Source organism: Oncorhynchus masou, chromosome 6 (genome assembly GCF_036934945.1).
Source record: "Oncorhynchus masou masou isolate Uvic2021 chromosome 6, UVic_Omas_1.1, whole genome shotgun sequence".
NCBI classification, from domain to species: domain Eukaryota; kingdom Metazoa; phylum Chordata; class Actinopteri; order Salmoniformes; family Salmonidae; genus Oncorhynchus; species Oncorhynchus masou.
The window spans coordinates 28,557,554-28,691,759 of record NC_088217.1 but is presented as its reverse complement, the minus strand read 5'-3'; the positions used below and the strand labels follow the sequence as shown (position 1 = coordinate 28,691,759).

General features: G+C 42.3%; 4 protein-coding genes across 8 annotated transcripts in view; 2 read left to right on the top strand and 2 right to left on the bottom strand.

Moving 5' to 3' along the window:
- Positions 1-41,280, top strand: part of LOC135541834 (SAP domain-containing ribonucleoprotein-like) — a 60,644-nt gene extending 19,364 nt beyond the window's left edge. For both annotated transcript variants that reach the window (XM_064968253.1, XM_064968252.1), the window contains exons 10-11: positions 40,033-40,119; positions 41,085-41,280. In XM_064968253.1, coding sequence (XP_064824325.1) covers positions 40,033-40,119; positions 41,085-41,126 — 129 coding nt within the window. In that variant the 3' untranslated portion in view covers positions 41,127-41,280. The remainder of the gene's footprint in view (positions 1-40,032; positions 40,120-41,084) is intronic.
- A 14,643-nt stretch (positions 41,281-55,923) lies between these two features.
- On the bottom strand, positions 55,924-96,062 carry LOC135541833 (growth/differentiation factor 11-like). The gene is made up of 3 exons (XM_064968251.1): positions 95,340-96,062; positions 76,257-76,630; positions 55,924-57,422 (listed from the first exon to the last, which is right to left on the bottom strand). Exons 1-3 carry the CDS (start codon positions 95,752-95,754, stop codon positions 57,045-57,047), a joined length of 1,167 nt encoding a protein of 388 aa, XP_064824323.1. The 5' UTR covers positions 95,755-96,062; the 3' UTR covers positions 55,924-57,044.
- Positions 96,063-102,098: 6,036 nt separating this feature from the next.
- On the top strand, positions 102,099-125,328 carry LOC135541831 (unconventional myosin-XVIIIa-like). 4 transcript variants are annotated; one of them, XM_064968249.1, is made up of 6 exons: positions 102,099-102,346; positions 109,866-109,940; positions 110,165-110,203; positions 110,648-110,809; positions 111,095-111,178; positions 122,673-125,328. In XM_064968249.1, exons 1-6 carry the CDS (start codon positions 102,248-102,250, stop codon positions 123,348-123,350), a joined length of 1,137 nt encoding a protein of 378 aa, XP_064824321.1. In that variant the 5' UTR covers positions 102,099-102,247; the 3' UTR covers positions 123,351-125,328. The 4 variants fall into 4 exon arrangements, with proteins under 4 accessions (XP_064824321.1, XP_064824319.1, XP_064824318.1 ...); XM_064968247.1 differs by having other exon boundaries at positions 110,162-110,203; XM_064968246.1 differs by lacking the exon at positions 102,099-102,346 and adding an exon at positions 102,376-102,495.
- Positions 125,329-129,315: 3,987 nt separating this feature from the next.
- On the bottom strand, positions 129,316-133,727 carry LOC135541832 (ras-related protein Rab-5B-like). Its single transcript, XM_064968250.1, has 6 exons — positions 133,565-133,727; positions 132,452-132,791; positions 132,014-132,165; positions 131,543-131,665; positions 131,340-131,433; positions 129,316-130,969 (listed from the first exon to the last, which is right to left on the bottom strand). Exons 2-6 carry the CDS (start codon positions 132,609-132,611, stop codon positions 130,845-130,847), a joined length of 654 nt encoding a protein of 217 aa, XP_064824322.1. The 5' UTR covers positions 132,612-132,791; positions 133,565-133,727; the 3' UTR covers positions 129,316-130,844.
- Between the last annotated feature and the right edge of the window lie 479 nt (positions 133,728-134,206).

Below are 134,206 nucleotides of genomic sequence, written 5' to 3'. Positions count from 1 at the left end.
GACATTACAAATGTCATTTATATATATATATGTATGTATGTATGTGTTTTAACAATGTACAAATGGTAAAGGACACAAGATAAAATAAATAAGCATAAATATGGGTTGTATTTACAATGGTGTGTGTTCTTCACTGGTTGCCCTTTTCTCATTGCAACCGGTCACAAATCTTGCTGCTGTAATGGCACACTGTGGAATTTCAGATATGGGAGTTTTTCAAAATTGGATTTGTTTTTGAATTCTTTGTGGATCTGTGTAATCTGAGGGAAATATGTCTCTCTAATATGGTCATACATTGGGCAGGAGGTTAGGAAGTGCAGCTCAGTTTCCACCTCATTTTGTGGGCAGTGAGCACATAGCCTGTCTTCTCTTGAGAGCCATGTCTGCCTACGGCGGCCTTTCTCAATAGCAAGGCTATGCTCACTGAGTCTGTACATAGTCAAAGCTTTCCTTAATTTTGGATCAGTCACAGTGGTCAGGTATTCTGCTGCTGTGTACTCTCTGTGTAGGGCCAAATAGCATTCTAGTTTGCTCTATTTTTTTGTTAATTCTTTCCAATGTGTCAAGTAATTATCTTTTTGTTTTCTCATGATTTGGTTGGGTCTAATTGTACTGCTGTCCTGGGGCTCTGTAGGGTGTGTTTGTGTTTTGTGAACAGAGCCCCAGGACCAGCTTGCTTAAGGGACTCTTCTCCAGGTTCATCTCTCTGTAGGTGATGGCTGTGTTGTGGAAGGTTTGGGAATCGCTTCCTTTTAGGTGGTTATAGAATTTAACGTCTCTTTTCTGGATTTTGATAATTAGTGGGTATCGGACTAATTCTGCTCTGCATGCATTATTTGGTGTTTTACATTGTACACAGGATATTTTTGCAGAATTATGCGTGCAGAGTCTCAATTTGGTGTTTGTCCCATTTTGTGAAGTCTTGGTTGGTGAGCGGACCCCAGACCTCACAACCATAAAGGGCAATGGGCTCTATGACTGATTCAAGAATTTTTAGCCAAATCCTAATTGGTATGTTGAAATATATGTTCCTTTTGATGGCATAGAATGCCCTTCTTGCCTTGTCTCTCAGATCGTTCACAGCTTTGTGGAAATTACCTGTGGCGCTGATGTTTAGGCCAAGGTATGTATAGTTTTTTGTGTGCTCTAGGGCAACAGTGTCTAGATGGAATTTGTATTTGTGGTCCTGGTGACTGGACCTTTTTTGGAACACCATTATTTTGGTCTTACTGAGATTTACTGTCAGGGCCCAGGTCTGACAGAATCTGTGCATAAGATCTAGGTGCTGCTGTAGGCCCTCCTTGGTTGGTGACAGAAGCACCAGATCATCAGCAAACAGCAGACATTTGACTTCGGATTCTAGTAGGGTGAGGCTGGGTGCTGCAGATTCTAGTGCCCGCGCCAATTCGTTGATATATATGTTGAAGAGGGTGGGGCTTAAGCTGCATCCCTGTCTCACCCCACGACCCTGTGTGAGGAAATGTGTGTTTTTTTCCATTTTAACCTCACAATTGCTGTTTGTGTACATGGATTTTATAATGTCGTATGTTTTACCCCCAACACCACTTTCCATCAGTTTGTATAGCAGACCCTCATGCCAAATTGAGTTGAAGGCTTTTTTGAAATCAACAAAGCATGAGAAGACTTTGCCTTTGTTTTGGTTTGTTTGGTTGTCAATTAGGGTGTGCAGGGTGAATACATGGTCTGTTGTACGGTAATTTGGTAAAAAGCCAATTTGACATTTGCTCAGTACATTGTTTTCATTGAGGAAATGTACGAGTCTGCTGTTAATGATAATGCAGAGGATTTTCCCAAGGTTACTGTTGACGCATATTCCACGGTAGTTATTGGGGTCAAATTTGTCTCCACTTTTGTGGATTGGGGTGATCAGTCCTTGGTTCCAAATATTGGGGAAGATGCCAGAGCTAAGGATGATGTAAAAGAGTTTTAGTATAGCCAATTGGAATTTGTTGTCTGTATATTTGATTATTTCATTGAGGAGACCATCAACACCACAGGCCTTTTTGGGTTGGAGGGTTTTATTTTGTCCCGTAACTCATTCAATGTAATTGGAGAATCCAGTGGGTTCTGGTAGTCTTTAATAGTTGATTCTAAGATCTGTAGTTGATCATGTATATGTTTTTGCTCTTTATTCTTTGTTATAGAGCCAAAAAGATTGGAGAAGTGGTTTACCCATACATCTCCATTTTTGGATAGATAATTCTTTGTGTTATTTGTTTATTGTTTTCCAATTTTCCCAGAAGTGGTTAGATTCTATGGATTCTTCAATTACATTGAGCTGATTTCTGACATGCTGTTCCTTCTTTTTCCGTAGTGTATTTCTGTTGTTTTAGTGATTCACCATAGTGAAGGCGTAGACTCACGTTTTCCGGGTCTCTGTTTTTGGTTGGACAGGTTTCTCAATTTCTTTCTTAGATTTTTGCATTCTTCATCAAACCATTTGTCATTGTTGTTTATATTTCTTCGGTTTTCTATTTGAGATTTTTAGATTTGATAGGGAAGCTGAGAGGTCAAATATACTGTTAAGATTTTCTACTGCCAAGTTTACACCTTCACTATTACAGTGGAACGTTTTACCCAGGAAATTGTCTAAAAGGGATTGAATTTGTTGTTGCCTAATTTTTTGGGGTAGGTTTCCAAACTGCATTCCTTCCATCTATAGCATTTCTTAATGTTATTCAGTTCCTTTGGCTTTGATGCCTTGTGATTGGGCATTGCTCTGTTTAAGTAGACTGATTTTGCTGTGGTCTGATAGGGGTGTCAGTGGGCTGACTGTGAACGCTCTGAGAGACTCTGGGTTGAGGTCAGTGATAAAGTAGTCTACAGTACTACTGCCAAGAGATGAGCTAAAGGTGTACCTACCATAGGATTCCCCTCGAAGCCTACCATTGACTATGTACATATCCAGCGTGCGACAGAGCTGCAGGAGTTGTGACCCATTTTTGTTGGTTATGTTGTCATAGTTGTGCCTAGGGTGGCATATGTGGGAGGGAATGCTGTCACCTCCACAGGGGGACAAACACCTGCCTGTGCTGAGGGTGTTAGGTTCTTGTCCGGTTCTGGCATTTAGTTCGCCACAGACTAGTACATGTCCCCGGGCCTGGAAATGATTGGTTTCCCACTCCAGGATGGAGAAGCTGTCTTCATTAAAGTATGGGGATTCTAGTGGGGGGATATAGGTAGCACACAGGAGGACATTTTTCTCTGTTAGGATAATGTTCCTGTTTTGATTAATTTAATGCAGTGAGTTAGGTCTGCTCTATAACAAATTAGCATACCCCCTGAGTCCCTTCCTTGTTTCACACCTGGTAGTTTGGTGGATGGGACTACCAGCTCTCTGTAACCTAGAGGGCAACCAGTGGGTCCGTCTTCTTTGGTAAAGTCCGGGTTCCTGCTCTTTAGGCCAAAGGCAGATGACCTCAGGCCTTGGATATTCCAGGATGATATAGTGAAGGCTTTTTGTTCCATAGAGTGTACAATGTTGTTGGATGTGGTTTGGCCTCAGGCCAGTAAGTGTGAGCAGAGCCTGCTGAGCATCTGGTACATGCCATTGGCTTGGGCGAGTGTGAGAGTGGGGGTTGGGACTGTTTGCCCGCTCACTACCTGGGCGTATGTGTGGCTTCCATGTTGAGGCCCTCTTTGCGGGGGTGGGGTGCATGGGTGGTCAGGAGAGGCATAGGTCTGATCTGAGGGGGCCTAAATGGGGTGTGGGCATGGTTGACATGGGGGGTTGTTGATTGGTTGGGGTGGGGGTGTGGCTGTGTCTGGGGGTGCTGTGGTCTGGATTTAATTCCTCTTGGCGTGGGTCCTCTATGTGTAGGTCCAGGGGGTGGGGGTCCTGCAGGTCTGGGAGGGTGTCTCGCTGGTCTGGGTGGGGTGTCTATTGATCTGTTGCTCCTGTGTGAAGTGTTGAGGATACGTTTGAGAGCGATGTCCTTTAGAGTTCGGGCAAAGGTGGGCACTGCTGCCTTGTAGAGGTGGACCTGGTCGTAGAGGCTGTTCAAGTCCAGGGTGGAGTGGTGGGCAAGGAAAACATTTGGTTTTGAGGCACAGTCACGGGAAATACTTGCGTTTATCCGCTGTATTGTGGCAGGGTGGAAGTCTTTTCGTGGTAGCATGGTGGAGATAACCACTTGTGCGTTGGGGAAAGTAGAAGAAGCCTTTTCAATCACTCCCTTCAGTGCTGTGGCCACCCTTTCCTGCTGTGCTCTCAGGTCGTTTGTGCCTGTGTGTATTATTATGTGGCTAGGTGAGCCTAGTTGGTCCTCAGACAGAAGGTCGAGGGTGCGCTGGGTGTTTGGACACCAGAGTTTAGACACACTGTGTTTGGGAAAAAGGTTTTTTTCGTCTATATATTTCCCATTTGAGTCCATAAGTAGTACAATCTGTGTCTTGTGTTTGTCCTGAGTGGGTTTGGGGGGGTTGTCAGAAGGGCTATCAGGGTGGCTGACAGGGGCGGTGCTCAGAGGGGGTGAGAGCCGCTGTGCTTGGGGTTCTTCATTTGTCTGTTCTGCTGTGATGTCGACTCTATGATCAGGGTCTGGTGTGGACTGTTCTGCTGTGGTGTCGAGACATTTGTCGGGTGCTGAGGTGGGCTGTTCTGCTGGCTTCTCTGTGGGGGTGGCCACCTCTCTAATGGGTTGTTCTCTGTCACACGCCGTCCCCCTCAACCTCTCCTCCGTCCCCCTCACCCTCTCCTCCATCCCCCTTAACCTCTCCTCCACCAGCAGTCTGATCCTCTCCTCTAGTGCTTTGTTTTACTCCTGCTCTTGGTCTTTCTCCTGTTGAAGTTGTCTCACCACTAACCAGAGTGCAGATATGTCTCTCTCCACCTCCAGCATTCCGGGTCTGGTTAAGGGGGTGTTGTTGTGCTGAACTGTTGTCTGGGTCTGTGCTGACTGAAGTGTAATCACCTGCTGTTCCAGCTCCACCTGACTTACCTCCAGCTGGGTGAATTTATCCTTCATTTCAATGAGGGAGTAGTAATCTGTGCTGGGAGGTTGACTCTCCGCCTGGGGTTGCTCGTCTGTGGGGTTACATAATGAAGAGGTCTGGTCTGACCCGCTTGGGGTGGGGGTATCTTTATCAAGGGAGAGCTTCTCCTGCTGGGCTGATTCTTTAATTTGGTGAAAGTCCAGCTGAAACTGTTTGTGGTTACCCTGTACCATTACTGTTCTGGACTTATAGAGGTTTATATTAGCTGACTCAGAGTCCTCGTTGTCAAGTATTCTGAGTTTCCACCCCTCTCTTAACAAAGGGGTAGTGTGCTAATATAGCACTGTGCCATGCCAGGGGATGGTTTGTGTGGAAGATAAGGTTGCTGATGTTCCCATTTTTGTAATAGTCAGCAAAAAGTGTCTCTTGATTTTCCATAAGGAGCTTCATTTTGTAATCTTTTCTTGCCTTATCATTCTTTACATGCACCGGGTACTGTATTTTAATTACTTCTGAACAGCGGGAGGGAGCTTCTAAGGCTTCTCCATTTGGTTGGGGTAGACTGTGTGACTCTCCTGCCATTGTTGGGCTAATGGACTTTGACACCTCTCACTTGACACGTCAGTGCTAGTTGAAGCTGTATCAAGCTTGGCAGAATTATGTTAGAATTCAGTCCTTATAAAGTAATGTTGTGTATTTTTCTTCTTGGCTTTTGGAAATAAAATATAGTTTCAGACTAAACATTACTCACTCAGTTCCAGGTTGGATGGTGTTTTCAGGTTTCTGTTGTTTTCCAGAGAATTTTCTGTATAGAGTAATAGTCCTTGGTAGTTGTGAACCTTCCAGGTGATTCTGTAATTCTGTCCAAAATCAGGTTGTAGGTTTTAAGTTTTGATTTGAAGTGGGGGTTATGTTGTAGAGGGGAGAATCCAGTATGCGTTCCTGACAAAAAATCCAAGTTTATCTATCTTTTTTAAAAGAAAATGCTGAAAAATGCAGGAGCTCATCTGATCGTGACCTCTGCTCTGCTCTTACTCTCTCTCTGTCTCTGTCCCTCTCTCTCTCTCTCTGTCTCTCTCTCTTTCAAATTCAAGCTGCTTTATTGGCATGAAAAACATTGTGTCAATATTGCCAAAGCAACAATGTATACAATATACATTGTAATAAAATGATAAACAATAACAAATAATAATATAAAATGGTAGTATATAACACAAAATTAAATACAAAAATAATAACAATTAAATACAAAAATAATAACAATGAAATGGTAAGTCAATAGTATAATAAATATAACAATCTAAATATGGAAAATGAAACTATAACTAACCTATAACTAAAAACGGTCATCTTCACCATTACATCAGTACTACTACTTCCACCATCAGTAAACTGCTATCATTCCCACTCATACCACTACTGTTTGGAATGATAAACAACAATAATAACATTATTAGTAAGTTAATGCTTACTATGCAGATGTTATTATTCAGTGTGCCTCAGGCATTTCAAAAACATGTTTGGCTGCGAGAGGAGCCATTGCTGCTTCGCACATGAGTATTTTTAGTTTTTCCTGTGGGTTTAATAAGTTAAAATTTGCAATAAATCTAGTAATTTCTGTGAATAATGAATATTTATCACAGTAAAGGAGAAAGTGCATCTCTGTCTCTACCTCCCCTGTCATGCAGTGACCACATGCACGCTCCTCTTTGGGTAGCCATGTCTTTTTATGTCTGCCGGATTCTATTGCCAATTGATGGTCACTGAGATCCTTACCAAGTACAGGCCGTCTCTGCTTCGTATCTCTGACAGAGTAGAGATAATCAGCCAATTCATATTCTCTGTTTAGGGTCAGATAGCAATTTAGTCGGCTTCTTGCTCAGATTTTGGGTTTGAAGTGCTTTAAATTGCAGACTTGAATTTAGATGCAGCCAAAATGTTAATGATGTTTTCTGTATTTTCATTACTACTGGAAAGCGGCCCAATTCTGCCCTACATGCATTCGTTGGTGTATTTCTCTGGATTTGAAGAATTTTCAGACAGAATTCTGCATTTAGGGCTTCAATTAGATGTTTGTCCCACATTTTGAAGTCCAGTTTGAGTGGCCCCCAAACCTCACTTCCGTAAAGAGCTATTGGTAGGATTACACGGTCAAATATTTTTGTCCAAATTATTAATTGGGATGTTGATTTTGAATAATTTCATTTTATTGCATACAATGCTCTGCGGGCTTTTTCGTTTCTTCTCTTGCATTCACTGCCACATTAAAGTTTCCCGATGCAGATATGGTGAGACCAAGGTAGGTGTCATTTTTAGTGTGTTCAATTATGGTGTTGTTCAGGGTGAATTTATATTTGTGTTTCTGACATTGTTTTTTTGGGGGGGGGGGGGGCTAATCATGATGTTTGTTTTTTGGAAATGTATTGCCAGGGCCCAATTATGGCAATATTGCCCTAGGATATTAATGTTCTGTTCAATACCTTCTTTGTTTGGTGATAGAAGTACCAAGTCATCAGCATATAGCAGGTATTTCACCTCTGTGTCAAATAGTGTGAGTCCTGGGACTGGAATTCATTGATATAAATGTTGAAAAGATTTGGACTCAAACTGCAGCCTTGTCTCACACCTCGACGTTGTGAAAGGAATTCTGTTCTTTGGTTTGTGATTTTTATTGCACACTTGTTTTCTGTGTACATACATTTTATTGAGTCATACACCTTACCACCAAGCCCATTTTGGAGAATGTTGTAGAATAGCCCTTCATGCCAAATAGAATCAAATGCTTTTTTAAAGTCAATAAAGCAAGCAAAGATTTTTCCATCTTTTTTTAATTTGGTGGACATGTTTATTAATTGGTGTGTGCTAAGTGTATATATGGTCAGTAGTGCGATGGTTAGGGAGAAAGCCAATTTGACATTTACTTGATACATTTTTTTTTCTTGACGAAAGGTTTGAATTCAAAATGCTACAGAAAACCTTTCCCAAGTTACTTTTTACGCAAATTCCCCTGTAATTATTGGGGTCTGTCTGATTTGTCTCCACTTTTGTGGATAGGGGAGATGAGCCCCTGGTTCCAGACATCAGGGAAGCAGCCAGAAGTTAAAACCATGTTGAACAATTTAAGCACAGCATTTTGCAACTCAGGTGTGGTGCTGTTCAGTATTTAATTTCTGACGTTATCTAGACCACAAGCCTTTGATTTTATAGATTTTAACTTTTCATTTAGTTCTTGTTGGGTTATTAGGTAATCTAATTGATTTTGGTTGTTTTTAATGACAGATTCAAGGTTGTTAAATTTTTCTTTAATTTCTAATTGGTTCTGTTGTAAGTCTTTTTGTGGAATGTTTTTGTATAGATTATCAAAAGAAGTTTTCCAAATTCCTTCATCTTGTATGGCTAATTCTTGTGTCTGGTCGTGCTTAAATTGTTCCACATGTCCCAGAACTGATTTTCAATTTCATCGTGTCTTGTTGATATAATTCAATTTCTTGCGTTTTAGTGTATTTTTATACTGTGTCAGAGTTTCAAAGTATTCATATCGTAGCTCTGGGTTGTTTTGCTTCTTATGTTTTTCATTTGACATTTGTCTTAGGTGTTTTCTAATTGTTTTACATTCATTATCAAACCATTTTTCAGAAACATTTAGTTTTTTGTTTCTGATGTTGCATTTATTTGGTTTCTCAAATTTGCTTTCGATGCTGCTTTTTGGAATATGCGGTGGATGTTTTGAGTAGCTGAATTGACACCTTTTATGGTTTTGGTATTGTGAGTTACTGAAAAACTGTATAGAGTTCATTTAATTTGAGTTCAATGTTTCAATGAATCTCTCTGCACTGTTTGGAGCCCATCTGTACGATTGGTTTTTGTTGTAGAGTTTATTGGGTTGTTTTAAAAAAAATGATTATTGCCGGTTAATTTCTTCAGAAACACGTTGATCTGACTGTGATCTGACAATGGTGTCTGTGGTCTGACAGTGAATGCACTAATGGAGGAGGGGTCAATGTCAGTGATGGCATAATCGACTACACTTGTCCCAAGAGCAGAGCAGTAAGTAAACCGACCTAAAGAGTCCCCTCTGATTCTACCATTAAGCATGTACAGGCCTAAGGCTCGACAGAGATGCACTAACTCCTTCCCATTTTTGTTCAGTATTTTGTCAGGACTGTTTCTATTATTTATAATAGGGCTACTGTACAAGGAGGGGTGTCCAAATATGTGATGGTTACCACCCTCATCAGTGTAGTCAGGCTCAGAACTTGTTCTTGCATTGAAATCTCCACAAAGAAGCACTTTACCCTCTGACCAAAATGTAATGATTTCTGTCTGGAGATTGTCAAAAAACTGATCATCATAATATGATGAATCTGAAGGAGGAACATAAGCTGCACATATGTATACATCATTGTCACAATAGATTGTACCTTTGTTAGGTTTTAGCCGAATGTGATTAGTACCTTTTTTCAAATTTAATTCAGTGCTAAGTCCTGCTTATACCAAATGAGGATATACCATTTTTATGTTTGATTGATGGTAATGACATTTCTCTATAGCATGAGGGACACTGAGTATCTATGTCTCCACGACACCATGTTTCTATTAGGATTATCTCTTGATGTTTTTAATCAATTCTGGATTTGTTGTTTTATTACCAAAATGTGAAGAGTATAGGCCCTGGATATTCCAAGAGCTGATCGTTAATAATCTATTTTATAATAAGTTATATTCACTGGTTTAAGTAAAGTAGACACTATTACACACACACACTATTACATATATTTATTAGTATAATACCGGTGCCAATTAAAATAAATAGTTGTAAACTAATTAAGAATGGAATATGATTGCAAAAAAATAAGTGCAATGCAATTTGCAACCCTGTGTGTGTGAATTAAAGGGTCTGTCTAGCCCAGTAGTCTGCATATTAGATGCAGTAGTTGGCACACCTCTCTCCTATCTCTGATTGTTCTAGGTGTCTTTTGCCAGAGGTTACCTCAGCATATGTAGGCTGATGAATGATACATGGTGTGGACTGCATCATGTGGTATACTTATCTGAAGGACAGTGTTCTGCCCGTCCCTAAAGTAGTGGTCAGTGCTGTGTTGTGATGGGCCGGGTCCAGTAGATCTGTGTTGTGATGGGCCGGGTCCAGTAGAGCTGTGGTGTGATGGGCCGGGTCCAGTAGAGCTGTGGTGTGATGGGTCAGGTCCAGGAGATCTGTGGTGTGATGGGCCGGGTCCAGTAGAGCTGTGGTGTGATGGGCCGGGTCCAGTAGAGCTGTGGTGTGATGGGCCGGGTCCAGTAGAGCTGTGGTGTGATGGGCCGGGTCCAGTAGAGCTGTGGTGTGATGGGCCGGGTCCAGTAGAGCTGTGGTGTGATGGGTCGGGTCCAGTAGATCTGTGTTGTGATGGGTCGGGTCCAGAAGAGGTGTGGTGTGATGGGTCGGGTCCAGTAGATCTGTGTTGTGATGGGCCGGGTCCAGTAGAGCTGTGTTGTGATGGGCCGGGTCCAGTAGAGCTGTGGTGTGATGGGCCGGGTCCAGCAGAGCTGCGGTGTGATGGGCCGGGTCCAGTAGAGCTGTGGTGTGATGGGTCGGGTCCAGGAGATCTGTGGTGTGATGGGCTGGGTCCAGTAGAGGTGTGGTGTGATGGGTCGGGTCCAGTAGATCTGTGTTGTGATGGGCCGGGTCCAGTAGAGCTGTGTTGTTATGGGCCGGGTCCAGTAGAGCTGTGGTGTGATGGGCCGGGTCCAGTAGAGCTGTGGTGTGATGAGCTGGGTGTGTGTGTCTCTCTCTTTCTCTCTGTGAGAGAGACAGATACACTGTGTGTGTAAAGATGTGCAAATGGTTAAAGTACAAAAGGGAAAATAAATAAGCATGAATATGGGTTGTAGTTACAATGGTGTTTGTTCTTCACTGGTTGACCTTTTCTTGTGGCAACAGGTCACACATCTTGCTGCTGTGATGGCACACTGTGATATTTCACCCAGTAGATATGGGAGTTTATCAAAATGGGTTTTGTTTTCGAATTCTTTGTGGATCTGTGTAAACTAAGGGAAATATGTATATCCTCTATGGTCATACATTTGGCAGGAAGTTAGGAAGTGCAGCTCAGTTTCCACCTCATTTTGTGGGCAGTGTGTACATAGCCTGTCTTCTCTTGAGAGCCAGGTCTGCCTACGGCGGCTTTTCTCAATAGCCAGACTATGCTCACTGAGTCTGTACATAGTCAAAGCTTTCCTTAAGTTTGAGTCAGTCACCAGTTTTTTTGTGCTCTATGACAATGGTGTCTAGATAGTAATTTGTGATCCTGGCGACTGGACCTTTTTTGGAACACCGTTATTTTGGTCTTACTGAGAGTTACTGTCAGGGCCCAGGTCTGACAGAATCTGTGCAGAAGATCTAGGCCCTCCTTGGTTGGTGACAGAAGCACCAGATCATCAGCAACCAGTAGACATTTGACTTCAGATTCTAGTAGGGTGAGGCTGGGTGCTGCCCTTGCCAATTTGTTGATATATATGTTGAGGAGGGCGGGGCTTAAGCGGCATCCCTGTCTCACCCCACGGCCCTTTGGGAAGAAATGTGTGTTTTTTGCCAATTTTTACTTGTTTGTGTACATGGATTTTATTATGTCGTGTATTTTTCCCCCAACACCACTTTCCATCAATTTGTATAGCAGACCCTCATGCCAAATTGAGTCGAAGGCTTTTTTGAAATCAACAAAGCATGAGAAGACTTTGCCTTTGTTTTGGTTTGTCAATTAGGGTGTGCAAGGTGAATACGTGGTCTGTCGTACAATAATTTGGTAAAAAGCCAATTTGACATTTGTTCAGTATATTGTTTTCACTGAGGAAATGTACGAGTCTGCTGTTAATGATAATGCAGAGGATTTTCCCGAGGTTGCTGATGACGCATATCCCATGGTAGTTATTGGGGTCAAATTTGTCTCCACTTTTGTGGAATGGGGTGATCAGTCCTTGGTTCCAAATATTGGGGAAGATGCCAGAACTAATGAGGATGTTAGAGTTTAGGTAAAGCCTATTGGAATTTGTTGTCTGTATATTTGATCATTTCATTGAGGATACCATCAACATCACAGGCCTTTTTGGGCTGGAGGGTTTTTATTTTGTCCTGTAGTTCATTAAAGGTAATTGGATAATCCAGTGGGTTTTGGTAGTCTTTAATAGTTGATTCTAAGATTTGTATTTGATCATGTATATGTTTTTGCTGTTTGTTCTTTGTTATAGACCCAAAAATATTGCAGAAGTGGTTTACCCATACATCTCCATTTTGGATAGATAATGTTCGTGTTGTTTGTTTAGTGTTTCCCAAAAGTGGTTAGTCATTTACATTGGATTCTTCATTTACATTGAGCTGATTTCTGACGTGCTGTTTCTTCTTTTTCCGTAGTGTAATTTCTCTTGTTTTCTCTCTGTTTTTGGTTGGACAGATTTCTCAATTTATTTCTTAGATTTTTGGATTCTTCATCAAACCATTTGTCATTGTTGTTCATTTTCTTCGGGTTTTCTATTTGAGTTTTTTAAGATTTTTTTATTTTACCTTTATTTAACTAGGCAAGTCAGTTAAGAACAAATTCTTATTTTCAATGACGGCCTAGGAAAAACAGTGTGCATAACCATGGTATTGAAAGGAACCGTTTGGAGAGGATGGGGAAATTATTAGACCAAAGGGTATGAGTGCACAACAGTTCACAGTACTTCTGCCACATTTTGTTGATAATGAAATTGGAAAATGTGGGGTAGGTGCAACATAAGACACAAAAATGACAAGGGTTTGATTGAGGACTAACTGGTGTCTCAAAGTGGCTACACCTCTCCAAAGTGTGCAGGATTCCCTAAACAATTTCAGTGCTCTTTTATGACTCAAAGAAGAGTCTTCAACTACAAGGTACTTTTTTGAACTCACCTAGCTGTGCCGTTGAGGATTACACATTTTTAAAATTTAACGAGGCAAGTCAGTTAAGAACAATTTCTTATTTGCAATGAAGGACAACGCTGGGCCAACTGTGCACCGCCCTATGGGACTCCCAATCATGGCCGGATGTGATACAGACTGGATTTGAATCAGGGACTGCAGGGACACCTCTTGCACTGAGATGCAGTGTCTTAGACCGCTGTGCCACTCGGGAGCCCACTCGGGAACTAGAGCAAACACACCTGTAGTTGTTTTGTTTGGAACACTACCCTGCATCCCCGCCATCACAGTTACTGTTAAAGCAATTCTGAAATGGTCCATTATAAATCATGATCTTGGTCAGGTGGGCATGGTTTGAAAGCTTGTTCTATTGCCAAGATGACTTGCTAAGTTATAAAATACAATCTTAGTGTTATGCCTTCACAAGGCAATTCAGAGAAACAGATGGTAATTTTGGTGCGAATGGTGGAGTCATGAGTGCATTCAGGTGCATGTGCCATGTTGGAACTGAAGCTAAGGCTGTTCGTAGTATGCAGTCATGTGTAGCGTGCTATTGAAAACATTGTCACCGTTTGGCAGTCAATTTGTTTATCATCTGTTTTGACCTTGGCGAAAGGTAATCAATGAACCTGACTTAACCCTTACCTCACCCCTTTGACACATTTGAATCCTCCCTTTTGTGTTTTGTGTCGTCGTCCCTCCAGTTAAGAGGCCTATGCTGTGAGGGGAGGGGTTCATCAGATTTTTGTCAATACCCCCTCGCCCCCTGCTCGAACCCACCGTCCTGGTGGATTGTCCTTGAGAGGCTTTCTCTGGTCAGGGATAATGGCTAGTGACAGGACAGAGAAAGGCCCTGGCAGCCATGGTAATTGTTACAGAGAAGGGGACTGTCATTGTGGTCGGCCGGGCCACCCCTTCAAGGAGAAAAGGGACCCCGGAGAGAAGAGCTTGCTCGTCCACCTCAAAGCTATTGTGCCAGAGCGGCAAGGCCAGGCTGGGGAGAGAAGGCCACAACAGTAGCACATGGGGAGCAGGCTCTAGGGGCAGCAGAACACCTCATTGTTCTGTCAGGGCTGAGGTTCAGTAGTTAGTAGAGCAGGGAGAATGAACTGCCTTGCCTTCAGGGCTCCCTCCGTGCTCTATTCTGTGGACTCTTTGTGCTTTATTGAAACAGCTTTGCTGCTACGCTCATCGTCACAGTGGAGAAACTTGTCCATTCTCATCTGCTCAGAATCGATTTTGATGCAATCACCCTATTGGTGTTGTTTTCCCTCACGTTCAGTTCAACTTATTATTTTTGATTATTATTGCTGCCTTGTTCTGTCAACGGAACGCTACATTCCTTTCCTCTGAATATGTGCTGTCTCACTCCAATTGAGCTGGTTAAACGTAAAATCCAGTGAATGGAGAAACCTCAATAGGCGAAAATAAACAATTGCATTGGTCCAGGAGTACAGCAGGGGAGAGCGGCGGGAGAAAAGCTCCCCCTAACGTGGTAAGATTCCCATGGCGACTTACACACCTAGGTCTCTCTCTGTTTAATGGATGATCTCGTAAAGTACTTCAGAAGTAGATTTCTCTTTTCTTTTAACACCGTTTTTATTTGAGGGGTGGGGTTGGAAGTGGGTTCACATACTCACTGACACACACACAATTTGTTCCTCACTTGTCCAGCGCTAGCCCTCAGAAAAGCAGTCCATTGTTTGCAAGTGAAAGGCTCTTGTTTCAGCTGTGTAACTAAATCAAGAGCTCTTTCCACACAGAGGCTTGCACAGCCTCACTCCTCCAGATTGTGTCCGTTTGAGTGGCCGGGGTATTAACTGTGTTCCCCCATTGTTGGGAGAGCACCCCCACAACCCTAAACCACTTGCCCCCACGCCCAATTTCTCCTGTGGTCCCAAGTTTATGCCCCCGCATCTCTAGGTTTCCAATTCAACCCTTTTCGAAAGAAGGCAGTGAAGAAGCTTAGTCAGTGATCCCATTAGAAAATGCGGCAATTTATGGTTTGAATTTAAAATAAATAAATTAAAATGAGCAATTCCAATCTCCTTTAATTAGATTTGTCAATCTACTATTTATATAATCATAGAGCCATAGGCTATATCTTTTCTATGTATCAGTAAGCTTATATGAAGGCCTCCCACTGACATTTTTTGTAACGTATTGAATTTTTGTTATTTTTTTATTGGTTAAGACAAACAAGTCCTGGTGCCTTGTTGTAGAAAAGCCTGAGCCCTGTGAGAAGTGCACATGGGATTTACAAGGTTGGGAGGGAGTACCCATGGGTTCCTAACCCTAGGACCTGACCCTCAGGCTGGGTCAGTGGCTTTCACTCTGGCCTGCTGTGAGCAAAACCTTCTGGTGCTTACACAACACACACACACTCTGCTCTCTATCAAACCCTCCCTCTCGTTCATTTCTATGCTCTCTATCAAACCCTCCCTATCGTTCATTTCTATGCTCTCTATCAAACCCTCCCTATCGTTAATTTCTATGTCTTTCCATGTATCCCTCTTCCCAGTACACCCTCTTTGTATGTCATTGTGGCGGTTCTCTGTCAGCTAACCCACTTTGCAGTTACGCAGGGACATGAGGAGCCTTTTTTAACAGGGTTTGTTTTTATTCTTGTTTCAATTGGGTAACCCTTTTAAGTTTGGTAAGGCCTTCATACACCATTACTCAATTGCATCTGCTGTTGGTATTGAATGATCTATTAAATGGTCTCTCAACACCCTTATTGTTTATACTGTTTACTATGAAAAGGCCCCATCTCTTTGTCTTGTTACATTACGTTCACTGCTTTACATTTGTATAACAATTTGTACCAATTTTAAAATTGGGACTGTCTTTTTAAGCAAAGTAGAAGTCTAATGATAGCTTTCTGGTAATGATGTTCCTGTGATTTAGTATTAACGGATGGTGATTGTAGTGTTAGATCTGTTTGAGGAAACTCATTACTTCAGTAAATAATGAGCAAATCAAATAATTAGAAATGCTAATCCCTGCTCCTGAATGATGAACCAACCCATCACTGCCCTTCTTTCCCTCTCCCCCCGCACGTCACTTTACAGTAGGATGTTCTCCAGCATTATGTAATTGCTCAAAGAAGCCTAGTCACTGAGCTATGCATGGTTAGGGCCAGGGGAGCTTTAGTTACCAGTGATCCCTCACCCCCACTACCTTTTCATATCCAAATCTAATTTCCTTGCGGACTTGTTTACGACAAAAGCCTAGGCCTGGTGTGGAGCAACCTGGAGAGAAGGGGAGCGGCTCTAATGAGGGTGCCCCCGGGGGCAGGGACCCGAGGGCTCGTGACCCTCCCGTGGACCTGGCAGTGTCTGGGGAGGCCTGCATGGACTAACGCAATTGTTTAAATGTCTAATTAGGAAAGCAGCTGGTGTTAGGGAGAGAAGTGAGAAGGTAGAGGTGGATTAGCTGGAGAGAGAAAATGAACAATTGAAAAGGTAAAGGAAGGAACAATGGTTTACTCTTCAATTAGAGGTTTTTATGTCATGGCTTGGCAACTGGAATACCAGTACTGGCAGAATGTTTTATCTGAGGGTGTTTTCATTCATTTGCGCTCTGAGGTTACAACAAATTGTATCAATTTAATTGTTTATTAATTCTTAATGCTCCACTCTTGTTGCATTCAGACCAGCAGGGTTCGACACTGCTCGAAAACAGATGCATTTGGACCTGGCAGTGCAACACACATTTTTAATTGGTTGCCAGGGTGACAGTGATTTCTTATAAAATCATTTTTTAAATTATTTTAACCTGGTCACGTTAGTTTTGGTTCACAATTTGCATTTTTTAATCAAGATTTATTCCAACTAATGTGCAATTGACCTAAAATAAAGAAACTTTCTGAAGAGGCAACAATGTCATGGGAATGAAGGGGAGGTTTTGGAAACCCTCTGGGGCTGTCGATCATCCCCGTCAGTGGCCCAATTGGGCCATTGAGAAAATTTGTATTTAAAAAAAAATCTAGGCTTTATAATTGATTAAAAAAAACGGATGGATTCCCAAAGCTGTTTTTATGTTGATTAGTTAGCGCACACATATAGCATATGGATAATCTCTCAGGCAGAGGGGAGCGCGCAGCTCTCAAACAGCTGGTTGTTGCGTGGAAGAAAGCAGTAGGAAAGATGTAAGTTATATCTACCAGTAAATGCTAAGGCAAGAATAGGTATTCAAACCAGGTATTTAAAGCGTTCAACGTCTTGGTTGAATATTAGCAATACGGAATACCGTCATCATGGAATAGCCTACCTTGAAAATCAGACATTTCCTCAAGGCTATTTGGTCCTTGAAATGTCATTGGTTATGGTAGCCAATTTAGAACTTCTAGTACTTCAATTTAATTATTCTGTTATTAAATTTCGGATAAGTTTCTATGATGGATGTAGTTGCTTTCCCGCCGTTTCAATTGAAGGGTGTTGCTATTGAAGGGTGTTGCGCTATTCTGTTGCGGTAAAACCATGTGCGAGACAACATCGAATGTTGGCTTGAACTTGGTTTCCCATACAAAGGGACACTTTGGTTGCTTTCTCGATTTTAAAACATAATACAGTAACCCCTCAATAACTCTTCATCTCAAATGGCAAGACTGACGAGCTACCACATGGACAATTCATTAGTGTTTGTTTTGGGAGCATGCTGTCTATTTAGTCAGACATTGCACACATTCTGACAGAGTACTTTAGAATGTAAAAATATTGTCACTGTCAATGCATAATACGTACCATTGGGTAGGCCTATTGCAAAATGCATTATTCTTAGTGGTGATGCATACATTTTGGGGGAAGTTTTCTTTTGATAGGTAATTACAACAATTAAATATAAAATGTAGGTCCATAAATTACAGTTTGAGTGCTTGAATAAGTCCCCGAATTTGACTTGCCAATGTCTGTATGAACCCTGTGTAGTCAACTTGCTCAGCCCACAAATTAATGACATTTTATACACATCATTCGCGTTCCTGTTAGATCTTAATGCGGGCCAGTATTATTTTCCTTCGGGACAGTAGCTTTTAGTTGGTACTGGCCCAGCGTTGACACTGGCTAGCCCACATGACACCATACATTTAGTCTGCGGTTGTGAGGCCGTTCGGACGTACTGACAAATTCTCTAAAACAATGTTGGAGGTGGCTTATGGTAGACATGAACATTCAATTTTCTTCCATCAGCATGCCAATTGCATGCTCCCTCAACTTGAGACATCTGTGGCATTGTGTTGTGTGACTACTGCACATTTTAGTGGCCAATAATTGTCCCTAGCACAAGGTGTACCGATCATGCTTTTTAATCAGCTTCTTGATATGCCACCTGTCAAGGGGATGGATTATCTGGGCAAATAAGAAATCCTCACAAACAGTGACAAACAAATTTGTGCATAGAAGGAGAGAGATGTTTTTTGTGCATATTTATTTCTGGGATCTTTTATTTAATCTCATGAAACATGGGACCAACACTTGACATGTTGCGTTTATTTTCATTCAGTGTACAAAGTAGCCTATGCCTACTTGGCAGAATCATGACTATTTGCATCAATCCAGTGGCCATTGTTTTGAAAACTCCATCAGAAGTGCGCTACAGAAACACCACTAGCCAAACAACTGTCTGGCTGGTTGGTGCACAAAAAAAATTGGGGATGCAAACTGTTGTGAAAGCGTTACATGGTCGCTGCCCATATCATTGTATAGTGCAGAAAATACACGATAGTTCAGGGGCCTTGCTTTAAACCTCTTAGAGATCGGGCTACTTTTTTCAACATTCTGTTAAAAATCGCAACATTTCAACGTCCTGCTACTCATGCCAGGAATATAGTGTATGCATATGATTAGTATGTGTGCATAGAAAACACTCGGAAGTTTCTAGAACTGGTTCAATGGTGTCTGTGACTATAACAGAACGAGTTCCGTGGTCAAAATCGCCAGAAAACCTGGTCACTAAATCGACGAAGAAAAAAATCAATCCGCCAGCCCATGTATTGTCTATTGGAAGGAAAAATCATTAAGAGTGAGATTACAGTTCCTACAGCTTCCACACGATGTCACCAGTGTTGTGATTTTGATTCAACTAAGTCCTTGGTCATCTGAGTAATAGCCACATCCGGTTGTCAAGTCCACAGATGTAAACAATGGAACCGGAAAAGTTAGTTACGTTACCCAAACTCGTGCTTATTGAATACAGATCGCTCCGTGATCAATTTGATCATTTATTAACGTTTAGTAATACCTAAAGTTGGATTACAGAAGTAGTTTGAAGTGTTTTGTCAAAGTTTATAGGCAACTTTTTTAATTTAAAAAAATAACGTTGCGTTTAAAAAATTTGTTTTTACTGGATCTGACGGTGTTCATAAATTGACATTTTGGGTACACAAGGACCGATTTAATTGAAAAAAAGACCCAATTGTGATGTTTATGGGACATATAGGAGTGCCAACAAAGAATCTCGTCAAAGGTAATGAATGTTTTATATTTTATTATTATTTATGTTTTGTGTAGCGCTGGCTACGCTAATTCCCTTGTTTACGTCCCCTTCTGGTATTTCAGCGTGTTGCCTGCTATCAGATAATAGCTACTCATGCTTTCGCCGAAAAGCATTTTTACAAATCTGACTCGTTGGCTAGATTCACAACGAGTGTAGCTTGAATTGAGTACCCTGTATGTGAATTTTAATGAACGTTTGAGTTTTAACGAGTGCTATTAGCATTTGGCGTAGTGCATTTGCATTTATTGTTGGAAGGGGGTGCGGTTGTGTCCCGGGTGGGCCAGAGAGGTTAACAAAGTTAACCATTTTCACTGTGGTGTCCAAAACGTCTTTCAAGCTGTCAGGCATTCCCTTGACAGCAAGAGCCTCTCGGTAGATGCTGCAATGTACCCAAGTGGCGTTGGGAGCAGCTGCTTGCCCACGCGTTACCACTCCACTATGTCTCCCTATCATGGCTTTTGTGCCCTCAGTTCAGATACCAATACATCTTGACCACCAAAGTCCATTTGATGTCACAAAGCTGTTCAGTACTTTAAAAATATCCTCTCCTGCTGTCCTGGTTTGCAGAAGAGGATATCTTCCTTATTAATTGACCCCCCTCCCCCCCAGGCCCGCCACCTCTGTTGACTCATCCAGCTGTAATGCATAGAATTCTTTGGCTTGTATGCAAAGCAGTAATTGTTTCAAAACATCTTCTGCCATGTCACTGATGTGTCATGAAACAGTGTTGTTTGATGAAGTCATTGTCTGTATAGTTTTTTTTTGGCCTTTTCCCCAGCATCGTCCCAGCAATATCTGTGGCAGCAGGAAGAATTAAGTCCTCCACAATTGTATGGGGCTTGCCTGTCCTAGCCACTCGGTAGCTCACCATATAAGATGCTTCTAGCCGTTTCTTATTAATGGTATCTGTTGCTTTTATACATGTCTTACTACTTGAAAGTCGTCTTAATTCTCGCAATAAAAACTCCTGTGGCATATTTTTCAAATTGGCATGTTTTGTTTCTAAATGTCAATAGTGAAGGTTTCATTGAGTTGTGAGATAGTACTTGTGCACATATAACATAATGTGGCCAAGGAAAGGCACTACCAATATAAGTGAACCCCAAATCAATGTAGTTCTCATCATATTTGCGCCTCTTCGATGGTCCAACGTCCCTGTCTGTTCAGTGCTTTCCCGGGTAAGGGGGCAGTAGCTCTTCGTCTGCATCAGATTCACAACTGTCAGTGTCCATGCTAGCTGGGCAAACAACAAATGTAGAATTACTGATGCTAGCATTGGATGTGTAAATGTAAATGTAATGTGCTCGTAGAAGCAGAACAACTTGTGTCGTTGACAGGTGCAGGTGTAGTAGAGCTGGTATGTGTCTCTATGGACGCGGGACATTTTTTTAACCATTTACCAATTTTCGAGCAAATGGAATGAGCAGCGGCTACCTATGGCTACATACAGACCGTTTGTGGAATTCCCGTGAGTGAGTAACGGTTAACTTCTTATGTGGAACCCCTCGACAACATTCCGCTGAAAAGGCAAGCGCGCGAAATTCAAAAATATTTTTTAGAAATATGTAACTTTCACACATTAACAAGTCCAATACAGCAAATGAAAGAAACTTCTTGTTAATCAACCCATCGTGTCCGATTTCAAAAAGGACAACAGCGAAAGGACAACACATGATTTACAGCGAAAGGACAACACATGATTGTTAGGTAATAGCCAAGTCAAAAAAATACGCAGCCAAAGATAGGAGTCACAAAAAGATAAAATAGATAGATAAACAAATAGATAAAATTAATCACTAACCTTTGATGATCTTCATCAGATGACACTCATAGGACATCATGTTACACAATACATCATTTACATTTAAGTAAATGATGTACATTTACATTTAAGTCATTTAGCAGACGCTCTTATCCAGAGCGACTTACAAATTGGTGAATTCACCTTCTGTCATCAGTGGAACAGCCACTTTACAATAGTGCATCTAAATCATTTAAGGGGGGGGTGAGAAGGATTACTTTATCCTATCCTAGGTATTCCTTGAAGAGGTGGGGTTTCAGGTGTCTCCGGAAGGTGGTGATTGACTCCGCTGTCCTGGCGTCGTGAGGGAGTTTGTTCCACCATTGGGGGGCCAGAGCAGCGAACAGTTTTGACTGGGCTGAGCGGGAACTGTACTTCCTCAGTGGTAGGGAGGCGAGCAGGCCAGAGGTGGATGAACGCAGTGCCCTTGTTTGGGTGTAGGGCCTGATCACAGCCTGGAGGTACTGCGGTGCCGTTCCCCTCACAGCTCCGTAGGCAAGCACCATGGTCTTGTAGCGGATGCGAGCTTCAACTGGAAGCCAGTGGAGAGAGCGGAGGAGCGGGGTGACGTGAGAGAACTTGGGAAGGTTGAACACCAGACGGGCTGCGGTGTTCTGGATGAGTTGTAGGGGTTTAATGGCACAGGCAGGGAGCCCAGCCAACAGCGAGTTGCAGTAATCCAGACGGGAGATGACAAGTGCCTGGATTAGGACCTGCGCCGCTTCCTGTGTGATACATGTATGTTTTGTTCGATAATGTGCATATTTAAATCCAAAAATCCAAAAATCTCAGTTTACATTGGCGCATTACGTGCAGTAATGTTTCGATTCCAAAACATCCAGTGATTTTGCAGAAATACTTATAATAAACATTGATAAAAGATAAGTGTTATTCACAGAATTAAAGATAGACTTATCCTTAATGCAACCGCTGTGTCAGATTTTTTTTTGTTGACTTTACGTAAAAAGCATAATCTGAAAACAGTGCTCAGTTCAATCCAGCCAAAGAAATATCCACCATGTTGGAGTAAACAGAAGTTAGAAATAACACCATAAATATTCACTTACCTTTGATGATCTTCATCAGAAGGCACTCCCAGGAATCCTAGTTCAACAATAAATGACTGATTTGTTCCATAAAGTCCATCATTTATGTCCAAATAGCCACTTGTTGTTAGCGTGTTCAGCCCAGTAATCCATCTTCATGAGGCGCGAGCACTACGTCCAGACAAAAACTCAATTTCCATTACAGGTTGTAGAAACAAGTCAAACAATGTATGGAATCAAACTTTAGGATGTTTTTAACATAAATCATCAATAGGTTCCAACTGGAGAATTCCATTGTCTGAAGAAAAGCAATGGAACGAGAGCTAACTCTGTCGGGACCGCACATCACGAGCCTGAGACACTCTGCCAGACCCATGACTCATTTAGCTCCCATTCACCCCTCCTTTATAGCGGAAGCCTGAAACGAGTTTCTAAAGACGGTCGACATCAAGTGGAAGCCGAAGGAAGTGCATCTTGACCCCATAGACACTGTGTATTCGGTAGGCCAAGCTTTGAAAAACTACAAACCTCAGATTTCCCACAACCTGAGAAAAATCCAACCAGGAATTCGCCTGCCATATGAGTTCTGTTATACTCGCAGACATAATTCAAACAGTTTTAGAAACTTCAGTGTTTTCTATCCAATACTAATAATAATATGCATATATTAGCATCTGGGACAGAGTAGGAGGCAGTTCTCTCTGGGCACCCTATTCATACAAAAGTGAAAATGCTGCCCCCTATCCAAAAAAGGTTAATGTGATTGGATGTTAATTATTTGACTAGGCTACCTGTATTCAACATTTTGTTATTTCGCTGAACACTAGATGGTTTAATTTTATTTTTGGCAGTGAAACGAGGCTACTCAGGCGTTTAAAAAAACTCACCCAAATGTATAGCCCTGTTGGATGGGTTTGAAAATTGGAAGATTTTTTTTGTTTTTTTCAGAAACAATATTTATTTTATTTTAAACGAGAATCACGTTTTTATTTGGCGTATCCCTTGGGGTAAAAAAAAACTATCTGCAATAAATACATTTTGCACTTTATTTTGAGTCTCTTTGCTGTTACGTTTTTAAAATCCACATCAATGTACAAACACAAGGACATGCTGATGTAAAAGATGGTTAGTCGTTATTAGCATGGTTCTGTGTGGAATGCAGGCACATTATGGGACACTGGTCATGTCATTAGTAAAAAATAGAAATCTGTGCCACCAACTGAAAAAGTTAGTGTATAACCCTGGGCCACTCTGTTGTCGTGAATAGTAATTTACAGACTGATGCTAATGCTAGTACAGGTCTCCAAGCTAATGATGGCTAGCTCCCTAGTGGTCACTGCAGAGTACACTCACTAAGCTCATAGTTGAGCAGCAAGATGGTTGAATGCCAAATTGATTAGTTGGTTATTATGTAGTTGAAAATGTGCAAAGAATGAATATTAGTAAGATTATCTACCAGGTCAAACACAACACGATTAATTTGTTTTACATTTTCCAAAATATTTCAGTACTCTATAAAAATATGAATATAATGAGATTGCGTATGGGTGACTAATAAGTACACCTTTCATGGCCTTAGTTTTATAGAACATGGCAGCACATATTGCCTCAGCCTTTAGCCACCAGACTGTCCCACACTACTTGAAATTAGCACCATTCCTGGGGCTGATAAGTGTTGTTTGACGTTGCTCTGTGGACCCACCCACATCGGGAGTGTTATAGGTCAGTGGGTCAGAGGCTAGGCCCCCTAACACCCGAGGGACACAGAGCACAGGTTAGGGGGAGTGCCATCAGAAAACTGGTGCCAAATGTTTTCCCCCGGATTTAGAGATCCACTCTCCTGATAAGAGATGGGGCCTTTTTTCGGGAGTGGTCAAGCTGGTCTGTGGCAGGTTTAAGTGTGCGCCTATGTTTTTGGCCGGAGGTGTAGCCTAGCTGGGCACGGCATTTGTCTTTGTTGTTTTCCAAGATGGATGTGTGACTGGAGTGGTGTTGGAGGGAGGCGTGTTTGGGTGGGGGGGGGGACTGAGGTATGCTGGCGTTTTGATTGAGGTAATTGTGGCCTAACATGACCCAGGCTTTCCCACGAATCATAATGTGCCGCCCATCATGGGACTGACACCCACGTGAGGGGCCGAGGCTGCTTGGGGTCAAGTGTTCTCTCATTATAACAATGTTGATTTAGTGAGGCCACAACGCAACAGACTTCTTCCGATGGAGTATTGGGAGCGTTGGGGTGGCGATGGGAGGGACATGAGGCACTGGACAGAGAATGGGGCCTACTGCTATTCATCGGTAGGGTAATCAGCTGACAGCTTGCAAATCACGCACCTCCCACATCACCCTGCCCCATTGTTACATTTGCACCCTGTCCCTACCCTTTTGGTGTATTTTAAATATGTACAGTGGGGCAAAAAGTATTTAGTCAGCCACCAATTGTGCAAGTTCTCCCACTTAAAAAGATGAGAGGCCTGTAATTTTCATCATAGGTACACTTCAACTATGACAGACAAAATGAGAAAAAAAATCCAGAAAATCACGTTGTAGGATTTTTTAAATGAATTTATTTGCAAATTATGGTGGAAAATAATTATTTGGTCAATAACAGAAGTTTCTCAATACTTTGTTAAATGCCCTTTGTTGGCAATGACGGAGGTTAAACATTTTCTGTAAGTCTTCACAAGGTTTTCACACACTGTTGCTGGTATTTTGGCCCATTCCTCCATGCAGATCTCCTCTAGAGCAGTGATGTTTTGGGGCTGTTGCTGGGCACCGCAGACTTTCTGTTCTTTGGATGCAACTCAGCATTCTTTGTCCTCCAAACATGACTAGTTTTTACCAAAAAGTTCTATTTTGGTTTCATCTGACCATATGACATATGACAATCTTCTTCTGGATCATCCAAATGCTCTCTAGCAAACTTCAGACGGGCCTGGACATGTACTGGCTTAGGCAGGGGGACACGTCTGGCACTGCAGGATTTTGAGTCCCTGGCGGCGTAGTGTGTTACTGATGGTAGGCTTTGTTACTTTGGTCCCAGCTCTCTGCAGGTCATTCACTAGGTCCCCCCGTGTGGTTCTGCGATTTTTGCTCACCGTTCTTGTGATCATTTTGACCCCACGGGGTGAGATCTTGCGTGGAGCCCCAGATCGAGGGAGATTATCAGTGGTCTTGTATGTCTTCCATTTCCTAATAATTGCTCCCACAGTTGATTTCTTCAAACCAAGCTGCTTACCTATTGCAGATTCAGTCTTCCCAGCCTGGTGCAGGTCTACAATTTTGTTTCTGGTGTCCTTTGACAGCTCTTTGGTCTTGGCCATAGTGGAGTTTGGAGTGTGACTATTTGAGTTTGTGAACAGGTGTATTTTATACTGATAACAAGTTCAAACAGGTGCCATTAATACAGGTAACGAGTGGAGGACAGGAGCCTCTTAAAGATGTTGTTACAGGTCTGTGAATGCCAGAAATCTTGCTTGTTTGTAGGTGACCAAATACTTATTTTTCCACCATAATTTGCAAATAAATTCATTAAAAATCCTACAAAGATTTTTTTTCTCTCTCTCATTTTGTTTGTCACAGTTGAAGTGTACCCATGATGAAAATTACAGGCCTCTCATCTTTTTAAGTGGGAGAACTTGCACAATTTGTGGCTGACTAAATACTTTTTTGCCCTACTGTATACGTTTAATATATAAGGTAGCTAGTTTCACAACTGTTTTCTATAATGTGTTATGTTTTGTAGTATTGTTTTTTTTATGTGTGCTGGTCTGTTTTTCAGTGACACTCCCTCCCTAACAGAATATCATTGAGCTTTCACCTTTGGTCTTTGGGGTAGGATTTGTTCTCTGTACTGTCAAGATTAGCTTTGACAATCTGCAGTTGTGCTTTCAGGTCAAGTGAGAACTGTTCTTTGCGACGGAGCTTGTAGAGAGGCCCTGCAAGTTTTAGGAATGGGGGTGGAAAGGGCTGAGCACGTTTTCATGTTTGTATGTCTTTGTTTTTTATAACTCCTCCCCCTGAATGATTTGTGGGTAATGGTGTATCATTCCTATTTTCTCTGCCAAGTCCATCTTACATAGGGCATGCTTTTTTGGTAAACCTTCAGCTGTTAGTGCTTCTCGCGATTGTAGGTTAATTAGACTGAACTAAATTGAATTATTTTAGTTTTTCTTTAGATATCCATGAAATTTATATTAGATTTACAGATACTGTATATTATACAGCCTTATCTACAGTGAGCTCCAAAAGTATTGGGACAGTGACAATTGTTTGCTACTTTTTTTTGACCCTTTTAAATTATAAATGACGGAGGTTAAAGTGCAGACTGTCAAATTTTATTTGATGGTAATTAGAGGACGTTTTGTAAATCGTCCCCCCATTTTAGGGGACCAAATTATTGGGACAAATTCAGTTGTGTATTGAAGTAGTAAAACGTAAATAAGAATAGAATGTTTCTAAACACCTACATTAATGTGGATGGTACCATGATTATGGGTAATCCTGAATGAATTGTGAATAATGATGCGTGAGAAAGGTACACTCACAAATCATACCCCAAAATGCTAACCTCCACTGTTATTGTAATGGTGAGAAGTTAGGATGTCTTGGGGTTATGATGTGTATTTCTGTAACTTTCTCACTCAATCATTATTCAGAATGGTCTGTAATCATGGTAAAATCCATTTCCATCCAAAGTGCTGGAGTACAGTGCAAAAACAAAATGATTGTCACTGTCCCAACACCGAGCTTACGTTGATTAAAGGATAACAATATTGTTTTTATACAGAAGCTTAGAACATTTCCTTCTAAAGATAGCTATGTTCTATGCATCTTTTCCATTTCTGGTTAACTTGTTCAAAGCATACCTAATTACCTAGGACTATTTAGTTCTCACAGTTATCCTCATACTCCTGAATGTGGCTAGTTAAGTCATGCAAACCATATCTACCCTTATTTAGAAGCAACTATATTTGGCTAATTCTGACATCATATACATGTTTCAATCTCTCTTCTTTGAACTTAAAATCATTAGTGAGCATAAAATCACAAGTCTGAACTTGAGACTAATTTAAAAACATTTTTTTTATATAAACCTGCTTTGGGCTAGAAGTGACCATATGCATAATCTATGAGCAGAATTACTGTCATGCCTCAATTAGCCACGAAATCCCTGGTCTGAAAGCAAATGTTTTCTAGAAGCTGTCCCAATACAGTTTTCCCCGACGTGTGCCAGCCCCCTAGCAATTCGAGTTCTAGCCAATGAGCTTCAGCCCCTTGCCATTTGAGTGACAGCTAGCAAGATGCACGCACACAGCAGAGCAAGGGCAATGATGTGGTGCATGTATCTGCACTTACATTGCCTTCAGAAGGTATTCATACCCCTTGGCTTATTCTACATTTTGTTGTTACAGCTACTGCCTGAATTCAAAATGGATTACATATATTTATTTTCTCTCCCATCCAAACACAATACCCAGGGTTCACACAAGGTGCTTAAAGTACTTGCATTTGACACTGAAATTCAAGTTCTGGAATACCTTAAATCAGACATTTGCTCAAGTTGGTACTTGAAAAGTACTTGAATTAAAATAAGGGCAACAGAAAATGAGGAAATTATTTATTAGAACAATTTATTGGTCTTCAAATTAATTTCCAGGCAGACTACTGAGTTTTATTTCCTCTGGTTGCCAGGCGATCTCGCTCATTCTACCCACATGGGCTCTCAGCCAGGCAGCTACAGAACTGACTGATTAGGCGCCACCAAACGTTACATTTATGGCTAAAATGCAGGGGAAATGTAGATTTAATCCTGCCTGGCAGACCCAAACAGGGATGTAGTGGAGGGTAAACGCCGCTTACTCACCTTTTTTAAATTTAGTTAATTATTGTTTACCCACTTATTGCGTTCCCAGTGTTGGTCAACGCTCAGAAGGCTTCTTGAGTTTTAATTGCGTCTACCTCAGTGAATGAGTGGAATCATGAGTGATTTAATGTATGCTCAATGTTCGCCCGCTCCCCAGGATTTGCCTTGTTAGCAGCACATTCATTCACCACTCTGTCCAACGGGAAAATCCGCCCACGACATAGGCCGAGAGGTGAAACAAACTACCTCAGCCCAGACCTACAGTGGCAAGTGGCAGAGACACCGCTGACAGTGAGAATATTGTAAACATCCCTTGACCCCTGCCGTGTCAACAGACCCCCCCCCCCCCCAAAAAAATAAAAACCTCCTGACTTTCAGAGAATCCGTGTACAACTGGTAAATAGTCGCTGATATTTCAGGTGTCTAGCTAGTTGGTAGCTCAAGGGCTCTGGCTATCAGCCAGGTAGCTAGCTTCATCCTTAGCCAGCTAGTTATAACTAACATTGAACTGAGCCTGACCTAAGCAGGAGCAGTTGACTGAAATTAAGCTAGCTATAATCAAAAGATGGCATAATAAAATACCTTTTCTTTACAGAGAGTAGTGAGACAGTGGTGAGTCAGGCTGCAATGAAGGAAGCAAATGAGATAGACAGAGAGAGGAAGCATTGAAGCAAGCAGGGAGAGAGGTTAGTAGTACAGTGGTTCCCAAACTTGGGTCCGGGACCCATGTTGGGTCGCCTAAAATGTAAATAGAGTCCCCTGAGAGAATCTTTAATCGTATCAAACACATTAATAACTTGTTTATCTTCAAATGGGTATAAAAGGTGCTTTTGCACTGTCAGAATTCACTTTCATGTTATTATGTGGGGCCTAACATTTTGTGAAATATAAAGTCAATTTAAATATCAAGTACACCGAACAAAAACAAACATTTTACTGAGTTACAGTTCATATAAGGAAATAAGTCAACATCATCAGTACTGACTTACCACTCATGTATGTAGTAAATAAGTAGTGAAACACATATTATTGAGTAGAACTTGTAAGGTAGTGATAAATAGTAAGTTAGGATTTTTCATGCGGATGTGGCGGTATACTGCCTTCTGGTGGCGACTAGAAAGAATTGCGTAATAGGAACTATTACAAATTGATGGTCCTTAGAAGTAAATATTAGTGCTTTAAAAGGTACTTAAGTCCTTGAATTCTACTTGCCACGATCTGTACGAACCCTGAATATCCCATAATAACGATGTGAAAACAGGTTGCACATTTTTTTTAATGAAATACATACGTCTAATTTATATAAGTATTCACACCCCTTTGCACTCCAAATTGAGCTAAAGTGCATCCAATTTCCTTTGATCATCATTGAGATGTCACTACAACTTGATTGGAGTCCACTGGTGGCCAATTCAATTGTTTGGACATGATTTAGAAAATTAACACTATTTAAGGCCCCACAGTTGAGTGCATGTCAGAGCAAAAACCAAGGTATGAGGTTGAAGGAATTGTCCAATGAGCTTTGGGACGGGATTATGTCGAGGCACAGATCTGGGGAAGGGTAGCAAAACATTTCTGCAGCATTGAAGGTCCTTGAGAACACAGTGGCCTTCATCATTCTTAAATGGAAGAAGTTTGGAATCACCAAGATTGTTGCTAGAGCTGGCCTCCCAGCAAAACTGAGCAATCGGAGGAGAAGGGCCTTGGTCAGTGAGGTGACCAAGAACCTGATGGTCACGCTGCAGAGTTCCTCTGTGGAGATGGGTGCCAGATGAAAGCCACTCTTCAGTAAGGGCACCACAGCCCGCTTGGAGTTTGCCAAAAGGCCCTTAAAGGACTCTGACCATGAGAATCAATATTCACTGGTCTAATGAAACCAAGATTGAACTCTTTGGCCTGAATGCCAAGCGTCACGTCTGGAGGAAACCTGGCAGGGACATTGAAGACTAGTCAGGATCAAGAAAAAGATGAACGGAACAAAGTACAGAGAGATTCTTGATGAAAACCTGCTCCAGAGTGCTCAAGACCTCAGGTTCACCTTCCAACAGGACAGCGACCATAAGCGCACAGCCTAGACAACGCAGGAGTGTTTTTGGGACAAGTCTCAATGATCTTGAGTGGCCCGGCCAGAGCTCGGACTTGAACCCGATCTAACATCTCTGGAGAGAACCGAAAATCAAATTCAAATCAAATCCAAAATAGCTGTGCAGCGACTCTCCCCATCCAACTTGACCGAGCTTGAGAGGATCTGCAGAGAAGACTGGAAGAAACTCCCCATATACAGGTGTGCCGAAGTTGTAGAGTCATACCCAAAAAGACTCAAGGCTGTAATCACTGCAAAAGGTGCTTCAACAAAGTACTGAGTAAAGGGTTTGAAAATGTATGTATGTAAATTCAGTTTCTTTTTATGCGTTTGCAAAAAATTCTAAACCTGTTTTTGCTTTGTCAGTATGGGTATTGGGTGTAGATTGGGGGGGGGCTGTAATGTAACGCAATGTGGAAAAATTCAAGGGGTCTGAATACTTCCCGAATGCACTGTAGCTAGCAGTATTTTTGGAACATCAAATGGCGTTATCAAATCAATACATATGCGGTGAACAAATATCAACACAACAATTTCAAAGATTTTACTGAGTTCATATAAGGAAATCAGTCAATTGAAATAAATTTATTCGGCCCTAATCTATGTATTTCACATGACTGGGAATACAGATATGCATGTGTTGGTCATAGATACATATGTTAAGGTAAGGGTGTGGATCAGAAAACCAGTCTGTATCTGGTGACCACCATTTGCATTATGCAGCGGGATCCTTCACAGAGTTGATTAGGCTGTTGATTGTGGCCTTTGGAATGTTGTACTACTCCTCTTGCTGGATATAGGCGGGAACTGGAACATGCTGTCGTACACATCAACCCAGAGCATCCCAAACATGCTCAATAGGTGACATGTCTCGTGGGTATGCAGGCCATGCAAGTACTAGTACCTTTTCATTGTGTACAGATCCTTGCGACATGGGGTCGTGCATTACCATGCTGAAACATGAGGTGATGGCGGCGGATGAATGGCACGACAATGGGCCTCAATCTCATCACGTTATCTCTGTGCATTCAAATTGCCATTGATATGTGTTCGCTGTCCGTAGCTTATGCCTGCCCATACCATAACCCCATGTGGCACTCTGCTCACAACGTTTACATCAGCAAACCGCTCGCCCACACAACGCCATACCACTGTCTGCCATCTGCCCAGTACAGTTGAAACGGGATCATCCTTGAAGAGCACACTACTCCAGCATGCCTGTGGCCATCGAAGGTGAGCATTTGGTTGTGCAAACCCAGTTTCATCAACTGTCCGGGTGGCTGGTGTCCCACCCGGATGTTAAGGTCCTGGGCTGGCGTGGTTACACGTGGCCTACGGTTTTGAGGCCGGTTGGATATACTGCCACATTTTTTAAAACAATGCTTATGGTAGAGAAATTTACATTCAATTCTCAAAGCAATAGCTTTGGTGGACATTCCTGCAGTCAGCATGCCAGTTGCACGTTTCATCAACTTGAGACATCTGTGGCTTTGTTGTGTGACAAAACTGCACATTTTAGAGTAGCCGGTTATTGTCCCTAGCACAATGTGCACCTGTATGATCATGCTGTTTCATCAGCTTCTTGATATGCCACACCTGTTGATGAATTATCTTGGCAAAGGAGAAATGCTCACTAACGGGGATGTTAACAAATCATGTCATTTGCAGTATAAATGTTTGATTGCTTTGTTTCAGCCACAGTTACAAGGATGACATGCTATACCCTGGGTTGACCTGAACAGAATTAAGAAAAATATTGTGAAGAAAACGAGCCGCGTAACACGCACTTGAATGCACCCATGACTCATTCTATGTCCACCAAAATTACAATGTTTGTCTGAAGGGCCTTTTGAAAGCCTAAGATCATATTTTATAACTTAGCTAGCCATGTTATCAATAGTATAAGCTGTAAAATTATGCCCACCTGACCCAGATTGTGATGTATGTCATGTTTCTGGATTGCATAAACAACAACAGTAATTGTGTGATGGTGGGGATGCAGGACTGTGTTCCAAACAAACTGTAAGTGTGCTTGCCTCAATTCCTCAATGGAAAATCTAGGAGAGCTAAAAAAAAACACCTCATAGTTGAAGGCTCTTTCCTTGAGTCATAAAAGTGCATTGAAATTACTTCGGAACTGTGCACAGTTTGGAGAGGTGTGGCCACTTGAGAGACACCAGTTAGACCTCTCACACAAACCTTTGTAATATTTTTTTCTTATCTTGCACCTACTCCAATGTAAATTAATATTCTTATGTTACTGAATGTATTCAGATTTCGTTATTGACAAGTGCTGTGTAAGTACAGTCAATGTAAAATAGACAATCAGCAGTGCAATGTTTGGATTCAGTCTGGTGTCAGTTGAACTGTTGTCCTCACCTTTTGGTATGATAATTTCCCAGTAATCTCAAGTCTTTCATTTGCTACCATGGTCATGGATATGCTTTCTATAGTTCTGTTAGAAACATTTACATTTGGCCTTTTCCATATAGGCTAATTTCCATGAGTGTAAGGGGTTATGGAACTGTTTTCTGCATTACCATATCGTGCATAATTTAATATGAATTTAAGGTAAGTAAATTAATTTAGCGTTCCTGAGAATACATTTGTGAAGAACTGAATTCCCGGCTTTGGCAAGCTCTAGGGAGCGTCTGGGTTGTTCCATTTCCCAATGATGGAAACCACTGTGCTCCTGGAAACTTTGAACACTAGAAATTGTTTTATACCTTTCCTCAGATATATGCCTCATTACATTTCTATCCTGGAGGTCTATGGACAATTCCTTGGTATAATTTCTGCTCTGACGTGCATTGTCAACTGTGGAACATTTTATATAGACAAGTGTTTCTTTTTTAAATGATTTGAACAATTGAATTGGAGTGACATCTCAAGGATGATCAAAGGAAATTGGATGCACCTGAGCTCAATTTGGAGTGTCATAGCAAAGGGGTGTGAATACGTGTGATTTCTGCATTTCTAAACATGTTTTGACTTTGTCGTTATGGGGTATTGTGTGTAGGTGGGTGAGAAAAAAAAAATCTATTTAATCCATTTTGAATTCAGTCTGTAACACAAAATGTGGAATAAATCAAGGGGTATGAATTATTTCTGAAGGCACTGTAGACAAGGCATTTGTCTACTCATCTGAAGGACCATCATTTACATGGGATTTTTAAGGAGAAGTGGGCTTGGCCAGACTCAGCTCTATCTGCATTTGAATCTGGAATGATAATACCCATTTCCCCCACATAGTGTATGGAACCACACACACTCAAATGTACGCACACACTTTTGTAAAGAAGTATAGAGGGCCATCTGTCCTCTCTGGCCATACAGATCTGGGAAAACAATAAAGTCTCCTTGACATGTCACAATTTCATCTCCCTCAGAATTTCAGATGTCATCCCTGACTTTCACAAAGGGAACTACAGAGATGATCGTCAACTTTTGTATTTTAGTGTTTCTGTGGGCATGGTTGTTATTGGTGGATAAAGTGACTTTATACTAAAAGAGTATTATACCCGTCTTCTTGCCTCTGACCGATTCCTTCCCCCCCCCACTTCTTTGCATTTAGCTAAACTGTTGTAGCCTCTGAGTTTTTACTCATTAGTCTGAATAATAACTGTCACTAATTCATGCTGTTCTAGAATGGCTTTGTGAATAGAGAGAGAGAGGGAGGATAGAGAGGCTTGGGGGGGGGCACAAAAAAATAACACTGCAGCCAGAGAAATGAACTTGATGATCTCAAGGGGGTGAAGGGGGGGATCGCCGTTCCCTGCTCCTGACAATCAAAATTAGATTGGCCAGCACTATGTCAACACTGGCCTCTGCTTAAGGCATGACAGGGGCAGGCCCCCCCACCCCCCCTGCCCCTCACACAGTTTTTGAGAGTTTGCCATGTGAACTATGGAGACCCCACAGAGCCTTTCACTGACTGCAGGCCTTAAAGAAATGCACAACCATTTTCAGAAGCCAACCCCTTCCCTCTACACAATATTTTGACAAACTTATCCTCTCAGTCCATGATTGTGTTCTTTCGTAGTATTTTGTGAAAATGTTATGTCAAGTAACTGGAAAGGAAAGGTCAATGTGCAAGCAAAGATTCGTTTTTTATTCTCCAATCTATGGTAAAGATGAAATAAACTAATTTCTATGAATAATTGTGTGTGGCTGTACATCCACAATCCTGATTTTGAGAATTGCATGTGTAAGCCCACTATTTTGGACATAACTTGAATGGTAAATCAAGTGGCAACTTAAATTGTCAGTACATTAGGCTCTGTAGAGAAATTTGGCATCTGGGTGCCATACTCTTTAGTCTAGGTTTCGGCACCAAAATGTAGCTTTTATATATTTCTGCTTCTAATCTTTGCCTTGTAATCGTCACTTGAAACCACAGTGCACAGAATTGTAATTGCAATGACATGCAGTTAAATTAAGCAAAGCAGTATATGCAGCCTATGTCCATTGGCCACAAATGTAAACTTCAGAAAATTATGGAACTTTGACCAACTTTTAATTTTCTTATTTCAACAATTCTGGTGGTAGAGCAACCTCCTTCGTATCCGTCTTCAAAAGCAATTATTCACCACCTTTGTTGGTCTTTTAAGCTACGCAGCAAATTCTCCAGTGTTAAATCAACACAGACAGTGTTACATTTAAGGCTGTGGCTGAGGATCCAACTTTTTCCAGACTTTTTTTTTCTATATATGCGGATCACATTCTGCGCGTGTTTCTTTACCTCTACTTTACGCACACATTTTTGTGGTCTCCTTTCACAGTTCTCACTGTCGATTTGTGAATGATAATTCAAGTTTTACTGGTGAAACGTCCATGCAGCATCTGCATATCAACCATTTGATCTCAATCAGTTTCATGGGGATATGCATTTAGATCTTGAGTTAAACTGTGTTTTGAACTAGTCTACAGTGTTGTTTTGAATTATGTACAGTGAGTGAATTTCAGAGCAGATGATGTTAACATCTATGTATGTAGCATAGCCCTTCTCAAACCCTGGTCCGTGGACCGGCACCAGTCCGTGGAGGAATGCTTGTCAGTGCCCGGAATATTTGTCTTGACTAAATTCTTTCCCTAGGCCTACTGAACTATGCATGCTGCAGTAAACAAATTGTGTTGCCATGACGAAGTATAGCACACCAAACACACACACAAGCTAGCCCTGCTGTGCAGCCTGCACGCTCTTGCTCTCCCTTTTAGTTAATCATGGCCTGCTCTAAACAAAAGCAACTAGATAAGTATTTGAATGTGAAAGAAGGCAAAAACAAATGTAGGTCCTCTGAAGCAAAAAAGTATCATCCATTCACTTGATAGTACTCTCCATGCTACATCAAGTTTGGATTTGTTTCAAATAACAGATGCCTGCCAAAACCAGTCTGTGTGATGTCAAACTTGCCTCCGCAACATGCTATGAAGCCATCAAATGTGCAGACATTTAGAAACAAAGCATCCACATCTCAAGGTTAAACTAACAAGGTGTGCTGACCAACCAATCAAATATGCTGTACAATATTTTCACAGACAACGAGAGTTTACTGAAGGCTTCATACGTACTCTCTCATAACATTTCCAAGTGCCAGGCTTCTTTCACTATAGTTGAAAAGTTGGTCATGCCCTCAGTTGTGGTTGCTTGCCGAGAGATTTTGGGCCCAATTGCTGCTACAAAGATCAGTGAAATACCACTTTTCAATGACGATGTCACGTGTAGAATCCAGGATATGGCAGATGATATTGAATCACAGGTTTTAGACCGAGCACACGCATCAAATTGCTTTGCAATCCGATTAGAATTAGATGAGAGACATTTCAAATGCAGCCCAACTTCTTGTATATAAACTCAGCAAAAAAATAAACGTCCTTTCATGGTAAACTGCATTTATTTTCAGCAAACTTAATGTGTAAATATTTGTATGAACATAAGATTCAACATCTGAGACATAAAGTTCCACAGACATGTGACTAACAGAAATGGAATAATCTGTCCCTGAACAAAGGGGGGGTCAAAATCAAAAGTAACAGTCAGTATCTGGTGTGGCCACCAGCTGTATTGAGTACTGCAGTCCATCTCCTCCTCATGGATTGCTACTCATGCCACCTTGCAGCATGCCTAAGGCATGTTCACGCAGATGAGCAAGGACCCTGGGTATCTTTCTTTTGGTGTTTTTCAGAGTCAGTATAATGGACTCTTTAGTGTCCTAAGTTTTCATAACTGTGATCTTAGTTGCCTACCGTCTGTAAGATGTTAGTGTCTTATGACCATTCCACAGGTGCATGTTCATTTAATTGTTTATGGTTCATTGAACAAGCATGGGACAAGCAACAGTGTTTAAACCCTTTACAATGAAGATCTGTGAAGTTATTTTGGATTTTTATGAATTATCTTTGAAAGACAGGGTCCTGAAAAAGGGACTTTTCTTTTTTTGCTGAGTTTAGTTGCCACTTTCCAGAAAAAGATGGGCGTCAAGAGAGACCAAGTGTGGATAGAGGCATTTTCGATATGTTCCCCCCTATTCTCAACTCTGGCTGACAAGGGGGATGTGGACATTGATGGGGTCACATCTGAGCCAAACTCTGATAACATTTGTGGATTTCTTCACCTCACAATCTTATCCCCACTCGGGAAAGCGATGGATGAGTAATCCGTTCACCAACACTGAAGAGACTCAGCTTGTCACCGGGTTTTTTAGGATAAACTATTGGAGCTCTCCTGTGACCAAGGCATACACGCTCGTTTTAATGAGATACGCCTTTCCACATTCTGGCTGTTCCGCAACTCAGCGAGACGCGAGTGAAGACATTAATCCCTTTTCATTCCACATACTTATGTGAGACCAGCTTTTCCTCTCTTGCTGCAACAAAATTAAAATATCGCAGCAGACTGGCTGTTAAACACTTTGAGAGTATCCCTCCGAGGTTTGACAAGTGTCCAAGAGACAGGCACACCTATCTCAAATTGATTAGGTGAGTCAAACATGTTTAACTATTATATTTTTTAAATAGTGTATATATTGAAAGAATGCAAGAATATTTGTTTATAAAAATGTAATTGTGGTTACATTGTGTATAATTACTAAAGATTCTTTTGTATTGTTTTGTCATTGAGACTGTCAGCCTCTGAAGACAGCCCATACAGAAGGACGGATACAGACAGCCCCTGAAGAAAGCACAGAGAGACTTCCCATGAGTACAAGACAGACCGACAAACCATGAAGGCAGCCAAGTATATACAATGTTCGTTAATTTAGTGTAAAGTAAAAATAAATGCAATAAAATTGGTGTTTATAAACATGCAATTGTCAATTTATTTTTTACCAAAGTGTTAAAAAAAGGCCATGCCTTGCTGGTCCTTTGCACAAAAAAAGTTTGAGAAAGGCTGGCATAGCCTACCTGTGTACTTTGCTGAGTGGTGCATGTTGTTGAGTTTTGGCCATGTGCGAGACAAATGCAGTGGTGTTTTTGTCTTACAGTAACCTAATACTATGCCATTATATTAGATTCTGTTATGTAGAATACTATCATTATGTGATCTTACAGACATTGATTCAGTTTTGATCCAACTTTATTAAATGAGCAGCATTCGCTAGAGCAGAGTGTACGTAAAGTAAAGAATTAACACATATGCAGAAAGAAAAAAGGTTTGAGAAAAGTCGGATCTGCCGCCATTGCGTACATTTTTAACGCTGGTCAAGTGTCTATACTTTTCACTTTTAACACATTACTTAGTGTGAAGCCTTATTTGCATATTTCCTATATATGTTAATACATTTTTGTATTATTTACCGCGATACAACAAGTATTTAGGAAGGAAGGCCTTAAACTCATGGTTTTCAGGCCTGCAAGTCACATTATGATGGCTTGCAAGTGATATGTAATTCCTATTGGAATCCAGCCAGGGTGGGGATATCCAACATTTTGAATTTATATTCACCTGCAACCTGCATTCAGAATAACTGCCAGGTTGGAAAGACTAAGATATGAGACTACCTAAACCATCTAACCTGGAACAACCATTTCAGTAACAGGTGCGATAAGTACAAGTAAGAGATTGAACTACAGTGCATTTGAAAAGTATTCAGACCCCTTGACTTTTTCCTCATTTTACGTTACAGGCTTATTCTAAAATGGATTCAATATTATTTTTTTTCATCAATCTATACACAATACCCCATAATAGCGAAGCAAAAACCGGTGTTTAGAAATGTTTGCAAATGATTTTTTTTAAACATCACATTTACATAAGTATTCAGACCCTTTACTCAGTACTTTGTTGAAGCACCTTTGGCTGCAATTACAGCCTTGAGTCTTCTTGGGTATGCCTTTTGGCAAACTCCAAGTGGGCTGTCATGTGCATTTTACTGAGGAGTGGCTTTCGTCTGGCCACTCTACCATAAAGGCTTGATTGGTGGAGTGCAGCAGAGATGGAAGAACCTTCCAGAAAGATAACCATCTCCACAGAGGCACTCGAGAGCTCTGTCAGAGTGACAATTGGGTTCTTGGTCACCTCCTTGAGCAAGGCCCTTCTCCCCTGACAGCTCAGTTTGGCCTGGGGCCAGCACTAGGAAGAGTCTTGGTGGTTCCAAACTTCTTCCATTTAAGAATGATGTAGTCCACTGTGTTCTTGGGGTCCTTCAATGCTGCAGAAATGTTTTGGTACCCTTCCCCAGATCTGTGCCTCGACATAATCCTGTCTCAGAGCTCTACGGACAATTCCTTCGACCTCATGGCTTGGTTTTTGCTCTGACATGCACTGTCAACTGTGGGACCAGGTGTATGTCTTTCCAAATCATGTCCAATCAATTGAGTTTACTACAGGTGGACTCCAATCAAGTTGTAGAAACATCTCAAGGATGATCAATGGAAACAAAATGCACCTGAGCTCAATTTCGAGTCTCAAAGCAAAGGGTCTGAATACATTTTTTTATATATATACATTTGCAAACATTTCTAAAACCCTGTTTTCGCTTTATCATTATGGAGTATTGTGTGTAGATTGATGGGAACAAATATTGAATCAATTTTAGAACAAGGCTGTAATGTAACAAAATGTGGAAACAGTCAAGGGGTCTGAATACTTTCCAAATGCACTGTAGTTTAGAAAATGTATGTTTATATTTGAGTAACATACAATTAATTAATTAAACGGTGTACATGCAAAAACAGATATTGAAACAAACAATTCAAAATCTACCTGCAATAGAGCATGAGGAAATATGATTGGTGTGGTTTTGGTTTAGTACTGGTTATTTTACACTGAGTGTTAATTTAACAACTGAATCAACACTAGAAATGTTACACTGAATATCATACAAGGTAACACTGGCCAATTTGCTGTGTAGTATTGTTGCAGAACAAAGATCATGAACTTCCTTAATTCCGTATATGCAAATTCTTAAATCCATGATAGTGAGTGTGCAAGTGCACACTTTTGGAGAAGGGTGGAGAATATCTGGATGCAGCCTAAAGCTGGACAATCACTGTTGCAGCTGTATGGGGCATCCCACTCAGCCCCTCCTGATCCTCACTTTGGTTTCCGGGATGGAGATTGGGATGGAGCCTACCTCGGGGGTTGTGTTTTTGGAGGTTTGACCAGTGACCTGGAATCTGTCAGTTTGTTCGAGTTGGCAATCTCTTGCCAGAACACAGTGTGTGAGGAAAGCTTGCTGTGTCCTCGCATAACCTTTTAAAAATGATTCACCAGATTTTCAGCCTTTTAATCTTAGAAATTCACACTGAGAATTTGGGGGTATTTTTCTCCACCGTTATTCAATGTAATGTCATTTGTTTGTTGCTTTTTCGAAACACCATTTGGAAGTCTCCTCATCCTTGACTGTTGTGTTGCAGGTTGAAGTTGACGAGAAACTGAAAAAGAGGAAGGAGAGGTTTGGGATTCTCACTGCTGCTGCTGCAGTTGGGGCTGAAGATAGTGAGGTACAAAAGGTTTTGTTTTCATGTTCCTGGGCTATGACCTGTTGTTGCCAAAAGAGAGCTGGTCGGACCGACTTTCAAGTGATCAAACACTGCTGTGAGAAGCATTCAATATAAGTGAACGGAATGTTCACATTGTTGTGTGTTGGGGAGGGGGGTATTAGAATGTTCTAGAACAGAAAGAACGAAGAATTACCTAGTTCTGAAGGAACTGTAATTGGGCAATACCTCAATATTTAGCCAGTGCTTCAAAGAGAATCAAAGTCAAACATTACTTAATATTGTGAAGCTATTTTGAATCAATAGATGTGAAAATCTTTTAGGTAAATGTATTGTGAGTCATCATTTACAAGCTAGAAACAAATACTTTCTTCTGAAACTCGTCAGTCTATTCTTGTTCTGAGAAATTTAGGCTATTCCATATGATAAATTGCCAAGAAACTGAAGATCTTGTACAGCGCTGTGTACTACGCCCTACATAGAACAACGCAAACGGTCTCTAACCAGAATAGAGAGAGTGGGAGGCCCCAGTGCACAACTGAGCAAGAGGACAAGTACATTAGTGTCTAGTTTGAGAAACAGACGCCTCACAAGTCCTGTTATTTAAAAAAATATGCTTTTCTTATAAAAACAAGGACATTTGTTTTGACCCCAGACTTTTGAACGGTAGTGTATGTAAGGATGATGCTTGCGGTTCTAATGTTGCAGGTATCAGGCCTGGTAGTCTTCATACTGACTGATACTCTGATGTAATGTTTGTTTCCTCACCACCACTCATCATTCAAATAATAATTCACCAATTTTAAGAAAGATCTATATATTATTGTTACACATGCATATACTACAAATAGAAGTCCTGATTCTGTGGAGTCACAATTTCTGTATATGCTCTTCTGTATACATTTGGCACACATGACAACATTTATGTAGAATGTTCCTTACATGTTCGGTTTTTCCCCCCATTTCAGGCAAAGAAGAGGAAACGCGCAGAGCGATTTGGAAATAATTGATTCGACAATTTTTTTACTTTTTTTAACACGTCATTGTATTTTTTAAACTTGTATCTCTTGTTTTACAGTGGTAAAATACCAACCTATCCTGTTTAGTAAAAACAAATATTTACAGTATGTAAAAGTTTGGACAATAAAGATATTTTCCAATTTCCCACAAGTGTCCAAATAAACCCTAGAGTAAACTTGTCCTATAGCTGTTGGGTAATAAGGTAATGTAGAATCTGGATAGACTTTCCTATCAGGGCTTAATCCTTAAGAGTCGTTTGACGCATAATAAACAAACCCCTATCAAAATCAATCTGTTTTAAACTGGAGATAACTGAATTTTTGTTTGGGCTGCGTCCCAATCCACCACATCTGCCTGTGTCATCCTTCAGCGCCTGCGGTAGAAAGTGGAAGATCTACAGCACTGTTTGTCAGACCAAGGAGACATCCCAAAAATCGGTCTTCTCGCAAAAACGTCTTAGTAACTCCACCAGGGGAGGGATGGTGTATGCTCTCTGCTCTAGGGGAGAAGTGGCTGACGTGCCCAGGTAGGGATTTGGGTGTGACCCAGCCCCGTTGGATAATGGCTAAGAAACCTTAGCAAAACCTGGCAATAGTCCCCTGCGAACCAGGTGGTAGGGTACCACTGCTCCTGGTTTGTGACATTTCTCACTCAATGGACATAATGTAACAAGTGTGGAGGCACTAAGGTACTGTTCAGTTGGGAATTTTTATATAAAATATCTTCAATAGTTTGCCAGTTTAGATTCCTGGTTGCACACTTAGTAAGCTAACTTCATAACAAGAAATGCACAAATCATCTTGAATTAACTTAATTGTGCTACACACATTTCAGACACTTTGGGATGATTTAGACATAGCATTTCTAACATGCTGTATTGACTTGGCATTGGTTTTTGGACAGAAATGCTAGTTGGCATTTGGTGGTGGGAGCCAGGTAAACAAAACCAAAGCATGGATTGGTCACTGCTTGTCCAAAGACTACTTACAGTATAAACAGTTCATAATTAGACTGTTTATAAATATGTAATATGTTTTTGGGACTTATTGGACTTACAACAAAACTACATTTTACTGTATAATTTAAAATTGAACTCCTACTTAATTGTTTTATTTTTTATTTCATCTTTATTTAACCAGGTAGGCCAGTTAAGAACAAGTTCTCATTTACAACTGCAACCTGGCGAAGATAAAGTAATGTGCGACAAAAACAACAGAGTTACACATAAACAAACATAGTCAATAACACAATAGAAAAGAAACATATCTATGTCCAGTGTGTGCAAATGCAGACGAGTAGGGAGGTAAGCAATAAATAGGCCCTAGAGGCGAAATAATTACAATTTAGCATTAATACAGGAGTGATAGATGTGCAGATGATGTTCAAGTAGGGATATTGGGGTGCAAAAAAAAAAACTGGAAGGAAAGGCGGCCAAATGTAGTGTTGGCCTTGGGGATGACCAGTGCATTATACATGCTGGAACGCTTGTTACGGGTGGATGTTGCTATGGTGACCAGTGAGCTGAGATAAGGCAGGGCTTTACCTAGCAAAGACTTCTAGATTACCTGGAGCCAGTGGGTTTGGCGACGGATATGTAGTGAGGGCCAGCCAACAAGAGCATACACGTCGCAATGGTGGGTAGGATATGGAGCTTTGGTGACAAAACGGATGGCACTGTGATAGACAACATCCAGTTTTCTGAGTAAAGTGTTGGGGGCTATTTTACTAGCATTTAAAAGCAGTTGGAGGCCACGGAAGCAGGACTGTTGTATGGCATTGAAGCTCATTTGGATGTTTGTTAGCACAGTGTCCAAAGAAGGGCCAGACGTATACAGAATGGTGTTGTCTGAGTAGAGATGGATCAGAGAATCACCAGCAGCAAGAGCGACATCATTCATATATACAGAGAAAAGAGTCGGCCTTGAGAATTTAACCCTGTGGCACCCCCATAAGACTGCCAGAGGTCTGGACAACAGGCCCTCCGATTTGACACACTGAACTCTGTCTGAGAAGTAGTTAGTGAAGCAGGCGAGGCAGTCATTTGAGAAGCCAAGGCTATTGAGTCTGCCGATTTAAGAATGCGGTGATTGACAGAGTTCGAAAGCCTTGGCCAGCTCGATGAAGACTGCTGCACAGTACTGTCTTTTATCGATGGCGGTTATGATATTGTTTAGGACCTTGAGCGTGGCTGAGGTGCACCCATGACCAGCTTGGAAACCAGATTGCATAGTGGAGAAGGTACGGTGGGTTCGAATTGGTCGGTGATCTGTTTATTAACTTGGCTTTCAAAGATTTTAGAATGGCAGGGCAGGATGGATATAGGTCTATAACAGTTTGGGTCTAGAGTGTCTCCCCCTTTTGAAGCGGAGGATAACTGCGGCAGCTTTCCAATCTTTGGGGATCTCAGACGATACAAAAGAAAGGTTGAATAGGCTTGTAATAGGGGTTGCAACAATTTTGGCGGATAGTTGTAGAAAGAGAGGGTCCAGATTGTTGAGCCCAGCTGATTTATAGGGATCCAGATTTTGCAGCTCTTTCAGAACATCAACTGTCTGGATTTGGGTGAAGGAGAAGTGGGGAGGTTGGGCAAGTTGCTGCAGGGGGTGCTGAGATGTTTGCCAGGGTAGGGGTAGCCAGGTGGAAAACATGGCCAGCCGTCAAAAAATGCTTATTGAAATTATCGATTATCGTAGATTTATCGGTGGTGACAATGTTTTCTATCCTCAGTGCAGGAGGAGGTGCTCTTATTCTCCATGGACTTTACAGTGTTCCAAAGCTTTTTAGAATTAGTGCTACAGGAAGCAAATTTCTGTTTGAAAAAGCTAGCCATAGCTATCCTAACTGACTATACAGTGGGGCAAAAAAGTATTTAGTCAGCCACCAATTGTGCAAGTTCTCCCACTTAAAAAGATGAGAGGCCTGTAATTTTCATCATAGGTACACTTCAACTATGACAGACAAAATGAGAAAGAAATCCAGAAAATCACATTGTAGGATTTTTAATGAATTTATTTGCAAATTATGGTGGAAAATAAGTATTTGGTCAATAACAAGTTTATCTCAATACTTTGTTATATACCCTTTGTTGGCAATGACATAGGTCAAACGTTTTCTGTAAGTTTTAACAAGGTTTTCACACACTGTTGCTGGTATTTTGGCCCATTCCTCCATGCAGATCTATTCTAGAGCAGTGATGTTTTGGGGTTGTTGTTGGGCAACACGGACTTTCAACTCCCTCCAAAGATTTTCGATGGGGTTGAGATCTGGAGACTGGCTAGGCCACTCCAGGACCTTGAAATGCTTCTTACGAAGCCACTCCTTCGTTGCCCGGGCGGTGTGTTTGGGATCATTGTCGTGCTGAAAGACCCAGCCACATTTCATCTTCAATGCCCTTGCTGATGGAAGGAGGTTTTCACTCAAAATCTCACGATATATGGCCCCATTCATTCTTTCCTTTACACGGATCAGTCGTCCTGGTCCCTTTGCAGAAAAACAGCTCCAAAGCAAGATGTTTCCACCCCCATGCTTCACAGTAGGTATGGTGTTCTTTGGATGCAACTCAGCATTCTTTGTCCTCCAAACACGACGAGTTGAGTTTTTACCAAAAAGTTAGATTTTGGTTTCATCTGACCATATGACATATGACAATCTTCTTCTGGATCATCCAAATGCTCTCTAGCAAACTTCAGACGGGCCTGGACATGTACTGGCTTAAGCGGGGGGACACATCTGGCACTGCAGGATTTGAGTCCCTGGCGGCTTAGTGTGTTACTGATGGTAGGCTTTGTTACTTTGGTCCCAGCTCTCTGCAGGTCATTCACTAGGTCCGCCCGTGTGGATCTGGGATTTTTGCTCACCGTTCTTGTGATCATTTTGACCCCACGGGGTGAGATCTTGCGTGGAGCCCCAGATTGAGGGAGATTATCAGTGGTCTTGTATGTCTTCCATTTCCTAATAATTGCTCCCACAGTTGATTTCTTCAAACCAAGCTGCTTACCTATTGCAGATTCAGTCTTCCCAGCCTGGTGCAGGTCTACAATTTTGTTTCTGGTGTCCTTTGACAGCTCTTTGGTCTTGGCCATATTGAAGTTTGGAGTGTGACTGTTTGAGGTTGTGGACAGGTGTATTTTATACTGATAACAAGTTCAAACAGGTGCCATTAATACAGGTAACGAGTGGAGGACAGAGGAGCCTCTTAAAGAAGAAGTTACAGGTCTGTGAGAGCCAGAAATATTGCTTGTTTGTAGGTGACCAAATACTTATTTTCCACCATAATTTGCAAATAAATTCATTAAAAATCCTATTTTTCCCTTATTTTGTCTGTCATAGTTGAAGTGTACCTATGAGGAAAATTACAGGCCTCTCATCTTTTTAAGTGGTAGAACTTGCACAATTGGTGGCTGACTAAATACTGTTTTGCCCCACTGTATATGTTGGTTCCGGACTTCCCTGAAAAGTTGCATATCGCGGGGGCTATTTGATGCTAATGCAGAATGCCACAGGATGTTTTTGTGCTGGTCAAGGGCAGTCAAGTCTGGGATGAACCAGGGGCTATATCTGTTCTTAGTTCTACATTTTTTGAATGGGGCATGCTTATTTAAGGTGGACAGGAAAGCACTTTTGAAGAGCAACCAGGCATCCTCTACTGATAGGATGAGTTCAATATCCTTCCATGATACCCGGGCCAGGTCGATTAGAAAGGCCTGCTTGCTGAAGTGTTTTAGGGAGTGTTTGATAGTGATGATGGGTGGTCGTTTGACCACGGACCCATTACGCACGCAGGCAATGAGGCAGTGATCGCTGAGATCCTGGTTGAAGACAGCAGAGGTGTATTTAGAGGGCAAGTTGGTCAGGATGATATCTAAGAGGGTGCCCATGGTTACGGATTTAGGGTTGTACCTGGTAGGTTCCTTGATAATTTGTGTGAGATTGAGGGCATCTAGTTTAGATTGTAGGACGGCCGGGGTGTTAAGCATGTCCCAGTTTAGGTCACCTAAAAGTACGAAGATAGATGGGGGTTGATCAATTCACATATGGTGTCCATAGCACAGCTGGGAGTTGAAGGGGATCTATAACAAGCGGCAATGATGAGAGACTTGTTTCTGGAAAGGTGGATTTTTAAAAGTAGAAGCTGAAATTGTTTTTGCACAGACCTGGATAGTATGACAGAACTCTGCAGGCTATATTTGCAGTAGATTGCAACTCCGCCCCCTTTGGCAGTTCTATTTTGTCGAAAAATGTTATAGTTTGGGAAGGAAATTTCAGGATTTTTGGTGGCCTTCCTAAGCCAGGATTTAGACACGGCTAGGACATCCGGGTTGGCGGATTGTGCTGAAGTAGTGAATAAAACAAACTTACGGAGGAGGCTTCTAATGTTAACATGCATGAAGCCAATGCTTTTACGGTACAGAAGTCAACAAATGAGAGCGCCTGGGGAATGGGAATGATGCTGGGGGCTGCAGGGGTTAACCTCTATATCACCAGAGGAACAGAGGAGGAGTAGGATAAGACTACGCTAAAAGCTAAAAGAACTGATTCGCCAGTGCATTCGGAACAGAGAGTAAAAGGAGCAGATTTCTGGGTGCGGAAGAATAGATTCAAGGCATAATGTACAGACAACGGTATGGTAGGATGTGAGTATAGTGGAGAAGCCTAGGCATTGAGTGATGATGAGAGGTTTTTTCTCTAGAGGCACCATTTAAGCCAGGTGAGGTCACTGCATGTGTGGGGGTTGGAACAAAAGGACTAGCTATGGCATATTGAGCAGGGCTGGAGGCTCTACAGTGGGATAAGACAAAAATCACTAACCAAAACAGCAATAGACAAGGCATATTGACATTAGGGAGAGGCATGTGTAGTCGAGTGATCATAGGGTCTAGTGAGTAGCTAGGCGAGCTGGAGGCACGGCGATTCAGACAGCTAGCAGGCCGGGGCTAGCAGGCTAGCTGGTGGGCCTCGGGGGGACATCGCAACGGGAGAGCCTGTTGAAACCCCCTCGGATGGTTACGTTGGCAAACCAGTTGTGAAGGATCGTCGGGACTCAGCAAAGGATCCAGCCCAGTTGGCAAAAGAGGTATTGAAGCCCAGGACTTGTCTGATGGATATTTTCGGCTAGCCGGGAGATGGGCCTAGCTCGAGGCTAGCTGGTGCTTGCTTCGGGATAGAAACCCCCTCGGACGGTTACGTCGGCAGAATAGTCGTGATGGATCGGCGGGGCTCCATGTCAGCAGCAAAGGTTCCAGGCCAATTGGCAAAAGAGGTAATTGAAGCCCAGGAATTGTCTGATGGATCTCTTGGGCTAGCCGGGAGATGGGCCTAGCTCGAAGCTAGCTCCAGGCTTACTGGTGCTTGCTTCGGGACAGAGACGTTAGCCAGGAGTATCCACTCGGGTAGCAGCCAGCTAGCTGCGATGATCCGGAGTAAAGGTTCAGAGCTTGCAGTAGGAATCTGGAGATGTGGTAGACAAAAAGCAGTCCAATATGCTCTGGGTTGATATTGCGCTGTGCAGACTGGCAGGAATTGACCGGGCTGAGGCTGTCAGATGTCTGAGTTAACGGTGATGACTGCTAGCAGTGGTTAACTGGCTAGTTAGCTGGCTAGCCTCTGAAGGGGGTTCCGGTTCTAAAGTATAAAATATAGCAGATCCATACCACATTGGGTGATGTGGGTTGCAGGAGAGTATGTTCAGGACGGGACAAGACAAACATAACAGACATCCGACTGCTACGCCATCTTGAATTGCTTAACTTCAGCTGAAAGTCTTCGAAACCATATGGTATAACAACAGATTTACCTACTATTACCACTACTACTTATTTTTCATGTTTAAACAATTTAACCAAAACACTTGATTATTGCCTGAGACAGTCATTTGGGAGGGAGGCAATTATCACTTGAAGTTGAAGCTTTCCTGAAATGGGTGAACAAGTGTGATTTTTCCTAAACCAATGTCCCTCTCTGAACATTGGTCCATTATTGAGCCGTACACTAAAGTGTTACTAATTACTGTGTCCAACAATCAGTCCTATTGAATGCTTCCCCCAATTTACCTTCCCTGGACCTTTGTTCACTTTATGGCTATTGCGGCAATCATACACTTCCCAAACCCTTTCTTGGGAGTTTTGTAACATTCATAAAAAATGTATTTTCCCCTTGTACATTTCAACAGGTATTTTATAGTTCAAATCAAATTTTATGTCACATGCCTAGTTAAATAAAGTTAAAATAAAAAATGCACTGAATACAACAGGTGTAGACCTTACAGTGAAATGCTTACTTACAAGCCCTTAACCAACAATGCATTTAAGAAAAATAAGTGTTAAATTATTTACTGAAATGAACTGAAGTAAAACATTTAAAGGAAATTGAAAAATAACAAATAATTAAAGAGCAACAATAAAATAACACTAACGAGGCTATATACAGGGGATGTGTGTGGGCACAGGTTAGTTGAGGTAATATGTACATAACCAGTCAAAAGCTATTCTACATTGTAGAATAACAGGGAAGACATCAAAACTATGAAATAACACATATGGAATCATGTAGTAACCAAATGAAAGTGTTAAACAAATCAAAATATATTATAGATTTTAGATTCTTCAAAGTAGCCACCTGTGGCCTTGATGACAGCTTTGCACACTCTTGGCATTCTCTTAACCAGCTTCACCTGGAATTATTTTCCAACAGTCTTGAAGGAGTTTCCACATATGCTGAGCACTTGGTGGCTGATTTTCCTTCACTCTGCGGTCCAACTCATCGCAAACCATCTCAATTGGGTTGAGGGCGGGTGATTGTGGAGGCCAGGTCATCTGATGCAGCACTGCATCACTCTGCTTCTTGGTCAACTAGCCCTTACGCAGTCTGGAGGTGCGTTGGGTCATTTTCCTGTTGAAAGACAAATGATAGTCCCACTAAGCGCAAACCAGATGGGATGGTGTATCGCTGCAAAATTCTGTGGTAACCATGTTGGTTAAGTATGCCTTGAATAATTAATACATCCTGACAGTGTCACCAGCAAAGCACCATCACACCTCATCCTCCATGCTTCACGGTGGAAACCACACATGCAGAGATCATCCATTCACCTATTCTGCGGTTGGAACCACAAATCTCAAATTTGGACTCATGCTCATGTTTTTTGGCCCAAGCAAGTCTCTTCTTCTTATTGGTGTCCTTTAGTAGTGGTTTCTTTGCAGCAATTCGACCATGAAGGCCTGATTCACGCAGTTTCCTCTGAACAGTTAATGTGGAGATGTATCTGTTACTTTGAACTCTGAAGCATTTGTTTGGGCTGCAACTTCTGAGGCTGGTGACTAATGAAATTATCCCTTGCAGCGGAGGTAACTCTGGGTCTTCCTTTCATGTGGTGGTCCTCATGAGAGCCAGTTTCATCATAGCGCTTGATGGTTTTTGCAACTGCACTTGAATAAACTTTCAAAGTTCTTTAAATGTTCCGCATTGACTGACCTTCATGTCTTAAAGTAATGGACTGTCGTTTCTCTTTGAGTTGTTCTTGCCATAATATGGACTTGGTATTTTACCAAATAGGGCTGTCTTCTGTATACCACCCCTACCATGTCACAACAAAACTGATTGGCTCCAACACATCAAGGAAAGAAATTCCACAAATTAACTTTTAACAAGGCACACCTGTTAATTGAAATGCATTCCAGGTGACTACCTCCATGAAGCTGGTTGACTCCATACATGATTCCATATATGTTATTTCATTGTTTGTCTTCACTATTATTCTACAATGTAGAAAATAGTAAAAAATAAATAAAAGAACCCTTGAATGTGTAGGTGTGTCCAAACTTTTGACTGGTACTGTACATATAGGTAGAGGTAAAGTGACTATGCATGGTAGAGGTTGTTAAGAAGCCTTAATGCTATGACTAGGGTGGCTGGAGTCTTTGGCCATTTTTAGGGCCTTCCTCTGACACTGTCTTGGATGGCAGGTAGCTTGGCCCCAGTGATGCACTGGGCCATACACACTACCCTCTGTAGTGCCTTGCGGTCGGAGGCCGAGCAGTTGTCATACCAGGCGGTGATGCAACCTGTCTGGATGCTCTCGAGGGTGCAGCTGTAGAACCATTTCAGGATCTGAGGACTCATGTCAAATCTATTCAGTCTCCTGAGGGGGAATAGATGTTGGCGTGCCCTCTTCACAATTGTCTTGTTGTGTTTGGACCATGATAGTTCATTAGTGATGTGGACACCAAGGAACTTAAATCTCTCAACCTGCTCCAGTACATCCCTGTCGATGAGAATGGGGGTGTGCTCGGCCCTCCTTTTCCTGTAGTTCACGATCATCTCCTTTGAAGCCATTATTGGTTTAATATTTTATGCAATAAAGTATAGTGACAAATTTAAATTTAGCTGTAATGTTTGTGTTACCAATGAAAATGACTAATGATAATCAGGGGTAGATGTGCAAGTTGGACAAAGTGTTAGTGGCTAAACAATTGCCACTTTAACCAGTGCCTGTTACTTGTAGCTTACCTGACGTGATCTGATTGTCCTTTAATAGCATGAAGTTGAGCGCTCTCCACCAAATTATCTTTGCACTGCTAGTTTGATGGTTTTTCATGGAACACATCACAGAAAACTGTGGCTTTTAGTGGTCCATCAGTGGAGGCTCCTCAAAGTTAGGGGAGAACCATCCTACTCGTTGAATATTAGGGGGGAAAATAGTGAAACATTTATTTTTTTAGGTCAAACTATTCTAAATATTCACGTCACCAATTAACTGATTTAAAAACAGTTTTGCAATTGTCTACAGTAGCCTCAACAGCACCCTCTAGGGTAGCCAGAGGACAGCTGTTTTCCGTCCTCCTCTGGGCACATTGACTTCAATACAAAACCTTGGAGGCTCTTGGTTCTCACCACCTTCCATAGACTTACACAGGAATTATGATGACTTCCGGAAGACATCCTCCAACCTATCAGAGCTCTTGCAGTATGAACTAACATTTTGTCCATATAATAAAAGGATCAGAGAATGAATCTAGTACTGAAAGCATAAGCTACAGCTAGTAGCTAGCACTGCAGTACATAAAGTGTGGTGAGTAGACAATAGTTGAACAGTTTTGAGAAGCAGCAGAGCGAGAGCTAGCTATAGTTAATTAATATTTTTTTTATTCATTTACCTTTCACCTCCTCAGCTAATGCAACTAATTTAGCCTACTCCACAACCTGACTAATGCTGTTTATGTTAGCTAGCTGGCTAAGGCTATCCAACACTGCAACTCTTTCAAGTCAAAGTAAGCTTTCGGTTTTATACATTTATTGGCATCGGGCCCGCCGGTGTAACTGCTAAACTGCTTGCTGTACACTGTACTTCGTGATTGTACACATGGATTGGATTGTGGGTTTACTAGTGTGTTGACTATAACGTTAACATGGTATGAAGGTTTGGCTTGTAGAGGTTTTTGCGACTGGTCACAGACCGCTGTTGTCTTGTGCACTGAAGTCTACAAGCGAAGGGAAAAGGTGAGAGGAGAACGTGTAGGTGCGAGAAGGAATTATACAACTAGCAAAGTGATTATGCTGTATGTGTGCTATGAAAGTGAACTGTGTGTGCGGGTGATCAGGGGTTTATTCATTCCACCAATTCTGTTGCAAAACATTTCTTGGAAGCAAACAGAATGAAACTGGGAGAGATGTACCTGAATTTGTCCAATAGAAACTCAAATTTTAGTTGCAACTGTGGACTAATGATTAGACCCTAGATCGGCTAGATTCAGGCAAGAGTGTGCAAGGCGATATTGAATGTCTGTCTCACCTTGATTACTCCAATTTTCCACTCGACCTGTGCACCTATTGATGTTACATTTAGCTAAGTGAATGGAATATGAATGACAGTCATCTAATATGCTGCAATAGCAATAAGGCCATGCTTATATAAAAAAATATTTCCTCCCTAATCTTGAATGGCATGAGCCGCAGCTGTAGTCCAATAGGCCAGAAATGAGTCTTGAATAAGTAGCTACAGTGTGTGTGCATAAGTGGAAGTTTGATTATGTCAGTGTGTGTGATTATGGATAGAGGAGTGTGTGAATGTTTGTTTGGTAAGGTTTATGTCATTGGTGGTGTCAGTGTTCTCTTCTCTGTGGTGGGTGGTCTGTGCATTTGCATCAGTAAAGAGCTCCGTCTTCAGTCTTATTTGTCCCTCATTGCTGCCCTAAATTAGGCTGATGAGAGGCCCTCCTATCAGGTGACATATTAATTGGGTCATACTGCATCCCATACGAAATCCAAACAATGGCCTCCCAACACTAAACCTTTCTCTTCTGGCTGGTTGCTCTCCTCCTCTCTCTCTTCCACCAATTAGACTCAGAATTAATCTGTTTCCTGTCCCCCCACCCCACCCCCATCCCGAGTTTCAGGGCACCACCAGGCAGTCACTGACCTCCTAAGCTCATTTTATGTAAGCCAATACAGGCATATGGATGAGTTAGGAGCTGGATAATGCTTTTCAATTAAAGTGTGGCAGTGGGCTAGGGTAGTGGTAGCCAGAGATAAGGAGAAATTACAACCAATCAGCTGTGAATTTCATAAGCTAAATAAATGATTTATTGTACAAAATAAGACAGAAAATAAAACAAAATAACAATGGAACAGTTATTCATATGCAAAACCATTAAACTACAACATTGGGTTGAATTTTATCTACATAATGTGAACAAATGAAAGAGAAATAAAAGTGGGCAAAAACATTAGAAGCGGAGAACCTGTCCAAAACATTATAAAATGTTAACATTTGGGTATTTATTTACATAGATTTTTTCCTCTCATATTTAAATATATGAAAACACTTTCTCATACAGAGCCTTCAGAAAGTATTCACACCCCTTGACTTTTTCCACATTTTGTTACAGACTGAATTTAAAATTGATCAAATTGAGTGTCATTGGCCTACACGCAATACCCGTTTTTTTTTTGTAGAAATTAATTAAACATTAAAAGCTGAAATGTCTTCAGTCAATAAGTATTCAACCCCTTTCATGGTATGCCTAAATAAGTTCAGGAGTAGAAAAGTCACATAAGTTGCATGGGTTTTACATGTTTTTGAACGACCACCTAATTTCTGTACCCCACATACAATTATCTGAGAAGTACCTCAGTGGAACAGTAAATGTCAAACACAGATTCAACCGTGAAGACCAGGGAGGTTTTCCAATGCCTTGCAAAGAAGGACACCTATTGGTAGATGGGTAAACATTTAAAAAGGCAGACATTGAATGTCCATTTCAGTATGGTGTATAGTTATTAATTACACTGGGTGGTGTATTAATATACCCAGTCATTACAAAGATGCAGGCGTCCTTTCTAACTCAGTTGCCGGAGAGGAAGGAACCCGCTCAGGGATTTCACCATGATCAACAACTGTAGTTACTCCTCAACACTAACCTAAAGGACAGAGTGAAAAGAAGAGAAGCCTGTACAGATTTATTTTTAAACAATCCAAAACATGCATCCTGTTTGCAATAAGGCACTAAAGTAAAACTGCAGAAAATATGGCAAAGAAATTAACTTTATGTCCTAAATAAAGTGTTATGTTTGCTGAAAACAAAACACAACATTTTCAAGCATTGGCGGTGGCTGCATCATGTTATGGGTATGCTTGTAAATCGGCAAAGACTAGGGAGTTTTTTTCCCCAATAGACACTGGGAGACAAATGCACCTTTCAGCAGGACAATAACCTTAAACACAAGGCCAAATATACACTGGAGTTGCTTACCAAGACAACATTGAATGTTCCTGAGTGGCCTAGTTAGATTTGACTTAAATCAGCTTGAAAATCTATGGCAAGACTTGAAAATGGCTGTCAAGCAATAATCAACAATCTTGACAAGAGCTTGAAGAATTTAAAAACATAATGTGCAAATATTGTGCAATCCAGGTGTGCGAAGCACTCACTCACAGCTGTAATCGCTGCCAAAGGTGATTCTAACATGTATTGACTCTGGGGTGTGAAATACTATGTAAATTAGATATTTCTGCTTTTCATTTTCAATAACTGTGCAAACATGTCTAAAAACATTTTTTCACTTTGTCATTATGGGGTATTGTGTGTAGATGGGTGAGGAAAAATAGATTTTATATATTTTTAATTCAGGTTCTAACAATGAAATGTGGTATAAGTCAAGCGGTGTGAATACTTTCTGAAGGCACTGTACATACCAGTATACATACACAAAGTCAAGATGCAACTTTATCCACTGCATTAACCAGAGTTAACCAATGGTCCTGGGCACAGATATTTATTATTCATTTGTCAGCACAAATTACCTTTAGTTATTTGCTTCAGTCACTCTTTTGAACTCCACTGTAAATTTCTCAATCTGGATCTGAGATCAAGGTGACCCTGTGGCTTTAGTCTATGTTTTGGGGTTTACTATTCTGGTTACATGTTTGTACATATTAACTCATAACAAAACCTAACTGTCAATTTTTTTAAGCAAGGTTTCACAATGCTAAAGTGAGGTAGACATACTTTGAAATTCATTGATTTGATCTGAATAAATATACACTAGACCAGTTGAATTGTTTCCAACCACTGCCCATACCACATTGTTTTCTCCCTTTGAAATTGTTTAGCATATTCCTGCAGTTACAAAAGTTACAGCACACAACATGTCATCCTCTACTTTGGCTAACGATCCCTGGATACCTTTTCCCATTCTAATATGGGCACTCTCACTCAAAACACACAAAGGCAAAACGTGTCTGTGTTACACAGTCAACACAAAAAGTAGCTCAAATTCAAAAGGACAAAAGTCTGTCAAAGTTGATAACAAATTGATTGAAGTTGATGGAGGGGCATTTCCAGTTTAAAGCGTTCTATGTTCATCAGTCCAGACACTTGTTACACACATGACTTATCACCCCGGGAGGCCGAGGAGGCCTTTTGGCCGCTGGTCAGTCCAGGTTTCTGGGTGTAGGAAGAGCGTGAGAATATGGACAGGCCTCCGCTTCAGACAAAAAGGAAGTCAGGAAAGCGTGATGGTAACAAAAGAAGTGAGAGGCTGACTAGTTTATCCACACGGTGCCAGAAGCTTGGACAGTTCTTTTTTCAATTGTAAACGCTCGTGCTTGATTAGGTAAAATACAAACACAAACAACAACATGACTCCTCACGCTATGAACGTCCCATAGTGCAAAATTTATTGTTGGTAAGGTAGTGCCCAGAAAGGATTTTTTGTATCCCTTTTAATTATATACATATATTATTTATGTCAGAAGGCTCTTCCTTTTCCCAACGGCGTAGTGCTTTCGTTTACAACAAAGGGATATATTCACATCCAGGAAACAAGACAGACTTCAAGCTTCTTATCTACAGTCTTTCAAGCACGTCCAATATTTACTGCATATTACAGGTGGGGATGGGGGCTCTGGGATATTCAATCAAAATATGTTCTCTAAACTAGAAATGGCATTTCAGCTGTATTATCTGTATCAGTGTTTTCCTTATCTTTATGATGCACAACCGAGCTCTTCTTCCCTTAGTAGCACAAAGGCCTATATCAATCAAGCAGTTTAGTTTCTTTCCAACACAAGGTTGTCTTCTTTGTCACAACCATCAGAACATTCCCACCATAGCAACTTGGCAGAATACATTTGGTCCTCTACTCATTGGGTTTGTTTGTGTAAATTAATGTGAGAGGATAGTAGTGGGAATGGTAATTGCACAGTGTGCAGAGTGAAAATGACAAAAGTATATAAGTAGGCTATATTCATGTGGACCACATTTGTCAAGGTACTTGTGGGGTTCCATTTACTCCATACAAAATAATCTGACAATTACAGTAGTGTAAACTGGCACCCTTGCATGATTCCCATATTGTTGATTTTAAAATGCTCTTGGATTTAGTCTATTACATATAAAAGATGATCTATACAAAGATCTAACAAGCCAAAACCTGATTTCTTTGTGTGTTCTTAATCTAGACCACACACACAGTTTTAAGAGTTACTTTGACATGTCTTAGTTCATCTAAACTTTGTGCACAGGTTGATATTGGAGGTAATCTAAACTGTTATGTGAGCTTCTGCAGTAAAACATAGGGAGAAAGTGTATAACAAACCCTTTCCTGTTCACATTAAGGTAGTGAAAACTATTTTCTTATGTTAATGTTTTACAAGATTACAGGTAAAATAAGATCAAAGTAACTGTGAAAGGGTTCTTGGATTCTCAAGAATGTCACACTGGGGTGGTAGTTACACCTACAGAGGGCACAGAGTTTGCTTTTGGATCTCAACACAATCTCTAGGACATTACTATTTTCTTAAACAACATTTTGGATTCATTTCATGAACTTTTAGTCTAAAAGTAGACAAGGGATGTGTTTGTTGTAATGATGCTAAAAGTAAAAGTTGTGGAAAAATGATAATATACTGTAACTGCTTTAGAAATGTCTCCCTCCATCAGTCTGGATCCACTATCCAGGACATCTCAATAAAGACACAATCTTTTCAAAGAAAAAGAAAAACTAACAAAAACATAGTTGTCTTATTTACCATCAATTTCTTAAGCTGCTCCACAGAGAGCCCCTTCATAATCGTCTATATATTTATATATTTCTACCACTCAGCCTCACTCCTATCTTCATTTCATATGACCTTTTTACATGTTTGACTAAAATCAATAACTAAGAGAATGTAGGTCCAGTGGGATGTTTTATGGCGGAGTGAGAGTCTGGGGAGAGGGGATTGGGAGGGGAGGGGAGTGAGAGGGGAGGGGAGTGAGTCTGGGGAGAGGGGAGTGAGAGTCTGGGGTAGGGGAGTGAGAGTCTGGGGAGAGGGGAGTGAGAGTCTGCTGCCAGAGGAGGTCTCAGTCAGGGTTCTGGGTGGAAATAATGCAGAGTTGGGTGTGCATGAGTATGCATGACTTCCGTTGGGCCTAAGAGCAGCCACACCTGTCTACCACCATACCAGGGATCTTGCCGTGGATGATCTGCTGCTTGTCGTTGAAATAGAGCATGTTGATGGGTGACATCTTGGTGGGGGTGCAGCAGGGCCCTGCTGAGCCTCTGGGGTTGGCGTGTTGTACCAGGTGGGTGTGTGGGTACTTCTGCATGAACATGTATTCACACTGGCCCGAGCAGTAGTTGGCTTTATAGCGCTTAGGAGCAATGATCCAGTCCCAGCCGAAGGCCTCAAAGTCCACCGTCAGCGGGTAGCGGCAGCAGCGGGACTCGGTGGAGTGCTCGTCACAGTCCAGTCCCAGGTTACGTCGGGAACGTTTGGTCGTCTCGAGAACCTTAACCTCCAGGAACGGCTGCTGGAGTCAGGGGAGGGGGGAGAGGGGGGAACAGGAGGAGAATGGAGGTGATTAAAAGAGAAATCAAAACAGTGAGGCGAGTAACGCTTCTAAAATATATTGGGGTACTGTGACCAATTAACATCACTGGAGGAAAAAAAAAAGATGCACTCTAAATACCCCTTACTAACTTTGGTTTCAAAGCAGAGTACTGAGAGGAAGATGTGAGTAGTATCGGTTGATGCAAAGCTGACCTTTTAACGTCAATGGAAATGCCAACATTCTATATGGTTAGCTTGATCTATGACCTCTGAGGTGATCCGCAAGTTACCATAACCATGACCCTTGTGCACTGCAAGAGCAGTGAATATTTTACTCCAGCATTGTAACGTGTATGCTGGGAGCCGGGAAGCAAGTTCAGGGAGTGACTTTAATAATAAATAACAAAAGGAACAAAACAAGAAACACGCGTACAGACATGAAACAGAACAGAAACAATAAATCCTAGGGAAAGAACCAAAAGGGAGTGACATATGTAGGGAAGGTTTACCATCAATTTCTTAAGCTGCTCCACAGATACACCCCCTTCATAATCGTCTATATACACACACATATATTTCTACCACTCAGCCTCACTCCTATCTTCATTTCATATTACCGTTTTACATGTTTGACTAAAATGAATAAGTAAGAGATGGAGGTCCAGTGGGATGTTTTGTGGCGGAGTGAGAGGGGAGTGAGAGTCTGGGGAGAGGGGAGGGGAGTGAGAGTCTGGGGTGAGGGGAGAGGGGAGTCTGGGGAGAGGGGAGTGAGCCTGCTGCCAGAGGAGGTCTCAGTCAGGGTTCTGGGTGGAAATAATGCAGAGTTGGGTGTGCATGAGTATGCATGACTTCCGTTGGGCCTAAGAGCAGCCACACCTGTCTACCACCATACCAGGGATCTTGCCGTGGATGATCATCTTCCTCTATTCAGCCAGGTGATTGAGTCCAGGTGAGTCTGATGAGGCGCTGATGCACATAACGATGGTGACAGGTGTGCGTAATAATGAGGAGCCTGATGACCTTGAGCATCGGGAGGGGGAGTATACGTGACAGTACCCCCTCCCTGACGCATGGCTCCAGCTGCAGGACGCCGACCAGAGAGATGATCCCGGGGACCTGGTGAGGTGACTTGGCGAGGCCGGCCGAGGCGCGGGGACCTGGCGAGCCAACAGAGTCTTGGGAAGCCTGCCGCGCCAGCCAAGGCATGGGAGTCTGACCAGCAAGCTCAAGAGTCCTCAGTAAACACGGCAACAGACACTTGACAGGGCAACCGAGTCTTGTAAATCTGATGAACTAGCTGAGGCATGGAAGCCAGCTGAGGCATCCCTGGTTGCGGCACCCGGACCCAACGTCACCTACAGTCACAGAAAAAAACAACTCCCTGATGCTCCCCTTTGGTGAGGCGTTATTCTGTAATGTGTACGCTGGGAGCCGGGAAGCATGTTCAGGGAGTGACTTTAATAATAAATAAAACAAGAAACACAAGTAGCGTACAGAAACAATAACGCCTTGGGAAAGAACCAAAGGGAGTGACATATATAAGGAAGGTAATCAGGCAGGTGATTGAGTCCAGGTGAGTCTGATGAGGCGCTGATGCGCGTAACGATGGTGACTCGTGTGCGTAATAATGAGCAGCCTGACGACCTCGAGAGTTGGAGGGGGAGTATACGTGACAAGCATGTTTATTTTACAAAATCCTCATCTCTCCACAGAAAACCCAGCTGGACTTGAGCACAGTTTTTTGTGATGCTTTCAACAGAAGAAATAAGCTTAGAGGCCAGAAGGGTCAACCCACGTCAGCTTAGGGCTTTCTTTGGGGGGCAAAGGATCGGGGGTTAACCTTGTTCTTAGATTTGTGTTTTGTTTTATTTTTGTACACGGGCCTCTGTATCTCTGATCTTTTCTTTCTTCTCCTGAAGGAAAACAGAGCTAGCTGCTGTGCAAGGATTCATTGGCCGACAGGCCAGAGTCAACCCCTGGGCCGTGCTGTGAAGAACTGGCCCAAATGAAATGACCAGTGGGATACCATTTCGTAATGATTAATGGGAACAATCATGTGGCCTATATAGTGCTGTCATACACATGACACTTCATATGCATTCATGACAGTGTTACATTCCACAGCAAGGAAACCAAAAATTGTCGCTCAAACTGAAGGGGGAACTAACAAAAGAGTCACTGACAACAACCAAAATGAAATAGGTGGAGTTTTAGAAAGGTTTCTGATTGACACTCGGGGGTGTCCACTGAAAGTTGACTAGCAACAACAACTGGGATCTAAGACACCCACCATGAGTGTCTTTCAGAAACCTTTCTAAAACCCCACCTATTTCATTTTGGTTGTTGTCAGTGACACTTTGTTAGTTCCCCCTTTGCCCAAGAAGATGCAAACTAAATAAAAACCCACACCAAACAAAGACAGGACACAAACCAAAAGGTGGAGCAAAACGAAACAGGGAAGCTCAGATAAAGGATTATTTACAGTGCCTTTGCGAAAGTCTTCGGCCCCCTTGAACTTTGCAACCTTTTGCCACATTTCAGGCTTCAAACATAAAGATATAAAACAGTATTTTTTGTGAAGAATCAACAACAAGTGGGACACAATCATGAAGTGGAACGACATTTATTGGATATTTCAAACTTTTTTAACAAATCAAAAACTGAAAAATTGGGCGTGCAAAATTATTCAGCCCCCTTAAGTTAATACTTTGTAGCGCCACCTTTTGCTGCGATTACAGCTGTAAGTCGCTTGGGGTATGTCTCTATCAGTTTTGCACATCGAGAGACTGAAATTTTTTCCCATTCCTCCTTGCAAAACAGATCGAGCTCAGTGAGGTTGGATGGAGAGCATTTGTGAACAGCAGCTTTCAGTTCTTTCCACAGATTCTCGATTGGATTCAGGTCTGGACTTTGACTTGGCCATTCTAACACCTGGATATGTTTATTTTTGAACCATTCCATTGTAGATTTTGCTTTATGTTTTGGATCATTGTCTTGTTGGAAGATAAATCTCCGTCCCAGTCTCAGGTCTTTTGCAGACTCCATCAGGTTTTCTTCCAGAATGGTCCTGTATTTGGCTCCATCCATCTTCCCATCAATTTTAACCATCTTCCCTGTCCCTGCTGAAGAAAAGCAGGCCCAAACCATGATGCTGCCACCACCATGTTTGACAGTGGGGATGGTGTGTTCATGGTGATGAGCTGTGTTGCTTTTACGCCAAACATAACATTTTGCAATGTTGCCAAAAAGTTCAATTTTGGTTTCATCTGACCAGAGCACCTTCTTCCACATGTTTGGTGTGTCTCCCAGGTGGCTTGTGGCAAACTTTAAACAACACTTTTTATGGATATCTTTAAGAAATGGCTTTCTTCTTGCCACTCTTCCATAAAGGCCAGATTTGTGCAATATACGACTGATTGTTGTCCTATGGACAGAGTCTCCCACCTCAGCTGTAGATCTCTGCAGTTCATCCAGAGTGATCATGGGCCTCTTGGCTGCATTTCTGATCAGTCTTCTCCTTGTATGAGCTGAAAGTTTAGAGGGACGGCCAGGTCTTGGTAGATTTGCAGTGGTCTGATACTCCTTCCATTTCAATATTATCGCTTGCACAGTGCTCCTTGGGATGTTTAAAGCTTGGGAAATCTTTTTGTATCCAAATCCGGCTTTAAACTTCTTCACAACAGTATCTTGGACCTGCCTGGTGTGTTCCTTGTTCTTCATGATGCTCTCTGCGCTTTTAACGGACCTCTGAGACTATCACAGTGCAGGTGCATTTATACGGAGACTTGATTACACACAGGTGGATTGTATTTATCATCATTAGTCATTTAGGTCAACATTGGATCATTCAGAGATCCTCACTGAACTTCTGGAGAGAGTTTGCTGCACTGAAAGTAAAGGGGCTGAATAATTTTGCATGGCCAATTTTTCAGTTTTTGATTTGTTAAAAAAGTTTGAAATATCCAATAAATGTCGTTCCACTTCATGATTGTGTCCCACTTGTTGATTCTTCACAAAAAAATACAGTTTTATATCTTTATGTTTGAAGCCTGAAATGTGGCAAAAGGTCGCAAAGTTCAAGGGGGCCGAATACTTTCGCAAGGCACTGTATCTAGAAATCAATTAGGGAGAGCCAACTTAACCCTCCGCATCTCTCAAGCCAACTGGAGCCCTGGGCCAGCCACTCTTAAATATCACCTGGGACAGCACAGGTGAAACAGCTTCCGAATAACAAGGTTCTGAATAACAAGCTGAGGCGTCCTCAGTAAACACGGCAACAGCTTCCAAATAACAAGGTGATACCCACGTGCTAATGTCCAACCTCGAAATAGAAATGAAAAAACGTAAGCCTGTTATTTTTTGTTGGACAATTAAATACAAGACAAAACTGCCACTTATTTTATATATACATTTTATTTTTACAATCTTACTGCCTAAAACTAAAGTTGAGAAACATCTAGAACTCTCATCCCCTTGGAGCAAGCCCAACCAAAATGGCAAAGCGTGCAGTCAAAATAAATTGTGAGCCAGGGCTACACACTGGCTGAATACAAAACGTAATGACTGCCCTCCCTCAAAAGACAATCAGCAATGAAGTTGTCCTTACCACAGACATGTCTGATTCCAAGGGGAAACTCCTGCATTATCCACAGTAACTTTCCCCTCGTGATTTTTCTCAGTGGATTGGCCTCAAGAAAATGATTGGCAGCACACATGATGGTTAAGAGAAACTGGTTACCACTCTTGGCTTTGGGCGAAGGACCAACGCAGACCAACAGAACCCTGCGGAAAGGATTGTCAAAAGCAGGAATAGGCTATAAACGTGACAGGATTTACAGTAAGACACAACGTCATGTTTTAGACCAGGCCAGAAGAAGTTATGCAAGATAGGGTCATACGTCTTTTTGAGCCATTGTGAGCCAACCTCAGTATCTCTTGTCGAAGCATAATTGGAACGACAATTTGAGGTACACTGGGCCAATCGTCTTGCCCAGAAGAGGTGCGAGAACACCATTTCCTCATTAGAACACCATCTCTGTCAAAGTAACCCCCACAAACTTAATCAAACTCCTCCTCTGGATGTATCTCAGCGAAAAGAGAGGAGAGGGAAACTGTGTTTCTCTGTTCAGCAATCAGCTGCTTCCTAGACGTAAGGAACTGTACAAACTCACTCACCTTTGGGGTTTTCAAAGGAGAGGTCAACTCAGGAGTTTTACTGAAATCAGGATCACACATAAATGTCTCAGAGAGATCAACCATGGTGGGATCGTTGACAACCTCCTCAATACTAAACTTGCTCCCAGCCACTTTCTTAGACATAACGAGTGTAACGGCACACGCTGGGAACATGCTCGGGTACTTTCCTGATAACCCATTAGGTTCCTCTACTCTGTGTTCTTTACAAATGACAGGTTTTGGCACGACCTTCCCTCCAGCCAAATTATTTCTCAAAATGAATGAGACCCCTTCACCGGTAGGCTAGACATCACTCCAACGGAACCAGAAATAAGATCAGACTTGAATTCCACATTATACAAAGGACCTTCCATGCAACCAATCTCCGCGCCTTGTCCTAACACACTGTAACCAGTTGCTGAAGTATCAGACAAAGGCAAAACACCCTCCAAAATGAAGGACTGGGCTGTCACAGTATCTTCACTGGCTGCTTAACAGCATTGCCACTCAACAGAGACAGGAACACATCTGAAACAAAGGGTTTCACATCTGATCCAAAATCTTGTTAAGGAGATACACCAGTCCCAACTGATCTATCTCTTAGTTGAATGGCATGCTCACATTCCTGTTCCCTTTCCTTGTGCTTAAACTCATATTTCTGTTGCTCCAATCTCTTCACAGTCACTTTCATTTTCCTTATGCTCAAGCTCTCAAGCCCCCATTTTGCTTTTAGTTCTACCTCTCGCAGGTGCACATCTATGGGGTGTACTCTACCATCTTTAGGACATATTTCATCATCCCCCCTCTCCAGACAGATTTCCTCCTCCACCAAAGCGGATTACTGCTTTTGAATCAGCATGTGCAACTTTTATGTCATATTGCTTTGCAATGACGAGCTGATTCGCCTTCGTACATTTATCTAGCATCTCCCATGTAGAGTTTTCCACAAACACTTCCAACTTAAAGTCCATGGCTATTTTTTATAATCTTGTGTGTTTATGCAACTTTCAACATTATTCCACCAATCTTAACCCTTCAGGGTTACCCCTCAGTGACACTTAAATATCTGGACACAGCAGAGCTTCAGAGTAGGTGATTAGAGAGACTACCATACTCATGGGAAACAATATCCTGGACGAGCCCACATTTTGTTACTTACAGCAAGGAAATCAAAAATTGTCACTCAAACTGAAAGGGGAGCTAACAGAGTCACTAACAACCAAAAAAACCAGGTGGGGTTTTAGGCGGGGTTCAGAAAGACACTCATGGGGGTGTCCACTGAAGTTGACTAGCAACAACAACTGGGATCTAAGACACGCACCATGAGCGCCCACAAAGAAGAGGCAAACAAAATTAAAACCCACACCAAACTTAGTCAGGAAGCAAAAGGAACACAGGGAAGATCAGATAAAGGATTGTTTTTCTAGAAATCAAATTGGGAGCTCCAACTAATGGTGTTAACCCTCCACATCTCTCAAGCCAACTGGAGCACTGGGCCTTACATATCACCTGGGACAGCACAAGTGAAACAGCTTCCGACTAACGATATGGACAAACCAGCACAGGTGTAACGCATACTGACTAACGAGGTGACACCAATCTGTGTGCCCCACATGCTAACATGCTAATGTCCAAGCTCTAAAAAATAAATGGATAAACCAAAGCCTGTAACAGACAGTTCATGTGTTTGTATTACTAGCATACACTTTACATACTGTATGTAGTAATCTGGGTTTGAGATTTGCTAGCTCATATTAAATAAAATTGTATTGGTCGTATTTTTAATATGGAATCGCAGGTGAAGCAAAATTAAAGAATGAGCCATGTCCAGAATATATACATTGAAAAAAAATATAAACACAACATGTAAAGTGTTGGTCCCATGTTTCATGAGCTGAAATACAAGTGTATTTCTCAATTTTTGTGCACAAATTTGTTTACATCCCTGTAAGTGAGCAGTTCTCCTTTGCCAAGATAATCCATGCCACACTTGACAGGTGTTGCATATCAAGAAGATGACTAAACAGCATTATCATTACTGAGGTGCAGCAGGGTAGCCTAGTGGTTAGAGCGTTGGGCTAGTAACCGGAAGGTTGCAAGTTCAAATACCCGAGCTGACAAGGTACAAATTTGTCGTTCTGCCCCTGAACAGGCAGTTAACCCACTGTTCCTAGGCCGTCATTGAAAATAAGAATTAGTTCTTAACTGACTTGCCTAGTCAAATAAATAAAAAGGTGCAGCTTGTGCTGTGGACACTAAAATGTGCAGTTGTCACACAACACAATGCCACAGATGTTTCAAGTTTTGAAGGAGCATGCAATTGGCATGCTGACTGCAGGAATGTCCACCAGAGCTGTTGCCAGAGAATTGAATGTTAATTTCTCTACCATAAGCCGCCTCCAACGTCATTTTAGAGAATTTGGCAGTACGTCCAACCAGCGTCACAACTGCAGACCATGTGTATGGCGTCATGTGGGCGAGCGGGTTGCTGATGTCAACGTTGTGAACAGAGGTGGGGTTATGGTATGAGCAGGCATAAGCTACGGACAACCAACTCAATTGCATTTTGTTGATGGAAATTTGAACACACATAAGTACCGTGATGAGATCCTGAGGCCCATTGTGAGCCCCATTTCAAGGTTTCTGTGACCAACAGATGCGTATCTGTATTCCCAGTCATGTGAAATCCATAGATTAGCGGCTAATGAATTCATTTAAATTGACTGATTTCCTCAAATGAACTATAACTCAGTAAAATCAATGAAATTGTTGCGTTTATATTTTTGTTCTGTGCATTCGGAAAGTATTCAGACCCCTTGACTTTTTCCACATTTTGTTACGTTACATCCTTATTCTAAAATAAGGATGTAAAGATTCAATAAATAAACATCCTGAGCAACCTACACACAATACCCCATACTGACAAAGTGAAAACAGGTTTAGAAATGTTTGCTAATTTATTACAAATAAAAAAATTAAATTCCTTATTTACATAAGTATTCAGACCCTTTGCTGTAAGACTGGAAATTGATCTCAGGTGCATCCTGTTTCCATTGATTATCCTTGAGATGTTTATACAACTTGGAGTCCACCTGTGGTAAATTCAATTGATTGGGACATGATTTAGAAAGGCACTTTTCTAAACTCAGCAAAAAAGAAACGTCCTCTCACTGTCAACTGCTTTTATTTTCAGCAAACTTAACATGTGTAAATATTTGTATGAACATAAGATTCAACAACTGAGACAAACTGAACAAGTTCCACAGACATGTGGCTAACAGAAATTTAATAATGTGTCCCTGAACAAAGGGGGGGTGGGGGTCAAAATCAAAAAGTCAGTATCTGGTGTGGCCACCATCTGCATTAAGTACTGCAGTGCATCTCCTCCTCATGGACTGCACCAGATTTGCCAGTTCTTGCTGTGAGATGTTACCCCACTCTTCCACCAAGGCACCTGCAGGTTCCCAGACATTTCTGGGGGGGAATGACCCAAGCCCTCACCTTCCAATCCAATAGGTCCCAGACGTGCTCAATGGGATTGAGATCTGGGCTCTTCAGTGGCAGAGCACTGACATTCCGGTCCTGCAGGAAATCACGCACAGAACGAGCAATATGGCTGGTGGCATTGTCATGCTGGAGGGTCATGTCAGGATGAGCCTGCAGGAAAGGTACCACATGAGGGTGGAGGATGTCTTCCCTGCAATGCACAGCGTTGAGATTGCCTGCAATGACAACAAGCTCAGTCCGATGATGCTGTGACACACCGCCCCAGACCATGATGGACCCTCAACCTCCAAATTGACCCCGCTCCAGAGTACAGGCCTCTGGTGTAAAGCTCATTCCTTCGACAATAAACGCAAATCCAACCATCACCCCTGGTGAGACAAAACCACGGCTTGTCAGTGAAGAGCACTTTTTGCCAGTCCTGTCTGTTCCAGCGACGGTGGGGTTGTGCCCATAGGCGACGTTGTTGCTGGTGATGTCTGGTGAGGACCTGCCTTACAACAGGCCTACAAGCACTCAGTCCAGCCTCTCTCAGCCTATAGTGGACAGTCTGAGCACTGATGGAGGGATTGTGCATTGCTGGTGTAACTCGGGCAGTTGTTGCCATCTTGTACCTGTCCCGCATGTGTGATGTTTGGATGTACCAATCCTGTGCAGGTGTTGTTACATGTGGTCTGCCACTGCGAGGATGATCAGCGTCCGTCCTGTCTCCCTGTAGCGCTGTCTTAGGCGTCTCACAGTACGGACATTGCAATTTATTGCCCTGGCCACATCTGCAGTCCTAATGCCTCCTTGCAGCATGCCTAAGGCACGTTTACGCAGATGAGCAGGGACCCTGGGCATATTTCTTTTGGTGTTTTTCAGAGTCAGTGGAAAGGCCTCTTTCGTGTCCTAAGTTGTCATAACTGTGACCTTAAATGCCTACCGTCTGTAAGCTGTTATTGTCTTAATGACCGTTCCACAGGTGCATGTTCATTAATTGTTAATGGTTCAATGAACAAGCATGGGAAACACTCCATGAATATCCTTGAGTGGCCAAGTCAGAGACCGGACTTGAACCTGATCGAACATCTCTGGAGAGACCTGAAAATACCTGACAGCGCTTGAGAGGATCTGCAGAGAAGAATGGGAGAAACTCGCCACATACAGGTGTGCCAAGATTGTAGTGTTGTACCCAAGAAGACTATGCTGTATTTGCTGCCAAAGATGCTTCAAAAATGTACTGAGTAAAGGGTCTGAATACTTATGTAAATGTATTTCATTTTTTTATTTGTAATAAATTAGCACACATTTCTAAACCTGTTTTTGCTTTGTCATTATGGGGTATAATTTAATACATTTTAGAATAAGGCTGTAACGTAACAACTGCAAGCCAGGACTAATCGCCCACCATCAGGGCCCGACCTCACTAATGCACTTGTGGCTGAATGGAAGCAAGTCCCCGCAGCAATGCACATCAGATAATGAAAAATGTTTTGCATTGATAAAAGGATTGGGTATTATAGAGAGCAATCGTAATGGTTTTTGTAGGCACTATGCCATGGTTCGTTGAACAAAGCCTATGGGGAAATTAATGTAATTTTTGTAGGGTTATTTGATAAACGCCGAAAATAAGGTCCGTGGTAAACATGGGCTTTTTTATACGTTTTGTTCTATGAGATAATCTTCAACAGCTAATGTCACTTTTTGTGAATTTTGAATCTTTTATGTAATAAAATAAACATGCACATAAAGGCTTCATAATGCATAAAGGTCATGTTAACTGAGTGATATCTCATAGAACAAAATGTAGAAGATTTCATAAGCCTGTTATTCGCAGACCTTTTTGGCAATTATTCCAAAACCCTATTCTTTCCCCATTCATTTTGCCAATATGAATGGCTGAACGAACCAGAGAATTATTTTTTTTTTTAGGATGACAAGGTGGCGAGTTCTATAAAGACAGTTTGAAGGCTGGATTTTGCATCATTCAAGGAAACTGTTACTTTAAATTGTCATGTAAAATAACTTGTTTGCTGGCATTGGCTTGTGTTGCCCTTAACGATGCCAATGCTAAGCTATATTTGAGTAGACAATACCAAGTCTTGGATACTTTTTTATCCAAGAAAAGAGGTGAATTTGTTGTTTGTTTTAATAGTCAGAAACAACCATTGGATGGGTCAATCTAATTTTAACAAACCAAATCACTCCATCAACACACAGTGTTGTTGATGAAACGTGTTTTGCTAGCCTGAGTTATAAAACTCTAAACCGCCATTCATTTTTCACATCGTCAATCTAAACACAAATTATATTAATTGTGTAGGCTTACCTTGGCCTGACGTTTTTAATAGCAGTGTGGTTCTCTCTCGAATAAGTTGAGAATTCCCTGTCAAGACGAGAGACATGTAGGCCCGGGTGGCTTAACTAGCCTAGCTAGCCTGGAGCCTCAAATGGAGGACACTAACAAACATTTTAAAAGCTGCAGGATCTGTGTTTATTTTGCTTTATTCTGAGACAATGTGGACTGCCGTGACTTACAATGTAGCAACTGTTTGCTTGCAGAGAACTACAGGGGTAAAGTGGCTACTCTCAGCAAACAAGTAGTGAACCTACACAAGCTACAGGAGAATCCACACCTGTCTACCTTTCTTTTCCACCACAGTCGCCAGATGCCGCTCTGGCCTCGTGGAAGTGTTGCCACCGTATCAGATCTCCTCTGCCAACTGGCCGGTACTCTGCAGGTATCCCTCCCCGAAGGTGTCCCCCCCTCCCTGGAGAATGGAGCTAGTAGGATGTTCCTTGATGACTTGGTGTATGTTCCTGTTCTCGATCCTACCAATCAGCCATGGAAATAAGTCACCTGCCGTGGAAGTCGAAAACAGCGTCCTCTGGCAACGGGGGCCTCCTTGGAGATGTTAAGCCCGGAGTGGACACAGACCAGAAATAGCTTTGCCGTCCTGGATCCAGAGGTTCCAGCACCTTCTTCCCTGGGTGCTTCCGATTCGAGATCGTATCCAGAGGTACCTGCGCCTTCGTCCTCTGTTCTGTTCCCCTCTCCGGTGGCTTCTACCTCGGGTTCAAATCCTCAGAGCTTTCACCCTCATCAGACCGTGAGGCTGTCCAAGACTCTGGCCAATTCACCATCCATGGTGGATACTACAGCTGGCTCGGGTCCATCTGGCCCCACCACCCTTCGGTCCTCGAGGGGTTTTTGAAACCACTTGAGGCGAAACAACGGCTGGACCTCCTCAGCCATTGCACCAGCTGTCATCATTGGCAGTTATATGGTAAGAAACATGGTTCCTGGGGCAAAAATCCTGTGCTATCCTAGAGCACAAGTACAGGATATTACAAGGCTGCTTTCGACCGTTCTATGACAGATGCCAGGAGCTGATGCTGTCGTAGTCTATGTGGGGTCAAACAATATTAGGAGGACTAGCTCGGAATTGCTGAAAAATGATTTTAAAGAACTGATTCTAGCAGTGAAAGATTTTTAAAAAGCGGCCAATTATTTCAGGTCCGGTACCATCGTTGGGCCGTGGGTGTGAAATATTTACTGGCTACTGGCATTACACAGCTGGCTAAAAGATTACGCTAGCTCTGTTGGAATCACTTTCATAGATCTCTTTGACAGTTTCTGAAAAAGAAGATGCTCTACAGGAATGACGGAGTCCATCCAAATCATCTTGGCTCCTGTCCACACATTTCAAGGCTGCGTTGAGACAAATGACCCAAGCCCAGCTCAGATGATCCCTACCGTTGTGTCGCTAAGTTGTTGTAGAGCTGCTGCTAATGTACATTGTCCCAGGGGTGTTGGCAGACACAATGTAAGTAACTTCATTTATGTCCCTCTAACTGCCCTAAATGCCTCTGTTGATCCTACAGCTATTGTATGCAGTAATCATGTGCCTATAAACCAGAGTTTTACTAATACCACGGATGCGGTGTGCCCTACTAGGAAGTCCACTGTGTGCCGCTCACCCTGCACTACCAGCTAGAATATAAATAACATTGTCATGTCTACTTCTAATAAGCTTCCCAGTAAAGCAATAAAAACAAGCACCCCAGAAAAATTCTAAAAATAGGCTACATCTGTTAACGTGGGCTATGAAACAAGTTCCATGAAATCAATAACTTGCTCGTAAAAGATTACATTAATATTATATTTCTGAAACTCACTTTGATAATACCTTTGATACAGTGGTAGCAATACATGGCTTTAACATCTACAGACAAGACAGAAATGCCAATGGGTGAAGTGTTGCGGTCTATATTCAGAACCACATTCCTGTAAAGATTAGAGAGAATCTCATGTTAAATACTGTTGAAGTAATACGTCTACAGGTTCATCTGCCTCACCTAAAGCCCATTCTTGCTATAGACCACCAAGTGCTAACAGTTAGTATCTGGATAATGTGTGAAATGCTTGATATGTGATTTCAACAGAAGTACATTTTCTGGGTGATTTTAAATATTTACTGGATTTCATCACGCTGCCCACTCAAGAAAAAGCTTCAAAATGTAACCAGTGCCTGCAACCTGGTTCAGGTTATCAGTCAACCTACAAGCGTAGTTACAAACTGCACAGGAATGAAATCATCAACATGTAATCATCAACATCTTTACTAATGCTGCTGAAATTTGCTTTAAAGCAGTATCCAAAGCCATCGGCTGTAGCAATCACAATATAGTAGCCATTTGAAAGTTCCAAAGCTGAGCCTAATATTGTCAGATCCTGATCTGTTTCACCAGTCTTTGTAATTGTCTCCACCCCACTCCAGGTGTCACCCATCTTCCCCATTATCCCCTGTGTATTTATACCTGTGTTTTCTGTCTGTCTGTGCCAATTTGTCTTGTTTGTTCAAGTCAACCAGCAGTTTGTATTTCAGTGCCTGCTTTTTTCCCCAGTCTCTTTTCTTGCCCTCCCGGTTATGGCCCCGAGCCTGCCTGCCTGACCACTCTGCCTGCCTGCCGACAGGTACCTCTGCCCCCCTCTGGATTACCGATCTCTGCCTTACCCTGAGTCTGCCTGCTGACCCACCTCTGGTTCTGACCCCTGCCTGCCTTGACCTGTCTATTGCATGCCCCTGTTTGGAACATTAAACTATTGTTGATCTGGGTATTCCCTTCATACCTGATAAATATAGTGTATAAGAGAGAATTCAATACATTTTGTAGTGATTCCTATGTTGATGTAAATAATATTTTCTGCTCTGTGATGTCATGAGGTGCATCCAGATGCTGCACTTGACATTTATGAAATTGCTTATTCCAGTTACTAATAAGCATGCACCCATTTAAGAAAATTACTGCAAACTGTTAAATCCCCTTGGATTTATGAGGAATTGAGAAATTGTATGGTTGAAAGGGAAGAGGCAAAATTAATGGCAAATAAGTCTGGCTGCACAACCGATTGGGAAAACACTGCAAATTGAGAAATCGTGTGACTAAATTATACTATGAAACAAATGATAGTAAAAAGCTTTGGACCACCTTCAATTACATTTTGGGCAAACTCAGCTGCATCATTCATTGAATTAGATGGCTCATCCATCACACAACCCACTGATATTGCCAACTACTTTAAAAAAAATTAATTGGCAAGATTAGCAAACTTCCACTCCTGAGTGGGGCAGCGCATCAGTGCTGCGGTGTCACTACAGCCTCTGGTTACAGGAGACCCATGAAGTGGTGCACAATTGGCCCAGCATCGTCCGGGTTAGGGGAGGGTTTGGCCGGCCGGGATTTCCATGTCTCATCGTACTCTAGCAACTCCTTGTGGTGGGCCAGGAACCTGCAAGCTAAACTCTGTCGTCAGTTGGATAGTGTATCCTCCGACACATTGGTGCGGCTGGCTTCCATGTCAGCTTATGTCAAAAGTAGTGTGGCATCGCAGGGTCGTGTTTCGGAGGACGCATGGCTCTCGACCTTCGCCTCTCCCAAGTCCGTAGGGGAGTTGCAGCGATGAGAGACTAACTATCAATTGGATACCACGAAATTGAGAAAAGGGGTAAAAGTAATAAACAAATATTTGCAAACTTAGGCATGACATGCCAGCAACAAACGCACACACTATACATCCAAGTATAACTGACCATATTATGAAAGACAAGCATCGTAATTTTGAATTCTGTGTGGAAGAGGTGAAGAAATTGTCTACCAACAATGACAAGCCACCGGGGTCTGACAACTTGGATGGAATATTACTGCGGATAATAGTGGACGATATTGCAACTCATACTTGTCATATCTTCAATTTAAGCCTACTAGAAAGTGTGCCCTCAGGCTTGGAGGGAAGCAAAAGTAATTATGCTACCTAAGAATAGTAAAGCTCCTTTACTGGCTTAAATAGCCATCCAATCAACCAGTTACCAACCCGTAGTAAACTTTTGGGAAGGACATTCAACAAGCACAGCACTTACACTGATTGGCTGAGACATCCACTATATTGTGGATAAAGAGTTACCTGTCTAACAGAACACAGAGGGTGTTATTTAACGGAAGCCTCTCCAACATAATCCAGGTCGAATCAGGTATTCCCCAGGGCAGCTGTTTAGGCCCTTTTTTCAATCTTTAATGACATGCCACTTGCTTTGAAGAATTTTAAGTATTTGGGACAAAATATTTCCCTAAACCTCAACTAAATCTTGTAATGAATAATGTGGAAATTTAGCAAATTGAGGTGACTAAACTGCTTGGAGTAACCCTGGATTGTAAACTGTCATGGTCAAAACATGTTAATACAACAGTAGCTAAAATGTCTGTTCACCACAGAGGGATGGTGAATTGGCTTACACTTGGCACAGAACAGGGTAGCACGGCTGGCCCTTAAATGTAAACAGGGAGCTAACATTAAGACATGCATGTGTTGACAAGCTGAATGCACTGAGCTTACTGTTTAAACTAATAGCACACAGCTCAGACACCTATGCGTACCCCACAAGACATGCCAGACATGTCTCTTCACAATCCCCAAGTCTAGAACAGACTATGGGTGGTGCACAGTACTACATAGAGCCATGACTACATGGAACTCTATTCCACATCAGGTAAAAACAGATACAAATGGAACAGTGGGGACTGTGAAGAGACACACACACAGGTACAAACACACGCATACATAAGCTAGCACACACGTACATTGAAATATTGTATGGTGGTATTATACACTTTATGTAGTGGTGTTATACACTTTATGTAGTGGTGTTGTACTGTTATATTTTGTTTTATGTGTGATGTAAGTGCCTTACTGTTTTTGGACCCCAGGAAGAGTATCAGCTAATGGGGATCCCTAATAAACACAAACGTCAATAACTACAGTTGAAGTCGGAAGTTTACATACACTTACACTTAGGTTGGAGTCATTAAAACTAGTTTTTCAACCACTCCACAAATTTCTTGTTAACAAACCATAGTTTTGGCAAATCGGTTCGGACATCAAGTAATATTTCCAACAATTGTTTACAGGCAGATTATTTCACTGTATCACAATTCCAGTGGGTCAGAAGTTTACATACACTAAATTGACTGTGCCTTTAAACAGCTTGGAAAATTCCAGAAAATGTTATCATGGCTTTAGAAGCTTCTGATAGGCGAATTGGAGGTGTACCTGTGGATGTATTTCAAGGCCTACCTTCAAACTCAGTGCCTCTTTGCTTGACATCATGGGAAAATCTAAGGAAATCAGCCAAGTCCTCAGAAAAAAAATTGTAGACCTCCACAAGTCTGGTTCATCCATAGGAGCAATTTCCAAACGCCTGAAGGTACCACGTTCATCTGTACAAACAATAGTACGGAAGTATAAACACCATGGGACCACGCGGCCGTCATACCACTCAGGAAGGAGACGCGTTCTGTCTCCTAGAGATAAACATACTTTGGTGTGAAAAGTGCAAATCAATCCCTGAACAACAGTAAAGGACCCTGTGAAGATGCTGGTGGAAACAGGTACAAATGTATCTAGATCCACAGTAAAACGAGTCCTATAAATGACATACCGCTCAGCAAGGAAGAAGCCACTGCTCCAAAACCACCATAAAAAAGCCAGACTATGGTTTGCAACTGCACATGGGGACAAAGATTGTACATTTTGGAGAAATGTCCTCTGGTCTGATGAAACACAAATAGAACTGTTTGGCCATAATGACCATCGTTATGTTTGGAGGAAAAAGAGGGAGGCTTGCAAGCCGGATAACACTTTCGCAACCGTGAAGCACGGGGGTGGCAGCATCATGTTGTGGGGGGGCTTTGCTGCAGGAGGGACTGGTGCACTTCACAAAATAGATGGCATCATGAGGAGGGAAAATATGTGGATATATTGAAGCAACATCTCAAGACATCAGTCAGAAAATCAAAGCTTGGTCGCAAATGGGTCTTCCAAATGAACAATGACTCCAAGCCTACTTCCAAAGTTGTGGCAATATGGCTTAACCTCTTACATCTATGGGGGCGCTATTTCATTTTTGGATGAAAAACGTTCCCGTTTTAAACAAGATATTTTGTCACAAAAAGATGCTCGACTATGCATATAATTGATACCATTCGAAAGAAAACACTCTGACGTGTCCAGAAATACCAAGATATTCTCTGTGCGTGCCCTAGAACGTGAGCTTCAGGCAAAACCAAGATGAGATGGCATCCAGGAAATGACAAGGATTTTTGAGGCTCTGTTTTCCATTGTCTCCTTATATGGCTGTGAATGCGAGAGGAATGAGCCTGCCCTTTCTGTCGTTTCCCCAAGGTGTCTGCAGCATTGTGACGTATTTGTAGGCAGATCATTGGAAGATTGACCATAAGAGACCACATTTACCAGGTGTCCGCCCGGTGTCCTGCGCCGAAATTGGTGCGCAAAACTCAGCTGCCAGTATTTTTCCATGCGATACAGAGAGGAAAGCAAGCTTCCACGAACTGCATATCAATGAAGAGATATGTGAAAAAACACCTTGAGGATTGATTCCAAACAACGTTTGCCATGTTTCGGTCGATATTATGTAGTTAATCCGGAAAAAGTTTTACGTTGTAGGTGACTGAATTTTCGGGTCATTTCGGTAGCCAGACGCAATGTAGAAAACGGAACGAATTCTCCTACACACAGACGCTTTCAGGAAAAACTGCGCATTTGGTCTGTAACTGAGAGTCTCCTCATTGAAAACATCAGAAGCTCTTCAAAGGTAAATGATTTTATTTATTTGGTTATCTGGTTTTTGTGAAAATGTTGCGTGCTAAATGCTACTCAAAATGCTATGCTAGCTTTGCATACTCTTACACAAATTAGTCCATTTCTATGGTTCAAAAGCATATTTTGAAAATCTGAGATGACAGTGTTGTTAAGAAAAGGCTAAGCTTGAGAGCAGACGCATTATTTTCATTTTATTTGCGATTTTCAGAAATCGTTAACGTTGCGTTATGCTAATGAGCCTGAGGCTTTAGTCACAAACCCGGATCCGGGATGGGGAGTTTCAAGAAGTTAAGGACAACAAGGTCAAGGTATTGGAGTGGCCATCACAAAGCCCTGACATCAATCCCATAGAAAATTTGTGGGCAGAACTGAAAAGGCGTGTGCAAGCAAGGAGGCCTACAAACCTGACTCAGTTACACCAGCTCTGTCAGGAGGAATGGGCCAAAATTCACCCAACTTATTGTGGGAAGCTTGTGGAAGGGTACCCAAAACATTTGACCCAAGTTAAACATAGGCATAGGCAATGCTACCAAATACTATTTGAGTGTATGTAAACTTCTGACCCACTGGGAATGTGATGAAATAAATAAGATGAAATAAATCATTCTCTCTACTATTATTCTGACATTTCACATTCTAAAAATAAAGTGGTGATCCTAACTTACCTAAAACAGGGAATCTTTACTATGATGAAATGTCAGGAATTGTGAAAAACTGAGTTTAAATGTATTTGGCTAAGGTGTATGTAAACTTCAACTGTATCTCAAGTGGTCTTTCCTCAATTCCTTGCATCCTATCTCCCTGCATAATTCTCAACCGTATTGGAGGAGAAGGTCCAAGGTCCCTCCCTTTGGACCTACTTCTCCAATGCATTTTGAATAGGAGGTGTGGAGAGAGGATGCCAGGAATCGAGGACAGATTAGTTGACAAAGTGTCAGTGTGTAAGGCTGCGACAGGTCTGAGGGTCCTTACCAGCCCTTCCTCCCCTGGTCTCAGCGAGGTCACTGCCAGGTCGTTGCCGCTCTCGTCGAAGGCATTGATGTCGATTCCCCAGTTGGTGTGCGGCTGCTTGAACCAGTTCTGCAGCACGTGCTTGAAGTCGATACTCTGCCAGTGGCCCACACGTGAATTGAGCTCGATCTTCAATGAGCGGATGCGGATGTGGCGGCTGCCCTGCTCCGTGACAGGCTTCAGCCTGAGGATCTGCAGGTAGACGGTCGAAGTCTGCTGCAGCGGCCGAAGGTACACCCACAGCTGAGCCTTCAGCACCTTGGTGAACATGAGTTTGGGGCTGAACTTAAAGAAGCAGCAGCTGGGCTTGCCGTCCACCTGCACCAAGGGCTCCGCTGTGGGATAGAGAAAGACAGACAGGGTTTCTACATTAATAAAGGTTTAAAACCTCTACAGGATCAGTGTCCCCCACGGAACGGATGTGCTAACGTAGGCTAATATGATTAGCATGAGGTTGTAAGCAACAAGAACATTTCCCAGGACATAGACATATCTGATATGGACAGAACGCTTAAATTCTTGTTAATCTAACTGCAAAAAGCATTGTCCAATTTACAGTAGCTATTACAGTGAAATAATACCATGCTATTGTTTGAGGAGAGTGCACAGTTATGAATCAATAAACCAATTAGGCACATTTGGGCAGACTTGATACAACATTTTAAACAGAAATGAAATGGTTCATTGGATCAGTTTAAATCTTTGCACATACACTGCTGCCATCTAGTGGCCAAAACCAAAATTATGCCTAACCTGGAATAATACATTGTGAGCTTTCTCTTGCATTTTTTTCAAATTGTATCCAGACTATGTATATCCTTGCTTCATGTCCTGAGCTACAGGCAGTTAGATTTGGATATGTAATTTTAGGTGAAAAATAAAAAAGATATCTGATCCTTAATATCTGTAGAAATATAGCTCTACATAAGAGATCAAAAAAGGTGTCAATACAAAGGATGATCAATGGGGCAGCAGGTAGCCTAGTTGTTAGAGCGCTGGACTAGTAACCGAAAGGTTGCAAGATCAAATCCCGAGCTGACACGGTGAAAATCTGTCCTTCTGCCCCTGAACAGGCAGTTAACCCACTGTTGCTAGGCCATCATTGAAAATAAGAAATTGTTCTTAACTGACGTGGCTAGTTAAATAAAGGTAAAACATGTTTTTTCAATGACACTGAACTGGAGCATGGCTTTACAAATATCATTAAAGCATTGTATGCTTCAATTGTAAATTACCTCAATAAGAAACAATATTGTTGCTTTGATCACATCAGAAGACATCCGTCTCGTAATCTCCAAAATACAACAACTTTGTTTGGATGTTGTAAAGGACCATTCACCGAAACTGAAGAGATATAGCTAGCTAACTAACTCCTTTTGCATGTGGAAAAAACAGTGGACAGAGACTTGCTAGCATGGAATCTGCCTCCAGAAAAAAGCTTCTCCCAAGTGGGTGTGACACCTACTCCCGTTGCCTGCTGCACTGCTGCTTGGATTCCACCTGGCGATCTGATCACCGCCTGCCTTGGGTATCTGCACCAGACATGCCCTGCCACTGCCCCCCCCCCCCCCTTTCCACCCTACTGATCAGAATTTTAGGTAGGCTAATTAACTTGAAGCTTATTATGTGAGCTTACTCAGAAATGCTTGAATTAACTAGTATAGGCCTACTATTTATTTTATCGCATACTTTTATAGCCTACTGGACTCAGAGAGCTACTCTCTCAAGTTATCTTGTTGGGGCGAGTGACTCTTTGAACTTACAATGGCTAGCCCCAAGTCATTGTTTTTTCTTGTTTTATGCTATTTGCCTCATGACTCCTGCGTGCCTTGTTGACTGTGAACGTGCTTGTTTACCCAACCATGGGACAGACTGTTTGGTCCCATCCTCGGGGCTCTGACTCTATTGGTTACACGGACTCTTGCCCTCCCATCCCATTCTAACCACCTCCTGCCAGCTTTGTATTCATGTTACCTGATGAAATTGCTGTACAATATGATCTTGTTTCCATCTGATGCACATTCAAATGTCATTAAAAAACACTGCAGTGCTCTCCTTGTCCTTTGTCGTGGCCTGATTGCATTACTGCTGATGATATCTTCAAATGTGCATATACACTCTGGCCCCAATTCTGACTTGTCCTCTGATATCTGTTTCACAGATTTCTGCTCTCGTAAAAGCCTGAGTTTTCTACAAGCTTATTACCTAAAATGTATCAATTGAAAGTGTGGGTCCACAGCTCCAATCCAAATGTGTTGGTCATTACTGAGACGTGGTTAAGGAAGAATGTTTTGAACACTGATGTTAACCTTTCTGGTTATAACCTTTTTCGGCAAGAGCGATCATCCAAATGTGGTGGAGTGGCAAACTTTACCAAAAAACACTTTCCGTGCTCGGTTGTCTCTGCTAAGTATGTCCCCAAACAACTTGATTTGCTGGTTTTAAGCACTAAACTTTCAAATAGCTTTTTGTTGGCTGGGTGTTATCATCCACCATCATCACTGGCCTGTACCCTAAATTCTCTCCTGGCCCCTTACACTAAGTCGGAATTTGTCCCACGAGGTGACCTAAACTGCGGCATGCTTAAACCCCCTGACCAAGTCCTAAAGCAATGGGGCTCCCTAAAATTCTCAGATTATTACCAATCCCACAAGGTACGACTACAAACACCCAGAAAAGGATACTCTCCTTGACGTTATCCTCACAAATAATCCTGATAGGTATCAGTCTGGTGTTTTCTGTAATGACCTTAGTGATCACTGTTTTACAGCCTGTGTTCGTAATGGCTGCTCAGTGAAACGACTTGTCCTGATTTGTCATAGGCGCTTGTTAAAAAACTTTAATGAGCAAGCCTTCCTTCATGACCTGGTTTAGAATTGGTATAGAAAATTGGTATAGAAGCTTGATCCCCTCTGTCGAAGACACTTGGACCTTCTTTTTTGCTATTTTCAGTGGTATTGTTAACAAACACACCCCCATAAAGAAAATGAGAATTAAAAACAGGTTCAGCCCCTGGTTCGACTGTGATTTGGCAGAGTTACTCCACCTCAAGAATTCTATTTGGCGAAAGGCTCAGCACACACATACTCAGGCTGACTGGCTCTCGTTCAGGTAAATGAGAAATAAGTGCACTCAGGCTATCCGGAAGGCCAAAGTTAGTTACTTAAAGACATGGAGAATAAACCCTCTTCCTCACAGCTGCCCATGTCCCTTAATGTTGATGATGTGGTTGTTACTAACAAGGAGCACATGACTGAGCTCTTTAATCACCACGTCATTAAGTCAGGATTCCTATTTGACTCAGCCATGAATCATTGCCCATCCAACATTTTCTCATCTCCCACCCGTTCTAATGCGACTGACTACCTCTTTTTCCCCTGCCCCGCTACAAAGCTTCTCTCTGCAGGCATTCACTTAGTCTGAGGTGCTAAAGGAGCTCCTTAAACTTAACCCCCAAAAAACATCTGGGTCAGATGGTTTAGATCCTTTCTTCTTTAAGTTTGCTGCCCCTATCATCACCAAGCCTGTCTCTCCTCTCTGGGGAGGTTCCCACTGCTTGGAAGGCAGCCTCAGTGCGTCCTTTGTCAATAATCAATTGACTGGCTTCTTGATGTCTATACTATTCTCTCTGGTATGCAATCTGGTTTTCGCTCAGGTTATGGATGTGTCACTGAAACCTTAAAGCTCCTAAATTATGTTACCATTGCTTTTGATTCTAAGTAGTGTTGTGCTCTATTTTTATTGATTTGGCCAAAGCTTTTTTATATGGAAGACCATTCCATTCTTGTGGGCTGGCTAAGGAGTATTGGTGTCTCAGCCACTGCCTGTCATCAAGGGAGTACCCCAAGGCGTGATCCTAGGACCCACACTTCTCAATTTACATCAACAACATAGCTCAGGCAGTAGGAAGCTCTCTCATCCATTTATATGCAGATGACACAGTCTTATACTCACCTGGCCCCTCCCCGGATTTTGTGTTAAACGCTCTACAACAAAGCTTTCTTTGTGTCCAACAAACTCTCTGCCCTTAACCTTGTTCTGAACACCTCCAAAAACAAAGTCATGTGGTTTGGTAAGAAGAATGCCCCTCTCCCCACCGGTGTGGTTACTACCTCTGAGGGTTTAGAGCTTGAGGTAGTCACCTCATAGAAGTACTTGGGATTATGACTAGACGGTACACTGTCCTTCTCTCAGCACATATCAAAGCTGCGGGCTAAGGTTAAATTTAGACTTAGTTTCATCTATTGTAATTGCTTCTCTACAAACCCAGATGCCAAACTAACCCTGATTCAGATGACTATCCTACCCATGCTTGATTACGTATACGTAATTTATACGTCTGCAGGTATGGGTTCTCTCGAGCGGCTAGATGCGCTTTACCATTTGGCTATTCGATTTGCCACCAATGCTCCTTATAGGACACATCACTGCACTCTATACCGTCGCAAGACCCACTGGTTGATGCTTATTTATAAAAGCCTCTTAGTTAGGCCTCACTCCCCCCTATCTGAGATACTTACTGCAGCCCTCATCCTCCACTGCAGCCCTCATCCTCCACATACAACACTCACATTCTGTTAAAGGTTAAAGGTCCCCATAGTACACACATCCCTGGGCCACTCCTCTTTTCAGTTTGCTGCAGCTAGCGACTGGAACTAGCTGCAAAAAACACTCGAACTGGACAGTTCTCTCTCTGGACAGTTCTCTCTTCATTCAAAGACTCAATCATGTTCACTTACTGACAGTTGTGGCTGCTTCGCTTGATGTCTCTACCTTTGACTTTGTGCTGTTGTCTGTGTCCAATAATGTTTGCACCATGTTTTGTGCTGCTACCATGTTGTGTTGTTAGCATGGCAGCAACACATGACATGTTGTTGTCTTAGGTCTCTCTTTATGTAGTGTTGTGGTGTCTCTCTTGTCGTGATGTGCGTTATGTCCTATTCGTTTTTATTTTTAATCCCAGGCCCAGTCCCAGTAGGAGGCTTTTTACCTTTTGGTAGGCCATCATTGCCAATAAGAATTTGTTCTTAACTGACTTGCCTAGTTAAATAAGGGTTAAACCTTTTTTTGGCTATGTTGTCAATATCTTTCATACTTTAAGATGAAAAAAAAGTATTGCATTTGAAAAAACAGCTTCAAAGAAACATTTGAGAGACTACAAAATGTAGTAAATGTTACAACTAACTAAGAGGACTGGTCAAACGAAGCCTCTAAATCTAATGAGTGGATTTGCCAGACGTCATAATGAAGATATCAGACATCATTGTGGAGCACGGGAGATATTATCGTATTGCTTTATACCTATCCAGTCCTTTCAGTTCTACACGGTGCCAGGGAGAATTAGCTAGGGTAGATTTAACATTTTGCAACTGACTTATATCACTGAATGATATAAGCTCTCCTCTCTCCAAATCCAAGAGCTGCCATTGGTTTACATCAGTAAATGTCTGATGCAGCATGGAGATCCCGCCTAATGTGGGGTTCACAGGTCAAAACCGATCTCTGCACAGCTGCCACCAAAATCACAGGCAGGAGGAGTGAGGGGGAGTTAGCTGTTTTCCTGCCTCTTCTGACTCTCATCTAAGCAGCACTAACCATAAAATGGTTACTAGATCCCCTGAGCAAACTCATGATCAGTTCAAAATCATTTGCCGTTTTGGAGCCACTACCAGTCTAGATTAACTAACATGTTGCAGTCTCAGAAGCAAAAAAAAAAAAAAACATTTGAAAGAAAAGAGAGAAGCTTTTAAACCATTGGATATCCATTGACTATTCATATCTTAGTACTTGGCCTTCATTCAGAGTATTTCACTGATGTAGGCTACCACTTATGTGACTGGCTGTGGCTGTGTACAACATATGTCATTCGCATTCTTACTCATTTGCATAGACTGCCCATCAAGAATAATGGCATGCACCCAATACCTATTTCAATGTAAAGCATTCTGTCTATCATGAATTAGGTGAAAATGTATGCCGTCAAGATTTATTAGCAGATAATCTTGTTTTTAACAACATCGGGGCGGCAGGGTAGCCTAGTGGTTAGAGCGTTGGACTAGTAACCGAAAGGTTGCAACTTCATATCCCCGAGCTGACAAGGTACAAATCTGTCGTTCTGCCCCTGAACAGGCAGTTAACCCACTGTTCCTAGGCCGTCATTGAAAATAAGAATTTGTTCTTAACTGACTTGCCTAGTTAAATAAAGATAACATATTTTTATTTTATCTTTATTTAACTAGGCAGGTCAGTTAAGAACAAATTCCTATTTTCAATGGTGGCCTAGGAACAGTGGGTTAACTGCCTTCTTCAGGGTCAGAACAACAGATTTGTACCTTGTCAGCTCGGGATAATCGATCTTGCAACCTTTCGGTTACTAGTCCAGCGCTCTAACCACTAGGGTACCTGCCGTCCATAAATGGAAGCACGTTGTTTTTAAAAGAGGCATGCATATTTAAAAAAAAATGCATTTATTCTGTTCACATATTTATTTCAATGCATTGAAGGGCCCCTTCCTAAATCCAGTACTTACATTTAAATGGAGCCAAATATTATCAATGAGGTACTATACATTCAACATTGACAGCAACTTTCCACTGAATTCACCAGTTGGTAGACTGCCGATAGTTTGGTTTTGAAGCAGACAGCCGAGAGTGTTAATGATCTAGACTGAGCTGAATGGAGGCTTGTGTTCCCGCTCATTGTTCTCTGCTGAGAAGTGTGTTGCTGCCTCATTTTAAACAGAAAGCGCAGGGACCTGTCAATCATTGTTAAATCGGAGGTTGCTCAGGCAACCTGCAAAGGCTTCCTGGGTCAAAAGGTCATTTTGGCACCTCGGCCTAGTTAAGAAATGGGATCAGGGGTCAAAACCGTCAGCCTTTTACATCCCGGGGTGCTGGGGAGGGGCAGTCCTAATAGCCAAATTGAGTTTGAAGGTCAAGGTCGACCCTATGGCGATGGTAATATATGTTTTTCTCCACAACAGTCCTTTCACCTATTCACACCCATTTGATATTTCAAAGATATACAACTCAGCTTACTCAGCCGTAATTTGTTTTTGTTGTGTTTGGGGCAGGGTTTTAGCAGCCAATGGTGATTTGTTTACCAAAGTGTTGTAATTGATTTAGCCGGCATGCATAGAGGGATATGAATTCAATGAGGTAAAGATAAAACCATATCCATTAGAAGAGTCCAGAGGAACATTGAATGAGTGCCAAGGTCCTTCAGCCTGTATTATGAGGGCCAGTCATTAGTGAGTGTAAATTAAACAGTGTCTCACGCTGGACAAACAATATGTCAATGTTCCTTTTGGTAGGTTGCTGGGGTCACAGCAATTAACGTGTTGTTGTGTTTGCTCATCAGCACCAAACCGGGAATGAATGATTCTGCAGTTTTCCCCGGGTTTACTTGAGATTACTATTTGTTGTTGTTTTTCTGCTGCATAGTGAATGATGAAACTATGACAATGCATTTGCGCACTTTCTTTTATCCACATGAACAACTAACCAACAGCTGAATTGAAAGACTCACTTGAAGCAACCAGTTTGAGATGCTTTGGCAAATCACTTATGTTCTAATATGTTGCCTGCAATAAGACCTACAGTTTCCTATGTAATCTGAGATGCAGGTTTCTGCTGGTGATGCTACATTTAGTGCCATATAACAGGAAGTTATTAAACACACATGCACAACATATGAGCTACATCATGCTAAACAATGAGAGCATCGATGGGTAACATCAATTTGTGCCTTCATAGAGAGTGAATGGGAATAAACTAGAGGGGAACTCAGTGAAACGTGCATACCTGCAGCCTAATTATGCCATATATCTTGGCAGAACTTTCCACCCATATTAAATGAGGAAGGCTTGTAAAGATCACTCAAAACCAAGGGGATTTTAAGCCCTGACCTGAAATGGCTCAATCCCCGTTGCCAGGAAATATTACTGATGAAAAGAGTTTAGTATTTTCCTGCCCGTGGGGTGTAGTAACATTTATGTGTCTTCATTTCCTGTACCCATTTCTTTATAACAGAAGACCCCTCCCCAATCCCCCAGTACCTTTACCCCTTTATCCAAACCTGGGGGCACAAGCGCAGGTTTTGCATACAGCACCACCTACTGGTGCAATGACAACCCCTCTCTCATCAGGTCCCTCCTACCTACCTCCTCTCAGAAACACAATTCAATTGCTGACTGAGATATCAACCTTCACCTACTTCTGGTTACAAAGAAAAACCAAGAAGGATGCATACATGTGAGTGTGAGCAGTGTTTTTCCTATCGGACATGTGCCTGTTTTGTTCTTCTCTCCTGTTTCCACTACTGCAGTGTGGAGTGCTGCTCTGCTTCATTACTGTCGCAGCTTATTTCCCTACGGTGTGATGGGAGCATATGTAGCACATGAGTTTTAACTGCCAAGGCACAGCAGGTCTGCAGGTGGGACTACTGAACATCTGGCCCACTCCCTGGGTACATGTTTTCCAATGCTAGCTCGAGGCGCCCTATGTGTTCATGTAAGAGAACACTTATTAAGTGTAAGGGTTTATTCACCATTGTCATCTGTTCATTCAAATACCTCTGAGGCCATTTCAAAGCATGCCATGTTTTAATGGTTGGCAGTAATACTACCAGGTGGTGCTGCATGAATATGGCAAGAGAAGAATGAATGTGATGACCACACACAGTATATATGTTTTACACAGAGTGTAGGCTATATTATTCACACCATATGCTGTGTTGCAAAACACAACAACACATCAGAACATTTCACCATATGAGCTGACCTCAGAGAGAGTGTCCCCGAACCAGACACAAAACAACTAGGCTGACATTAGATTGAAAGATGGCAAACAGACAATCCCATTGCTTTGTTATGCACAGTTCACAATGGAGCCTTCTGCTTGGTCTGATAGGAGGCACATTGAGAATGTAAATTAAGTTGATGGAATATTTGATGGAGACACCACATCCAACCTCTCCAGTCCTATTTGTATGAAGGCACTCTGGGCTGTGTGAGAGTGTGTCCATGTCCACACGTGCAGTAAAAAAGGAACAGCATGCCAATCAGGTTCAATAGATAGACTGCCAAAAAAATTGTGAAAAAATAAAGAAAAACGGTCATCCATTGTGAATGTCCGAAACGATAGAGCATAATGGCATAAACCAAGATGGGGATTGCATTTGCATATATATATCTGTATTTTCTTTTCTTAATGGGAAATGCAAATGTACCATTTTGTGGCGAGTGTGCGTTTGGGAGCCCTGGCGTTAGATAAATGTGACTCTAGGGTATCCCTGCGCACCTCAGCAAATTAATCATTGTGACACGTTCACGACCCTTCTAATAAGACAGAGGCCACAGTGCACCCCCTCAACCATCCCAGCCTCACTCCCTCTTTGTCTCTCAGCCTGTCCCAAAAGGGAGGAGAGTGGGGGGGGGGTGAAGTTGGACCCCTCATTCAGACCCCCTCCCCTGGGACAACGGCAGGCACAAGACTCCTATTAGGACTGAGCACAGAAGCCCCCCAGGAGCAACAAAAGACACCTCCTAATACTCCCTGTTCCAACCCAGTGAGGGCACACACACACACACCACACACACACACAGAGGCCCCAAACAGACTCTCTCCTCAAGACAGCGATAGGAGTCTTACAATAATAATATAACCCTTACACAGAAAAGAACTGAACCATAGAAATGCATGTAGAACTGCAGGAGGGAGAAAGAGAGAGAGAAAGCAGTGAGCTGAAATAAGCCGGACAGCTGGACAGCAGGAAACCAGGGTTTTGTGTGCGTGCGTGCGCATGTGTGTTCTGATATATTCTGACTGAGAAGGCATATTATGATCAATTCTGCAAAGCAACTGATTACAGAAAAAAAAAAATAGCTTGGGTTTTTACTGCCAAATCCTTTAACACCACAATGTCCATTCATTTCAGCTACATTCTGTCTCCTGACAGAAGCGTGGTGTCCTGAATGACATCTTTTTAATCTCTCCTACATTATACCCTGCATTATGTCCTCATGGCGTCCTCTATGGTGTTAGTAAGATTAGCTGTTGAATGTAACCCATAAACTCCTGCATGGAGATTCTCACCTAAGTGAATCACACCAGTAGTGTCACTAATGAAATTAACGCTTTGAGCCCACAGGCAATCTGTGTCATATACAGCGTCATACTTAGAATTAGAAAGTATTCTGCAACAAAATCCATAATTCATTAAATTTTGTTCATTTAGCAGATGCTCTTATCCAGAGTGACTTACAGGAGCAATTAGGGTTAAGTGCCTTGCTCAAGGGCACGTCGACAGATTTTTCACCTAGTCAGCTCTGGGAGTTGAACAAGCAACCTTTTGATAACTGACCCAATGCTCTTAAACAAGACTACCTACCACCCTACTGCATGAGATGATATATCAGTTAAAGTCCCTTAGTGAGTGCATGAGGTGAACTAAGTCAGTGTACAACACAAACAGCACAGAGAAGGACTAAAGACATAGACAAAGCTTTGCTTTAGTGTGTGTCCTTTGACCCCTTTGCTCTCTCCCCATATCCCTCTATCAATCCCTCTCCCCGTCCCTCTCTCCTGCACCCAAATGGGCGGAGGGGGTGCAGAGGCCAGAGGGACCCACAAAGGGCAAGATGTTTTGATGCACTCCCTCCTTGCCCCGTCTTTGGGTGATGATGTGAGTTTGGCCTCTCTGTTTGCCTCCCTGAAGCACACTCAAAGCCCAAAGCCTCGGCCAAGGATTTTCACTGTGGACAAAGTCAGTGTGACTAGGCCTTGTCAGCCAGAGTGACGTTCCCCCCCTCCTTTGAATCCCTTTTCTGTCCATACTATTCACTCGACAATGTCCGTACAATGTGGGAGTATCTGTTATCCCATTTCAAATCTGTCACAGCTCTTTTTTTTCTCTACCAGCACTGTACATTGATTCTATTAAACTTGGCTCCAGGCCTAAAGAACATTTTGACATTTGGACAATGTGCTGCTTAAATATAATGAACTTCCTGAGTTGATCTCGGCTCTTGGCATACTGAAACTGATGTGCAGGCAGCCATAGGCGATGGATGAATACAGTAACTCTCAGGGCCACTTAGAAGGGCTCTAATTAACATTTAATTTAAATATTCATCAGCTGTGGCGCCGGCGATCCACTCAATGCGCACCATCCAAACCTCTTTCTGGCACATCGGAATCCTGGTGGGATCCGACGTTGTGTCCAGGCTGTATTTCCTCTGATCAGAGACTCCTTCATTTAGGATTAATGGGCTCCTCCAGCACAGCCCGACTCGCCAGTCAGTAATTTCCCCTCAATGCTCTCCATTTTATATTTTCTCTCCTCCTCTCCTTTCTTCCCTCATGTCCCTCCTGTACACAGTGCTTAATTACTGGTGGGAAGTAATTATTTCCTTTATTAGTGAGACATAACATCTGTTTCAGGTCTTTTTAAGTGTACCTATAAAAGCCCCTCCGTGATTTTGTCCCTTAAGAATAGGACTAGGCTGCTTGTTGCTCCCTGTGGACCCCCTCCCCATCACTCCTCCATCACTGCATACCCACGCACTATGGGGCACATACAGCGCAGCAAGCTGGATGCTAGCTCCCTGAATCCCTTTTAACAGGCACTCAGCAGCATTCCAGCTCACTACACACACACGGCAGGAGGAATTTATGCATTTATTGGTCCATAATTGTGACAATGATCCAGGATCTCATAAAAATGTCCCTTTTTATACTGCTATGCACATCGAACTCTTAATGTATAGTTGATATTGGTGCAATGTACATGTTATCTGCTGAGGTAAGGAAGGTGTATTATAAATGTGATTCCTGAATGTATAGTGTGTGTACATGTGTGCATGCATGCACAAGTGCGTGTGTGTGTGCGCACGGGACCCACGTTTTAAGATAAGTCTCTCAGAGAAAGGGTGGGCACTAGTTGGGATGGTGGGGACACGGGAGCGTGGGAATACGGAATGAAAGGTGGAGGGAGTGAGATTCCTGAAAGTGCTGGTGAAATTTCGCCCCTCGTATTAAGACTTTGGCCCTTTGTAATTTTATTAGCCATATAATTGACAGCGTGTTGTGCTATTTCAACAGGCCTAGACATTTTTATTTTCTTCTTAAACAAACCAGTAATGACCAGGCGTCCCAACAAGTCATCACCAAAGTTTATCTTTCCCTTCTGTGGCTCCGTCAGTGGTATGTCTTTCCCTTCTGTGGCTCCCTCAGGGGTATGTCTTTCCCTTCTGTGGCTCCGTCAGTGGTATGTCTTTCCCTTCTGTGGCTCCGTCAGTGGTATGTCTTTCCCTTCTGTGGCTCCGTCAGTGGTATGTCTTTCCCTTCTGTGGCTCCCTCAGGGGTGTCTTTCCCTTCTGTGGCTCCGTCAGTGGTATGTCTTTCCCTTCTGTGGCTCCGTCAGTGGTATGTCTTTCCCTTCTGTGGCTCCCTCAGTGGTATGTCTTTCCCTTCTGTGGCTCCGTCAGTGGTATGTCTTTCCCTTCTGTGGCTCCGTCAGTGGTATGTCTTTCCCTTCTGTGGCTCCCTCAGTGGTATGTCTTTCCCTTCTGTGGCTCCGTCAGTGGTATGTCTTTCCCTTCTGTGGCTCCGTCAGTGGTATGTCTTTCCCTTCTGTGGCTCCGTCAGTGGTATGTCTTTCCCTTCTGTGGCTCCCTCAGTGGTATGTCTTTCCCTTCTGTGGCTCCGTCAGTGGTATGTCTTTCCCTTCTGTGGCTCCCTCAGTGGTATGTCTTTCCCTTCTGTGGCTCCCTCAGTGGTATGTCTTTCCCTTCTGTGGCTCCCTCAGTGGACGGGAACAGGTGTCACCATCAAATATAGCCTTCCATGGAATGGATAAAAACCTCACATACTCATCGACTTCCCGCAATCACTGGCCAGTAGGCTGAAGGCAGTCCAGCTTCTGCTGGCCTGTTCTTTTAGCGCTCTCCCTCTTAATGTTTATGGTTCCTGCACCTTCAGGAAATGACCCTTTTATAGGGTCAACACTATAAAAGACTTGGGTTTTTGGTGGGAGTGGTTGGTGTGTGCATGGGGGTGGGGGTAAATGCTGTGTAAGCTACTACCAGGTTCCTTTGCTGCCAAAGAGGCCCAGTGAGGTTAATTGGCTTCTCGTCCAATATATCACATAGCTGTGAACTCTGATCCTTTTTGTCAAAAGGGAGACAGTTGTCCAGTGTGTGTGTGTGTGTGGGGGGGGGGGGGCATACGTTTACCTGCATGTGCCCACATGTGTGTAGACCAGATTACCTATTTTCTTATGTTGTTTCTCCATTGTTAATACTCACTGAATAAAAGTATAAAACACAACAATTTCAAAGATTTTACTGAATTACAGTTCATATTAATTTATTTTATTGAACCTTTATTTAACTAGGCAAGTCAGTTAAGAACAAATTCTTATTTACAATAACAGCCTACCCCGGCCAAACCAGGACGATACTGGGCCAAATGTGCGCCGCCCTATGGGACTCCCAATCATAGCCTGATGTGATGCAGCCTGGATTTGAACCAGGGACTGCAATGACGCCTATTGAACTGAGATGCAGTGTTTTAGATCGCTGCGCTACTCGGGAGACCATATAAAGAAATCAGTCAATTTAAATCTATGGACTTCACATGACTGGGAATACAGCATGCCATACAGCATTTGCCCACTGAAGTTGGTTATGACGCCGAACTGGTCAAGTCCCAGGCGAGGACGACGAGCACGCAGATGACCTTCCCTGAGATTGTTTATGCAGAAATTCTTCGGTTGTGCAAACCAACAGTTTCAGCAGCTGTCGGGTGGCTGGTCTCAGATGATCCTGCAGGTGAAGAAGCCGAATGTGGCGGTCCTGGGCTGGCGTGGTTACACGTGGTCTGCGGTTGTGAGGCTGGTTGGACATACTTCCAAATTCTCTAAAATGACATTGGAAGTGGCTTATGATAGAACAATTAGCATGAAATTCTCTGGCAACAGTTCTGGTGGACATTCCTGCAGTCAGCATGCCAATTGCACGCTCCTTCAAAACTTGGGACATCTGTGGCATTGTGTTGTGTGACAAAATTGCACATTTTAGAGTGGCCTTTTATTGTCCACCGCACAAGGTGCACCTATGTAATGATCATGCTGTTTAATCAGCTTCTTGATATGCCACACCTGTCAGGTGGATGTATCATCTTGGCAAAGGAGAAATGCTCACTAACAGGGATGTAAACAAATATGTGCAATCTTCTGTTTCAGCTCATGAAACATGGGACCAACACTTTACATGTTGCGTTTATATTTTTGTTCAGTGTACAAAAATAGAAAGAACTTAACATTACTAATACGGCAACTGAAAATGCAAGTGTCAAATGAGAGAGAGCGAGAGAAGTACTGCACTCTGCTGGATCCCCTGTCAAAAAGCTCTGATGCAACTTGTGTCATGGCACTGAGGATGACTGATAAAGCAATAACTCAATTCAAATAACTCCATTCAAATGTTTGATGCACAGATGCCAATGAAAAGAATGAAGAGGATTGTTCGTCATATCCACACATACTCTCTACACGCGCACACTCTTTCCATAACAGACTGACCAGGTAAAAGCTATGATCCCTTATTGATGTCACCTGTTAAATCAACTTCAGTCAGTGTAGATGAATGGGAGGAGACAGGTTAAATAAGGATTTTTAAGCCATGAGACATGGGTTGTGTAGACCGAGTGTACAAAACATTAGGAACACCTTCCTAATATTGAGTTGGACCTCCTTTTGCCCTCAGAAGTGCCTCAATTCGTCGGGGCCTGGACTCTACAAGATGTTGAAAGCAATCCACAGGGATGCTGCCCCATGTTGACTTCAATGCTTCCCACAATTGGCTGAATGTCCTTTCTTGATACACACAGGAAATTGTTGAGCGTGAAAAACCCAGAAGCATTGCAGTTCTTGACACCTGAGCCTGGCACCTACTACCATACCCCGTTCAAAGGCACTTAATAAATAAATAAAACTTTGATTTGATTGTTCTGGTGTCAAAGGAGAGAACCTGTTTTAAACTCAAAACGGTTTGCTCTGTGGTTGTGAACCCTGCTGAAGACTAGCGCTAGAATCACAACTTAAACAGATGTTGGACTTAAGTGTTCAAATTGCAATAAGATGGGCCAATTACTAAAACAATTCAGATACGGGGAATGACAAATTATCAACAAACATTTTCCAAATGTACACAGTTTTAGAGCGACAGAGAGATCTGGTCTCAATGCCATGGACAGGCAACAAATGAGGGCCTATTGGGGTCAAACCTTACCCCTCCTTGGCCCAGGCAGACCACACACACACACAGACACACACACACAGCCTGTTTTACAGGCCTCAGCTCAAGTACAAAATCAGACAGCTTTCTGTGTATCAAACAAACATATACAAACAGTTTCAAATCCTTTGCACTGTGATTTGCAATTTTGTGATACAAATGAACCACATAGGACCAATGCAGCTTCTATGTGTGCAGCTTCGCTCCACGTACTTGGGTAATGCACTGCATCGATATTCTTTCCAACACACGGTATGCGGAGGGAATGCTACAATACGTTACAGTGCCGCACTGGGATATAAATAGCTTTTCCATTAAATTTCATAGTGTAATTAGCGACCAGAAAGCATGGACCCTCTCAACCCCCACTGCGGCACCCACGTACCTTGAGCGAATACTAAGAAGCAACTCTGGCACCGGTCCAGTTCAGCATGTACTGTGTGAACCTACACGGTCCATCAAAGGCAGTGTGCACGCCCATGTGAGGGTGATTGGGTTCGAGGTGCGCAGGGAATAGCGTTTGAAGTCCTCCCTGGCTTTATCTGAGACGGAAAAGGGGCTTTTCATCTTGTGGGATTGCTGAAGCGCCACAGGCAAGAGAGATGCAGTCCTTCTCCTCTCAATGTGAACACCAGAGGAGAGTGATGATGGAGGGAGTTCAGAGGGAGAGGTAAAGAGATGAGGAATAAAGAGAGAAGAGAGCGACGTGAGAAATGAGAAAGGATCAAATGCAGAGTGGGAGGAAGAGGAGAAAACCAAGGAGAAAAAAAGAGGGGGAAAGATGCTAATGTAGCCCCATGGCATCCTGCTAACTGTGCAGAGCAGAGCAGCACAGTACATGTTTCTTGCACCAGTGTCAGTGAGTGCACTCCCATTCATTCAAAACAAAGCAGCAGCTCCCACGCCTGACATTTTAATAGAGATATCTTATGGACCTATCAATAACCATGGCCCACAACTGTCTAAAAAACAAGCCATTGAGAAACAGAAACATGGGGTTTACATCCATCCCGCTCAAAGCCCATTCCCCAGCAAAACAAAAGCCTCTGCTAAATGCCCAGTGCCATCATATCATATCTCTCCTCTAAAGGACAGGAGCAGCTGTGTCATGTCATCCGGCCCGAGGAAGAGTGCAGAGACAGGTTCAAAACGTCCATACACAAAAAGAGAACAACCCTGGATAGAAAATACTGGAAGGGAGCTATCTAACACAGCTATCTAACCCTCAAACACAAGATAATGTTACGCAGGTTCGGTCATGAGAAGAGGGGAAAAAAACCTTGGCGGTTTGTCTCATTAACAACATACATGCAGAGTGATGGGGAAAACAGCTATGTTGTCAACTGGTTGAGACAGCTGGACATACTAATCCCGGAGGAGAGCCTACATTGACCATTCTACATCACATTATTGACCTCAAAAACCTGAGCCATGACAATCACATAAAATAATCACAAGTCATATCATTATATTGATAAATGCTTCTATCCTACAACTTTGATGCTCTGCATGAGGATCAGTCTATGTAAATGGTAATGCATAGGATTTGATAAAGGATTCCAAATGTGATACCGCTCTACAATTGCGCATGTTTCCTCCACATCTCCATTCTCTAACAAACTATAGGCACTACTTGTTAAAAAAAAAACATTGCCCTTGATCATAGGAATCATTTTCCACAATGGTGAGCTGCCTGCCAGCGTGCAACAGCAGTCAAGATCTCATGCCTGGCAAGAACATCTATGCATCCCTCAGAGGACCAAACCAAAGGCTGAACTTGCTTAGAGGGTTGTCAATAGCAACTGACACTGAGATATTCATTACCATGGGCCACAGTTGTTTTGGTAGCAGATATTCAAGAATAGGTCATTCATCACAAAGTAGGCATATGTGCATAACGAGGATCATTCATGAACGATCAGCTACCATCACAAGGAGTTTTGATGAGTAAAATTGGCGATTAATTGGAGGGGACCGTCTTAACCCTAACGGATAAGGGCGATTAAAAGTAATTTCTTGACGTTTAAACCACTGCTTATTTGAAGAACGAACATCTGACAATAATAGGCCACAGAAAAATAATCTCACATGCGTTTGGCGCTCACCAAGCAGCAGTTAAACTGGTGAAGATCATTGCGAAAAGAAAGGGCACGACGTGGGCTGTATGACAATTGACGGAGAGGTTAGTTAAGGCAACACAAACATATCGACACAGGCAGCCCAATTCTGATATTTTTCCACTAATTGGTATTTTGACCAATCACATCAGATAGTTCACATCAGCTCTTGTTCAGAGCTGATCTGATTGGTAAAAAGGCCAATTAGTGAAAAAATAGCAGAATTGGGCTGCCTGTGTAAACGCATCCTTTGTTCCCTCTTGGAAAAAAACGGATTATTTGCACGGCTTTTCGTCCGCCTTGTGCGGAATACATTACGTGTGTAAATGTTGTTGAACCCTAGCAATTCGCAGCGAAAAGGTCACACACTCCCCTCGACCCCAACTGTTTCTCTGGCTTTGTGTTCTCACAGGGAAAAACGAGCTGTGCCTATAAACCTCGCATTTAAAAAGGCAAGTGCGGTCGAGGGAGATTGCTGCATGCGGGACACAATGGCAGCTTTTTGGACACACTTTTTCTCACTGCGATGAACAGCAGGGAATCCGATGGAGCCCTCATAAAGGACCGATAGAGAACAGCTGCTGTGGCTCTATAATTTTAGGGAATGTTGTTAGGGTTTGTTCAGTAGGCTAGAGGCCTACCTTCCTGTCCACATTGAACGTGATATTTAATACTTATTTAATAGGGCATATTAGGCCTTAACGGTCCCTCTGCTATGTAAACCATATAGGCCTATTAGGATTGCCTATACTTTGGCCATACAAATGCAGGATATGTAAAGGGATCATGTGCATAGGCTCGGTGCAATGCATCTGCCTACCAAATGTTACATTATCATTATTGATTTATGCACTCCAAACGCTTAATAAGTCAAATCACAAAACATGACTGAAATTTCAAATAGAAGTCACCGAATTGTCAGAACCTAAACGACGATTTTAAAATAGTTATTTATACGAACATGATACAGAGTTACTTAAAAGTATACCACAATAAGTATGAAATAATATGAAAAGTAAGAACATATCCTATCATTTCGGGTCGGCTATACTTCCGCGGTCTATGTTCATAGGCACACCGTGGGCTAAAGCCGCGTACGAACTGTCAGTGCAGGCTATCACAGCTGTAGCCTAGAAGTCCATCATCCAACAAATCACCATCTTCATGCACATAGGACTAGATAGAATGAGCAAGCGAGTTGCATTCATGCATCATATTAATAATAAAAACAATAATAATGGCTTGACTTACTCAAAGTGAATTACTCTGGTTCTGTCATATAGTGACGAGGCCCTTTATTGACTTGAGTGATTTATCAAATTCACACTTAATCCATTGGGATATTTTGACAGCCGTAACAAACAGCTGACACTGCATCATTTGTCCTATTTAAACGGTTCTGTGGGTGGATTGTCATATTTTACTTGAGTAAAAAGATGGTCATAAAATCATCAGCAGTATGTTCAGAAGTCCAAAGTGCCGATGTTACCAGGATATCCTCTGTCCAAGCATGTCAATAACCATAACAATCACCACACATTTGACAGCGACTTGCTGCGCACTCTCAGTATTGGTTTACAAACGAATTTATCATTTTCAGCAGCTATGGGGCAAAGTTGCATTACTCACGCTCCGAGGCCATAGTGATGACGGACTCTGTAGTGGCGTGATATTCGTCCTCCTCCATAAACTCATCCTGGGAGGACGCGTCTCCCTGGAAGTCGTGATGGTCCAGAAGCTGCTGGAGCGGGGGCGCCTTTGGGAGCAGCTGCTTCACCACCTCCCGACTAATGTTAGGAGCCTGCTTGAGCCGCAGCTTGCTCAGGATCTGAGATTTGATGGTTTCCAGCCTCAGGACTTTACTTTGCTCTCTCCAAACGCATGCTGAACATTCGTGAGCGCCTGCCTCCTCATCAAGGAGCGACAGCCCGGCGTCCGTGGGCATCTCGCTCGTTGGTGGCAGAAAAAGGTTAGGTTCGTCACTCCCAGACAGTCCCAGACAAACATAAACCATCAAACACAGAAAAAAGTTATACCTCGGCATGATGATGACTGGTGAGGCTATAGAACTTTCTGCTAGCGTTATCCCCTCCCCTGAAATGTTGCTTGTCTTAACCTGTGTTTCCTTACCTTGCAAAGGTACCAATGATATGCAACTACTCAAATAGTCGCCTCTTAAAACGGTTGTATTGCAGGACAGCAGTAAACGTAGGAAGGTGCGTCCGTCCGAGTGGGTTTTCTCAGTATTTTACTTTAGCCTATCTATCGATTTTAAGCATAACCCGTTTTTATGCTATGGTTGTTGTTTTGGTTGCCATATCTGATAACAATTAAGTCCATAGGTGCGAATGAGAAGATGTGTCATTGAAAAGTGTGCAAGTACGTCCTAAAAGAGCTCTTTATATATCTCTGCTCCTCCGTGTCGTAATCTATCTCCATTGGCTAAGATTGCAACAAAAGGCTTTTAGGTCTGTCACCAAGTCAAGAGAGAGAGGGAGCAAGAGGGAGGGCACAAGGGAGAATGCAGAAGGGAGAATGCAGAATGCAGAATGGACTGGAGTGTAGTTTGTACAGTTTGCATTTTATTACTATATTCAGACAAGGTTTCGAACCTGCAAGAGGCCATTTCAAGTCATTACATATCATTAGTGATATGGAGCTTACATTTATTTTTTATTTTGATGGTGTTGTTGATAAGCAGTGAATGGACATTTCCACAAGGAATTATCCTCCCCTTTCTATTCTCTCACTTCTAATATGCCCCTATTTTATATTATGCATAAAAGGAGTCAGATGTATGCATAAAAGGATCAATGGAATCTGTCCTGCACCCATAGAATTGTGAAACCTTCAAAATTGACTGAAGAGTGACAGGTTATCTTAAATGACATTGGCAGGGGTGGACATTTCGGGCAAATGCCAGATGGGCTGGTCCATGTTTAACCCAGTGTTCCTGTGTAACTAGGGTATTTCGCACAAAATTATCATTATCTGGCAAAAAAATGGGGTTCTCAAGAAAAAAAATGTTCCGGTGTGGGGGCCTTGAGGGGAAAAAATGGGCTAGTGTGGGGGCCTGGGCCAGTGTGGGCTGGTGTGTTCGAAATGCCAGGGCCAATTTCTGGTCCCAGTCCGCCCCTGGGCATTGGGGTCCGTTTTTGGAATTTAAGAAGCATTCATTTGACAATAGTGACACTCATTTTGTGTTAGAATCCCTGGACTTTTAACGCAATGATTTTCACATCCAGATGTACAAATGTAGCAGCAACAACATGCAAGGCAATGCATAATTTATCATTTAGACTGTCAAACATACAGGCACTTATGATAAAACAGTGGAATATTTCAACAAAAGAAAACAATGGAGCAAATGCATCCCATAACATTTTCAATTGCACCTAAAAAGTTGACATTATGGGAGTAATGACATTAAGGGAGTAATATGCCATTAGTGCTTTTGTTATTGAGAACTGGAAATATCTGTGGTTTTAACAAAATGGTCAAGTAATGTGGGTCTGGCTATTAGTGATCTATCACTGACTTTTGTTGTAGCCTAAAAATGATGATTTGCTGTCAAACCTTACCATATCCAATAAGACAATCTATGATTACTTGAACCATTATGTGCATGGTCAGTACAATAGTAACAACTGTTAGATTTAAATACAGGATCTCAATTTGAGTGAAAAATGCCTGTTGTCAATGTTTTGGTCTTTCTAAAGAATATTCCAAACTAGCAATGGCGCTAATCAACCAAACCACATCAATCAATAAGTCAATCAATCTATATACTTTATGCATCATTGTTTTTAAATGAATCCCTTTAATTATTTCTAAAGTCCTAATTTTCTCAATAAACATTACAGTTATATTGTTACTCAATCCTGGAATACACAACTGATAGTTATCACTTTAGTGAGGGCTCTATGTGAAGCCACACAATTGAACATCTACAGCAGGCTAACTTCAATTCACTTGTAAATTAAGTGCATTTACCTCTGCCTGCCATAAAGAACCCCCAGCTATTACATGCTAAATTCTCTGAATCAATGTAATGACTCTTAATTAAGTTTGTAATTATCTCTGGCTAATTCCTAATGGTAAGTATTGCACCACTTATGGTAATGACTTGTTAATCAGTTGAGTCGTCAAGCATGTAGTATAGTGCAGAACTAGCTTACTACTGTCACCTACTGGTTGAATATACAGTTGCAGTTGAAGGTTCAGTTGAACAAGGTATATTCACAATTTAGTAAGATTCCATATGCAAATGTATCCTTGGTAGAGCATATACACCATAAGTCTCCTGTAGAATTTTGGATTTCTGACACTGTAAAGAATTCTACACAATATGTAGAATTCTACATGTAATGGGGCCTAGTGGCACTTGTTTTAATGAATCCTAAATTAACCAACAAGCAATTGATAGATTAATACGGTCATTTTACCATGTACATTCTTATTAAATACATGGCCATTTCAATATCATGACATAAAGTGCTATCCAATTATTTTCCTCAAAACGGTCTCTGGTAATGTGAATGTATTTATTGGTTTGCATGTGAAAGTAGTAAAGGAGTCTGTGGGCCACTGTATTTCAGACTTCCACAAAAATTGTCACAGGTGAACTACACTGAGTGTACAAAAGATAAAGAATGCCTGCTCTTTCCATGACATAGACTGGCACCTACTACCATACCTTGTTCAAAGGCACTTAAATATTTTGTCTTGCCCATTCACCCTCTGAATGGCACACATACACAATCCATGTCTTGAGGCTTGAATCCACTTCAATCAGTGTAGATAAAAGGGAGGAGATTTTAAGCATAGAGACAGTTGAGACATGATTTGTGTATGTGCATCATTCAGAGGGTGAATGGGCAAGACAAAAGATTTTAAGTGCCTTTGAACAAGGTATGGTAGTAGGTGCCAGGTGCACCAGCTTGTGTCAAGAACTTCAATGCTGCTGGGTTTGCTCAACAGTTTCCTGTTTGTATCAAGAATGGTCCACCACCCAGACAACTTGACACAACTGTGGGAAGCAATGGAGTCAACATGGGCCAGCATCCCTGTAGAACGCTTTCGAACACCTTGTAGAGTCCATTCTCTGGCAAATTGAGGCTGTTCTGAGGGCAAAAGGGGGGTGCAACTCAATATTAGGAAGGTGTTCCTAATGTTTGATATACTCAGTGTATAGTGGTGATTGAAAGTATCCACCTGCTCATTTAATCGCCTACATGATCAAACTAGTAACTACACCAGTGCTGCTCAAGCAGATACTGCTGCTGCGCAATTCCATGGTAACCGAATGATGCAGAGACTCAGATTTCTCACTTTAAAATGTCAAACAAAAACCAATGACTGCAAAGTTAAACCATACAACTCTATGAAGAAGCACTACTTTTAACAATTTCCACAGAAAATGTTACATAAACACATTTACTTAAAGAACAGTGCAGAGTTAAAGTTTGGTACTGGCATTTCCATCAAAAAAGGATCCATGAGCACCAACATGTGAAGTTCATAGGAGGAAATAAAATTGGGTGTCAAATGAAAGTGAACAGTCTATATTTTTGGGAAATTAAGGCATAGATACATTTTTCAAACATTTTCCATCTTAAAAAGTAAGTGTAACTAAAGGCCTTGATTTCTGGATAAACAGATTGAAAAGGGGTCTTAGATAACATCTACCATAAAAACTCTTGAAAAGGTATCAGAAATGCATCAAAACACAATAATGTTGATGTAAAGACCCCTACCAAATAATCTCAACACTAATATTTAGTTTTGGAGAAATTGTTTACCTTCCGTAAGTCTAAGAAATATTGCTTTAGTTAGTGATTTTACTGATATCAAATTGATTTATGAATTATTAAGTGATTAAAGCTCGTAATTATGTTACCAAATTGGTAACGGAATTACCAAAATATCTGTAACGGAATTACTGCAAGTGAATTGTCTACAAAGGGAAATCATAATAGTCACAGACTACAGTTGGGTCACCTGCTATGACAATCCAGAGAATGCCAAAGTTTAATGACTAATCAAAGTTTAATGACAAAATTTCCCCATGAAGGACCTCCGCACCACCTTCCTGTTCAAGTGAGCACAAAAATATATTGCATGCTTCTGCATAAATTATGTAATATGCCAGGGAGACATGTATACTGTAGCTAAGAAAGTAATACTAAGTGTATGCTGTGTATTAAGCTGTTAGTAGTCCATGTGCCAACCCTAATCATTTGGTCCCGTTTCCCCTCCTAATTTTGCCTACAGTTTTGCTGCCAGACAAGGCTCCACTGATAGCCAGGTGTAGCAGTGGTAAGGTGTTGGGATTGCTGTTGGGACTCTGCTGTTGGGACAGCATTATGTAGGCCCTAACAGTGTGTGCGCACCGTTTGTCACCGTTATAGTGCAATTAATGTATTGTTTAGTGTTGTGTAATGGGTTTGCTGGCATGTATCTAAACATTTTTTGTTTTTGTTTGCCTCACCAAGATTTAAGTCGCCACTGATGGATGCACGTTTAGATGCAGTATCCGGCTGTTTCGGCTCCTTCTTCTTCTTTGGTATTATGGAGGTCCGCAAACAAATGTTATAGGTACATGCCGCCACGTACTGTATTGTGAAAAAATTGCCCAACAACTAACACTACACCCATTAAAACCTCATCACTATTCCGCTACTTTGGCCCTGTCTGATCCTGCACCAGGCCAGCAGCCTGGGAGGACGGGACACTATCGTTCAAAACACCTTCTCTGCAGCTGTCACCACAACATCTATCCTCTGTGATTTACATTCCATTCCTGTGGTACAGTTGAGATCCATGGCCATAAATGCCAAAAAACAAACCGTATTCCTGTTATTCCAATTACTCTCTATTGACCACGGCCTACTCACAGGGATCTTCTTAGAATTCCTCACCCTGGACCCATCTTCCTCTACTACTCTATTCACTGCTCTGATTCTGGCAACCTCAATCTGCCTTTCTCTCACTGGACACCTCTGATCCTCAGCATCATGGGTACCCCACCACTTTTTCTACCGATACTACACATTCCTTTTTCTCATGTCCTCCTGCACACTTCTCACATCTACAAATCTCCCTCCTACACACTGCTGCCACATGACCATAAACTTGACACCTAAAACACTGTAATATGTTCGGTTAAAAAGCTTTCACGGGATAACTGACACATCTTAACTTGACTTTATCTGGTAAAAACTCTGCATCAAAACTCGACCGTATCTTCTCTGTTTCACCACGCTCTCCACCGGGTCTGCACCGCACCAAATGGCGGGCGTCGCAGACATCGGGAATCTTCAACTTCAGTTGACCCTCCTCAACACTTAACGCCACTCCAGTTATCACTCCTTTCAACAGGGCCCTGCTCCGGAGAGGAAAGCAAGTCACAGTTCTTGTCCCCAGTCGCATGGTGCGGAGTGGACACTCCCTCTGGATGACAGAAACACACAAAAACAACACGATTCCACCTCGAGTCACTTTCACCTACCCAACATTTCCCAACCTCTTCTCCACCCAACCTGACACCACATATGGATCAGGCAGAAGGCAAGCATCCATACTCTCCAAAAAATCTCACTCCCACTGGGCAAAGAACATCTTTGTCACCATCAGGACAAGGCTCAAACTCTTCACCACACCTGCCACCGCAGTGAATTCATCCTCACTCTCGTCATGTTCAATGTCCTTATGCAGCACTGCATATTTACTCTTAACATGTTCCACCTCTGTCTTGGCACTCCCCCACCATTGTAAAACCTTGGGCTCCCGAGTGGTGCAGCGGTCTAAGGCAGTGCTAGAGGTGCCACTACAGACCCTGGTTCAATTCCAGGCTGTATCACAACCGGCTGTGGGAGTGCCATAGGGCGGTGCACAATTGGCCCAGTGTTGTTAGGGTCTGGCCAGGGTAGGCTGTCATTGTAAGTAAGAATCTGTTCTTAACTGACTTGCCTACTTAAATAAAAAATGTGGAAGCTATATAAATTAATTTACTAATGTCTACATTTGTTTTTGCCATGTTTATTATATTACAGACACCTTAATGCATACTTGTAAATTCTATTATATGAGCTAACATTAAACAAATATGAAACATTTTCCTTCAAGTATAATTTGACTGTCTCCACTACAACAACAACAATACTTGCATACATGTAATTTTGTCCTTGAAACATTAAAATTAAATACTGTAGAATTCCATTCATTTCTATGGAAGACTGCTTTTCCGAAGAGTGCCAATACAGCCGACCATTGGTTTCACAGCCTCAATGTCCTAAACATGCCGTGGGGAATAGCAATCCAAGGTTTATGTACGTCATTGGGAGGCAACCCAGAGTAAAAAAAACATTCCGCTCACATTACAGTTCGTCCTCCGCCCACAACCTGGGCGTCAGTTCATTCTGTCGCGATCCCTTCATCCGCACAAAACAAAACATTGCTCGTTGACAACAGTACTCATGTCATCTAGTTCTAATAAAAGGATTTATATTTTTTGTGTATCGTAGGTTACTATAAACATGCATTCCGGGACTTTGGAAAGAATCGGGTCGCCGATAAAAAGGACGCTTTCTCGGGGAGTGAGTGAGGACGAGTCACTTCGCAACATTATCAAAGAGGTGAGCGGCGAGCAATCACGGCGTTATTGTATATGGCGACATTTACAAGAGTCATGCAGTCTATTATCTGTAGGCTATTATCTACTTTTATAGAGTCTAATTTGACATTACTAGGCTACAGTCGAGAAGATTCATCCTCGAGCGTTACAGTAAGCCACTACATATGTTTTATATTTTTAAGTTGTTTACTTTGTTTTCACTGTTGTGTAGCCTACTCATTTTATTTTAGACTCTCAACCCAATGTTACTGTAGCGTGCGGTTTTACATTGTTTCAAGTTCACTGACGGAAAACGTTGACATTGCTACAATGACTTCCTTTCGAGCAGTGTTACATTGTAGCCAGCCTACCCACAACTGAATTGCCTTCAAATGACTTTACGTTTAGCTAGTTACTTAAAACACCAGAGAAAAGTGGCTTCTAATCTCTGACAAACCTTAGTGTCTCCCGTTATGGCACACGTACAACATAATGGTTACTTCGTTACAGTGTGCATAGAATATGGATGACACATTGACATTGCATGACTAATGTAGTTAGAATTCAGTCATCAGTGGTTCATCATAAGTTAATTTAATTTACAGTGAACTTACAGTCCATGAGAACTGGACCTAGAGGTTTGCCAAATTGTGTTGATATGTAGCCTAAGGGTAGGCCTAAATTCAATTTAAACAAAACTTTCCATACATGTCTGTCCATGGAAGTGGTTAGAAAGTCCCTTTTTGGACCTGAATGTCAAAACATTTACGAAATAAATGTGCTCAAAGTTGACCCATTTTGCATATCCCTCCATACCATAGTCATCCATGTCTTCATCACTGGAAAATATAAATGGTTGAGTTTGATATAAATGTTTTCAAAATGTTTTATTATTTGAAAAAATGAATTTTAAACCTTTAATGTCAATTAACTAAACTGATTTCTGATTGTTTTCATATTCACATATGTTGTAGCTTAGACCCTATTTCACAACATTTGAGTTTGTTGTGCCATCCATTGGTTGAGACACATGCTCTTGAATACAGGGTGGGTGACATTTCAATCATAGAAATATAATTTATAGAATGGGCCTATCCCTTCAGACCACTGCAATTTAGCTAGTACACAATTGAAATTCAATTAAGATTGGAACTTTTAATTATTACCACAAAGATGACCGCCAGTCCAGATTCTGTTGAATGTTAACTTAAATGGTAAGGTCTATTCTATTATTTATATTTCTATGATTGCATTAGGTTTCCTATGGAGGATTGCCAGTATGATTTAAAACAAATTTTCCCATTAAAGTCGACATTCTCATTTTTGCGGTACCATTTGAAAGTTTACATTTAAATTGTATTTATTATGAATCCCCATTGGCTGCTGCCAAAGCTGCAGCTGCTCTTCCTGGGGTCCAGCAAAATTAAGGCAGTTTATACTATTTTAAAATACATTCACAGATTTCACAACACACTGTGTGCCCTCAGGCCCCGACTCCACCACTACCACATATCTACAGTACTAAATCCATGTCTATGTATGTTATCGTGTCTGTGCCTATGTTTGTGTTGCTTCACAGTCCCTGCTGTTCCATAAGGTGTTTCGTGTATCTGTTTTTTTCAAACTAATTTTACTGCTTGCATCAGTTACATGATGTGGAATAGAGTTACATGTAGTCATGGCTCTGACCACACGACTGAACAGTCGTCAAGGTGCGATCAGCCTGACTTACCGGTGTCGGTATGGAGCCTCGCTACTTTTATAGCCTCATTACTGTATATAGCCTGTCTTTTTACTGTTTTATAACTTTCCCTACCTATTGCTCACCTAATACCTTTTTTTTGCGCTATTGTATTCAGCACACGTGGCAACGTGGATTTGAATTATATGAAAAAAATAAGACTTTACACGTTTTTTTGATAATTGAGTTTAAGGTAAAAAAAAAGAAGAGAATTTTCAGCCGTTGATCTTTTCCAGTGATGAATTTTACATTACATTTAAGTCATTTAGCAGACGCTCTTATCCAGAGCGACTTACAAATTGGTGAATTCACCTTCTGACATCCAGTGGAACAGCCACTTTACAATAGTGCATCTAAATCATTAAGGGGGGGGTGAGAAGGATTACTTATCCTATCCTAGGTATTCCTTGAAGAGGTGGGGTTTCAGGTGTCTCCGGAAGGTGGTGATTGACTCCGCTGTCCTGGCGTCGTGAGGGAGTTTGTTCCACCATTGGGGGCCAGAGCAGCGAACAGTTTTGACTGGGCTGAGCGGGAACTGTACTTCCTCAGTGGTAGGGAGGCGAGCAGGCCAGAGGTGGATGAACGCAGTGCCCTTGTTTGGGTGTAGGGCCTGATCAGAGCCTGGAGGTACTGCGGTGCCGTTCCCCTCACAGCTCCGTAGGCAAGCACCATGGTCTTGTAGCGGATGCGAGCTTCAACTGGAAGCCAGTGGAGAGAGCGGATGACGTGAGAGAACTTGGGAAGGTTGAACACCAGACGGGCTGCGGCGTTCTGGATGAGTTGTAGGGGTTTAATGGCACAGGCAGGGAGCCCAGCCAACAGCGAGTTGCAGTAATCCAGACTGGAGATGACAAGTGCCTGGATTAGGACCTGCGCCGCTTCCTGTGTGAGGTTCGTACTCTGCGGATGTTGTAGAGCATGAACCACGGGCCACCGCCATGATGTTGGTTGAACGACAGGGTGTTGTCCAGGATCACGCCAAGGTTCTTAGCGCTCTGGGAGGAGGACACAATGGAGTTGTCAACCGTGATGGCGAGATCATGGAACGGGCAGTCCTTCCCCGGGAGGAAGAGCAGCTCCGTCTTGCCGAGGTTCAGCTTGAGGTGGTGATCCGTCATCCACACTGATATGTCTGCCAGACATGCAGAGATGCGATTCGCCACCTGGTCATCAGAAGGGGGAAAGGAGGAGATTAATTGTGTGTCGTCTGCATAGCAATGATAGGAGAGACCATGAGGTTATGACAGAGCCAAGTGACTTGGTGTATAGCGAGAATAGGAGAGGGCCTAGAACAGAGCCCTGGGGGACACCAGTGGTGAGAGCGCGTGGCGAGGAGACAGATTCTCGCCACGCCACCTGGTAGGAGCGACCTGTCAGGTAGGACGCAATCCAAGCGTGGCCGCGCTGGAGATGCCCAACTCGGAGAGGGTGGAGAGGAGGATCTGATGGTTCACAGTATCGAAGGCAGCCGATAGGTCTAGAAGGATGAGAGCAGAGGAGAGAGAGTTAGCTTTAGCAGTGCGGAGCGCCTCCGTGATGCAGAGAAGAGCAGTCTCAGTTGAATGACTAGTCTTGAACCTGACTGATTTGGATCAAGAAGGTCATTCTGAGAGAGATAGTGGGAGAGCTGGCCAAGGACAGCACGTTCAAGAGTTTTGGAGAGAAAAGAAAGAAGGGATACTGGTCTGTAGTTGTTGACATCGGAGGGATCGAGTGTAGGTTTTTTCAGAAGGGGTGCAACTCTCGCTCTCTTGAAGACGGAAGGGACGTAGCCAGCGGTCAGGGATGAGTTGATGAGCGAGGTGAGGTAAGGGAGAAGGTCCCCGGAAATGGTCTGGAGAAGAGAGGAGGGGAGCGGGCAGGTTGTTGGGCGGCCGGCCGTCACAAGAAGCGAGATTTCATCTGGAGAGAGAGGGAGAAAGAGGTCAGAGCACAGGGTAGGGCAGTGTGAGCAGAACCAGCGGTGTCGTTTGACTTAGCAAACGAGGATCGGATGTCGTCGACCTTCTTTTCAAAATGGTTGACGAAGTCATCTGCAGAGAGGGAGGAGGGAGGGGGAGGAGGATTCAGGAGGGAGGAGAAGGTGGCAAAGAGCTTCCTAGGGTTAGAGGCAGATGCTTGGAATTTAGAGTGGTAGAAAGTGGCTTTAGCAGCAGAGACAGAGGAGGAAAATGTAGAGAGGAGGGAGTGAAAGGATGCCAGGTCCGCAGGGAGGTGAGATTTTCCTCCATTTCCGCTCGGCTACCCGGAGCTCTGTTCTGTGAGCTCGCAATGAGTCATCGAGCCACGGAGCGGGAGGGGAGGACCGAGCCGGCCTGGAGGATAGGGGACATAGAGTCAAAGGATGCAGAAAGGGAAGAGAGGAGGGTTGAGGAGGCAGAATCAGGAGAAAGGTTGTATGAGCAGAGGGAAGAGATGATAGGATTTAGGGGCAGTGTGGGAAGTGTTGGATGAGAGCGAGAGGGAAAAGGATACAAGGTAGTGGTCGGAGACTTGGAGGGAGTTGCAATGAGGTTAGTGGAAGAACAGCATCTAGTAAAGATGAGGTCGAGCGTACTGCCTGCCTTGTGAGTAGGGGGGTGAGGTCAAAAGAGGAGAGGAGTGGAAAGGGGGCAGAGAGGAATGAGTCAAAGGTAGACGTGGGGAGGTTAAAGTCGCCCAGGACTGTGAGAGGTGAGCCGTCCTCAGGAAAGGAGCTTATCAAGGCATCAAGCTCATTGATGAACTCTCCGAGGGAACCTGGAAGGCGATAAATGATAAGGATGTTAAGCTTGAAAGGGCTGGTAACTGTGACAGCATGGAATTCAAAGGAGGCGATAGATAGATGGGTAAGGGGAGAGAGAGAGAATGACCACTTGGGAGAGATGAGGATCCCGGTGCCACCACCCCGCTGACCAGAAGCTCTCGGGGTGTGCGAGAACACGTGGGCGGACGAAGAGAGAAGAAGAAGACATGGATGTCTCATAGTATGGTGGGGTATGCAAAATGGGTCAACTTTAAGCATCTTTATCTCTTGAATGTTTGGCCTTCAGATCCAAAAAGTAATTTTCTGAGCACTTCTACAATGGGCAAATATGTATGGGACTCTTCGTTCAACTCAAAAGGGGTGCTGTCAACCTGATTTTAATTCAAATGGATTTACCCATAGGCTATTATGCAATAACCCACTCATTTGATTGCGCTTCATTCATGAATCCATCTGTAAAACAATCCTCCGGCATCATTATCAAGCCTTTCTCCGAAATGCTAATATTCAGTAACAGTGGGTAGGCCACTCACTAGATTGACCATCACGGAAGACTTCATACCTTAGCAAGTGATAATTCCACATCAATCAGTGTAGATGAAGGGGAGGAGACAGGTTAAAGAAGGATTTTTAAGCCTTGAGACAAATTGTGTACTGTATGTGTGCCATTGAGGTTGAATGGATAAGACAAAATATTTAAGTGCCTTTGAACTGGGTATGGCAGTAGGTGCCAGGAGCACCGGTTTGTGTCAATCACTGCAACGCTGCTGGGTTTTTCATGCTCAAGTTTTCCATGTTATTCAATAAGGGTCCACCAACCAAAGGACGTCCAGCCAACTTGTCACAACTGTGGGAAGCATTAGAGTCCACATGGGCTAGCATCAAGTTTTCCGTTAGGAAAATACGGCACATGACTGGACAGATTTTAATTTGCCAGATACCCATATGCATAACGCATTAGGGCGTCCACCCACTGTGCTCAAAATCACAGTTAGATTATTGTAATTCATTTTAACAGAATATAATTTAGTCTGTAAAGTTGAATGTTCTTGTACCAAAATTAAAAGTCTTATTGAAAACGTTACCCGTTGCGTCGTCATCCCTGCTATAAATGATATATTTGAATAATATAATTTGCGAGAATTAACGTAGCAGGTTAGGAAAATTAGGTTATGGTTAGCTAAAATGCAAAAAAAAAACTGTGTCCCTTCTAGCCATGACTGGGCTGGCCTGCCCCACTCCCCCTTCCCCTTGCGATTCAGCACCAAAGCAGTGGAAAGAGGACACTCTTTGGTGGCTACAAAATTAAGAAATTATAGAACTTGATGTTGGACAATCAAATTCGATATGTAAATTAACTAAATTCAGCTGGTTCATTGAGAGAGAGCTTATTTTACAATGCTCCTGTGAAACGAGGCCGCACAGTGCATTTATGAAAGCACGTGCCTCTTGTCATGTGTGATGTACATAACTTATTGATAACTCTGTGTCCTACTATAGGCAGTTGGCTGCCTAGTGATTGCTAACTGTCCAACTTAAATAGTTGGCAATGCAGTTTAGTTTCCAAGTGCTACTGAAGAAGCTCAACTGAAATACACATCATTACTCTACTCTAGTCTATCAATCCATTCCATATCTAGATACTATACATGACACATGGGTGGCATTTTGATGATCTTGCCTAGGGCTGTAGCATAGCTGCTTGGACCATGCGAGATTTAACACAATTTGCCTCTAATTTACTTGCGTCTGCGGCGGACCTTGTCTGCTCAAAGTGAGCTGTCAGGAAGTCATAACTGTCCAACTCCTTGGAGCAGCTTGTTATGCGCATCAGCCTGGTCACTTTGTCCTCGACCGTCTTTACTCTGTTTTGGAGAAAGAATCCCCTTTCGGCAGGCACACTGGAAACTGGGATAATCAACACAATCTTTGCCAATTTTCACAACTTAGCTGTAGTCCCTTACATGCTAACCAGACCAGACACGTCGCAAAATAAATGTAGAAATCCATGTTATTAATTTATTGCACCCACACTGCTCGCACGCGCCAACGACCGTTTGCGTTGCCAAGGGCTAAAATAGAAGTCATTCCTATTTCTGACGCAGATCGTGCTGCAAGTCCTGCTTCTCCCATCTCCTCATTGGTTTATAGAAGCAGGTACCCATGTACCATCTCCTCATTGGCTATATCCACGTGGGTGAATGAAAGATTAAATGTTTTGCCGGTTGTCGTGGTAAAAGTGTAGATGCCAATCACAATATAAGTTCAAAGATGAAAAAGCCTGGAAGGAGAGATGACTAGAAACGATTCGGTTGACCGTTTTATGTGTGGATTAATTGTCGGAGTAGAAGACCTTGTGCATTCCATGTAAAAAAACAACTCCATGTTTATATCCCAGGACAAATTAGCTAGCAACAGCAAGCTAGCTAAATAGGACAACTTAGCTAGCAAGCTAACTAGTTAAATTGCCATACATGTTTAATGCGTTTCAACCTGTCCCCGAATTGTCATTGGTTCAGAGTTTGTTTTGATATTTTAACCTGCGTATCGTGTTTGGTGTAGGTGGACAAAATACATTTGTGCACAATGGCGCAGCCGGTTTGGGTTCTGTGTTATGAGGACTTCGTGTCTTTTGCGTAAAAATAAACACACACCCAACACTAATTTTCAAGCAGCTTGAGAATTTATTAGCCTATGAAGTATAATTTGCCTTTGAAGTTGGAGCACATTGACTTGTATTTCCAGCAATGAATAAAAACAACATGATTTTGCCATTTGGCTGGAAATAGTTTTATTTATTGGCTTTTCATTTTTTATCGGCCAAAAGCCAGCGTTTTTTCGTCACCTTGTAGAGTCAATGCCCCGATGAATTGAGGCTGTTCCGAGGGCAAAAGGGGGTGCAACTCAATATTAGATAACTTTTCCTAATGTTTGGTACACTCTGTGTGTACCAGCTGACTGTGGGAACAATGTAAAAAGTATGCAAACAGTTATTCCCACATGTTTTGTAGAAATTATTATGGCTCTGTCTGATGTCTTTTGTTATTTTGTTAGACGGAGAGTTCGGCCAGGCGTTTGACACGCAGTGAGAGCAGAGGGGGGACCCTCAAGAGGAGAAGTGGGAGTCAGGTATAATAAGAGCAATGGATGAAGCTACTGGTATATTTAGTATGTGTCCTAAATGACACCATATTCCCCACAGGGCAGCCCTACACTACTGATCTGACATTTAAACATGATTACCTCTGATTCTATCTGTGCTATGAACCATACTAAGAGTATACTAGAACTTCTTATTATATTACTTGCTTGAGTGTTGTTGACCTTTCTCTTTGTCTTGTTCCCGCCAGCAGTCTGAGGATCAGGAACTAATGATGGAACTCCCTGAGATGGTGATTATCTGCGCAAGCTTTTTTTTTTAAATTTCAGAATAGCTTTTCTCATATTTGAGCAGTATAACCAGTTCTACTGGATGTCAACCTTCTCACTGCCTGTGCTGCATATTCAGAGGGTGCATACTCTTTATGAAACTCACACAAAATAACCCAGGAAGAAAGAATTTAGCTCCAGTGCAATTATGGGTTGTCATGCCAGCAACTTGTTGCTTTATAAAGAGAACCTGGTATGACTCAAATAAGGACCATAGACAAGCAATAGCTATCAAAAAAATTACATCTCCATGAAGCAATATCCAACAGTTGAATATCAAATTACATGTTAATTAAACCAGTATTGTTGTTCGTGTGACTAGATGAAGCTGCCCACTGCCATGTCTGTGTTTGTTGGGAGCGTGATGACTAATTGGATCTTCCCACGGATATGCCTGTGTTTGTCAGCTTGATCTGCAGGCGAGCTACGACGATGTGTTGCGAGAGCTCCGTGGGCTGGAGCTGCAGCGGGAGACTGTGTTGTTCCAGGTGGACGTTCTGCATGACGCCCTGGAGGGGGCCGAGGAGATGCTGGCCGAGGCTCAGAGAGAGGCCAGCCATGCCACCATGGTACATTCATACACACTTGCAATGACTGAGATATGTGGTTATGACCTACCTTAGTGAAATGCACTGACTGTAAGTCACTCTGGATAAGAGTGTCTACTAAATAAACAAAATCTAATGAACATGTAAAAAGATCCTGGAGGAGCAAAACAATGTTTCTAGTAGGAATGTGTTATATCCTGTGACCCAATTGTGGTTCTCCTACTGTTTAAGAATCACTGCTCTAAAACAATTCACAACCCTCAGCTGCATTGAGTCATACATGGATGTGTCTTTCTGTATTTGTAGGAGTTAGAGCAAGAGAGAGAAGCCAAGAGGAAGTTGGAGGACATGGTCAGCTCTCTGATGCAGGAGGTGGAGAGGCTAAAAGAGGTAATGAAGTATGAGGAGGAGGGGCTTACATAATCATACAGAGAGAGGCACAAGTACAGCAGGATTCCTGGTTTTGGACATATCCACGGCAGGTAGCCTAGCAGTTAAGAGTGTTGGGTCAATAACCTAAATGTCGCTGGATCTAATCCCTGAGCTGACTTGGTAAAAAAATAGTATGTCCTCTTGCGCAACCCAAATTGCTCCTGTAAATTGCTCTGGATAAGAGTGTGCTAAATTACTCAAATGTAAAAATAAAGAGTGACTAATAGCTTGTAGCTTCATGCCAGCTCTGGTTTATTGCGTATCTCTTTCCTTTGTAAGGGGAGTGTTCTCTCTTTCTCTCGGCTCTGTGCTTTGCTGAACTTGACAGAATGAAGTGTTTCCACTGCGGGGAAATTTCAGCCTGGGGGACAACCTCTCACCATGCATGTTATTCTCAGTGTGTGTTGTGTACATTACCTTTCCTAAAATAGGGCATGTAAATGATTGATAGATATTTGTTCTGTCCCAAATGATATGTTTGATAAAGGTGTTATGCTTGCTACATGTTGACTAATGTCATGTGGAGTACATTTTGTGTTCTAATGAGAACAGCACATTTCACTCGGTTACATTTACATTACATTTTAACATTTACATTTGAGTAATTTAGCAAACGCTCTTATCAACAGCGACTTAGTTCGTGCATTCATCTTAAAACAGCTAAGTGGGACAACCACATCACAGGCATAGTAAATACACTTTTCCTCAGCTCTGACTTTGCTGATAGAATAGCTATCTGCTACTGAGGCTTGAGGGAGGTTAGAAGGGAGTCATCTGTTTTACAATTAAATGGGATAATCCACCTCAAACCTACGAAAGTCCAGAGAGGGCATATGGAAGAAAGATGTATTCCCTTGTCATGTCGAGCACAATTTATTTATCTCATGGTCACTACATAACAAAAGTTGTTTTGTTGACCATGAGATGATTGTCTCATGGTTATGACATTTAGGGCTCCCAAGTGGCGCAGCGGTCTAAGGCACTGCATCGGTGTTACTGGTGCGATTCCAGGCTGTATCATAGGGTGGTGCACAATTGGCCCAGCATCGTTAGGGTTTGGCTCTTAGGGTTCTGTTCTTAACTGACTTGCCTAGGTAAATAAAGGTTAAAATAAACAGGTGTTTTGTCTAGGTCAACTATATAAATAGGAATGTATTTACTAAAGAGATTGACAGTATGGTTGAGGCGGCAGAGCTCACGGTGGATCAGCTCATATGTTTTTATTGATTGCCACGCTGATGGATGGTACATTTCATGCTTTCATTTGTGTTTGGAGCTCATTATCAGTTTATAAATTAGAATGTTAGCAAGCTAAATGTCCATTACCTAGCGCTAAGAGTTTGTGGGGGATTTAAGCCCTGAATGATGCCTGACAAGCAACTTGATCTCTCTGGCTGTGGTCCTGGGGGTGGCATACAGCCTATCGCATGCAAGCAACAACGCAGCTAACTTGGCTGGCTAGGTAGGTAGTCTTGCTTGCTAGCTAGCTAGTTGTCTTTGCTGGTTGTTAGTTTGCATAACTGATATGTGTATAATTGCAAGGGACACTTCATGTTTTATGGATAATATAAAAATGTACAGAGTTCCTGACAGGCTGCTCAGATTCAATAGCAGCCTCAGAGGTTGATATGTTAGGATTCTGCCTTGTAGGCTGTTTCATAAGTAAAGCTCCTTGCAGGCAGATTAGCAGTCAGTGCATCATGTAGATGATCATGAGTGGGTGCGCTCTATTCCTGACAGGCTGCTCAGATTCAATAGCAGCATCAGAGGCTGATGTCAGAATGCTCTATATATTGATAAACGTCACATTGCATTTACCCCTCCCAAAAAGGAAATGCTTATGTGGCTATCATACAGAACTACAAATGCCCGTCTCAAGCTTCACGTCATTTACCATGGCCATGATGATCTGGACGAGACTGACGAATCGAGGCAAAAGTAAGTTTATCCTGAGATTCTATCCAATGTGAGCTAAATATGGTAATTTATTTAAACGAAGAAGTCTGAACTGTATTGGGCAAGTAAAAAATGAAAACACACCTGATAAATGCATGCGAAGTTCATAACTAGTTAAGCTTTCATAAACCAACAGTTTAGCTAGCTAGTTCAGTAGCAAGCTAACTTAGTTTCACCATATAACATTCTAGATTATGTTTGTCTGTGGGTAATAATTGACTTGCAGCTATCCTAGGATAGCAGTATTATTTTGGTCTGGCTTTTTAGAGGTTTCAGAGATGGACTGATTAGCATCCTAATCATGAGCAAGTGTATGTACTTTACTGCAAGGAAACATTGACCTGCTTGCTGTTTCACCTCTAGACAGCATATCATTAGTATAGCTAGTAGGGAAGGTTATGTAACTTTATTTAGTCCTACCAACTATGGTGGGTTTTAAATGAATCGTTTTTTTTCGTGTGTGTATATGCTTTTTACCCCTTTTTTCTCCCCAATTTCATAATATCCGATTGGTAGTTAAAGTCTTGTCCCATCGCTGCAACTCCCGTACGGACTCAGGAGAGGTGAAGGTTGAGAGCCATGCATCCTCAAAACACGATCCCGCCAAACTGCACTACTTCTTGACACACTGCCCGCGTAACTTGGAAGCCAGCCGCACCAATGTGTCTGATGAAACACTGTACAGCTGGCAACCAAAGTCGGCGTGCACTGTGCCCGGCTGCCACAACGAGTCGCTAGAGCAAGATGGAACAAGGACATCCCAACCGGCCAAACCCTCTTCTAACCCGGACGATGCTGGGCCAATTGTGCGCTGCCTATCCCTGTCACGGACGGCTGCGACACAGCTCGGGATCGAACATGGATTTGTAGTGACCCCTCTAGCACTGTTAGACTGCTGCTCCACTCTGGAGGCCCCTAAGTATAATTATTAACCTTATTTGCACCTTCTGTATTCCAGAATCAATAGGTCTTATCACCTCTCAACTAGGCAAGCTGTTTCGATCTGCTTTGGTCTGTTTCAGTCATTCAGCAAGTCCTGAAGAGCAGGAGTGTGTGTGTGAAGGGTTTTGTTCCAGCCCGGCCTTAACACCTGACTTAAATGATCAACATGATGAATCACAGCGATAGGCTATGATTTGTAATCAGGCATGAGCTGGGCTGGAACAAAAACTTATACACCCTCTTAAGTCATTATTCAGTACAGGTACAATCGGGGAGGGGGGGTTCAATTTCCCGTATTGATATATAACGCATACTCCACCCTCAAGTCAACTTGTTGACTAATGCCAACGCGGCGGCTGCTAAGAAGAAGGTAGCAGCTGCGGACCAGAAGACTACAGTCAAGGCAGCACTGGTCCACACCTGCCCTGTCTATCAGGAAAGTAGTATTGGTTGGTACTGTATGTGCCTTTAGGTTCCTCCATGTGTAGGCTGTTGTAGTGACCTGTGTGGTACATTCTTTCATATGTGTAGTAGTGTGGCATCAAATTGCTTAGTTTATCATTTGTGTCGACTTTGAATTCAATCTAAACCACAGATTAACTTCCTCCATTTTGTCTTTCACCTTTTTATAGACGCAGACCTGAAGACATTCAAGCAGCACTTTGAGAACAAGCATCCCAAGTCTCCAAAGGTCCCTGTACTGGTTGATGTGCAGGCCTAAGTGACCACACACTCAAATGGAACTACAGCTGGGATAAGATTCATCCATCATTCACACACACAGTAGACATAGTATAAACCATGTTGTCAACAGTGTTGTCCTCAATGCTTAACTTGTATTGTGTATGGCTCAATTGGTGGAAATGCTGTGATCACTCATTGTCTTTAATTGTGATTCACAGACACAAATTGACCACGATTTGAAATCTGCAAATGAGACAGAATGATGTCGAGGGACCCGCTGAGACCCCATGTGTAACTGGACCTGGGCCGGATATTTGTGGTGACAACCTATAAGGGATGCATAAGCACACCAGCACCCAATTTTATGTTTATTCCATGGCCAACCATCCCTCGAGCAACCCCTTATTCCACACTGCCTTTTATGGTCCCTCAACTTTGGACACTTTGGAACTCTCCATCTCATCTACCTTCATCCATTTTCCCTATGCTGCTTCCTTCACTCCTCCTGATTTGATAACATCTAGACTCAGTAACACGTTTAAAAGTGTTGTTGTGTACTGTTTTTGCCAGCTTTTTTTTACTCTGGTGCTGTCTTCCTGCTTATTCTGAGGTTCAGATTGAATGCAGTGGTCAATGTGCTGCTCACAATTGATAGCAGCAACATTGACTTGTTAAATTGACAAGAAAGCTGTTGAGAGTTGCGTTTCGGCATGTCTTCCTTGTTTTGAATGTGTTTATGCATTCAGTTGGTTCTCCGTTTAACTCACCCACCAAAAATCACTGCTGTTTTACATTTATTGTTTATTTTTGCTGATCTAATTTCTAAAATAGAAAAGCAGAAGAATCTGTGTGCTCTCTGGTAGAAGAGCACCATATGAACTATTATTACTATGTCCCAGGTTTGTGGCATTGATTAATATAATTACATCAATCAGCTGTTTATGTTGTGTTTACAAGGCATTGTTTGCTATTTTGATTTCTTTAAAACAATGTGATTGCTGGAGTTCGGGTGATTGATGGAGGACTAGGTGCGTTCTTGTCAAATAAATATGCTTATTCATTCATGATTGTGGATATATTCTGCAGTTAGTTAATCTGGCTTTGAATCTGCAACAGAAGATGTCAACAAGTTCTGAATTGCTTTAATACAGCAGTGCATTCTGACATTTAAATAGGTTTCACCACATTCATCTAGTTGACAGAAATTACAAGGTATTAAATATATCCCTTCACTGTCTGTAGGAGAAGAGCATCTGGTAAAGTAAGGGTATGTTGCTAATATCAACTAGCCTGGTATTCATGGCACATCGTAAATATCTGACTGCTACTAGGATAGTATTTTATACAAGACACCACCAGATGCATAAATAAGCCACAAATATTAGTTAAAATATGGGAAAGGAAATGTTAATTATATCTTGTTTTGGATCAAGGGAGCTACAGCTAGCTAGCTGACAGCAAAGGTGTCAGCTAGAGATGAAAATGTATTTAACCAGGTAAGCTAGTTGAGAACAAGTTCTCATTTACAACTGCGACCTGGCCAAGATAAAGCAAAGCAGTGTTACACATGGAATAAACAAGCGTACAGTCAATAACACAATAGAAAAAAGTCTATAATACAGTGTGTGCAAATGGCGTGAATAGGTAAGGCAATAAATAGGCCATAGTAGGGAAGTAATTACAGTTTAGCAAATTAACACTGGAGTGATAGATGAGCAGATGATGATGTGTAAGTAGAAATACTGGTGTGCAAAAGAGCAGAAAAGTAAATAAAAATAATATGGAGATGAGTTGGGTGGGTGGGCTATTTACAGATGGGCTATGTACAGCTGCAGCGATCGGTTAGCTGCTCAGATAGCTGATATTTAAAGTTTGTGAGGGAAATATAAGTCACCAGCTTCAGCGATTTTTTTTTTTATTTTTTTTTTTTTTTTTTTTTTTTTTTTTTTAAATTCGTTCCAGTCATTGGCAGCAGAGAACTGTAAGGAAAGGCGGCCAAAGCAGGTGGTGACTTTGGGGACGACCAGTGAGATATCTGCTGGAGCTCGTGCTATGGGTGGGTGTTATCGTGACCGGTGAGCTGAGATAAGGCGGAGCTTTACCTAGCATAGACTTATAGATGCCCTGGAGCCAGTGGGTCTGGCGACTGGAGCATACAGGTCGCAGTGGTGGGTGGTATAAGGGGCTTTGGTGACAAAACGGATGTCCCTGTGAGACTGCATTCAGTTTGCTGAGTAGAGTATTGGAAGCTATTTTGTAAATGACATCGTCAAGGATTGGTAGGATAGTCAGTTTTACGAGGGTATGTTTGGCGGCGTGAGTGAAGGAGGCTTTGTTGCGAAATAGGAAGCCGATTCTAGATTTCATTTTGGATTGGAGATGTTTAAAATGAGTATGGAAGGAGAGTTTACAGTCTAGCCAGACACCTAGATATTTGTAGTTGTCCACATATTCTAAGTCAGAACCGTCCAGAGTAGTGATACTAGTCGGGTGGGCATGTGCGGGCAGCGAACGGTTGAAAAGCATGCATTTGGTTTTACTAGCGTTTAAGATCAGTTGGAGGCCACGGAAGGAGAGTTGTATGGCTTTGAAGCTCGTTTGGAGGTTAGTTAACACAGTGTCCAAAGAAGGGCCAGATGTATACAGAATGGTGTTGTCTGCGTAGCAAGAGCGACATCGTTGATATATAAAGAGAAAAGAGTCGGCCCTAGAATTGAACCCTGTGTTACCCCCATAGAGACTGCCAGAGGTCCGGACAACAGGCCCTCCGATTTGACACACTGAACTCTGAGAAGTAGTTGGTGAACCAGGCGAGGCAGTCATTTGAGAAACCAAGGCTGTTGAGTCTGCCGATAAGGATATGGTGATTGACAGAGTCGAAAGCCTTGGCAAGGTCGATGGCGGTTATGATATCGTTTAGTACCTTGAGCATGGCTAAGGTGCACCCATGATCAGCTCGGAAACCAGATTGTACAGCGGAGAAGGTACGGAGGGATTTGAAATGGTCAGTGATCTGTTTATTAACTTGGCTTTCAAAGACTTTAAAAAGACAGGGCAAAGGGGCTGCACTGCAGCGCTAGCTGTGCCACCAGAGACTCTGGGTTCGCGCCCAGGCTCTGCCGCAACTGGCTGTGACCGGGAGGTCCGTGAGGCAATGCACAATTGGCCTAGCGTCGTACGGGTTAGGGAGGGTTTGGCCGATAGGGATATCCTTGTCTCATCGCGCACCAGCAACTCCTGCACGCTAACCAAGGTCGCCAGGTGCACATTGGTGCGGCTGGCTTCCTGGTTGGATGTGCGCTGTGTTAAGAAGCAGTGCGGCTTGGTTGGGTTGTGTTTTGGAGGATGCATGACTTTCGACCTTCGTCTCTCCCAAGTCCGTACGGGAGTTGTAGCGATGAGATAAGATAGTAGCTACTAACAATTGGATACCACGAAAAAGGGGGTAAAAAAGAAAGGCAGGATGGATATAGGGCTCTAACAGTTTGGGTCTAGAGTGTCTGACCGCGGCAGCTTTCCAATCTTTAGGGATCTCAGACGATATGAGAGGTTGAACAGACTGGTAATAGGGGTTGCAAAAATGGCAGCGGATAATTTTAGAAAGAGAGGGCCCAGATTGTGTAGCCCAGCTGATTTGTACTGGTCCAGGTTTTGCAGCTCTTTCAGAACATCAGCTGTCTGGATTTGGGTGAAGGAGAAGTAGGGAGGCTAGGGCAAGTAGCTGCGGGGGGTATGGGACTGTTGGTTGGGGTAGCCAGGAGGGAAGCATGGCCAGCTGTAGAGATATGCTTTTTGAAATTCTCGATTATCGTGGATTTATCAGTGGTGACAGTGTTACCTAGCCTCAGTGCATTGGGCAGCTGGGAGGAGGTGTTCTTATTCTCTATGGACTTTAGTGTCCCACACTTTTTGGAGTTAGAGCTACAGGATGCACATTTCTGTTTGAAAAAGCTAGCCTTTGCTTTCCTGACTGACTGTGTGTATTGGTTCTTGATTTCCCTGAAAAGTTGCATATTGCGGGGACTATTCGATGCTTGTGCAGTCTGCCACAGGATGTTTTTTGTGCTGGTCGAGGGCAGTCAGGTCTGGAGTGAACTGAGGGCTATATCTGTTCTTTGTTCTACAATTTTTGAAAGGGGCTTGCTTATTTAAGATGGTGAGGAAATTCCTTTTAAAGAACGACCATGCCAACAACACATTTTTTCAGATACCTCCAAATCAGGAATTCCGTAAGGACACATATCCCACAGTATGGCATGAAGCCAAATAGTCCTACATTAGATAGCTTGATCCTTGTCAAACCCCATTCAAAAGGGTCGGTCTCTAGACTGTATGATGTGCTACAGGCCCACATAGAGGTATCCACAGACACCATTAAAAGGGCTTGGGAACAAGAACTTGGGTCAGAAATCTCAGATGAGAACTGGGTAGAAGCTCTCAGGAATATAAACCACAGTTCAGTGAATGCCAGACACGACCTTGTACAGTTTAAGGTGATACACAGGTTACATTACTCAAAAGTGAAACTGCATAAAATATTCCCGTACACCTCACCACTGTGTGAGAGGTGCAAGCAGTTGGGTGGACGTTGACCCACTTATTCTGGACATGTCCCAAGTTACATGTTTACTGGGCTCTCATTTTTGATTACTTATCTAGAGCCTTTGATAGAGTTCTAGCCCCAGACCCATTGACCGCTCTGTTTGGTACAGTTGATGGGAATAACCACGAAGGGAAAGCTGTCTCTCTTTGTACTCTATTAGCCAAAAGGCTCATATTGCAATTTTGGAAACTGGAGACTGTACCTTCCTTTGAAATGTGGTTACGGTGAATGTAATACATTGAGGGAATGTAATGCATATGGAAAAGATTCGATACAATACCTCCAATAGAAGTTCAATGTTTTACAAAATATGGCAGCCGATACTGGATAAATGGTCTCGTCCCGCTTCATAACTGGGTTGTCGATCTGCTGCTCTTCTGTGCTGCACTCCACTCAATATTTATTTTTGGCTTAACTACACTGCTTGTAATGACTATATACTGTCTTCTTATACATGTACCACCTAATAGGATTTTGTTTTATTTTGTGTATGTGTGAGTTAAGTTTTGTTTTGTCCTCTAAATTGGCCATCCCATTCAACAGTACAATGAATGTCATTGTTAATATTGCTGTCTTTTTTATTAGATTTTTTAATTGTAAAATAATAAACATAATATAAAAAATAAATTAAAAAAAGAACGACCAGGCATCCTCGACTGACAAGATGAGGTCAATATCCTTCCAGGATTCCCGGGCCAGGTCGATTAGAAAGGCCTGTTTTAGGGAGCGTTTGACAGTGATGAGGGGTGGTTGTTTGACCACGGACCCATAGCAGATGCAGGCAATGAGGCAGTGATTGCTGAGATCCTGATTGAAAACAGCAGAGGGCAAGTTGGTCAGGATAATATCTATGAGGGTGCCCATGTTTACGGATTTAGGGTTGTACCTGGTGGGTTCCTTGATAATTTGTGTGAGATTGAGGGCATCTAGCTTAGACTGTAGGGCTTCCGGGATGTTAAGCATATCCCAGTTTAGGTCACCGAGCAGAACGAACTCTGAAGATAGATGGGGTGCTTGCAAGGATTTGTAGTCTTGCATGATGTCTACTTTGATAATTACCATTTTCTAATCTGCGTTAATAGAGTGGTGAGACAAAACCGTGACTCGTCAGCGAGAGCACTTTTTGCCAGTCCTGTCTGGTCCAGCGACGCTGGGTTTGTGCCCATAGGCAACGTTGTTGCCGGTGATGTCTGGTGGGGACCTGCCTTACAACAGGCCTACAAGCACTCAGTCCAGCCTATTGCAGATAATCTGAGCACTGATGGAGGGATTGTGCGTTGCTGGTGTAACTCAGGCAGTTGTTGCCATCCTGTACCTGTCCCGCAGGTGTGATGTTCGGCTGTACCGATCCTGTGCAGGTGTTGTTACACATGGTCTGCCACTGCGAGGACGATCAGCTGTCCGTCCTGTCTCCCTGTAGCGCTGTCTTAGGCGTCTCACAGTACGGACATTGCAATTTATTGCCCTGGCCACATCCGCAGTCCTCATGCCTCCTTGCAGCATGCCTAAGGCACGTTCACGAAGATGACCAGGGACTCTGGTCATCTTTCTTTTTGTGTTTTTCAGAGTCAGTAGAATGGCCTCTTTAGTGTCCTAAGTTTTCTTAACTGTGACCTTAATTGCCTACCACCTGTAAGCTGTTAGTGTCTTGTTTCAAGGACAAATGTACATGTATTTTTGTTGTTGTAGTGGTGACAGTAACATTAGAACTTTGGACATTTTATTGTACTTTAAGAAATGTATACTTTAAAGAAAAAATATACTTTGTTTAGCTCACATAATACAATTTAAAAGTATGCATTAAGTTGTCTGTAATAGAAAAAATGTGGCAAAAACCAAATATTTCTTACTGTGGTGGGGGGAGGTCAAAATGGTGGCACGCTGGCTTTAGAAAAGCGCCCCCTCTCTGTCATCTAGTTTATATATAAATCATTGGTAGCAACATGTGAAAATGATTGTGGAAATCTGTTGCAGCTCAAGTCAACTACAAAACCCACAATAATTAGGTAGTTAGCTAGCAACTGTATCTACACACAATAATACCAAAGTCAATATTAGCATGTGAATTAGCTGGCTAACTGCACTATCAATTTAGGAATCTTATCTCACCGAGTCAAGCTTGCAGTTCCTCTCTGCCCAGAGCGAGTGCAGAGTATGTTGCTTTTCGGCTACTGTCCCAACGATCTTACCGCTAGGCTATCTGCCACCCTTATAGAACTTTTCTACATGATTTCCTGATTTCATAGATGGAAGTAAAATTTTACCCACTGATAGAACATAGGTTTTCACCAAATTGACAGGACTTTCATGATTTTTATTTCTTGGGGTGGATTATCCCTTTAAAGCCCTAAGAAGTGCTAAACATTGTATTCTAGCTGGCAGTCTATATCCTCCTCACTTTAAGAAATCTCAGTAGATTTTCAAACAAATAAATATTTGCAGTGACTCAGAGACGGTGGTCGTAATAATTTGGTCATCTGATCATCAGCATGGTCTTGTGGTTGGGCAAGTCCAATGTGACCCAAGGTTGTGTGTGTGTGTGTGTGTGTGTGTGTGTGTCTTGTCAAATGGCATTGGCCTTGTAGCCAGAACGCACTCTGCTCTGTAGTAGGATGGCTTGCCCACAGCTCACTTAATAACAGATATGCAGATGCTGTCTGTTTCCTTTTGTAATCGGGAAACGGTAATGTGACAATTGGCCTGGCTACTTTCCCAGCCCATGCCTCAAACCAACGTTGAAGAAATACAGGTGAAGACAACGGGATTCTAATATTCCATAACTTTGCAACAATGGGACTAACTATGCTAGTTAACAACAGCGCTAGTAATTAGCAACTGTACTGGTCCGAGATTAATGACGACGTTGTCTTAACCTGTATATTTTCGACTTAGACTCAAACCATGCAAATAGAGCTATTAATATATTGATAGTATAGCACAAAATGTACTACAGGCTATAAAATGTATTTGACAGAGATTTGGACTCATTCGTAATAGTAACAGCCCAGACTGTGTAAGTCATTATAATATGACTGTTCTTGTTGACTTTGGTTTTCACATCACCCACTTCTAGCCTGGAGTGTCCTGTTGACATTTGCATCTAGTTTTACAGTATGAAAATCTTAGGTCTGTGAGCTTCAAGATGTAACACCTGCCTGTTTCCCTGCTGTAATGAGGTCTGTTCAGGGTTTGCGTCCCTAATGGCGACCTATATAGTGCACTATGTGAAAATGGTTAATATAGATGTTATATCATCCTGTTCCACAGGAGAGGAAGACCATTCCAGCAGTACCAGTGTACACACTCGTCAAGGAGCAGGAGATGGAGGAGGAGATGGCTAGACAACAAGCACAAGAGATGAAAATAAAAAAAGAAGCACATGAACAAGTCAGTGATACACCAGGGGATGAGGACAATTCTACCAAAGATGCGCCTCTCTCTATTATCAGATTGGACAGTGAGAGCCCCGGGCCCAACAACAGACTAACATTGGAGACCAGCGCTGGAGGGCTGCTCGCCGCCTCCTTCAAAAAGGAGAGGGAGGAGCAGCCCTATGACAGTCCAAACCGGCCCCTTCCTCTCCACGTCGCCCGGCTCTGGTCCTCTGTGGACTCTGAGGACATAGAAGAAGGGGCAGAGGACAGCTTCACCAAGTTCACTAAGATGGTCAACAAGACCTTGGGACCGTTGATGCTGGGTAGCCAGACCCCAGGCATCAGTCAGGAGGAGAACAGGCGTGACATCTTTCCAGGTAGGAACAACGACACCGACAGCATCAGCGCCTACGAGGATGCCTGCGCTGACACGCCCGAGCTGGATGAGGGAGATGGGCCAAGGCTGCCCCATGATGAAGGATCCCCGGTGGATGATGATGAGGGAGAGCCGTTGAATGGCAACGATCCCAAGAACCCCAAAAACACCAATGATTCTTGCATTCTGTCGTAAGAGCTGCAGAACTGTTGTGGTACGAAAGGTCAAATGTGCTCTCACTCTGTCTGCCCTCTTGATAATATAAGATATGCAATTTAGCTTTTATTCAAAGCAACTTTGTCATGCGTGCATACCTTTTTTTACATCTTGAAAAAGGGTTTAAAAAAATCTGTTCTTGGATCAGTGCGCTCATTGACACATTTTTATTTATATATATATATATACATTTTTTTTTAAATGTACCTTTACTTATACAGGTTTTTCTCATTGAGATAACATCTCTTTTCCAAGAGAGACCTGGTCCAATAGCATCAAGGGGGAACAACGTTTCAGACAAAACAACATTAAACAAAACTGTATAAACACATACAGTACAACAAAAATATTTTACATTAAAAACACAAAGGTCTTGACTAAAAACAACTGGCCTAAAGACAATTACACTCTTCTATGATATATACATCAATCAAGTGTTTATAAAAGGGTAATGTCAACATTGAGAGTTGTCTTAGTGCAATCCGGCACGGTGGAATTCCAGTAATGTCTACAGATGTCTCTTTAGTCAATCTTTCTCCATCGGCATGACTTGCAAGGTCGCACTTAAGTGTTTAGTTTTCCTGTCGTTTGGCACAAAATGCAAATTACCTCCCTCTGTTTATTAGTGACTGATGATTACTTAAGACTGTTTGCATACACTGAACTGTCAGATATGTTTCGGGACACACCACAGACCTCTAGCATTTTAAACAGTCAAATTATGTGATTTATAGATCACATACTGATAGTGCTGAGCGATTAACAAAAATGTTTAAGGTTCAATTAATTGAATTCCATTTAATTATGTTTTTTTTTTCCTATGAGCTCAATGCGAAGTTTCTCTAGAGATAAATCCGATCAAGCTGAACTGTGCGATGCAGTAGGGAGTTGTAGTTTCCAACAGGCCAATATACTACTTAGTTTTGCGCAGAACATGTGATTAAGAGTGATAGAGCAGTTGTTTTCACGAGGTATCTCTATCTGAAAATGCATGATCTAAGCGATTGATAGTTTGTATTCAGCAGTCATAAAAATATGCCTTATTTACTTTGAAAAACTACTAAAATAGTGATTTTGTTAGACTGCATATACAGCAGCTCTATAGAGATGAGATGATGACATGGAATTAAATAATAATCATCTTGTAAAATACACAACGGAAATAGTTTATGAAAGTCATGTGAATAAATTATGGATAAGCAGTAATGGGCAATCACTACCATCATGGGACTTTATTCATAGTTTTTTTTCTGTGTTACAGAATTCAACATACACAGTGCATTTAATGTCTAAAGAAATTATCTAAACCAAAATCGAAAACCGTGATTATTTTAAAAATAATTGAACCAAAACCAAACCGACCTCAAAAAGCACTAATTGCTCAGCTCTACATACTTTAGAGTTGTAAGACGAATATAGCTGTTTTTGTGATCTTATAAGATCAGATGCTGGCAAGATTGTAATCACAATAGCAGGCAGCCAAGGAGCTAGCTACTATACTACAGGAAATGTTTTTAGGGAATTTATGGGTGTTAAACCATCATTGTCTCATGTCGACAGTTATTTTATCTAAGAAGTACTTGGTGCCTTTCCTGCCTCACCTTAAGGCATTTTATAAATATGAAAGATGAACTTGAAAAATTTAATATAAATTTACTGAATCTAATCTAGCTTTAGTTATTATCAGACATCCCTCATTTGAAGTTAGTATGATACTAGCATGATTGACAAAGGGAACAATCCATTTAATTGTAAAACTTTAATGATTCCTGATAATATTTTCTCCTGACACATACAGTAACAGTACTGTATGCTACTCAGTGCTTTTAAGGTCATGCTTGCATGGTTGCAGTGAAACTACTGAATTGGGAGAAACTTGTTATCTTTTTGTATCTGACATTGCTGGACAATATATCCTTTGTTTTTATAAATTTTCTACCCCTAACCATTAACACAAGACCTGATGATAATCTTTTGACTTGGAGTTGCTACCTATACATTTTCTTATGACTCAAAATGAATCCCAAATGGCACCCTGTTCTCTTTGTAGTGTCTTATAAAGGGAATATGGTGCCATTTGGGACGCATACTTTATCAACATTTCTGTCCATATTTGAAGCTAGCGAGGTCAAATGGAATTGATCTGTTTTCCAATCCTCACCTTTTGAAATTGGCTAAGTTTCCATGGCTACCTAGAAGTCTTTTTTACTGTGTGTGTAATATGAATGTGAACTTGGGTGCAAATCTTACACTGCCTTCAACACTAGGTTTTGTGTATTGTTGGTGCTTTGTGTGTATCTAAAGTCAGAATGTAGCTCTTAGTGGAAGGGATGTGAAGTTAGGAATAAGATTTAATTATGTTACTTTCTAACTTTGATACTTGTGATTTACATGTTTACTACTTATTTTCTGTTGCCTGAATTTCTGTTTCTGCTGGAGATATACTGAACAAAAATATAATTGCAACATGCAACAATTTCAAATATTTTCCTGAGTTACAGTTCATATAAGGAAATCAGTCAATTGAAATACATTCATTAAGCCCTAATTTATGGATTTCACATGACTGTGCAAGGGTGCAGCCATGGGTGGGCATAGGCCAACCTACTTGGCAGCCAGGCCAACCTACTGGGGAGCCAGGCCCAGCCACTGGGGAGCCAGGCCCAGCCACTGGGGAGCCAGGCCCAGCCACTGGGGAGCCAGGCCCAGCCACTGGGGAGCCAGGCCCAGCCACTGGGGAGCCAGGCCCAGCCAGGCCCACCCACTGGGAAGCCAGGCCCACCCACTTGGCAGCCAGGCCCACCCACTGGGGAGCCAGGCCCACCCACTGGGGAGCCAGGCCCACTGACTGGGGAGCCAGGCCCACCCACTGGGGAGCCAGGCCCACCCACTGGGGAGCCAGGCCCACCGACTGGGGAGCCAGGCCCACCGACTGGGGAGCCAGGCCCTCTGACTGGGGAGCCAGGCCCTCTGACTGGGGAGCCAGGCCCAGCCACTGGGGAGCCAGGCCCAGCCACTGGGGAGCCAGGCCCAGCCACTGGGGAGCCAGGCCAGCCAATCAGAATGAGTTTTTCCCCATAAAAGGGCTTTATTACAGACAGAAATACTCTGTAGCTGATGTGGAGGTCCTGGTCCTAGCGTGGTTACATGTGGTATGCGGTTGTGAGACCTGTTGGATGTACTGCCAAATTCTCTAAAACAACATTAGAGACAGCTTATGGTAGAGAAATGTAAATGATATTCTCTGACAACAGCTCTGGTGGACACTGCAGTCTGCATGCCAATTGCACCCTCCCTCAAAACGAGACATATATGGCATTGTGTTGTGTGATAAAACTGCACATTTTAGAGTGGCCTTTTATTGTCCCCAGCACAAATCAGCGTATTGATATGCCACACTTGTCAAGTGGATGGATTATATTGGCAAAGGAGAAATGCTCACTAACTGGGATATAAAGACATTTGTGAGAAATAAGCTTTTTGTCCGTATGGAACATTTCTGTGATTTAAAAAAAAATGTCATCTCATGAAACATGGAACCAACACTTTACATGCTGTGTTTATATTATTGTTCAATATGTACTTAAGGTTTCTAAACAACCAATACAGTATATTGTTTAACTTGGGTCAAACGTTTCGGGTAGCCTTCCACAACCTTCCTACAATAAGTTTGGTGAATTTTGCCCCATTCCTCTTGACAGAGCTGGTGTAACTGAATCATGTTTTTAGGCCTCCTTGCTCCCACACACTTTTTCAGTTCTGCCCACAACATTTCTATAGGATTGAGGTCAGGACTTTGTGATAGCCACTCCAATACTTTGACTTTGTTGTCTTTAAGCCATTTTGCCACAACTTTGGAAGTATGCTTGGGGTCACTGTCCATTTGGAAGACCCATTTGCGACCAAGCTTTCACTTCCTGACTGTTGTCTTGAGATGTTGCTTCAATATATCCACATAATTTTCCTGGCTCATGATGCCATCTATTTTGTGAAGTGCACCAGTCCCTCCTGCAGCAAAGTACCCTCACAACATGATTCTTCCACACCCGTGCTTCACGGTTGGAATGGTGTTCTGCAAGCCTCCTCTTTTTTCCTCCAAACATAACGATGGTCATTATGGCCAAACAGTTTTATTTTTGTTTAATCAGACCAGAGGACATCTCTCCAAAAAGTGAGATCTTTGTCCCCATGTGCAGTTGCAAACCGTAGTCTGGCTTTTTTATGGCAGTTTTGGAGTAGTGGCTTCTTCCTTGCTGAGAGGCCTTTCAGGTTATGTCGATATAGGACTCAGTTTACTGTGGATATAGATACTTTTGTACCGGTTTCCTCCAGCATCTTCACAAGGTTCTTTGCTGTTGTTCTGGGATTGATTTGCACAATTCGCACCAAAGTACATTCATCTCAAGGAGACAGAACGTGTCTCCTTCCCGAGCGGTGTGACGGCTGCGTGGTCCAATGGTGTTTATACTTGCGTACTATTGTTTGTACAGATGAACGTGGTACCTTCAGGCATTTGGAAATTCCTCCCAAGGATGAACCAGACTTGTGGAGGTCTCTAATTTTTTTTCTGAGGTTTTGGCTGATTTCTTTTGATTTTCCCATGATGTCAAGCAAAGTGGCACTGAGTTTGAAGGTAGGCCTTGAAATACATCCACAGGTACACCTCCAATTGACTCAAATTAGCCTATCAGACGCGTCTAAAGCCATGACATCATTTTCTGGCATTTTTAAGCTGTTTAAAGGCACAGTCAACTTAGAGTATGTAAACTTCTGACCCACTGGAATTGTGATACAGTGAAGTATAAATGAAATAATCTGTCTGTAAACAGTTGCTGGAAAAATTACTTGTGTCATGCACAAAGTAGATGTTCTAACCGACTTGCCAAAACTATAGAAATTTGTGGAGTGGTTGAAAAACGAGTTTTAATGACTCCAACCTCAGTGTATGTAAACTTCCGACTTCAACTGTTTTTATTTTTTTAAATTAATTTTTACCCCCCTTTTTTCTCCCCAATTTCATGCTATCCAATTGTTTGTAGTTACTGTCTTGTCTCATCGCTACAACTCCTTTACGGGCTCGGGAGAGACGTGTGCTCCGAAACACAACCCAACCAAGCCGCACTGCTTCCTAACACAGCCCGCCTCCAACCCGGAAGCCAGATGCACCAATGTGTCGGAGGAAACACCGTGCACCTAGCGACCTGTTCAGCGTGCACTGCGCCCGGGCCACCACAGGAGTCGCTAGTGTGCGATGAGACAAGAATATCCCTACCGACCAAACCCTCCCTAACCCGGATGACGCTAGGCCAATTGTGTGTCGCCCCATGGAGTTCCCGGTTGCGGCTGGCTGCGACAGAGCCTGGGCTCGAACCCAGAGTCTGGGTGAGAGGCTCAGAAAAGTTACAGTTGAAGGCCTCCCGGGTGGCGCAGTGGTCTAAGGCAGTGCTAGCTGTATCTTTAATACAAAATTATTTCTATACTTGGCACAAAATGTGTGATACATTAGCAGAAGCATGCTGCAGTAGGTTTGCACTTGCAAACAGGATTTACTGGATTTATTGCTAACCACTTGGTAGCCGAGATCGAATCCCGAAGCTGACAAGGTAAAAATCTGTCATTCTGCCTTTGAACAAGGCAGTTAACTAACTCACTGTTCCTAGGCCGTCATTGAAAATAAGAATTTGTTCTTAACTGACTTGCCTAGTTAAATAAAGGTTAAATAAAAATTCATAAAAATCATGACATGCTCTAAAATGGCACAAATAAATGTTTCACCAAAAAACAGCTATATTCCTTCCTGAGAGGTAATGCTTATGCTTTATCATCATGTTTTCACCAAATAGTTATCTAATAAGAAATTGTATGTATTTTTAGAATGCATTTGATTATTTTAAAGAAGAAATAGAGAAATGTGCAGGTGTATAAAATGTCATCTTACAACATGTTATCTTATCACATCAATTATGTATTATCAAGCTGCACATGAATAGACCAACAAACAATTAAAGATAAAAAAAGAAAGGCACTTATTTGTAAACATTTTAAAACAAGACATTGAGACTGCGATATAGGATATGCATACATGGGCAATGCACATTGTTATAAAAAGCTTGATAATACAAGACTTGAAATGAGATCCAGTGGGCATATAGTGCATTTTATGATGCTATATTGGAACACCATTAGACAAATATATACTTTGTGTTTATAAAACAATACACAGCCAGGGAATTCTACGAAACTATAACACAGTAATATTTGCAGTGGGCAATGCGTCATAATTAAAACAGGACAGAAACAAAAGAGGCAAATTGGATAAAGGACATTGATTTTGTCAAACCACAATAAATAATCTTCTCATTGTCTTAGTTCCACTGTTTTTATCACCATCTCTATGCAATTGGCCAATAATTTTGTTCAACCATCACCGGTGAACAGTCTGTAACATTAGGGTTACCTGTACTGTACATGGTTCTATACATTCTATTTCTAACTTCAACATAGAAAACATTCCTATAGTAAAGGCCAGCTGAGTACACCTTAGTATTGCACATTTATTAGTAAAGGAGATGTGGTAAAAAAAAGTTTTTTTTACATTTGATGTCACTTCCTCTTTTAGGGACTACATAGTACTGGTGAGAGGCTCAGAAACTGTACAGCAGAGCTGATAATATAAATGTCCAACTAAGATTGAGAGGCAAATGAACATGGATAAAAGCAATTTGATATGCAGTCATAGGAGGGACTGCTGGGAGCTTTGACCATGTTCATTTGACCATGTGTTCTCAGAAATGATCTGTGCTTTGTGCAAACAGACATTTGGCCTCCGCCTCTGTTTTCATCGCTTTGGCCTAGTGTGACCGCACCACCTGAAAGACCAATGTGATGTCACTTCCTGTTTGTGTCCTCAGATTGGAAGCATTTGCCAAGAACTTCATAACCCCACACCACATGTTTAATTGGCCTTAGTTTCTTGCCTACTTGGATAACTGCTGAGTGTAAACACCGAGGTGGGACAACGCAGTCTGTATATCAACATCATTTAATTTATTTTCATAATATCAAATGAAAATGAAACCCATGAAAATGTGGAAAGGTACAGACCATACAGTAAGTGTATTTTATCTGGCTGTCCAGTAGTGCCGAGTTGACAAAAACATGTAGGGAAGTGATAAGTTTAATAGAAGTTAATCTTATTGTAGTGTGTGTTTTTCTCCCATTGATCTACATACACTGAGTATACAAAACATTAAGAACACCTGCTCTTTCCATGACATAGCTTGACCAGTTGGGTGGGTGCAACTCAATATTAGGAAGGAGTTCCTAATGTTTTGTACACTCAGTGTATTTGTCCCTTATCATTCCTTTAACTCATTTGCACTCTTTTACACTCCTTTCTTTTCTCTGGAAAATCTCTTTAAACTTCCCTCCTCCCTCAGATGTGAGCTTGCTTCTCTTCTCCCCCATCCTTCCTCAGTTTCCACAGCACTGGGCAGGGCTGGTCTGGGTAGGCTGTCTGAGGTCCACTGGAGGTCCTCCTCGAACCCCAGCACTGCCAGCTACTCCACCCAGTGGCTCACTCTTGGGCAGTTTCTTGGCTGGAAAAAAGAGAGACAACAAATCATGGTACTGTATACCACTTAGAACAATTATAGTATGTGTTGCTTATAGTTGAGATGGCAATGGTATACACAAGGAGACCGCTGCTCATATTTGGGTGTACAGCGAGGTTTTATCACCCTCTTGTGGATACAGACGGACATTATCCCTTAGATGTGTCAAGGTAAGGAGTAAACTATCCATAGCAAAAACAAATGCTCTGTTAGGAATTGTGTTATGATTAGTTTTGACTGATAACGAGCACATAACATTAAATATTGAAGCCCTCGAGAAAGAAAGTCAGTGACATCACCAACAGCCCATTTCAACACTATGAATTTGGATGATGGTGTGTCAGATGTGACTTACCTATGGCCAGGAAGAGGTTGTTGACATTCATGGCTGTCTTGGCAGAGGTCTCCATGAAGAGAAGACTGTTGTCAGCAGCATAACCCTGACCATCCTGAAAAAACACAACAGACATACAGACCTGCTACACACACACATCACTGCACAAGCATTTGGCCATTATCTCACTATCTTGGGTGTGAGGTATACACACAGGAGCCTACCGTATACTCCACTGCTCTGTTAGCAGACCAATCAGCTTTGTTGCCCGCTAAGGCTATCACCATGTTTGTACTGGCCTGTTTCTGGAGCTCGCTCACCCAGGCTTTGGCTCGTACAAAGGTCTCCTATCCAGAGCAGAAAATAAAGATCAGATAAGGCCAGAAGGAACAGGGAAGATATACTAGCCTGAAATGCATGTCTTTCTCAAACATCTGGCTCAAACCTGTGCCCATGTGGTATAGTGTAAATGTAGGATATTGCAAAATTTCTGGCGAGAATAATTAACTGACGCTAATTAAAGACTTCACTACATATGAGTGGAAAAAGTGAGAGGAATAGAGGAGTTATTGTGCAGGAAGGAGATGGGCTGGGCATGAGGATTGTGAGAGGGGATGAGCGCGAGAGCGAGATAAAGGGGTAGATGGAGCATTTGATAATGGAGAGGGATATGTTATCATCTAAGATGTACATACTGTGTTGGTAATGTCATAGACCACTATGGCTGCCTGAGCTCCTCTGTAGTACATAGGTGCCAGGCTGTGGTAGCGTTCCTGACCAGCCGTGTCCCAGATCTCAAACTTCACCATGGCACTGTCCACACTCACCATCTGAGTCAGAAAGGCCGCTGAGAGAAGAGAACATGGGAGATGCTTTAGCCTTCAAAATAGTAGTGAGAGGAGTTAACGGATAGGTAGATTGAGGAAAAAGAAAACCTTGTGGGTCATATAGAAAAGAACGATAGAGGAAAAGTGTGCAAAATGTGAAAAAGTCTGTGGAAAATGTTATCATATGGACAAACAGAAAGGAGGAGGTCAGATGACCAGATGTAAAAGTCTGAAAAGAAATGACCTGAAGAAGAAGTCATATTGGTCTACAGAGCAGAGTATTCTGGTGTATGGTTGGTACTCTACCCCCAATGGTGCTCTCCCCGAAGTCCTGGTACTGGCCTTTGACAAACTGCAGCAGCAGGCTGGACTTCCCCACTGATGTCTCCCCCAGTAGAACCAATTTAAACTGGCTCACCTTACTGGACTGAGGCTGGCCACTGGGTCGGGATGGGCGCCCTGCCATCGGGGCTGTGTATCCGTGGGGGGGTTGTTGGGGAAATTGAGGGTGGGGGGTGTTGAGAGTGGGGAGACAGAAGGAAAAGGAGGTTCAAGTGACAGCTGGAGAGAGGAGCAGTGTGCGGGGGGGGGGGGGGTACCGCTCTCAAGGACAATGGAACACGTCTGCCAGATGAAAAATGGAAATCTATAAGACAAAAAATACAAAAAAACAACAGATGTATCCCAGAATCTGGACTTTTATCATAATGGCAACCTGTCACACAATCACCCGTGAAACACATATTAAATCAAAATATATCTACACTCTAGTTTGCATGCTGCTGGAATCAGTTTTAATCTAGGGAATAGCCACTAGTACTTAGGAAGCATTAAAAGTCTGGGCTACTTACTAAAACCTGATTTATAAAACCATCTCTTATTTGTTAGCCTACAACTGAACAATGAGTGAAAATAAAATAATTCAATACCATCAATAATTACGTGGCAAATGTAGCAAACAATAACTTTCAAAACAGACTCTCTTCTCATCTTTTTCTGCAACCCTGAGTTGACCATTAGGCTTATAGGTACCCCCGCCTGCCCTCGCCTCAAAGACTAATTTACGTTGACTATAGGCCCCACGTCGGCCGCGGAGTCCAGGTTGGCTACCCCGCAACAATGTAACATGTTACTTATTATTCCCTACTAGGAATAGGCCTACATATGGTTGATTGACATACAGCCTATATGCTATACATATTTAATAACCATTTAATAAGTTATCAACCCCTCCTCCACTTCTTCAGTCCACTCATTAGTGATGAACCCCATTCCTGTCCCTAGGTCATATACCGCAAGTCAACACAACCCCGTCCGTAAGGAATCTGTCGACAGCGCCCCAAAGTGGTCACATCAGAGCGTCGTTCCTCCTAAAATAACTTCAGATTTTGTTTGTTTTAAATTCCATTGCGACTATACCTGGCAAATGTTGCTGTTTATCCTTTGTCTTTTTAGTTGAGATACAGTCTGCGTTGTCCCATCTCGTAATTCCGGTGTTTTGGGGCGGTAACAGATTGACAGCTTTTTACCCAATTGTCTACTGGTAAAAGTCTATCCTTCCTCCACAGAAACTTTCGGGGAAGAGATGTAAACTATTGAGTGCAAAGTAAAAAGTCTCGTCCTCCAGAGTAGTGTTCTGAAATGAAACCCCCAGTACAAAACTCCTATGGTCGAGGTAGTGAAGGTTTTGGTGGGCAAAAATGATAAAATGCTCTACGATAGAATAGATCTGAGCAGAATATAATAAAATATCTATCAACTCTTATACGCATCATAAACGTTTATCCTTTGAAACAGTTCTCAAAATGCCATCACTTAATAGTGAACGAAAATGCTAGAACAGAATAGGACTACGTCTGAGCATAATAAAATAGAAGAGCTACGCAAAATAGAGCTGAGCAAAGAATAGAATAGGCTAGATATGAGTAGAATAGAGCTGAGCAAAGAATAGAATAGGCTAGATATGAGCAGAATAGAGCTGAGGAGAAAAAATATATCATATAATTGCTTCTTTTTGTCTTTTGACATCAGTTGAAACTAAAAATGTAAGTCCTTAATTTG

Bases quoted from the DNA above. Each gene is read 5' to 3' on its own strand.
- LOC135541833 (XM_064968251.1), bottom strand. From the start codon at position 95,754: ATGCCGAGGTATAACTTTTTTCTGTGTTTGATGGTTTATGTTTGTCTG. The intron at 76,631-95,339 runs GTGAGTAATGCA...TCTATCCCACAG, and splicing joins CATCACTATGGCCTCGGAGC to CGGAGCCCTTGGTGCAGGTG. The intron at 57,423-76,256 runs GTAAGGACCCTC...TGACTCCAGCAG, and splicing joins GACCAGGGGAGGAAGGGCTG to CCGTTCCTGGAGGTTAAGGT.
- LOC135541831 (XM_064968245.1), top strand. From the start codon at position 102,379: ATGGCGACATTTACAAGAGTCATGCAGTCTATTATCTGTAGGCTATTA. The intron at 109,941-110,161 runs GTATAATAAGAG...TGTTCCCGCCAG, and splicing joins AGAGGAGAAGTGGGAGTCAG to CAGTCTGAGGATCAGGAACT. The intron at 110,810-111,094 runs GTACATTCATAC...CTGTATTTGTAG, and splicing joins AGGCCAGCCATGCCACCATG to GAGTTAGAGCAAGAGAGAGA.
- LOC135541832 (XM_064968250.1), bottom strand. From the start codon at position 132,611: ATGGCAGGGCGCCCATCCCGACCCAGTGGCCAGCCTCAGTCCAGTAAG. The intron at 131,434-131,542 runs GTAGGCTCCTGT...GTGTTTTTTCAG, and splicing joins ACAGAGCAGTGGAGTATACG to GATGGTCAGGGTTATGCTGC. The intron at 130,970-131,339 runs GTAAGTCACATC...TCTTTTTTCCAG, and splicing joins CAACCTCTTCCTGGCCATAG to CCAAGAAACTGCCCAAGAGT.